Source organism: Melospiza georgiana, chromosome 2 (assembly GCF_028018845.1).
Source record: "Melospiza georgiana isolate bMelGeo1 chromosome 2, bMelGeo1.pri, whole genome shotgun sequence".
In the NCBI taxonomy this organism is placed as follows: Eukaryota; Metazoa; Chordata; class Aves; order Passeriformes; family Passerellidae; genus Melospiza; species Melospiza georgiana.
In genome coordinates, this window is record NC_080431.1 from 21,536,595 (window position 1) to 21,638,804 (window position 102,210).

General features: G+C 39.5%; 3 protein-coding genes across 6 annotated transcripts; 1 reads left to right on the top strand and 2 right to left on the bottom strand.

Annotated features, from left to right (window-relative positions):
* Window positions 1-3,483: 3,483 nt before the first annotated feature.
* Window positions 3,484-23,353, bottom strand: TMEM182 (transmembrane protein 182). 3 transcript variants are annotated; one of them, XM_058018472.1, is made up of 5 exons: window positions 23,221-23,353; window positions 22,704-22,799; window positions 21,234-21,332; window positions 12,615-12,752; window positions 3,484-4,575 (listed from the first exon to the last, which is right to left on the bottom strand). In XM_058018472.1, exons 1-5 carry the CDS (start codon window positions 23,351-23,353, stop codon window positions 4,352-4,354), a joined length of 690 nt encoding a protein of 229 aa, XP_057874455.1. In that variant the 3' UTR covers window positions 3,484-4,351. The 3 variants fall into 3 exon arrangements, with proteins under 3 accessions (XP_057874455.1, XP_057874454.1, XP_057874453.1); XM_058018471.1 differs by having other exon boundaries at window positions 22,704-22,797; window positions 23,213-23,353; XM_058018470.1 differs by having other exon boundaries at window positions 22,704-22,803; window positions 23,213-23,353.
* Window positions 23,354-33,624: 10,271 nt separating this feature from the next.
* Window positions 33,625-42,403, top strand: MFSD9 (major facilitator superfamily domain containing 9). Of its 2 annotated transcripts, none has more exons than XM_058045417.1 (6): window positions 33,625-33,879; window positions 35,757-35,844; window positions 37,123-37,166; window positions 38,366-38,495; window positions 38,872-39,081; window positions 39,628-42,403. In XM_058045417.1, exons 1-6 carry the CDS (start codon window positions 33,775-33,777, stop codon window positions 40,413-40,415), a joined length of 1,365 nt encoding a protein of 454 aa, XP_057901400.1. In that variant the 5' UTR covers window positions 33,625-33,774; the 3' UTR covers window positions 40,416-42,403. The 2 variants fall into 2 exon arrangements, with proteins under 2 accessions (XP_057901400.1, XP_057901401.1); XM_058045418.1 differs by lacking the exon at window positions 33,625-33,879 and adding an exon at window positions 34,053-34,069.
* Window positions 42,404-46,727: 4,324 nt separating this feature from the next.
* On the bottom strand, window positions 46,728-80,508 carry SLC9A2 (solute carrier family 9 member A2). The gene is made up of 12 exons (XM_058045780.1): window positions 80,229-80,508; window positions 74,304-74,767; window positions 68,786-69,036; window positions 61,983-62,200; window positions 60,412-60,614; window positions 57,752-57,841; window positions 56,398-56,468; window positions 54,821-54,982; window positions 54,142-54,238; window positions 53,111-53,242; window positions 51,105-51,195; window positions 46,728-49,110 (listed from the first exon to the last, which is right to left on the bottom strand). Exons 1-12 carry the CDS (start codon window positions 80,506-80,508, stop codon window positions 48,740-48,742), a joined length of 2,430 nt encoding a protein of 809 aa, XP_057901763.1. The 3' UTR covers window positions 46,728-48,739.
* Between the last annotated feature and the right edge of the window lie 21,702 nt (window positions 80,509-102,210).

Genomic DNA, 102,210 nt, shown 5'->3' on the forward strand with positions numbered 1-102,210 from the left:
CAGTGTGACAAATGTGAGGTAACACCACTGAGACTGTTCCCTTGATTTAACCTAGTACAGAGTGGCTGCCTCTCAGTGTGAAATGCACCTTCCCTGCACAGAGCTGCTCTCCACCATCCAACCCCCCCCATCCCACCACCATCCCCCCACCTCCCTAGTTTGTACCAAATGCATTCTTGCCAGATTTTAGTAACAGATAAGGAACAGATCTACAGCAAGTAACATGGGGTGATTTGTACTCCAAGCCCTTTCCTTACCCTCACAGCAAAATGTCAAGCCTTGCAGCACTCCATGGGGCCCTTCTGGGCTCTTTGGGACACAGGAGAGAATCAGCTGCAGTTAAGAGATGTCTAATGCTGGAGTTGCTGCCAGCCCTCCATTCCTTCTTACCTTCAAGTCAAATGGCTCTCCTGGCCACTATTGTAAATGTGTCTCCTGAGTAGATAAGGCACGTAAGGACTGGAAAGACAGACCAGTTTTGGTCTTAAACTGGTAATGTGAGTGAGAGACACAGAGGGAAAAGTGGTGCTGTAAGTACTTGTGATTCTTCATCCCTTCTGTCACTTTTGATTATAGATGACTGACTTCTGTTTTCAATTTGAGTGTCTCCCCCAACTTCAGCTGCATCAGTTCAGACTTACTGTAAGTTAACAGCAGAATTTCATGTGAACATACTTTATCTAGCCTTCACTGCCTGGGAATCACACTGCCAAAAGGACAAATAAGAACAGGAGAGCCAGAGGAGAGCCAGCTGCTGCATCAGAAGGTAAATAGCTCATTTAAGATGTTCAATATGACTTCGTAAAAGATAATAAGCACAACATACTTCACAGCCAGGATTTTGCAGGAATGAAGACAGCTATAGATACTACCTACAACTGTTTTACTAGCAGTTTACTAGCACTCTGCAGAGTACAGTCTCAGCAGCAGCAGGTAGGCACTCTGAGGAGAAATAAAGCAGGCCTTTTTTTGCATTTCCTCAGAGAAGAACACTGTTTTACCTCATTAATGTAAATGCCAACAAACAGCCACAAATTTCATGAACATCAGCTCCAGTGAAACCTACAGGAGCCATCCAAATGAGTTAAAAGAATAAATGGGGAAAATCCTTTTCTGACTGATCTTGTCCGCAGCTGCCTTTGCCACATTGTGTTGGTGCATCCCCCAGGGATCAACAACAGCTGCACAGGGGTCTGGCAGATGGCATCAAAAGAGGGACACTCACCTGTCTTTTTCTCCCTCCTTTCTCCCCTCCTTCTCCTTATTTTCACACTGCCTCCTTTGCGGGCAGTCAGAGTCCTTCCCATGTTTGCACTGGGCAAATGGATGATTTACAGATTGAAAGTAATCAGAAAATGCTTCTTATTTACTCTTCTTCCTCACTCTTCCAAACACATTTCTTAAAAAGTAAATCTCTTTTCTTCCAATATGATCACAGGCTATTAAGCCAGCTAGGAAATTATTAAGGAAAAAAAAAACAACCAAACTCCCAAACTCCTATGGATTTGTGAGGAGCACAGTTCTTTGACCAATTTCACAGAATATTTTGATTAGCGTTTTTAATCCTCTTTACAATATTTTATTCTGCTCTCATGAAAATCCCTGCATCCCTGCCAAGGATTTTCTAGACAAAAGCATAGCTGGAAGAATGCCACAAAGCAAGTCTCCTTAACTGGCCTGTCTTCCCCAAGTTCTTACAAACCCATTCCCCTGCACATAGCTCTTTAATGAAATCACAAGAACAAGAGTTAAACTGTGCTTTTAGGCAATAATCATCCAGAAATGCCTCCCCTCCACCCTTAACACCATTCCTTGGTCTGCAGCAACTACTTCTTACATATCACATGCTTACCTACATACATTTTTTGGAGGGAGCAAACAAACCCCACCATTTCAGAAGGAACCTGACTTTCAGTTCTGCCACTGAGTGGGAATCCAATTAAGGCCAATTGATAGAGCTACAGACTGCTGCCAATGTATGAGTTTGAGTGAAAAATTTATGAGGACTCAAGAAATTTCTGCTGGTGTTGGAAAGGCTTCCAGACATTTCCAAGGGAATCCTCAGAAACACATTGGATCTTGACGGCCATTACATCCACAGTCTGACCCAAAGGGTTGCCTCCAAGAGAGGATGTCTCGCACACAAAAGTGTAACTAATTTAGCTGCATAATGGAGAGAGTTCTGAAGATGCACATGGGCTGAATTAAGGGCGCCACGGGAGCCTTTGGCTCAATCCTTGCAGAGTTTATTAGTTGCTGCTGCACACATGGTTGGGTTTGCTGGAAGAGGTCCAGCTCTGAGGCACCTCTCAATCCCTTCAGCTTCCAAAAGCTGCAAGGAAGTGGCTCAAGCACATTGCCCCCTTAAGCTCTTGTGGAGAAGGACTCTCCCCTGCAGAGAAGCAGACAGGGTTTGGGATTGGGTACCTAGTCAATAACTCTTGATTATTGAGTTTACCTTCACAATTACCAGTGAATGTCCTAGACTATAAAGAGGGCAAAAACCAACAGAATGTATTATTTGAGAAACAGTATGTGATTGTGTAATTAAGGGCAGGAATATAATACCATATGCACAACGAGCAGGGTTAATTTCAGCATTTCCTGACTAACCAACTGCATTATGGTGTAACCCCAATGTTCTCCGGATGGCTATAATTTATGTGGAGTTCATATATATATATATATATATATATATATATATATATATATGCTTATGAATACTTGGTTAAAATTCATCCATCATACTTTCTGACACAGTAATTAAAAACACCATGTCATTTGCCAATAAAAATATTTTTGTGAATTGGTAATTATTCTAAACCTCACAGTCCCAGCTTCCCTACCTCCTACTCTTGTTGTCTTCCTGTTCTATAATGTATAACACTAATCTTGATGGGGGAAAAATAAATAAGTAGCAGGAAAGGCTGGAAAGCTTCCAATCACAAAACCTCCCAAAATGGAATAACATCCAATCTGGTTCACCACATCATCTCTGTGGGCATTCCTTTCCTGCCTTTTAGCAATGCTTTCAGTATTCATAACAGCTGTGGAATTAAGCATTATGAACAAGAACAAACCGACATGCAGCCTTTACTTTTCCCCATCAGCCCCAAACTATTCTGCATTGAGTTACAAAGTGAAAACCAGCACACACTCAGATGGATTTAATTTCTATTTCGGCCCAATGCCAGACAAAGTTTCCCCATTGTTAAAACTCAACCCCATCTTTTCCGTACCATGCATGCAGTCTAATCTTTACCCCATCTTACCCCATCTTCCACACAGATGTGCACACACACACACACACACACACACAGAACCAGCCACTTCTACAAAGCAGTACCAAATCCATCTCCCTGGCTGCCTGGCTGTCTTAGCCAGGCTCTTTGCTTTCCCTAGCAAGCCTAGTAGGCAAGTTGGATTTGGTCTATAATGCAGATTTTTAACATGTGGGAAAATGAAGGCTGTACAAGACACACATTTTCATGTCCTAAATATTGTCTTGATAATAAACCTTTTTTAATAAAAAATTAATTTTACACCACCATGAAAATATTTTTTAGAGGAGCCAGTTGTTCCACTTAAAAATAAAAGGGTTAAAACTTAATTAAAATATTAATGCTATAATTCAAAATACAATTTTGGCATAACTTCAGATAATGAAAACATTTTGGCTTACAGGATCATGCAACACATTGATTTCAGAATACAGAAGTATACAGCTTTTAAATGCATACAGAAAAGAGAAATGGGTAATAGAACAGTTAAGCTTTTACACATTCATGGCAATTTTCTTCTCTCTTGTCCTCTTCCTATGGATGCTGCATGAACAACTGCACTCTATTTTTATAAAGTGCAGACATGTTTGCTGCCATTAAAGCTAAAGCAAGTAGTGGAAAACAGGAGAGGAGGTAGATTGAATTACTGTGTTTGAATGTTTGCCTTCTCCTCTACCTTATGCCATTCTCTATAAACAGAAGAACAGTATAAATGCTAAAAGATAAACGTATGAAATGTTGATTTGAGACAATTCATGTTCATGTTTTCCTTGCAGAAAAATTTTGTCTTCTTCTGTTTATTAACCTACAAAAATCCTGCTAATAGTACAATGTGAAGAACCACTTGTGTACTTTCTAAAGAATTAAAAACAGCTAGTTGGGACTAAAGGTTGTTTCTTCCTGTACTGAGTTTTGTGTCCCTTACCCTTCAACAAGTAATAGAAGAACTTCAGAAGTTTGCCTGCACATTTAAGATTGCCATAATGGTAATAATGTACAAAATTGTGTTCCAGTTTTCATTTGTCACAAAGTTTCACAAGTATTGCTGTATTCCCTTCAGCAGTGTCTGACTAGTCTGAGTGTAAATAAATGTAACGCCCTACCAACAAGAACAGCATTCCTGCTAATAAAGCAAAAAATACTCCTATAGGAGCCAGCATAAACGACCAGCCATAACGTACATAAACAGCAAAGTCTGGGCAATCCATCTTTTTCATGTTTGTGTAGTTTTCCAGATCAGCCATGGCCTGGACCCAGATGACATACATCATGACTACCAGTGAAAACAAGACACCTGGAAAAGAAACACCAGATTTTAACAACAGAGTGTGAGACAGATGCTGGGTGCATTTACTGTGTTACCTAAAAAGCCACCAATGCCTGAGGTCCTGTCTGCATGGCACTGTCAGCCACCACTGGATAATTTTTGCCTTTGGCTTCCTCTAACTAGCACTACCCCCATCTTGCTCCTGATCTGCTCTGAAAGGCATGCTCCCATGACAAAGGTGATATCTGGTTCTGGTAGGCAGACTTTGGTGACAAAATTCATGCAGGTATTTACTGTTTTGAATTCAGGGGTCAAGGAGGGGGAAGGAGGGGGAATGGAATGGGACAATCTGGGAAAAAAAAATGTACTTTTGCTTCCCAAACTCTGGCATTGTTTTCATCAGTTTTATGGATGAGATATAGAAAGGAGTGGGAAATCTTTCTATTATCTTCACCTCTCTGCACTTGCTTCTTTATTCTTTTGAAAAGGGCTGTGTTTGGAACACAAGATTTCAGAGTATTCTACTCAAATATTTTGCATAAAAATTCAAATGTATTTAATTCAAAATCATCCACCTCTTGAAAAGAAGCTCTTGGTAGAGGAAAAAATCCCAACAATAATTAAATAACAACTATGAAGCAGGCTATTAGGAATAACCTCAAATTGGATAAAACAGTTTCCTGAAATTAATCCACCACATAATTCACAGCCTTTTCCAAACCACTCCTCTGAAAGGCCTTTGAATTGTTTATACATGCTAGTAATAGGAGCACATGTCCTTACAAACTTTGATAATCTCCTTGTTACTATACACCAGAAGGAGATATAAGAAGAAAGTGCTTTCCAGAGTATCAGTTGCATTCCTAATATTTCATTTCACTTTAGAGGAATGTGGACACTTGAGAAATGCAAGCCTGCAGAACAGATGCTCCAGAAGAAGATCTGCTGGAAGACTGAGGGCACGAGCCTAAATTTTTCGCGTGCTTCAGCCTGTACCCATTTGCTCCCTGAGCTCCAGCTGTCACAGCAAAGTTGCAGCAGCAGGACCATCTATTCCAGCAATCAAATACTTGAGGGGCACCACCCCATCACATTTTTATCCCAGAATGTTTAGGTGCCTCATTAAAACACAACTCAGTGCACAGTCCTGGGAACACTCACTGCCAAACTTGAGGTTACAGGCTGTAAGTCAAAGGTATTTGTGGTCTCTTCTCCATCCTGCTAAATACTTGCAATGCAGCCTTGAACAAATGTGATATTTTTGGCAAAACCCACAAGTGCACTTTGGAAACACCTATGGCCAGGGATTTGCTTCCATATCCACATGTCCTGGTAACCTTTGATGGTTACCTTTCCCCATCCCCAACCTGAGATGCTGCCTTTCCTTTCCATACACAACCTCCTTTCCCAAGCTTTCTGCCCATTTATCAGGGAGCAGCTGTTTTCCTCACACCCTCACGTGATGCAGACAAAACCAGGCAGGTTAGATGAAGCAGCTTAACCTGGTGATCTTCCTGCTACTGCTTTATGGACAAAATATAACATCTTTACATACATCCTGACATCTGACAGGTGAGAGCTCATGGCTTAATCCTTATAAACATTATCTTTTGAAGACCAACAAAAATGGGGCTGAGGCATAATCAAAACATTCCCAAAGGATCTGCAATTTCTAGGAGGCTGAAATAATAGTAGAAAAACTAAATAAAGAAGGAGGCAGACACATTTCATGTCTATGAAATACACTTCCAGGATTACATTTTTGCTAAGGTTCAAATTCCTAACAAAGTTTGAAAAAACCCAACACTCAAATCTAAGAGGCATAAATTCAATTTTGAAAGTATTTTACCTAAGTAAAACTCAATTTTGATGGAATTTAGTACTGTGCTTGTATTAAACATAAAACCACTGAAACAATCAGAGAGAAGGATTGCCTTAGGGCCAGACAAGAAGAATAAGAAATTAAATTGAAAAACTCTTTAAATATAATTCAAATTGAGCAGAAGATTCCTATAACAGAACATCTAATGATAACAGGTAATGTGGGCAACACAGGAAAATTAGAACAAAACAGAGCTAGTAACTTTTGATTTAAAAAGTAGAAAGATTCTGGGACAAATTCATAAATGGAGTTATTAGATATCTGGATTTTGTTCAAGGTTTCAAAATTTGAACAAAAATTTATAGCACTAAGATTTGGAAAGATACATTAATAATCTGGCAAAATCCACAAGGACACTGGAATTTACCTCTTCAACTGGCTGTGCCTATGCATTTTCAAACTAGTCCTCTATTTAATCTCTACATAGGGAAAACAGTCCAAAACAATAATAATTCCAAAAGTAGTGATGCATATTCCCTTACTATAGCAGCAGGTAAGTATAACCAGGCGTTGTATATCTGGAAAGCCCTCTGGCATCCTGGGTAGAGCAGAGTTATGTAGAGAAGTTAGTCAAAAACATCCATCATTAAAACAAAACTGCATCAAAGGTGCTTTAATCTAGAAATGGGCACCCCTTGTTTTCAGACACTCTGAAGCAATACTTAGGTGGTTAAACTAGAATCAACACCATATAGGTGCAAAATAGAAAGCCAGGGCTGCCAGTGGTGAAACAACTTCAGGGAATCTATCATCCATCGGGTGTGATTTCACAGCAAGCTGTTACACCTGTGAGTGGCAAATTGTCGGGTATGGAAATTTCCAGAAGAAATGTATGTCAAGCAGAGATAAACGTCCTTCCTTAAAAGGGAAGAAAAAGAAAGGAAGAGTATGTAAAACCTCTTAGTTAATTAAGGCACTAAAGGAATATTTAAGGGTTCTCATCACCTGCTAATGGAGACTAATTAGAGGTGTATTACTTAGCATGTTCAATAAATATCTTGAACAATAGGATCAGGCTAAGTAAAAACTGACCATGTCCTGTTGCCACTGTCAGTATTTCATTCATTCATAGCATTCCTTTTGTCTAATTTTCACAGAGTTATGACTTCATGGGAGTTAAGCACTTAGACAGTTCACTGAATGTATATTTATCCTGAGAAATCTGCTCCTGCACTCTTGCACTGACAATCTATTGTGAATATTGTGAACTCTCAAAGGAAAACTCCAAGACAAAATTACTGAGATTGAAAAAAAAATCCACAATTTCTTGAAGCAAATATTTTTAAAAACTGTGTGCTGTGATATATTTCTACATTTTTGGCATTTAGACCTTTTTCATAGAGTGCAGGCGTCCTTTTGCCTTTGCCTTTTAGTGAATAAAAATAGAACAGCAGTTGCATGAATCAATAATGATGAGGGAAATTATTCCTAGAACATGAAATATGTCTGAGAGAGATTAAGACAAATAAATACTTCCCTCCTACTCCTTTTTCTTTCTTTTTTTCCATTTTCCTTTTTTTTTATAAACACACATGTTTGAAACACAGCACTGTGCAGTGTGATAAGACACGGACTTCTCTGAGGTCACTCTTTTCTGTCTTTCACATTCATTCTTTTGAATTTCTTTCAAACAAATACTTGTGCATATTGTAGAGGAGAAAGAATACAGAACCTTTAGAAATGTCTGTGAATTCAAGAAGCAGTTTGCTGGCCTTTAGTACTGATTCTTCCCACGTAGAAATGCCTTTCACTTGTCAATGGTGAATGGCTGTTTATGGCATGAATCTTTTACTATGCAGACACGAAGACAACAGGTGCTGGAAAGAATGATGTGAGCTTTTTACTTATGCTTGGAAGTTTAGAACTCTTTATCTCACTTGAGGAAAACTTCTCTGTGTGTGTGTGTTTTTTTTTTTATTAAATGCATTTTTCTGTTCTTGTCCTTATTTCAGATTCTACCACCTACCTTGGCCTGTTGTGACCTTTATTTAAAAATAATGGTTGGCATTCTCTGCTGAAGTACATGCAGAGGATCCCATGCAAAAGTTATGGAAGTAGGTACATGTCTCTAAAAACAGATTTTTGTCCTCATGTAGGATCTCAAACTAAAGTACCATCTTATTTCGCTCTTTTGGCAGGAAGCAGCAGTCATACTTCTAATCTTGTTTCTTCACCAGGGTGTGATTCTGTAATGCTCTGTGCACATCCTGGTATATTGCTTATTGGCATCAGTACAAGAGGACAGTTTTCACCACCACTAGGCAGAAAGAGGCACAAGGTAATTACAGACTTTATTGAAGGCTGCTTTAAGAGATCATCTTATGGCAGATTTCCCTTCTTTTCCTATAACCTTTGAAGCACCTATAAGGCTTCTTACAGTTTTCAGTACCATAGCTGCTCTTGGACCATCCTCTGATGTTGCAGACATGGAGATGAGGCTGCAAAGGCAGGACTCAAGTCACTGACTGTGGTATCATTGAACTGATACTCACTTTTCCTCACAGGTCTTGCAGGTGTAGTTTTACCTGTGCACTCAGGTGGTCAATAAGGTTACAAAGTTTTGCTACTCCCAATTAAGGAAAAATGGGTCAGGAAAATGATAGATGGTGTTAATTGTAGTTATAATGGCCATGGAATGGCAAAAGTTAATATCCTGGGAGGAATATGAAAGGTAAGACCCAGAATTTAGGAGAACACACTTCAATCTGTGCAGAGAACTGGTAGGCAAGATCCCAAGAGAGGCTGCCTTGCAGGGCAAGGGCTCCCTTAAAGGTCAAAGGGCCCAGAAGAATCTGGTGTTGCTCATAGACAATTTCCTTAAAGTACAAGAATGGTCCCTTTATGTGTACAAGAATTCAAGCAGGACTTGCAAAAATTAAAATTAACCTCATACAGAGCTGCATTAGCAAGAACACCATCATTAGATTTGAAAATATTGTTATCACCCTTTATTCAACACTCATGATATCATATGTGGTAAGCTATGTCCAGTTTGGAGTCCCCATGTGAAACAGATGTACTGAAAAACTGAGATGATGACCACCACAATGGTTAGGAGAATGGAGAACAAGTAGAGTCTGAATGAGCTGGGGAATTTTAGTCTAGAAAAGAATCCAGTCTTCATTTTTTTAAATGAAGTTATTGAAAAGGTGGGGATAGATTTTCAGAGACCTACAGGCTTGACAAGATGAGATGTAATAGCCACAAACTGCATCAAGGGCAATATCGGGTGAAAACAAGGAAAGAAAAAAACATTTCTCACAATGAAGTTGGTCAAACTGGGACAAGCACCCAAAGATGTTGCAGAACATCAGTTCCTGGAGATTTTAAAAACGTGATTGAATAAGGCTCTGAGCTTCCTGATCTAACTTTGAAGACAACCCTGCTCTAAATGGAATGTCAGGCTTGATTGCCACAAGAGGTCCTTTTCAACATAAATTAATTTGTGTCACTTGGGATCTCTGTTTAGGCTTCTTGAATGGGTCCCTCCAAAAGGCAAATCTATCTGCCTTAGCACAGAGAAGGTGAGGTGTCCGTCTGCGTGTTTCTTACTGTTGACAACAGAAATTTAAGCAGTTGGTTCATACAAAACAGCTTTCAGATGGCTGAACAGTTGGCAAGAATCTCATTCCCAACAGTATCCTCAGCTACTTCCTGAACCCTTAGAGGTCACAACAGATCATGCTGCAAGCTGCACTCTTCAGTTGAGGGAGAGCTTTTATCTGCTGCTAATTTATAAATTAAGGTTGCAGAAGGATAAAGATACATCCAATAACAGGTACAAAATCATTTCATCTAACTTATTTTTAAGACAAGTAGGAAAATGACATTTTCTTCTTCTTAAAAGAAGAACTTCTTCCTAACTTCCAAAGAACAATCGTCTTGTCTAACTTCCTTCTCAGAGGACTATTCTCTACAGTATAACACATACTTGAATTTTGTGGTAAGACATCATCCAGGCTCTTTCAAAACAATGTGCATAATTCCTTTTTTTTCTTTTTTCCTTCAAAACAACCTGCTGGTTTCTGTCTTAGAAGAACTCTTAACTTCAACAAATCTAAGTCACATTAATCTAAGTCACATTACATCTTTTCATTTTCCCATTCGGTCTGTGTTTAAGTAGATGCACACCCTGGCTGCATCCTGATCACATGTTTGAGAAGTGATAAATATGCCTCACTTCTCATCACTCTCCCCTTCCATGCCCTGCTTTGATTTGGCAGGCAGTTAAATGAACTCTCTGATCCTGAAGGAGACAGGAAGGGATCGGGGCAGCAGGGAGACAGTAGAGCACATCATCCTCTTCTGCATCAGATTCTATCTTATCTTGCTCTGCCTTGAGCAAACTGAATGGGTCCTATTTTCTCCTGCCACCACCACTTTTTTGACAAATGATAGCAGGATTTTGCTGCAGACTTTTGCTTTTCAACAACAGTAATGGTAATAGTAAAAATAACATAGCTTTTTTCTAAAGCCCTGATTGAGAACAGTCCTGAAGTTGAAACATGCTACATACAGAGAGAGTAAAAAATCAGGATTTCCCTTGAAGAACATTTGCTCTATAGGGACAAAGGGTAAAAGGGGCACAGACACAGACCCAAGGTCACACACTGGGATAATAAAGCTCACTTAACTTCACATACCTAAAGAAATAGTCTCTCTAGATTCTCTTAGTAAAGGAAAGAGAGGTGTAGGGTTCCTCGATAGCACATTTATCTGATCCAATTAGGCCCCTCTTTCAGTGTGAAATGAATCCCCAGCTGGGAGGACTTCTTACATGCCTACCGTTTTTACTGCCATTGAATGTTATTGCCTCTTGCAGGCCTCCTAGGGAAGCCAAGGGAGGCTAGCACAGGCTTGGGGATCTAACTTTCCCCTACCTAAATGAGGGCAATGAACTGACCCAGAGTGGAGAACACAAGCGTCGCTTTGCACCTCTGCCAGTCAGTTCCACATCTTTCAAGTGCCTTTTTCCTCTCAAACAGCTGCTGCTACTTTCTAGTGGCAGCTGAGGTTTTTCATGCATTACAAATGCAGAAAAAGAGCAAGACTCACATGGGCTCTTGCCCTGCAAATTAGTGACAAAAAGCATTGAAATACCTTAGAATCTCCATCAGCCTATGAATATTTTTTGTATGTCTTTTAAAAGTGTGGAGGAGTAATTCTCAAGAGATGAAATGTAAGTATGCAGGATTTTCTTCAACTAAAATATTATAAAATACTTCCCACACTTCACTGAGAGTCCTTTGGAAGGGAATAATGATCACTAGCTGCATATGAAGAGCTTAGAGGTGCAGTGGGTAAGCAAGGTCAGGGGGTCAGTATGAGAAGCAAAAAGAGAGCCCAGGCCTTATGGTCCTGACACAGGTGGCTCTGCCCTGTAACACAATATGTTCTCACAGGGCTGCCTCTCATCAGGCTTTAAACCAAGGAGAACAGAGATGGAGCACATACTATCATTTACATCCTATATAACTATATCTTACACACCAGTGTGACACCTTGACAGACTTTTCAAGGTTAAGCAAACAGTGTGCCAGTGAGCTGTCCATATCAGCTGAATCCTGGGAGGGTGCATCCTCCACTGTATGCGTGGGTTATGAGGAAGGAGGGAATTCAGTTATTTGTTATCTTTCATTTGCAGAGGTTTAGAGCTCCTACTTACTCATACATGACAACTACTTTGTTTAGTCCCATCACATCCAAAGCATTTTCCTGTATTGGTCATGTATATGTGTTCTGTCTCCCAACATCTTCAGAGTCCACTTTAATCATCTTTTGCATCACTGATAAAGGACTAAACCCTCTCCTTAGCTAAAGTCCTTGAGAATCCTATAAGGCAACATCCTTATATATGCATTCTTTATCCTGTTAAAAAAAGTAGATTGAAATTGCAGTGTAATTCCATTATTTGTCCTGCATGTGGGGTTTTTTTTAACCTTAACCCAAAGCTTAATATAAGGTTTTTTTAACCTTAACCCAAAAATAGCTTTTGTAATAGCTTCATGACTAAATAACTGTGCAAAGAACCTGTGTCTAAGGCAAGCGTCCACAAGCCAAAGGATTAGAAGCATATGTTTTCTCTTTCTTTTAACCATGATTGATACAAGTTTTGGTTAAGGAAAATGGAAGAAACAACTCATCCTTTCTAGTCTATAATTGACTGAGCAAACAGTATACCCACCAGCAATGATGAAAAAGCCTCCTCCTGCTTTGTATAAAATGTGACTGGCAAAAGGAGCTGCACAGATGATGAGGAAACTAGCCACCACAACAGTGAGTACTCCCAGGAGCATAAGAACTGTCCAGAAACCTCGATAAACTAGAGAAAAGGAAGACAGAAGAAAAAGAATACAATGCTTTTTAGAACTTATCCAAGTGGGTAACAAATATTTTCCTTTCCCCTTCTCTTATCACTTGCCTTATTAACAAATGAAACACTAATTCTATTTTGCATATACATTATATATCATGTGAATCAAAATAGGTTTGATTACCAGCCCTTACCTCATGATCATGGAAAACAGCATGTCATTTTTTGTGAATGAAATCCATCTGCTGAATATTTAGCAATACCTTGTAAGATAGCAACCTGACAAACTGACACTCTTTAGAAAATGGTGCAGCAAAGCTATAGCAGTGATTCCTTGAGATAAATGATTGGACTGGCAGAATACAATTATTTTACCAAAATTGTGTGGAAGAAGCAGAGAGCAGCAACATCTTGACACTCCTAGTGCCGAGACTGTATCACCAATAACAATCTGTAAGTTCTTTACAATTTATGGCTGGATAATGCTCCTTATATATAGCCATATTCAGCAGAAAGAAACTTAAGAAACAGGGAGAAACTAAGCAAATATAAACTGTATTTCTGAAAAACAGCTAAATGTCTTAAACCAGCCTATTTCTGCTTTAAAGCTCTTTGTATTTTATTAAATTTAAAATGTGATGTTTCAGAAGCCCGTTAGGCAGTGCCAAGCAGTGCTGAATTAATGGATGCAGCTGGTGATAAATGAGCTGAGAGTTTTGTGACATACTCTGGCCAAAAGAGTCTTTCTAACAATTAGTTTTTAGCTGGTTAATTGCACATCCATTTAACAAAGTCATCATTTTACAAATGCTACAAGAGTGACATAAATTTCTCCCATGAATTTAAAAATTGGTACATTAACACAACCCATTAGTAAAATTATGAGTTGTAAAGATCTCCATCGTCAGATCTGAAAATCTTGAAGCACTGACAATTCAGTCAGTGAAAAACATTTCCACCCAACTGAGAGAAAGCATATAAGCCAGCTGGCAAGTCAGGAAAAGTGTATCACAAAAGAAACTGCCACTTATCATCTGACAGCACCTACTTACTGTTATGGAAAAACACAACCAAGCAACTATTATACTGGTTCATATCCTGGAAGATTCAAATTCATACAGCTTGTTAGAGACAGCTATTCAGTAATAATTCAGGTTTGCTCTCATCTGAAATCTGAAGGCTCACTAGGCATTAGCAGCTCGTGTTTCCCACTAATGTATTCCAAAAGTCTATGTTTTTTAACTTGACCAGCTTAACACAAGTTAAAGAATACATCATCAGCCTTGTAAATGTATTAGCTAGATCATGCTCGCCAAATTACATTAGCCACACTTTTTAAATAACACCCTTTTTAATCCAAGCAAACATTCAGAGACATAATTTTACGCCACAATGATCAGCAGATTTGGGCATAAAAAGGATGAATGTGTCTGAAAATACCTGGCAGAAGGGTTAAAATTGTGGTTTGGTTCATATCCAAGTCTCCACTTCACATAAACAAAAAATTATTGGAGTAGTAGGTAAGAAATAAGGCTATGGCTCAGCAAAGCTGTTAAATGTGTGTGTTGCTTTAAGTGCTATACCTCTTATGGGATTTAGGCACCTGTTTAAAGTTAAACACATAGTTAAATGATTCACTTAATGCAAATGGACAGCAAATGGAGACCTAGAAAAGTAAATCTCTCAAGTCCTTCAGTCTTGGGTTTCTGAAGCAATTTCATAGTATTTTACTCCTGGGGCTACTTTGATAAGCTTCATTGCAGTCTCCAAGTCCATGGGACATTACTTCCTCGTTTAAAGCCTAATACCACTAAATCAATCTATAACCACCCAACTCTTTTACATGGGTGGCCCAAGGTACTTCAAAGTCATACTACATAATAGGACACATTGGCCAAAATGAAGCTTGAAAAAGCTTTCTTGTATATTATTATTGTCAGTCACCTTAGTCATGGAGCAGTGTTTCTATTTTCTCAGTGGAGGAGGACACGAGATTCTCCAGCATTACAAAACCAACATTCATTTTCATTATCCACTTTTCATACAGGAAGCTTTGAAGTCTGTTTTTAGTGAGATTTCCTGAGAAAAGCTTGATTTGATGCTCAAATATTCTTAGAAACAGAGCACAAAAGAAGTACAAATGTAACTGATGAAAATTTTTTCAACCTTTCTGTAACTATACAAGAGAAAAGCTGTTTCTCTGCTCCAGCACTGTAACTATTTTATGCAATATGTGGGAAATACAGATTTCACCTAGCTATCCCCTGACAGAAGTTTCTATTCTATTTCTCCAAAATAGTTTTTACTCTAAAGAATCATGGATAAAGTCTGATTATCCTAATTCTTGTTTATTAAGCTAATTCAGTCATTAAATATCAATTTAAAAATAGAGTGTAGTTGACAGGTACAAAGTCTGCTCACAAATCTGTGACTTTTCAAGCAAAATATTATCCCCTCTAACCTGCAAGGCAGAAAGTCATTTGGTTCATTTGTGGCACAGGTCTGAGGAAACACCCTATGAGCATTTAGACTTTTACTTTTGTAAGGGAAATAAAAAGCCATCATTTTCCTGAAAAGATGGCTTCGCTTATTTTATGATCTGATCATTTTTGCTTAGATCACATTTCCCATCATCTCTACCTAGATGGACAAGATCTATTTCTAAAGGGCTAGTCATTCAAAATAACAACTCAGGCCTACTGCTGTCATTTAGCTTAGCTGTCATCTATAGATGAACACAAAAGAGCTGGTTGAAATTAAATCTTTTAAGAGAATGAAATTACTCTTCAAGTCAAAGACTTTGCTGCTCTGAGGTTGAGACACACAAGGATAGATAAAATGCAACAGAGAATGCTGCTTTGAATTACTCTTCTTTACATCCCATGAAAAGGGCTGACACTGTGATCCAAACAGTCTGTTTCAAGAAGTAATGGTTCAGTGAACCCATAAAAAGTGTATCCATACAAAGTGTTAACAGAAGTTTGCACAATTTCAAGTCTCACTGAGGTATTTCATAGGATAGCCCATGTTCTGGTCCAGATGACAAGGAGTACCCTTGCCTCTTCCAGATACTTCACAGATATGTTAGTTACCCGCCTCAAGCACATTCATTATTCTGAGTGTTTCCTACAACAGAAGAAATAAAGTACAAGCACTACTGCAGAGTGCAAAGTAAACATATCTGCAGTGTTTAAAATCTTAGATACCATTTCTCTGTGTTGCAAGAGTGCTAAACAGAAGGTTTTGTAACTCATCTTGGTAAGCCAGCCCTTTGTTGAGTACAACATTTGCCTAGGAAATGACAGGCAGGCCTAAAAATAAAAAAGACTTAGCGGAAAAATTAGGAGTACACACAACTGCACCATTGGGCCTGTATAGGAACATTATATTCCTCCAAAATTGCATGACTTGTAGTTTTCCCTTGCTACTTGTTTTTCTCACTAAAGATCCTAATTTAGGTCCCTCCCGAGACTTTCACATTATTTGAAAACTAGAAGTATCTGGGTTTGTGCAGTCCAAAATTTTGGAGAAAGGGAGAAAATTACCACAAGCTTTTTTTTTTGTATAGTAGATCCCAGCATTGATCACGAACTGAAGTTACAGATTCGTATTTTAAGACATTACTGATACATTATTTGAAAGAGAAGCAATAATTAATTTGAAAAGTTACAGAGCTATGTCCCCTACACTCACACTTGTGAAGCAGTCATGGACACCTCTGGAGCTCCATAATAGTTACTCAGGAACAGCCCAGCTAATGTCACAAAGCAACACCCTTCTACTGTTGGAGATGTTAACATCAGCATCATGAAACCATACCAAGTATTTCACTGCCCTTGCTGACTCAAAGTGTTTTCAAAACACAGCCATCAGTCCATAAAAGTAGTGTGGTCTACCATAAAAACCCAGGCTACTTAATCTTAAATTTATGTCAGTATGAATTATTAAGCACTATAAGGATGAAAAGCCTTTTGAAACATATGTTAGTACAATGCCACGTGAAAATTTCCAGGGGTAGGCAAAAGGTCTTAGAAAAGTTTCCTTGAACTATCATGGACAAGCTCACATCCAAAAGGGAGCATTTCCTGTGATCTGACAGTGGACTGTATTTTAGAATGTGCAGTTTTTTACCTCTCTATTTAATGTAAGAGATATTGAAATGCTTTTGACAAGAGTTTTGCCACACACAGTGCCAATACAGTGAAAGGCAAAGTGCCAGAACTGCTCTCAACCAGGAGTGTTTTCTCTGCAGATAAACAGCTGTAAATGAAATCACCTATCTCAGCAGCAGTACAGGAGACACACTGGGAAGCACAGTAAACTTTGCAAGACTTTTCTCAGCTTCATTCAGCACCCTTTACTATCCCTCAGTAATAATTTTTTTTCTCAAAAATAGCTTTAACACTAATACAAGTACAATATTCAGAAATACAAATATTCACAAAATGGATACACTGCTTTTTTAAAATGCTTCTTACTTTATAGCTGCTTCGGGGGCTACAGAGATCACATTTATAAATGTATTGTATTACAATCTCTCATGGGCAATTATATGACTATTACATAAGAGCACTTTTTCCCCTAGAAATAGACTACTGCTAACATTTCACTGGTACAACTTCTATTTTCAGATTTCATGGCTGATATTTTCCAGATTACTTTAGGTTAATTTCAACCCATTAACAAACCTGCCAATAAATTTGATCTCACCATTTTAGATTAAACAGTTGTTAAATCAGATTTTTGCTTCAGTTCTATAAACATTGTGTATTATCCATTAGGCATTACTTAAAATGCTGGCAATGTGCCCAGTACTGGACAAAATAAGATACCAATAGTCAGGAAAAAATACTGGCAGCTACAAATCAGAGTATTAAACTAATATGCCAGTGCTGCCCCAATAAAATGCTTCCACTTCAGCTTCAAAAGTTGTTGGGGTGATTTACAACAGTTAGGGCACTATTGTGTATTTCCAAATTAAGTTGAAAAAATCTCCTTAAAAATAAAAATAATGAATTAGTGACTAAGTGTTATATTTTTCACTTCTTTTTCTCACAAATAATCTCACTATGGCCAATGGGACGATTTCCATGAGTAAGAACTTTGCACATTTTCCAAAAACACGCCTAGTATTGTCCTATATCGAAAGAACTTTAGGAAAGTGTGATAGCCCTTGAACATCAGTTTTAAGTAACCTAATGACATGATATTATGCATGAATCTAGCTAGCATCGAATTATTATTAAAAATACTATGCTATTATGCTTTCAGAATAGCCTGATGGGGCAACTAATCTGTTTATGATTATGCAATAATATGTCTATTTTAAAATATATAGGTTGCTGCTGTGGTATTTCTATTGCATGGTCTAATTTAATTTTTTTATTCCTAGGTTGTAGTTTACTGCACTTATATATGTGAATCATCATAAAAATGAATCTGCTAGCAACACAATGAGGTGCTAAGTCAACTTGAGAGCTGCACACTATGAAAGTTGTCACTCTAAACCTCTGTACCATCACTAGTCAGGCTTCCCCTGAGTTAATTTAGAACCTTTTTCAGGTTAAGATAAATGACATGGCCGACGAATTTCTTAAAATACGTTAACCATAAATGATGGATCACACAGCTTTTGATGATACCTTACACTACAGCTAGGGGAAGTCCTTCCTACTCTGTTAAGATTATTTAACAAAACCAATGAACACACAGAAACATTATAACCATGATTTAAAGATATAGCAAACTGCAATTTCAAAGCAGTGCTATCTAGCCCTATGAAGCTGGTCATGCATCTACAGTAATGATTAAATGATTGGATACATTAAAGTATGCATTCAAACCTCCAATATAAGCACCCCATAAGCTTTTCTGCCTTTACATTTCCATCTAAGGCTGTAGTCTTTGACACCAAGAGTTCATAGTCCAGGTTTGTACACCAGAATGAACCCAGCCTTTGGTCCAAAGCTTTGTAAGGCAGACTGAAACACTAAAGTTACCCATCCTCAGTGCTTTAAGATTTTTGGGAACTATAACACAAAAGCAAACCCAACATACAAAAAGATGTAAATAAACTAAGAGAGGATAGGTGAGCCTGTTTTGAATTCTGGCCCAGAAAATTCTGAGCCACATTGCTACTAAAGCCAAAGGAGTTATGTCAACAGAGAACTTGGTGCAGACACTGCACTCAAAAAGCATCAGAGATTTCATGTTCCTCGGGCAACTTATCTTTGTCTGAGCTCTTCTAGCTGGATGGAGGCACAGCACTCCAACAAACCACACTTGTGTGTCCACACAAGTGACTGCACAAGGGGCTAAAGTTAAATTCAAATTCCTCTAACATCCAAAAGTTTCTTAAGTCAAATAGTCTGTAAAAAAGTCACATGCCTAGACTTGTTCAGCAACTAATAATGCTCTGAACAGAAAGTTATAAATTTTTAGAAAATATGTTTGATTTTTCTAATGAAGTTTAAAGCTTTTTATTCAGCTGTTTCTTTTTCTATGAAAGAGCAAATGAAGATGACAGAAAAATTCTCATTATCTTGTTATATTTTGTTAAAATAGAACTTGATTGACTCACTAAAAATACAATTATAAACCTGGGGAGAAAATTTGAGCTTTTTATTATCCCCAAAAGAGAATATGTCAAGAAAGCTATGAGCCATGAAAATGGTAATATTTTATCAAGAAACAGTAGCAGAACCAAAAAAGGGGACAATAAACTCAAATTATTTTATTCTATATTTTGTTAATGTAAAGTATTAGATGCAGACAACTGGATATACAAATAATAAATGAAATCTTGTTCTTCAGGAAACCAAACTGAAGACTTTTGCCACTGGCTTTATAGAGAACCACTTCCTGCACTGGGAGCCAGGAAAAAGAGGATAACCTTGTAGCATTTCTTAATTTAGCAACTCCAGATGAAGCAAAGTTTTTAAAACCTGTTTGCCAAATATCCTGGGCATGATTGTCAAACTAGAATAAAGGAGAAGCAAGTTTTGAAGTAACAGAAGAGATGATGACATAACCTTCTTCATAAAAAGTTGTGAAAGACTCTTAAGCAATCATAACTGTTCTAATAAATAACTCAACTTGGATGCTGAAAATGAAATGTAGGCATAAAAAACCCCAAACCGTTTTCAGTTTTAATGAGCTCGAAAGCAATCCAATTGTATCTATTTATATAGCAGGAATGGCTCTGAATATACTCTACCTGGGCCAGCATCTATAGTACAGTTCTGCCTACTTTTAATCTCCTAATATGAAATATAGATAGGAAAATTATATTTGAGCAGTGGTTCTTTTGGCAAACATTAACTAAAATTAATTAAACTTTTGATGATATTCCTTCTCCTTTTCTTTTTCTTTGTTTGTCCACTTCTGTGTAATCATGCAATATAATTTGAGGAACCTTTGTGAATGTATGAGTGAATGGTGGAATACAAACTCTGTCTAGGCTATTAGGAGCTGATGACTCTGTCACTTTCAAATGGAAAGATAAACTGTTCTAGATGTGCTGTGAAGTTACAGATTAGATCTCTGAATGGTGAGATCTGAATTCTTCCTGGACAAACAGTTCATAATTTCTAAAGATTAACAGAACCATTATAATTCTAGTTTATTTTCTTTTTCATGTCTACAGCATAAAAATTGGATTCTAAAGACACTCCAAGGTTAGCAAAAGCATAATTACATCTTCAGGACAGGAAGGGATCACTTAAGTCCCTTAGTCAGCAAGCTCAGAGACATGTAGCATGCACACACCACAGGTTGTTTAAAAAGTCATGTGAAATAGATATCAGAAGTTATTTATTTCAAATATGTTTGTGTAAAGCTCTTAATATGAATAAACGTTCCTGGTATTTTTAAGTCTGTCCTAAGTGTTGTAAAGACTGATCTTTCTAGGCACTATTCAAACATAAAATTTCTACTAATGTTTATCTTTCACATGTATAGAAATATATACTTACATGTATTTCTGTTGCAGTACAAGAGTTTCTCAGTGAAGTATATATGAGTCAGTTAAATAAACTCAGATAGCATGAAGGCTCTGCTCCTCCTTCCACATAAAGTAAAAATGCAGTAGATTTCCATACGTGTTTATTTATTTAATAAAAACAAAACCCCCGAAAAAAAAAAACCAAAACAAAACAAAAAATTCCAACCAAAACCAAATACATGACAATAAGTACTTGTTTAATGTGTTCAGCCCAAGGAAGATAATTATGATGTTGGAGGAAAAAAAGCACTAAATAGGCAACGTCTCTGGTTTTTTTGTTGGTTTTTTTTTTTTTTTTAGTTAAACATTATTTATGTGCTTTGTTAAACAGTGGCTTAAATATGCATGTTGTAAAACTATGAGAAGTATGAAATACCAAAATATGTTAATTAAACAGTGTGGAGTGATAAGGCTGTTTTACTTTGAAGCATCCAATTGTGTTTTTGAAACTATGGACATTGTATTCATTTGCACCAAGCAATACTTACTGATTGCAGAGTCATAGGAGGTGGAGTTGTGTTCGTCTCGGAGAAGAGGAAATGGGGACAGGTAAGCATGTGTACAATTCTTAGAAGGCGACTGGTTTGCTAAAAATGAAAGAAAGCTAAAGATTAATATTTTACTGCCTTAACAATATTGTGTGTCTGTTCTTCAAATGGGCAAACTGAGCTTCACAGGTCAAGATTTCAGGTCCTTTCCTAGGCAACAGCTTACAGTGAATTTGGTTTGGTAAGAGATTCGAGCCTTGTTATCCAAACAACAATATTCTTTAAAGAGCAATATAGACTGCTCTTTAAAGATGGTAAACGAGCCCTGCTGAAAGCTCACTGCAATTTATATGTGATGCATATGTATGCCTTTGCATGCATATGTACCTTTCTCATTTGAGGGTTAGTTATATTCTTCTCATTATTACATGTGCAGAAAAAAACCCAACCAAATAACCAAAATCCAAAATTACTTTTTCTTTTGTGAAAGAACAATGAAAATATCAAGCATCTTCAGAGAGTTTACAATGGCCACAAGAAGGAGTCTAGCCTATGGAATGAATATCCTCCAGAAAAGGATAATTTCACCCTTTATACTAAATACTTCTAAAAATATCAACTTCTTCCTGCAAAAGACAAAAGCTGACTATAACTTAAACCCCATCTAAGTTTCAGATTCCTGACCACATAATTTTCCAAATAAATAACAAGGGGAAATTAACTACAGTGAATATTACATTTTCCACCCAAGACAAAGCAATATATTTAGCAAAGTATGGGCTATTGAAGTCAAATTGGTATGATGACACCTGCTTTTCACAAGGATTATGGAAATCCTGCAATAAGGTGAGGGAGCTCCCTACCTCAGAGGGAGTGCCAAAGACTGGAGAAGAAATTTTGCTTGACTTCTAAATGGGAGGTTTTAGTTGTAATTCTATCTATCTTAGAATCCTGGATGTAGTGAAAGAAAGCAACAGGTCATCTGTGAATGTAATAAAGATAATCTTTTGGAGATGGTGTGTCCTACACCATTTTCACTGTGGAGTTGCCCATTCCCTTCCTGACCCACTTGTAGTCAGTAAAGAACAGATGGAGAAACTCCCCAAGCAAAAATTCATGGACCAGGCTAACCACTAGGCTCTTTTTTCCTTTCTTAACAGAAATAAACCAACTCTTTAAGCGTAAGTGGTAAAAGACTTTGTAGCTAAGAATGGACTCAGGTTAGCCGGGCATAACAATCACAGTGTAATCTGATAGCTAAACTTGTATCATTTTGTCCTGGGGTTTCCTATAGATTACAAAAGTGTGTGTCAAGAATTTATTTTAGGGTAGCTGAAGAACCTGATCCCCAAAGAAGCCATATGAAATCTAATGATTCATAAGACAGAAGGGAAGACAAAAAACACACCAAACCCCAACAATTATGAGAACAAGCTACTGTGGATAAAGTAAAAGGAAAAAATTACTTACTATACCAAAACTTCCACATGCTGCCATTATTATCTCCTACATTTCCACTAAACCAGCACCTCCAGAAGAAACCTTCATGATGGAAAGTGGCCTTCTCTTCCTACAGAGGAAGAAATAAAAGAAAAAGTAAAGCTATTATCATACACTTTTTGAATGACTGAAAGAATTAAATTCAATTAGATGTTGATGTAAAAAACATCGCCATCATAATGACACACAACCTGTCTGAATTTAGGTCAGAACATTTAAAAACAGTCCTTCTTCTTTTGAAAGAATATCATATTGCAAAAGCAGTATAACAAAATAAAAATTAATTTTAAAGTGATTATAAAAGGTTTTGAGGCAGGCTTGTAAGCCTCCAGAAGGTCAAAATTAATATATTCAAAAGTATATACAGAAGTAAATTCTTAGAAAATAAACAAAATTAGTATATTTAAAAGTTTATAAAATAATCACATCCAAGAATTCTGCATATATAATTCGCATTATAAATAAAAATTCATACTAACCCCAGCACCTTCAGGTGCTTCTGAGCAAGTTCCTATTTCTGTAGCAAGAAGCCAATAATCTGTTCCAAATGCCACCAAAAAAAGCAAAACCCCCAGAGCTGCAAAGAAGCCTCCAAAAAATATCCCCACGCTCAGTTTCATTATTGAAGTTATTAGGAAAAAACAAAAACACAAAAAAAACCCCCTTAATTACTTAAAAGGTTAGCAGTAAAATAATTTTTAAACAAATTATTGGTAAAGTAACTAAAAAACTGTATGGAGAAAACAGCTCATATCTGAAGAAGTTTCTCTTCACTTGACTTTCTGCCTGTGCCCTTCTTCCCAATGCCCTGTGAGTCAATTTGTGTCTCCAAATTTGTGTTCCATGTGGCTGACTCAAGTCTGACAGATGAAAAGGGCCTTCTATTTTAGGACACTGATGGCAGAGCTTTGCTCTGTTTCGCTGTCCGGGCGAGGCCAGTCAGAAATAGCTGACCTTCCCCTAACTAATCAGGGATTGACTTGAAATATTATTGCAGCTGGTGCATCATCGCCAGTGGAGATGGAGTTGCAATGGCTCTGTCCATCTACGTGAGCAGCGTTACAGAGCACGCAGTAGTAGCAAGGACTTCCAAAGTTCAGGCCTGGTGGTGAAGGTCTCCTTAGCTGCTAGCAGGAAAGGAAACACCTTTCAAAGCAAAGAAGTTACTGTAAGTCATGTTACAAAAAGAAGGCTGAGAATTTTTTATAGAATTTTAAAATATGGTAGCCAAAATGAAAAAATGCCTCTGAAAAATCCTATATTATAAAAATAAAGTTATCTTTAAAAATTTACATCCTACGTTTAAAGTAATAACTTTAGCAATATTAAACACAAAAACACCTAAATGCTTTATTTGTTCAGTTGCATCTTTTTTGCATGTATCAAAAATTTATGCAGTTAAAAATTTCTTCAAGCATTTGATAAAAAACTTCAATCTTTTTAAAACAATAAGACACTTTCCCAAGAACATGCTTTGGCCATTTTGGAAAGTGATGAGGTAAAACATTTAAATTACAAGTACTCACTGTACAAGAAAAAGACTTTTTCAACAAATGCATTTCATGCCAAGCAGGCCTTCCCAATCATTTCTCATTGATTGCAGAAATGTGTAGAGTTTATAACATGCACCAGATCCTACAATCCTTACCCAATAATATTTCATTGGAATTATTTATCACCAGAATAAAATTTTCCATTGATACTGCATACTGGGAAGCACTGGGCTCAAGAGAAGAATTAAGCCAGTTTACTCCAGAAAACATTCGTCACAACAATTTATGGCAATAAACTTAGGACTCCAGAGGGACTCCTATGTTCACTATGCCAGTATTGGTTTGGACAGTGCATCAGCCTGCTTGAGGACAGCAAGGAAAATGCTGTTTCTACCATGTCCCTTCATTTCTACACCGATGAACTGGTGTTGTGTCCTCAGTGGTTTTATACCACTATACAGTCTGCCCAACATCATATTCACATTTGTTATTAGCCATATTTTTTCAAACCTGATACCATATTAATTTCATACACAAGCACATTTAATATTCTGTGGCCTTTTTGCACTTCAGAGTTTCAGTGTATGCAGAGCAGCAAATGAATATTCAAACAGACTCTTTTTGTCATATTTGCTTTTCCTGACAGCCACTGATGCAGTTCATTTTGATACAGCAGAAGAGAGGTGTTTAGAAACCTAATTTTGGAAAGGGATGTTTTATTGTTCATTATTAAAGAAAACAAAAAAAAAAATCAAGACAAGGAAGAACACGCTTCTTATAGAATGCACTATAAAATAAAATAAAAATTATTACTTGCAATTTGGAATAATACTTCAACTTCTGGTCAGCCCTGAAGTGATCAGGCAGGTGGATTAGATAATTGTTGTAGGTCCCCTCCAGCAAATATTCTATTCTGTTATGTTCTGTTCAATTCTATTCTAATGTGTCTTTAAAAAAAAGTAGGATTCAGTTCAGCACTAACATGCCCAAATTTAGACAATTTCATATAAGCTAAATGTCTTTCCATCATTATCAATAGTGATCGCACTCAGTGGAGCCAGAGAGCAGCTCATCACAACCTAGATTAGACTCCCAGGGCTCTGCTCAGTCACTTGGGCAGGCACCTAGCTCTAGCCAGTTCCAGAGTATCCTGCTGGCTCCCAGCTGCCCTGCCAGAAGGGTGTATTTCCCTCTCTGTTTTAAAACACCTGCTAGCCCCACATGGGATCTTACATGCCCCCTCTCCCCTTGAATGGCACTAGGACCCTACAAGGGGGTGACTGAATCACGTCTGGAAGGAGTGACATGGTATCCTTGCTCTCATCTCCCACAGCCGGGTGCTCCAGGATGTCTAAGGCACCCACACTGGGCAGGCAGGTGCCACAAGGGACTTAGAGGAGGCCAACACCCTTTCTGAGTGACAGCCACAGCCAGGTTCACACCCCCTGTGCCATCCAGGCCACCTCTGAAGCCAGGCTCCGTCAGCTTCTCAGACCATCCTGGAGGCACTGCTGAGTGTTTTAGCCAGACCTCAATCAACTCTGACCGCAGCAAAGATCTGTATTTCACATGGAGATGGCTGAATGCAAAAGCCTTAATCTGCAACTGAATCCTACTCAGTGAACTGAAGTTCCCAACTATTTTGCTAGTGTATGGGTGGCCTTCGAAAGCATTGGCCTAAAGTTCAAGAATTTCATACAGTGAAATTCAAAGATATGGATAGTTACAGCATAAACAAAATCCATTTTATTAAGTTCTTCATGATATCTATTAAAAATTAATTCTAATGCACTGTTTAACACTATGCCACTTACCTCATAATAAATAATGGGATGCATTATAACGTCACAACAGTGAACTTTTCCAGCATTAAATTAGAAGATAAAAGAGAACTCCAGACCCCAGTCTCAGCCACTGAACCACAATTAATAAAACAAACAACCAAAAAATATCAAATGGCTAATTCCAGTCATGTTGCACCTACCTGTCCTCAGGACAGAAATATGTCAGTGACTCTGTGAGCTGTTTCTGCATGACAGTAACTTATTCTTGTGAGTAGCTTCACCGAAATCAGTTTGCATGGAAAGTTTCACTGAATTCAAGTGACAGCTGAATTACTGCAGTGCAAGTATTTATTTTAATATACTGTACATGCACTCTGGTCTCAGTTTAGCACGTTCATCCTGAGAGGATCTAATTTAATTATTCTCTTTTATATTTATGGCACATTCTCTGGCAGTGTTATCTTCCAAACACTCTAACATCACCAGTATTATGCCCGTCTACGTCAAGAATGAAGCAGAAGCCATGTTAAGACTTGTTATGTCAGCTTAAAAATTCATGTTATCCACCACTTGAATACTCAAAGAGAGTCTCAGGGCCTTTTTCTCTAATTAAATTAAATTCTGAAGGTTCCTCAATAGAAGAGAGAAAGTTTTAAGGGAGAGAAAACAGGGCCAAGCTTATCAAGGCAAAACAATCGATATTTTGAATCTTAAAGTCATTCCCCAACTCCTTTCAAAACTCCTAAACTTCTGCAGAAATACTGTCATTTTAAACCAAAATGACTTAGCCAAATTTATCCCTACTATAATGACAACTAAATAATTAAATCAGCTTTAATATTCAATTAATTTGGCAAATTAGGCCAAACATTCATGGATTTTGTTGACTCATAGTGTGAACATTGAAGGACCCACATAATAGATGGATTCCAGTCTCATTTAACAAAGCTGCAAAAGTTTTTTGATTTTATTTCTGTTTATTCACCAGATAGATAGGGCTAAACTAAGTCCTGAATCTGCATATTTTATTTATGCATATAATAGTGCCAGCTTCAACATAGTATCTGAGCCCCTCCTTGTATTTAAAAATAGAAAAGAAAAAAAAATAAAAAAACAATAGCAGGCTGTTTCTTTTTTTTTCCTTTTCTATCTGAAGGGGGAAAAAGATATTTATGGGAAGGGGATGTTGTTTATTTGCTTGTTTATGTTTGTGTGTGATTGAGTAAGTGTCTGGTGCGTATGTTTGGAATTGGCAGGCAGCTTCTTATCTGTGCTGGCAGATATGCCCATGATCTAAAAACAGCCTTTTAGAACTGGCTGCATGTCTCACTATATACCAAGAAACAATTTCAGCAACTGCCTCAGAGCTGAATCCTTCTGAGATCTCAATGCTCACTTACTGTCCTAAACAGTAATGGGAGTATCTCATCCACTGATTCCAATCCTCCTCCTGTCCATGTGCCCCAGCTGGGCAGTTGTTACCTACTGCACCTACACGATTACTTGTCAGGAGAGTACTAGGCAGACAAACAGCCAGACCCCTACACAGCATATCCTGCACACACCTTGTCCATTAGATGTGTGGCTGAAGTTCATCTTTAAGCTGGTCACTTCAGGTTTCCTCTACAGTCATATGTCACTTTTACAGCACAGTCCATCTGACCTTTTTTAGGACAACCACCTAAATGTGCAAGAAACTGTGCCCTAAAAGTACAACTACTTTGGTTGGTTGGTTGGTTGGTTGGTTATTGGTTTGGTTTGGTTTGTTCACTGACCAAGACCAGGTCTGGAATAACTAGTTTGAGACATGACCACTTTTTTCTTAACACTACAGTAAATCAGACCACAAGTCACATAACCACAGAGTGACTGAGGTTGGAAGGGACCCCTAGAGGTCATCCAGTCTAACCTCCCTGCTCAAGCAGGACCAATCATGTCCAGGTGGCTTTTGAATATCTCTGAGGCTGGATACTCCAGAACCTCCTTGTGTGAGCAAACACCTGCCAGTGTTTGGTCACCTTCACAATAAAAAGTGTTTCCTGAGGTTCCAAGTGACCCTCTGGTGTTTCAGCTTGTCCCCACTGTCTCTGGTCCTGTCAATGGACATCACTGTAAAGAGCCTGGCTCTTTATATAAAACTCCCTCTGAGCCTTCTCTTTTCTAGGCAGAACAGTCCCAGTTTTCTCAGCTTTTCCTCATAGGAGCGATGCTCCGATCCCTTCATCACCTCAGTTGTCCCTCATTTGACTCCCTCCAGAGTGTGTCTCTTGTACTGCAAAGCCCAGAACTGGACACAGCACTCCAAGTGTGGCTTTACCAGTCCTGAGTAGAGAGGAAAGAAGACCTCCCTCAACTTGCTGGCAATTCTTTGCCTGATGAGGACCAGGATACCATCTACCCTCTTTGCAGCATGGGTACATGGCTGGATCATGTAAAATGTGAGTGGAGATTGTAGAAATGTGCTGAAGTCCCCCACAAAAGGAGGAAATCAAGCCATTCTGAACACAAAGGTATCACTGAGTCATTCATTCTGCAGGAGCTGTAAGTTTACATAGATGATAGTAAGAACAAAAGGGACATAAGCAGCTCATATGTCAGCAAAAGCTTCAACAGGAATTCTAATAAACCAACAGGAAAAATCTTCTTTATGAGGCTTTACTTTTACACATCTCTGTGTATCCAGGACCCACTGTTAGCCACCTGCAGGAACACTTGACAGACTTGGAATCACCCTGATGAACAAAGCTCCAGGGTGTACATCCCATTTGGACTCTGCCTTATACCCTCTGTGTTCAGGACTTTGACACTACAAAGCATCACAGATTTATTCAGCCACAGAAAGGAAGACAAAACTTTAGTATGACTGAGTGGATCACTCTGTTTCATGTATCCCATTCTATATCCCATTCACATCCCATTCTATCCCTAATCTTGCATTAAATCTACATTAGATAAAATAGGTTAAAAAAAAATAGCAAAGCACAGTTTCTTTTTTAATTGTGTCATAACACTGAATCAAGATGTGATGAATCCGTGTCCCTGAAAATTGGGCAAGATAACTAGAATTATCAGAAGTACAAGAATGTGCTTTCCTTTTTTACATCACTATCGTGAGTGCTCTGAATATTTCATACAATTATAGGAAAGCCAGGCCAATGCCATTAATGTTTCCCGCAATACTTTCAAGTCATGACACATCACATGTGCAATTTTCAGACAAATGAATGAGTTGCCTAATTCTAGGAAGTATTCCAGGAAGTTTCCTATGAAAGTAGTTATGCATAAATAGTCAGAAATTAAAAGTTGGAGTCTTCTTCACCATTCTTGCTGCTGCCTTACACAAGTCCTTCCACAGCAGGATGCTATTATGAATCTCACTCTGAGGCTGTAACACCTTCCATTTACTCCACAGACACCTTCTGATATATATATTTTTGGATTATTCAGGAAGTCTGAGCAACTAGCCTTTAGGTCTTTCTGTGCCCTTCCAGCTTCTACAGAGCCATTGACCTTAAAATAAATAATTAAATAAATCACATCATAGACTCAGTGAGGGATTGGGGGGTCCAGCACAGAGAGTGGAGAATGATGTGTGTGAAGTAAGAGTACTCTAATATACCAGAATAGAGACTGAGGTCAACAGGAGTCATCCTGGCCACCTTCTGCTCCAGAGAAGGATCAATAGTATCTAAACCATTCCAAATGTATTTGTTTTATCTGTTAAACATTAATTGAAAGAAACACAAAAAGCCATGTGGCCTTAGTTATGCTGCCATGAAAAACTCCAGAAGGGAAGAAGTAAACCCAATGCCTGAAATAATTTCTTCCTTTAACAAGCTGTTTTATAAATGCTAAGTCTCTCTGACATACCACTGTGATTCATTTACAGCTTTGAGGGTGGCATCAATTAAAAGGTTTCTTTCCACATTCCTTAAATTTGCAGATCTTTTCAGACAGATTACACTTTAAATGTCTTTAAGATCAACAGCAGATTCCAAACTCAAGTTCATTTAAAAGTACCTCTTAAAATGTTCTAGACCACTGGATTATAACTTTTTCTACTTCACTCAATTTGTATAAGAAAAGTTGAAATTACTGTTGAAGTTACCGTAACAATCTGAAGCAGTAAACCAGAATGAAATAAGTCATTGTTAGATTCACTATATTTGATGACAAATTGCACATTTGGGGGTCTTGACCTTACCTATTTGTAATGCAGGAATTCAATAATATATTCCATTACTGAAATAAATCAGTGTAGTGTAGACCTAACAGAAGTATTTTTCAAACTTTTTAAAGAATTTTTAAGGTTTAAAATTTTCTCCACTATTGAAGTCATGTGAGGATGTTTTTGAAAATAATTTTATTGGATTCCAGATGACTTCCATCAATGCTTTCATGATGTCAGGGCTTGGAGCACACATAGCCACAGCTGCAGACTGCCTCAACCTCTTGTTCGGCAGGTGGCACCAAATATTTACAGCAGAGGTTTTCACTAAAAGGCTGAAGATTCCTTACCCCTTCTCCTCATGAGCAAATTGAATCTCAGACATTCTCCCACAGACTAGTTCTTCTCTCATTCAAAATTTGAGGCAAGAATAGCCCAACAAGGCTGTGGATAATCTGATCTCTGGCAGCCCAATGCTAGAAGAAATGTTCCTTCTGCCATTGAAATCTCTCTCACCCTCTCTCCTTCTTTTTTTTTTTTAAACCCTCTCTATATATGCAAAATTGATCATCCATTAGGACAGCAGACCTAGACACAATGTTGCATTAGTATACAAACTAAAATACGGATCCAAATGTAAGCTTTCCTTCTTTTTTAATTCTGGTTCCTCTATTTCTTGTCAAAAGATGAGCACTTTTTTTAACAATAAAAAAACTTATAGTTGCTGGCTGAGTACTATGACTACCAAGTTCATCTTTGTCAAAAGATGAGCACTTTTTTTAACAATAAAAAAACTTACAGTTGCTGGCTGAGTACTATGACTACCGAGTTCATCTCATAATCACTGTCACAACAGAGGTGCAGCTCCTCATGCTTTGTTTCTAGCATGATGCACCTCACATTTACATTACTTACATGTAATGAAAACAGAGTACTTTGATGGTGTAGTGACAGTAGTCTGAATATTCTTCGTGGCTCTAGCATCATCCATAAAATCAATGATTTTCATTCAATTGTTACTACCAGGTCACGGGAAAAAAAGATAGAAATAAGAGTATCATCTAGGCATTTCTGAGCACACATGCTGCTGGCCACTTCTGAGTATCTATTGTGTACTTGTTTTTAAGAATCATCCAGTAACAATCAAACACCTTAAAGTAATGTAAGTGTACTATTTTGATAATATCATTTTAATCAACCGACTATGTAATTCTGCTCCCAAATATAGCAGACTAGGTCTGTTTTCCTTAGGGCTTTGATAAGTGATCTTCATTGTATTTCATTCCTTTAATTGCTAGTCAATTCCCTTATCAGTCATAAAACCACTTTATTTGAGAACATTTACCTTAAGATTTATTTATTTGGGAGACTTTATCTTAAATTTTGTAATTGCAATTAAAGAACATGAATGGGAACCTTGAGGCAGCTGAAATAATCTGCCTTCAGTTCAAAATTGTCAATTACCATATATTAATGCCTTTTTCTAATATATTATGTAAATTATGTAAACATGTAAGATGCCCAATTCTTTAGCAATATGATCAAGATCACCAGGAAAAAAGCAGTAAGAGATCTGTTAAAGGAAGAGACACCAATGTGTTCTCTAAATGCTTGGGGCTTTTTCCATGAACAGTTTGCATTGATGTCACAAAGTTTGGTTATTCTCTGCTTTATAAGTCATTGTGCATGGTGAAAAAATATACAAAACCTAAGCGTATTGTGCATAGCTTGAAACAATATACAAAACCTAAGCATTTTCATTGCCAGGAAATTCAATATTCCTGCCTGCAATACTTTGTCCCCATCATATTTGATCATTCTGATCTTCAGAACCTGAGAAAAATACAGAATAGCTAACTGGTTTCAGAGACTTAGGGCAGAGACTAACACAAAACCTTGAAAATTTCAGTTGGGCTCAGTATTTGCATAGAAGTCAATGTCCCTTAGACCCCAGGAAAAGTACCTAAACCCTTCCAACATCTTTTAATCATCCACCTCTTTAATACTTTCTTCTAATAAATTTTCAGGCACTTTCCATTTCTTCTATCAGTTAAAATGACCAAGGATAGAATTAGCACAATATTGAGCAGACAATGTAGCAGCAATTCCCAGGATGCTCCAATATTTCAGCATCTTGTCACCATTTTGTCGATTTTAGAGAAATTGTGTGCAACTGATCTCCGTTAGTGTTGTATCCAGAATTTTAAAAACCTCAGTGAGAGAATTTGTTATTCAAAGTGGCCTCAAAGAGATAAATTAATAGGATATATTGGTTAAGTCAACATGAAAACATCACAGTCACTGGGATATTAAACAACTGAGTTATTATTTTCTGGACTCTGATAACATCTTTGTCCCTGTGCAGAAACTAAGTTAAGTTTTGCCTTGGTATCTATAAATAAGCTCCATATATATAAATATGTCTTTCTTTACCGTTTTAGTATTTTGGGTTTTTTTAGCTTAATTTTTAATAATCATGGGAAAATCACATTCCCCTCCCCTTTTCTTTTTTGTGACCTAAATCTGTAGAAGATCCTCAACCCTGTGATATTTATTTCTTCTGGAAACATGAAGATAGAATTGAAGTTATGCTATTGTCAGTAATTGAATGATCTTCCTCAAACTTAATAACTCATGCTAACTTTAAAGTGTAAGAGTCATCAACATTTTACAAAAGTTTCTTCTTACTGATAATTAAAAGCATCTCCTGTTCCCCTGTGCATTTTTAAAAGTATTTAAAACTGCAGCAGTTTTACTGATCCCTGGCCAAGCAACTAAATCAAAGAGCGAACCTCTGACTCCAACATAAAGCTGGGTGGTCACATTTTGCATGTGACAATCATTTCCACCAGTGCTTCTGAGAGATTTATGAAGTTTCACCGGTTTGGATGCAAATGCATTATAACATACTAGTCGTCAGCAATTCCAGTTGCCCCTGACTTTTAACAAAAACACAGCACAGCAGTGAAATACTAAGCGGGAAGAGGGATGCCTTTCCTCCTTGGCTCAGTACCACCATGATAAGCCACGAACAAGGCAGGAAAACACTTTGCTGCCAGAAACACTTGATACAGGCACCGGGCTGAGCCCGAGAGATGGCCGAGGAACAGCAGCAGCGCTGGGGCACGGGCGCTTTCCATATGGGTCGGTAGCATCCGAGGTGCAAGGGCCAAAACGCCGTTTTTCTACAGCCACCCCAAGAACTGTGCAGGGGATCCATCACCATGCTCCTATGGCATACTTGTTTCCCAATCCCCTCGGCTCCACCGGGCTCCTCCTGCCCTCCCCAGGGCCTCAGGCCCCGACGGGCCGGGTTGCAAAATGTTTCCCTTACAAACACGCAAGAGGCAGGAAGGGCAAAGTCCTACAGAGGTGTGTGTGGGACGGTGCAGGCAAGGATCCCGACGGCTCCCGAGGCCGGCAGGGTGCCTTATTCGTCCTCATCTTCTCCCGAGAAAGAGGACACACTTAGGATACCGCGCCAAACGAAACAACAGCGGGACTCTCCCCCGCCGGTGCCGGTGCCGGTGCCGGTGCCGCCGCCTCTCGTTTCCGCCGCGCCGCGGGCACTGCGCAGGCCCTGCGCCGCCGCCCGCATGGACGAGGAGGAGGAGGATGAGGGTGGCGGCGGCCGGGCGGCCACGGCGAGCCCGGCCGCGTCCGCCCGCTTCGTGCGGTGCCTCTACGCCGTGGGATTCCTGGTAAGCGGCGGCCCCGGGGCCTGCGGCGGGCGGCCGCGGCCGGGAGCGGGAAGCGGCTCCTCTGCAGGCCGTGGCAGCCGGGGTGCAGCGCTGCAGCGGCCCCTCGGGAACGCCTGGGCTTGTAGCGCTGGTGGTGTGCAGCGGCTGGGCTCTTTTACCCCTGCAAACAGCCACGCAGTTCGGCAAACAGGTCGGATTTTTGTCCTGTGAATGCCATGGAATAGTGTAGCACCCGAAAAGCTGAGTCTTGCCTTGGTGCTTGTAACAGAGCTGCTTCCTGTTCTTGAAATACCCGTGGTTCCTCTAAATTTACCTCCAAAAAAACCCTAAAAATATGTTTCTCTTAAAAAAAAAGAAGTCTCCTATTGAAAGAACAGACTTTTTAAAAGGTTCATACTCTGTAGTGATTCCTGAGCCTCAGGAAAGTGCCGCTTAATTAATTTGAAATTTAAAAGCGACGATTTGGAAAATGAGTACAAAATGAGTATCAGTTTGCACTGTGAAATGTCAGGATAACTGTCTTACCTACTTTCAGGTTGGGCAATAGAAAGACCCAGCTGGTTTATGTCCTGGAGCAAATATTATAGCGAACTCTGCTCCTTTTAACTGACTTTTAAAGGCTGTGGTTCTGCAGCCCTGAAATAGCTTATTGACACTGAACTGGAGCACTGAAGAAAATGAACCAAGTCAGTGTCCTTTTAGAGGATGTGGTGATGCAGACTTGCTGTAGGCAGACAAATAAATACAGCATATCTGTCACTCTACAGAAGGAATTACACAGTGGAATAAGATGTAACTACCCATCAAAGGATAGTGGTTGATGGGTCTTGCTCTACCTGCACGCCTGTCACAGTCCAGTACTGCCAGGGTATAGTCTGAGAGTTGTGCTTCTTAATTTCTCCATTGATGACCTGGACAAGGTCACTGAACCTTTCTTCAGATTCACATATGACAGCTAAGATTGTATTACTGAGGATGTTTGTAAGTGGTGTGCTCTGTTTGTTCATGCTAATGTGTTTAATGATTCTAACCTTGTAAGCCTGAATTTCAACCATCAAAAAATAATTAATGACAGACTGTGAGAATTCACTTAGTGACACACATTGTTACAGTTAATCAGTCCTTGAGGTAGTCTAGTTCAGTTCGAGCAGTCAGTGATGAAAGGTGATTGTGCTCCAGTAGATCTCCTAGGGACACTGGATGCTGTGCCAGATTGTAGTAGTACTGAAAGAACTACTGGGTCAAAGTGGTGAGCTTAACAAAAAGTAATAAAAGCAAAAGGAACAAGTAGCAGATCCTTGTACTTCTCAGGATGCGCAGTGTCCTTTACCCTCCTCTTACAAAATGTTTTTCAATTATACTTTGCCTTTATTTTTTTTTCAAGTTTCTGTCTTGTCACATACACAAAGGCAGTCTATTAGTAGGTTTAGATCTATTGTAGCTTCTTCCCCACTGTAGTTGGGTGGAAGTACCATTTTTCAAAATATACTTTCTTTGCACAAATAAAAAGCATGTTTAGGTGATTGAAAGTAGACCACTTTGAATTCAAAGGGCTAATACAAAGTACTTTTCTTGTTGAACAGGTAAAGTTTAATATATTTAAAGGAATATTTAATGTTTAAATATATATCTTCAGAAGGATTACATCTAGAGTGGGGGAAGAAAATTGATGTTTTCATAGGTTTAACTCCTCTGTGAGGCAATCCTTTATCTTTCAGGTTATGTGTTTTGTAATATGAAACATTTTCTTTTAACCTTGTGTTGATATGGTGATAATTTACTTTTTTTAAATTTATTTTTCTAATGATGACTGTTATTAAGCCAGGTTGCTATTGTCTTTGTGAAAGTTACTAAAACTTTTCCTGCATTCTTCTCAGGATTTATTTGGGGTGAGCATGGTGGTTCCTTTAATGAATCTTCATATCAAATCTCTAGGAGCAAGTCATACAGTTGCTGGAATCATAGGTGAGTTGCAGTATTTGATTTATGAAAGAGTAAGATAAGGCCTGGATTTTGCCTTGCTGCAAATTGGACATTGGAACACAATTCTTCCTTGCTAATAGCATAATAACAGATAAAGACAATTTCCATGTGTAACTTTTAAGGGCAGCCCTACTGTGTTAGACCCAGAGACCTGTCCAAACTTATGCACTGACAGCCAAAAGCACATGCTTGGGAAAGAGCACAACTGGAAAGAACAAGGAAGTCTTGCAGTAGCATTTGTACAGTACTTTCCAGCCTCCAAGAATTCACAGCTTAGCAATTTAGAGAGCCTGAGGTGTTGCTTGTAGTTGTATTGTTATTTACACTTTGCAAATGGTGCTTCTGCAGCTGGTTCTCCAAAGCTTTCCAATGTCCATGACTGTTCCCAGTTTGATTAAAATCCTTACAGCTGTCTTGGCAAAATATTTATTCACTTTTACAAGTGTTTACAAATAAATTCTGAAGATTTGGAATTTTATCTTAAAGTATTTAGTGTTTAGGCATGTTTTGTGTCTTTAAAGTACCTTTTATGGTATTGTTTATGGTTTGGAGTGATACAGTATTTTCTGTATTCCCAGACATGGGAGCTGTTACTCAGTTTTATTATTTTGCATTCTTATTTAACACTTTGTATGAAATAATTCTGCTTCTGCACTGAGTTGAAAGTATTATTTTACGCAGAAACTAGTCAGACATATGTTTTCATTTCAACAATCTGCTTTGATTTTTAACATTAGGAAAAAATAGGTTTGAGGTGTATTTTTATAAATTAGAGTCCAACAGATGTTTCTCTATGCTTCTCTTTACTTCTTCTCTTCAGTCACTAAATGCTGCTAATCTCCTAGCCTCCAAAATGAGAAAGTAGGGTCTGAGTTTTCTTCAGGGCTTCTGTGGTGCCTTGTAGTAGACTGAAGCACCAAGTGGAAAGTCCAATCCAGTAGAGAAATTCTCTCCTGATTCTGAGAAAGCAGTTATAAATGCCGAGATTGGTTTTGTTTAATACACCATACAAAGCAACATCATTTTACCTTATATAGTTTTACAATTTTTCAGCATTTTTTTTGTTTTTTATTTTGTCATTCCCTGAAACTGTTTCCTTTATTAAGTGCTAAACTCCAACCTTGGTTTGTCCTGCTCCCTCTTCCCATTCTTCTAGTAAACTATTCCCATGATTTCCCATTTTTCATAATTTAAAATTTTGTGCCGTTTTCATTTATAAAAACCCCTGAATTTTTAACACTGGTATTTTGTTTGTTTTAGGATCTCTCTATGGTATAATGCAGCTATTTACCAGCACATTTGTGGTGAGTTCTAACACTGCATTCCAGAGCATATTGGTATTTCTATGGATTGTAGGGGAGAAAAGGGTGGGGTTAATAATAGCATTTCTTGACATTTTGAAAATGCATAAAGTGTTCATAGAAGCATTTTGGTTGGAGGAACCAATTTTCAGTTTGCATGAGAAATGGCAGTTTTGTTTATGGGGAATTGCTAGGTTTTTCAGGCCCAAACAGAATACAGTTTTTAAACAAAAACTAGAATATAGATTTGGGCTCAGATACATTACTGAGCAGGTCACAGTTACACAGGTTTATCTCCTCGAGTGTTGGTGCTAGTAGAGCAGTTTCCTGCAGTGCAGTAGCCTGTCCAGAAAGCAGTCTCATGAGTCAGTTTTTCATAGCCTGTGATCTAGTTTGCTTTCCCTGATTAATGAGCAGTGTCTTGTATTTCACTACATGGTCTAAATTAATTGTTGCATCTTTGATATTTGTTTGGTTTGGTTTTCTATTAGCTATTGATTTTTATATCCTAATATTACCCTGGTACTAGTTTTCTAGTTTTGAAGAGAACAGATTATGAGAATGTCTCATAAAATAAGTGTTTCAGGGTTTGTTATGCAGTACACCTGGGATAATTTCCTGCTGTAATTTTGTGGCATGTTCTTGGAAGTGCAAGACCATTGTCTACTTTCTTAAAAAAACTATTTCCTCTTGGAAATCAAGCCAATTTAAAAGCATGATAATTGCAAGTTTTCTGTTTGCCTTCTGCAAACTACTTCTTACCTGTCTGTGCTCAGATAACAAACTCTTCATAGCCAAGATCATTGCTTTTAGGATGTTCAACAAGTGCCTTAATACATAGCAGCCTGAGTAATACAAGCAAATATTTGTGATTGATTATGGTAAGATTTTCAGAACTGGTAATATTTTGTGGTATTTATTGCAGGACTGTCTTTTTAAAAGGGTGACTTTTTTATTAAAAAAATTCTGTATACACAACATTAAATGAAATTATAATTTTGGTAGGTAGCCTGCCAGCAGGGCAGAGTTCTCCTTGTGACTTCCAAATTTTGAGCACTTAGGAATGTTGTGTAATAAGCTTATTAGGCTTTCATTGACAGTCCTTTGATGTCTTTTCTCAATTTAATGTAGAAGTATTGATTGATCACTGCACATAGTTTAATGTTATAGAAAGCTGACCTTTCTTTCCTGCTTTGTGAAAGGGCTGCTGGAGTGATATAGTAGGAAGACGGTATTCCCTGCTTGCTTGTATTCTTCTCAGTGCACTGGGTTACTTCCTTCTTGGAAATTCCACCACAGTGTTCCTGTTTGCTATTTCTAGGATCCTTGTAGGTGAGTAAACACTTGGCATTTTGCATTTTGCAGTTTAAATTCCCTGTAGTCTCAGGCTGAGAATTAGTACGGGAGAAATCATGGTGTATGGATGGCTGCATAGCATCATCACCCAGTAGCACCAACTGAACCTTACTATTGAAAAGTCTCTACAAATCAAGAATTCTCTTTTTTTTTTCCTGAAAATAATTTGAAATGTTGAGGCCTAACCCACCAGGCATCTAAACCCCACAAAGCTGCTTACTCCAGCACTGAAGAATTTGTGATTAATTGAATTTTAAAAATACAAATCATACAAATTTTGACCTGAGATAGAGTCTGTCTGTTTTTTGGACCGAGAGATACATGTTTATTGATTGTTTGTATTTTGTTGCAGGTATTTTCAAACACACACTGTCCATCTCTAAAGCCCTGCTGTCTGACCTGGTCTCGGAGAGGGATCGCCCTTTAGTGATGGGGCGCTTCAATGCAGCCTCCAGTGTGGGCTTCATTCTGGGACCTGTTGTTGGTGGCTACCTTGCAGAGTTCAAAGGTGGCTTTTACCAAACAGCCTTCATCTGTGCCTCCATCTTCCTTCTGAATGGTGGTAAGTTGATGTCACATCCTGTATCTTGGCTCTCTTCATTCCTCATTTTGTCCTTTTATGCCATCTGTAATACCTTGAATGCACAGTGTGTTTATCATCTATGGCATAATCATTGTGTATGCCAATACTACTGTTTGAATTTGAACTTACATGGAAGGGTGGGAATTTTGAAAGTTATCCTCCAGGTGCTTCTTTGTTCTGCCTGTGTCCTCTTTACATTCAGACACAAATGGGAGTTTTTGGTGTGCCCAAAGATGAAGACTAGAAATCAGAATTTTAGTTTTAGCCATTAGATTAGTTTATGTCGTGTGAGTGTGGCATTTCAGTGCTTTCCTTTCTTGCTTTCACTGCATTTAAAATTGAACCAATACTATGAATAACACTAGACTTAATATTTGCAAATTTTTTAAGGGCAAGTACTGTTGAAGTATTTTTTTTTATTTCAATCAAACTAATATCTTCCATGTAAAGTTACAATCAAACTAATATCTTCCATGTAAAGTTGATGCAATTGAATGAAATCAGCTAATTTCTTAATCTGTATAGGTCTGGTCTGGATGTTACCCTGGAGTGAAGAAAACACTAGCAATAGGAACCATTGCCAAGACAAAGAAACAAACAGTTTCTCAGCAAAATCAAATCATGAACATCACTTGAAATCAGCAACTAGTAGAGCTGTGACAAACAGTAGTTTTTTCCAGTCTCCATGGATCCAAGTTGCAACAGTGCTGAAGAAAATTAAAGGAATAGCATGCTCTAATTTGTGGGATGTATTTTTAGTGCGGTTCCTGATGTCTGTTGCTATACTGTTGTATTATAGTAATTTTACTCTTGCCTTGGAGGAGAGATTTGGGGTGAAACCCTTGTTTTCTGGATACCTCATGAGCTATAGCAGTGCACTGGGAGTCCTGGCTGGTTGTTTGCTCGGACCAATAACGAGACTCTATGGGCACAACACTTACAGACTTCTGTTGCACTCCAGCACTTTTACCTGCACACTGATTCTCCTGTATGCCTCAGCACCGAGCATATGGATGGTCATTCTGTCCTCCACCTTCTTGGCCTTCTCCACCACTATTGGCCGTACCTGTATCATTGACCTGGAGCTGACCGTCGGTGGGAACGAGGCCAGCGGGACACTCCTGGGTGTGGGACAGTCAGTGACATCAGTGGGACGTATTATTGCCCCACTCCTTTCTGGAATTGCTCAGGAGTTCAGTCCTTGTGGCCCTCCAAGTCTAGCTGTGGGACTGGCATTAGTTGCTATTGTGATAATGAACGCAAACAAACAAAAATACCGTAGTCATGGAAGTGTGAAATTAAAGAACCAGTAGTCACAATTTTGGATTGCACAGATGTATCTTCACCTGCCAGGCTTGTACAGTAATTACGTGATTTTTAAGGAGAGCACATTATGTTCCCGCGGAAGCAAGTATATATATATATGTATTTCTGCTGCAGGGATTTTAAGTCTAGACAGGTATTATTCCAGCAGGTACAACCGTCTAGACAGATGTTATTCCAACAGGACCACTATTTCTAAGAGGAGCACATGTTGCTATATTGTACTGGCTGTGATTTTTTAAATATATTTTTATCCTTTCTCGAGGGGAAAAAAGAATGTCGGGAAGCGCACAAATCCTGCTTGTATCTCATTTTTGAAACAGTGTTTAGATTGAAAGATTGTTTAAAAAAGGTGAATCAAAGGTGAATTATTTAATCAGGAGAATTTGCAATATGTTTGGCCTTAATTTCTTATTTTGTGGTCTATTTCCTTTTGTCTGTTATGACAGTACCTTATATAACAGGATGTTTGCTTATGTGATTTTTGTGTAGCATGTTTTGTCCAGACCATGGTTAGGCACTTTGGAGTAATCCTGCAACCCCTGCTGACTCCTGGTCTTTCCCAAGTAACAGAATTGGGTATATGCTAACTTCATGTACTAGAAGACCTAATCTTAGAATAATAAAGGCCATTCAGACTGAAACTGAGGCTGAATTTAAGTTTTATTGAAATTTGAACTGGTGATCTCTGTTTAGTAATAACTTCTACTGAGGAACTTTGTCATAATTTCTTTATTTATATTTCCTGTGCAATTTTTCTACCTTCACTTTAAGAATAAATGTCCTTCTTAATTCTCTCAAATGACTAAAGGTGTGAGCATCTACCAGTAGTTCATGGATCTGGAGTAATGCATCGTGTTTCATCTCAGGCATAAGTGACATTTCAGTGACAAGAGAAATACAGTTTTGTTAGCATTTTAGTCCTCATTTGTGTGCATGGCTTAACTGAAAAGAGGTTACTCTCAGAGCTGTACAGAGTTGTAGCACTCCTGTGCTATTTACTGTTCAAACTCATTACTTGCAAGTTACCATTGTTTGTATTTCATATGAAACATGGAAAAAATGTATTTTGCTCTGATAGTGTTCTCTATGATCTTCATTACATTACTTGATGAAAGTACAAAGTCAACTATGTAAGTGCTTGTTTGGGGGGGTTTTATGCAATTCAGTTATCCCTTGAACACATCAGTGCAAACACTCTTCCTGCTCCAGGTCAGTCATGGGTGGTGCTTGTGTTTATTTTCATTTTCTTCCTTACCTTTTCCACTGCCTACTAGCAGTCAAATATTTTCTGAAACCTCTGTGATTCCAGTGGCAGCACCATAGGAATTCATATATGGAACTCTGAATTGTTTTAATTTTATTTATTGACACAATCAGTGTCTTATTCCTACTGTGATTTCAGTACATATCCTGAGAGTTCTTTATTACAGTAATGTATGTTTCATTTCTCTCTAGAAACTTGAGGCATTTTCAAGTCTCTTATCTTCTCTTGCCATTCTTGGTAGATGCCCAAAACGTTGCTATAAACTTCTTATTTTGTTTCTTTCCATCTTTTAATTTTCTTATTTTTTCCTTTACCTAAAATCTCCATTCTGTAAGTAAGGGCATTCTGTTTTGCATCTCTAGCAAGGTGTTAAGGAAAAGAGTTGGAAAAAACCTTCAAAAATTAACATATATGAATTATTTCATAATTTTTCCAATACTTGTTGATTATATGACATATTTAACCTTCTAAATTGCTGCACTGATTTAATCTGACTTCTGTGTACATCTATCCTAATATATATCCTACTGAATGGAGGTTATAGAAGCCTCACATTTGAGAAATCTGTGGAAGCCTGTGGTCTTGGGGACTTGTTGCAACACATTTTACAGAAGTTTTTTGCTTGTAGGCCAGAATTATTCCTGAAGTGCCACAGAAACATTTCTTTTCTGTACAGGTACAGAAGAATTGCACTATATTTTTTTTTTCTTTAAGGACTTTAAGAAATAAAACGAAGTGACATTCCATATGTATCATTATGTCACTGTGGTTTTTTTCCCATCTTCCTCTGCTGAAGCAACAGCACAAAATAGAAGTGTTCAAGTCAATGTGAAGTGTGGATCCTTTTTTTTGAATCTGTCTACATTTCTCACAAAGGGCACAGGAACCAAGGATTTAACCAATAAGTGGCTTGGCAGTGAATGAAAAAGACGAAATAAAATAAAATGGAGAACTCTGCAATTCTGAGATTAAGTCCTTAAAGCTGCTGTTCCTGGTGCCTGGAGGCCACATTTGCATCCCTTGTGTTGCCTCTTAGTTGCCATAACCATGCAAGGTCAGGGAGTGAAGATTCAGTGACATTCCTGCAGATACAGAGATGTGATTCCTCATTTTGAGTTGAGCAAGGAGCAGTTGCAGCTAATTTTGGCTCCAGTCTAGTGGGCAAACTACTGAATTACTCAGCTGTTTCTTGAATCCAGTTGTCGGACCTTCTGTAGAAGACTGTAACAAACCAGATCTGAATATGGACTAAAGGAAAACAGTTTCTGCCAGCAAACCACTGCAAATTAAGATTTTTCTCTTGCTTGCTGTTACTTTATTTTGGGTCGGTTTTCTTAGGCTTGCAGGAAGGGTTGGGTTTTGGTTTGGTTCCTTGGGTTTTTTTGATCTTTGCCCTTCCCTTTGGTAAGTTAAGTGACTTTTTGACAATTTTGATCGGCTCATGTTGAAGAGGCTCTGTATAAGTACTGATTTTATTGCTTTTAAATGATGAAGCAAAGGTAAGATTTTTTTCTCCTGTTGGGTTAGGCTGTGTGCTTTTGAAGAGATCCTTTATAAACATATCAATTGGGGGATTTTACCCTGGCTGGACACCAGGTACCCACCAAAGCCACTCCCCGCTGGAACCAGACAGGGGAGAGGAGAGAAAATAAAAGACTAGTGAGTTAAGGACAGGGAGAGATCACTCACTGATTAATGTGAAAAATAGACTCAGCTTGGGGAGATAATTGAATTTATTACCAATCAAAATCAGAGCAGGATAACGAGAAGTAAAATAAACCTTAAAAACACCTTCCTGCTACCCCTCCCTCCTTCCCAGGCTCTACCTCCCCCAGCTGCTGCAGTGCAGGGAGACAAGGAGTGACATGGTCAGTTCATCACTCATTGTTTCTTGTGCTGCTCAGAGAGAAGAGTCCCTCCCCTGCTCCAGTGTGGTGTCCCTCCCACAGGAGATGGTCCTCCGTGGACTTCTACAGTGTTGACTCCTTCCCACAGGCTACAGCTCCTCACTGACCACTCCAGAGTGGGTCCCTTTACCACAGGGTGCATTCCTTCAGGAATGGGCTGCTCCAGGGTGAGCTCCCCATGGAATCACAAGTCCTGCCAGCAAGCCTGCTCTGCTGTGGGCTCCTCTCTCCATGGACCCACAGGTCCTGCCAGAAGCCTGCTCCTGTGTGGGCTTCCCACGGGGTCACAGCCTCCTTTGGGCATCCACTTGCTGTGACATGGAGTCTTCCAGAGGCTGCAGGTGAATATCTGCTCCCTGTGGTCCTCCATGAGCTGCAGGAGCAGAGCTGCCTTACCATGGTCTTCAGCACAGGCTGCAGGTGAATCTGTTCCAGGGCCTTCTTCCCTCCTGCACTGACCTTGGTGTCTGCAGGGTTGTTTCTCTCACTCCTCTCTTCTCTGGCCACAACTGCTTCTATGAAATAACTTCTTTTTTCCTTTTTAAATGACTTATCAGACACTGATTGTCTTGGCCTTGGCCAGCAGTGGGTCCACCTTGGAGCCAGCTGGTGTTGGCTCAGTCAGTCAAAGGGAAAGCTTCTGGCAGCTTCTCAGAGAAGCCACCACTATATCCCCCTGCTACCAAAACCTTGCCATGCAAACCCAATACACCACTTCTGCAGACTTCCATTTCTTGTCATTTTCTTTCTTCTGAATTTACTCACTGCAGCCCTATCACAGAGGTCAGTACCAGTCTCATCTTCTGAGAACTTGTGGATTATTGAGGAGATAATGCAGCAACAAAATAGGAGTAGCAGAGTTTGTGACCTGGCTTGTTCATTACTTCAGGTTCCCTGTAGTGCCATTACATTCCAGCTGCTGGGAACCTCAGGGGGTGCTGCCAGTACCAATCTGGTTGTGAGTGTTGCAGGATACCCTTGGGTAAATGATCCTTTTCAGCCTGGCACTTTGGCATTTGAAAACCCAAGATCTGCCTGTGCTGTTATTGCTATAATAGTGAAGACTAATTCACAAAGAGCTGATCATGAATCTTGTAAGAGTGTACTGGAGCCTGAACTTTGAGAATCAAATTATTTGTGAATGGAGGTCAGACTGCTTCTAGAAATGAAAGAATATGCAGCTTATTATAAAGGGAAGTCTTGAAAAACTTATGTTTTAATGTACAAAGAGAAATTAATTCAAAGTTTTAATTATTTTAAATTTCAGCCCCAAGAAACTATTTTTGAGATGTGCTGTATAGTAAGAACCGGTCCATTCTGTCAAATATCTGATAAATAGGAGGTCTCAGAGAGGAAAATTGAAGTAAGCTGAAGTATTTAAAATTTCTTTTCCTCTTTGTGGCAAAAAATTACTGTTTGAAACAAAACCTGTGGCAATTAGGGTGGCATATTTATGCACATTAACAAGGATATTTTTATTGGACCAGGGCTCTTGTGGTACAAACAGCATTCCAGCATCCAATTTCAAAATCTTTCATCTTTTCTTCAGGGGTTGGGGGGTGTTGACAGAACTTGGGACAATTTTGGAAATGGTGACCAGCTAAAGCATTTCTTGGAGTGTCAGCTGATGTCTGGAATTGGTGGACTTGGCAGTTCTTAAAAAAGTTGGTGCAGGGTGCAGTGTGTTTGCTTCCAGAGAGCCCAAGATACCCTTCATAACAGCAGGCATGTTATTTTGGCAAAAACTTTAACTTTGTTTTTCCATGTGATTTCTATGCGGCTTTAGTACAGAAGGATATTCTCTAATTTTTAAATTGTTATGCAGCAAGGTTTTCTTTTGTTGAACTGGTTTCAGTGGAATTTGCATTATATTTTAGTACAAAGTAGGACAGCCCTTAAAATTTTAGCTCTTCCAGCAAATTATTCTTGGGGTTTTTTTCAAGTATCTGCCTAAAAAACGTAACAGAGTGTCTATCTCCTCTAGACCTTGTTATACCTACTTTCTTATTTCAGTTTATAGGCATCTCAGCAGCTGAAGGGAAAATCCTTAAAACCCTAATTCAGAATGGAACTGTATTTTCCCACTGTCCCTAAAACTGAAAATTCTTCATCAAAAATGCATTAAAATATCTGTACTGCAGAGTGTACTGGGGAGTCCATCTGGAAACAAAATATTTGTGTGTGGCTTTGGCAAGTTTCCCAGTCACTGCTGAAGATCCGGTTTCCTTGAAAAAGCAAGAAACGTCAATGCATGACTTTCCCCATCAGATGGTGCTCGAGGACAGATTTATTGGGCATTTCATTCTCCAGCAGGCAAACGGATGCAACATGAAGGATGTCTCCTCTGCAGGCTCAAAAAAAGTGCTCACGTGTTTTTCCTTTGCAGGAAAGGAAAAAAAAAAAAAAAAAGGCAAAGACAAACCTCTGACCGAACCAGAGTGAGAGTTGAATGATAAGGGCTGACTGGAACAATGCCTGTGCCACCTGCTGCTGTCACTGCTGCTGAAAAGGAGAGTACCCAGCAATCAGTTCCCAGACATGGAAGGGTGCATTCAGCAGTAGTGGGAAAGAGCCTAAAAAGGGTGGGAAGAGCAGAAGTGTGGAAGGCAGAGGGTTGCTCACAAGGACACGGAGTCCCAGAAGATTTGCAATTCTGTTTCACAGTGTGACCATGCTGGAGATGTGCCTTGATGCTTGTATTCTGTGGATTTCAAGTGCTTTGGAAAGGTAAAAACATGCAATCAGGTTTTGAAGTACCAAGAGCTTAAGACTGTATTTCATAAAAATGACCTTCAAATTGATGTGCTTGTACTATGGGAACCACTTTAAGCACAAATAATGTGAGCGTGCCCTGCATTAATGGGCAACCAGCATAGCAGCAAGGCTCCTGAAACCTGCATTCATTATTTAAAATTGTGCCATAAAAAATAACAACTGTTTGAAAAAAAAAGAAAATGAAAGGCAGCTCTCCCCAGACAGAAGCCAAGTGCTTGGTCATTACCAGCACACAAACAAGAATATTCCACAGACAGTAAACTAAATGTTGATGTGCAACATTTCACATTTATTGATTTGGTCAGATTTCGTATCAGCCTGATATAAAACAGCTAATTTAAACAATCTGATCTGTAAGGAGGATGTTGTCTCAAAACTGAAATCAAAACTTGAGGCTTTTTTCTTATTCAAACATGATCCAAATAATGCAGTGACATAGCATTCCCTGACAGTTTCACAGATGAAAGTACTTTCCTGTTGAAAGACAAATTTAAATTTGTTTTCAAAACTCGCTGGCTTTGTTTGAACCCAAGTTTATTTCCAAACAGGAGATGATCATTAGAGGACAGCTAAGTATTGATTTCCACAATAATCATTTGTTGAGAATACCCATGAACATTTGACTGAGGATTATAGGGTTCACAGAGCCATTCCTCTGAAGCTTAGACTTTGCTTTTGCCACACAGCAGAATTTTCCATAGCTTGAACAGAGGAAAAAGACTAAAGGGCCTAAGGAAAGAGTTTGGGAGGTTTGATATTTCAAATATATACATGAAATAAGTATTTTGGAAATGCTGTTAGAAGAAGGAAAGTCTTACATCCCCACTTATCAACCCCCACTCATGAACATTTGAAAGAAGTCTACTTTGTGGTTTTAAAAGGAAACTCTGATTTTTAATAGTTCTTTCAAAACAAGCTTAAATAAAAAAATTAATCTTATTGCCCACAGATTTAGAAATGTGCTAATGAAAGAGAAAAGTTATGATTTCACAGTGTACATTCTTCAATGAAAATTATCCATTTTGTAACCAGTAGAAAGAAAATTATTTCTGCATTGTACTGAAATGTGTATCTGTGCTAAAGCAAGCTCAGTACTTAGATTAAACAGGACAGAAAGTGCAAATTCCTGAGAGCTACAGTTAAGTATCATTTATTTTAATGCTTCCCACACGCCCTCAAATGGCAGCCATTGATTCTAGGATCAAGAAGTCCATGTTATTAAGGTGCACAGTGACTTCAGCTGATTCCAGGGCCCCACTGTGCTACTTTTCTGTAAAAACAAATTAGATGGAACATTTTTGTTCCTTGGAGTGCATAGCTCAGACAAAGAAAAGATTACCTTTCCCCTCTTACAGACGAGGAAACAAAAAGTAAAACAAATTAACCAGGGTCACAAGCATGAGCTTTCTTGAGTCTCAGTGGTCCCTGACTCAAACAGGAGACTGCTCGCTTTGTCTACCTGCAGTGCTCTGCAACTATTCTACTGCTGTGTTTGCATTACATTGCAACCAAGTAACTAAGGTGCAAAAAAGCAATTTTGATTCAAAACATTATTTATCCACTTGAAGTTTTCTGTTTTCAGGCCTTCTGGTGTCCTGCTAAGCGCTCTCAGTTCTTGCTGACATAAGTGAAAGCCAAGGTAATTCAGTTTTTCTTTGGTGATCCTTAGTACCTTTCAAAGGTAACATATTGCCAAAAATTCAGAAAGTAAAAATTCAAGCTATTCAGGTCTTTGTTGCAAGTCCTTTTTATAAGCCTTATTTGCAATTCCCCTACAGCTTGTTTCTTCTCTTCTTCCTCTTTTTCTGCATCAGAGATCTTCAAGCAAACTAGGCTTCAGGAATATATTTATTCTTCTTTAGAAGTCTATAGGATAGGTGCATTGTGCAATTTTCAGTGGTATTCATGTTGACGCTCTGGTTAAAAAAAGTATTATTGATTATAAATAAAATCTGAAATGATACACAAATTTGGGGGTATTTTTAAGAATCTATTCATCACTGGACTTTCAACAATGACTTCAATGGAAAACTGGGTATTGAACCGTCATGACTTGGTTCCATGAGAGATGATGTGATAAGGCACATTTCCATTCTATTTTAACAGTGGAAATAATGTAATTAAATTAAAGCATTGCTATAAGTTATTTGTAAAAGAGATATATTTTTTAGTATCTTTAACGTTGCAATCGCTGCAGTATTCCTTTCACTTAGTTAATGGAGTTGACTTAACTCAAATGGAAGTGGTTAGACCCAGATGGAGGCTTGTTTGTTATTGTAATGGATCCCACAGTCTGATCAGATCATTGAGAATCCTAATTCAGTATGTCCATGGTTTATTATCAATAGTTCTCCTTTGGCTCTGTTCAGTACAGCTGGTTCTCAGGCTTATTTCTCGGCCTGTCCCCTTGCGACGCCTGCCTAGCTAACCGTGGTGGTGGCATAGGCCTGGCTGACCCGTGGTCTGCAGTCAAATCTTCCCTGCTCAAAGTGCCAAATCTTGGTCTGGTCAGCAGAGGCTGCCTGAACCCAATGGATGGCTGAGGCAAGGTGCTCGGGTCCTGCTGCTCTCCCCGTCCGGCCTGGCTCCCGTCAACTTCGTTCTTCCACTCCACCCTAAACTCAGGTAGTGGCCTCTGCTGTCTCAGTCTCTGGTCTCTCAAGATTTTGCCTGCTCTGGGCCTTAGATTGAGCACTGTGGTAGCAGCATCCAGCTCAGAGTCACTGCTGTCACCCACTGTTAATTGAAAACAAAAGTATAGTTTTAGGTGTAGAATATAACTGTTTCAGGAATATTTGCGTAACAGCACACAGGGCCCTTGCAGTCATTGAATAAAGTTTTCCCATCTTTTTCTGTATTCAGTGCTTTCTGATTATACCCAGTAACAGCCTCTTAACTCTGCCAAAACAGGGGATATATTTGACTTTAAAACATCCCTACCCTCAAAAGTGTGATTTTTAGAAAGGCCTCACTCAGCTGCTCCTTGATTGTCAAGTGGTCCCTTGATTGAAGTTCTGGAAAATTTCCAGTTCTCTGGACAGAAAAAACTGCATCTCTCTGAGCTTAAGGTCTAGCCCCTGCTTACATCCAAGCAGGATACCAAAATTAGATTTCTCAGCCCCACATCTCATGAAATCTAAACTGAGAGGCATTTCTGGAGCACAACATGTACAGGGGCTCTAGAAACTTGATTTTGGAAAAGGAGCATCAATACTCTTACTCTCAAGGTCAATGTACAGATGGGTGGAAATATCCCATCCTTAATAAGGCTGAATGTAAGACATGAAACAGAACCAACAGGGCAAATCTTACACGTTGCAAGTGCTGCAGACTCTTCCTCCCACTCAGAGCAGGGTAGAATATGCTCTCGGGAAAGATGGCATCATTGCTTAGGGAATGCCCTTAAATGATCATTGCCAGGTAAACCAAGCTGGAGATAGTCTGGATGTGCACATGTACATATATTTTACCCCAGCAGACTTCTTTAAAAAGAATTAACATCTTCATCAAAACTTACACACTTGAGATATTTGATAATAATTTTAACAATAGTTTATGACTGCCTCAGATTTGTTCTTAGACTTAAATCAGATATGATGTTTTAAATACATCAAAGTAAACAACTGTGCAACTGTCATATGAACAAATTAGATTACTAGCCTTCATGTTATTTCTTTTAAAAAGGTGAGGAAGGGGTCAACAAAATATATCACCATGTAATTGCCCATTCACCCAGATAATTATATATCAAGGCAGGTCTTCATCAGACTGTGTTTTCAGGCTTTTTCCCTTCTAAGTATGTCAAATAATATATTTTTTGACAATTGAATAATCTGGAGGCATATTTTCTCTTTAATTCTAGGTGACAGTAGGTGACCTCTGCAGACTAACTACAGAATAAAAGGCATCCTACACTCAGGAGAGCAATGATATCATTATTAACAGACAAAAGCACAGTCTATTGTTAAATTAATTGGGAATAGTGGACAACTAATTGGGGTGGAGATCAGGAAATTTTAGAAACTCTGCACAGGTTTCTTCTTCTCAGCAAAGGAACCTTATGACAGCTTGCCATGAAAGAAAATGCTCCCAGGTATGATATAAGCATGGTAATAAAACCAGTATTAAAAGTAATATATAGAATTGGGCAAAGTTTTCACATCAAATATTGTGTTCCAACAGATTTCTTTTTTTTTTTTTTTTTTAGAACTCAAAAACTACAATATAAAACATTTGTGATTTAGGCAGAGGAAAAAAGTGAACAATTTGGTTGTAAACCTTGTAAACCACAGCATTTCAGGTTCTTCATGAGAACAATAAATTAGATCTAATGTCCTCATTGCCATCTCTGGTTTGCTTCTCAGAGCAGTGTCCTCTACCCTGACCCCAGAGAGAAAAGAACCGAATAGGCTCATAATCCAGGAGGGATATCTGGATTATGGAATAAAGATGAGAAGAATGAGCCATGGCAGTGTTCCTGGTGCAGAAGTGCAGCAGGTTGCTGACAGGAGATGTGCTGGGAGGACTATGACAGTATGGGATAGGGGGTGAGAATGCCCCACAAAACCCTCCTGTCCAGGGCATTTCTCTACACTCACATTTCTGCTTTAGGACACACTGCTTTAAATGCTCTAGTTTGCTTATTTCTCTGTATCATCCCTGGAAAAACCTTTCTTCTATGCAAGCAAAAGGACTGCAGCACAGAGAGAAAAGAAGAAAAATTTCTTTACCTCTGGAAGATGTTTTGTTTCTCACTCGTAGTTTCTCTGGGAGTTTAGTGTTTTTAGGAAGTGAAAGGAATCTTTTTGTATTTGCTGCAGCCTGCATGCAAAGAAAACCAAACATTTTAAGTCACTGCAGCCTAGTGTACCTGCATAATGCATGTTAAGATACACAACTGAGGCTTGAACAGGTTTCTGTAGCTAAAGGGCTGGAGAGTAGTTTTGAATTAGCTAATATGTGATCCTTTACTACACACTCAGTGCTGATTGCTGGCTGAAGGCTGTGCTAACTAAGGTAAAGACTGAATAAACTCAAGCAGTTTAATCAAATGAAAACCTAGTGCAATGCCCTCTGAGATCAGAGTTAATAAATGTATCGTCTCTAACCTCAACCTTGCCTGCACAGGCTTTCCTATGGAAGGCAAATGCCATTAGCATGGCACTTCATGCAGCTTAAAACCTGTTTAAAACCTTTTATTAGCCAGCTGCAAAAATATGGGTGAGACTGTAGCTTGGGCTCAAGAACTAATCTGCATTCTGATCCTGCAAGCACTTTATACATATAAATGACTTTATACAGTTGACTAGTCACACTGAACTTGATGAGGAATTTAGGCACCAGCATGATCATTTACCAGTCCAGGGCATAAAATCCTTGTTTTCCCCAGACTAAGATTTAAAGGTTCTGGGAACAGACCACACTTCATACTTCTAGAACATGACAGGTACTTTCCAGGACAAGCTGCTTTTTTTTTTTTTTTTTAATTTCAAAAGTTTCTCAAGGACATCCTTTCTTACATTTGCTACAAAGATTTTTAAAATCTTTACAGACAGCCAGCTCTCCTATGCTAATACCATTACTTGTGGCAGACCCAAAGGGAACCTGAAGGAAATTTATTTTCCTTTTGAGATTTTTCCTCTTTTGATTTTTATTCTTTTCCTCTTTCTCCTCTTCCCTCCGTGGAGGATTTATCCATGGATAATTATTCTTAAAATTATAGATGGTGTGTTTTAAAAAGTTATCACACATCCTTTTTTTCTTTCCCTGCCCCAAAAGTCCTGCTGAGTCTCCTCACTATACTCCTCACACAGTAAATAATTTAATTGTATGAAAAAGATATATGTAACTGTGGTTGAGGAGAAAAAAAAATCATTCAGGAGCAGTCTTGTTGTCATAACTAACACCACAGTAGCTCTGGAAATGATCACCTATGAGACATTATCATCCTTTTGGAGAAATTATTCCAGCCTCAACTGCTGAAGGACAACTGTATCAATGAAGACAACAGTCACTAAATACTCCCGTAACATGAAAATACATATTCACAGGATGGCTAATTTCCTTGGTATCTGATATGAGCCAAAGGATCATAATTAGTGCGCTCCATTCCAATATGGTTGGAAGTTTACAACTGCAGGATTGCCTCAGAGAGCCAAATATTATCATGCCACAGCAATCCTTGTAAGTGGAAGCAGTTTTCCTAACCAGTGTCAAAATCTGAAGGCCTGACTACATTTTATGAATACTAAAGAGCATACAATATTCTTCAAATTAAGAGCTTGCTCTGACTGATGTGATCAAAGTCCTCTCCTATATTTTGGAGCTTATTGTAAGTAGCTTTTCTATCTCAAAGTCATTTTTAACCTTTAATCATCCACACTTCATCAAAATACTAATGGAGAATACTGATCATGCCTACATCGTGTACAGAACCTGTCCAGCTTCTCTGAGGTAAAATTATGGCAGCAGATCCCACTCCTACATCACATTCTACAAGCCTGAAGCCTTGCTGAAGGTGTCAATGAAAATTAAGGGGCTCAATGCAAATTAAGTGCAACTCAAGGTGTGTGATACTACATGTGCAGTTGTCTTCCAAATTCAGGATTTTTCCCTGCATGTCAGATGATTGCTTTTTCTGCATGACAGTTAGCTACAAAGAGCAGCTTTCGATAAAAATTTAAAAAAACCCAAACAGACCAAAAAAACCCCAAAAAACACCAGAAACTGCAAGTACCGGTCTCTCCCTTGAGAGACTGTTGGTTTTCCTCAGGCTCTCCCGAAGGCTGTGCCGGCGACGGATCAGAATTTCTTTGGCCTGCTTCTCACTTGCATCTGCAGCCAGGCTATGTCGGTTGTAGGACATTGTCTGAAATGGAAAAGCAGTGATCACAGCCTGGAAAGCTTGATGTCAAATGTGGTAGACTACATGAACAGGAAAAAACAGGTTTTTTGCTTTAATAAGCATCATAAATCCTAGTGAATAGGACTGTTCTGCAGATGATTAAGAACAAGAACAATAATTATGCGGAGAATATTTTTATTAATCTGCTTCACAGCCACCTGGGTTTTTTGTTGGTTTTGGTTCATTTTTTTAACCTGCTGATCTTTATAATGAAAGACAAAATGGAAGAAGCTGGCTTAATACCATGTTTACCCCCACACTGGAGTAGCTTGGTCAGTATGTCAGCAGAGGACACATATTTGAAAGTGATGAGTCCCCTAGAGGGAAGTCATTTTTACCTCCAGCAAGCTGAAGCTTGCTCAATTTTTGAATGTTTTCCAAGGGCTCAGGCATTCAAACTACTTAGCCACAGGAGGACTAATATGAAATGTCCTTTTGCTTTTATTTCACTATTTTTCCAGTTCATCATCTCTGCTCTTAATACAAACAATTTTACAACTGGAGGCAAATAGGAAATCTAATCCCATATCATGAAGTGACCAATATACTGATACAAGTAGACAATGTTGGGTTGAATTTGCACCTATGATCCTACTTTAATACTGTGGTTGCCTCAGAGGTAATAAGACAAAAAACATTAAGCCTTATAAATAGTACAAGATCAAGTAAGTATTTACACAGAGGAATGTGAATATGCTCCTGTACATATGACAGGATATGGATTCAAGGCAACAGAGTTAAATAAGAGCATTATTTGTTATTATATGATAGAGCAGATGCACCAGCTCAAAGATGTGTTAAGAAGATAATCAGTATATTACAAGAGCAGTGGGATATTTATGTAGGCAAAAGTTCATCCTTACTCGGTGTCGTATTTGGTAGAGATTCTTTGTTAATATTTCCCGCATGTTTTCCATTTCAGTGGGAGAAAGGGGCTTTATCTTTGCTTCATGATAGTCACTGTGGCAGAATAAAAAAAAAAAAAGGAAAATAGGGGAGAGGGAGAGAGAGAGAGAATGTTTTTATTTTTATGGTCAGGAGTGATATTTGAATTATTTCCTTTGTTAGAGGTGGATACAACATTTCAAAACAACTGAGTAATAGGTGAAAACCTAACATGTAGAAAGGAAATCCTGATTTAATTTGAATCTGTGGTAAGATGTAAAATGTGATAAAAATTACAGTAATTTGTCCACTGTATTTAGGTACTATTGAAAATGCCCCTCAGGCTTCCCTTGTAGCTGTTCTCAGCAGGCAGGCAGGCAGGCAGGCAGGCAGGCAGGCACGTGTCCAAGCCCACCTCTGCTGTACAGGGCAGATGGATGTGCCAGTGAGCAGCTGTCCCAGCATCGTCCCACAGAACACAGCCCTTCACCTGAAGGTATAGGCAAAAGGCTCTTGTTTCACACCCCCTCGCTGTTCTGGTGACATTAGGGCACAAAGTACCCTAAGCCAAAGTGCTTATCCTGCCTGCAGCCCAGGTCTGAGATAAATTATGTGACCCAGCTGAGCTGCTTGGCCGTGCTGGCATGGCTTGCTTACCTGAGAGACACCGATGATGGCACCTTGCTTATCATCCCACTCTCTGCCATCTCTATGGCATGCTTGATCTCCAGCTTCTTGTACAAGGAAACAATGCTGGATTTGGGCTGGTTCTCACGGATTAGAAGTCTTCGCAGATACTTATTGTCAAACTTTTTAAACCTGTACATGAGGCAAACCAGCCCAACCAGTTAATTCTTACTGTGCATAGTTAAGGAAAGCCAATATATTGCAGTTAATGAAATTTTAAAGGATTTTATTGTCTGGGAATGTGTCTGTTCATGTTAACAACTTAATGCTGAGTAACTTAAGAAAGGGTCAACTTTACTTCAGATAGATACCCTTAATAGGTTAGATAGGTTAATATGTTAATGGGCAGTCACCCTAGAAGCAACTTAAGACGTTTAGGTATTCTGTTATTAGAAAATATTATTTTTAATTCTCTGTTTTCATCAAGTCAAATAGAACATTAAATATTTACTGTAATAACAAATAAAAGGCCAAGATTTGCATCAACTGCTTTTTCTTTGAAATTTTAGCCTGCTTTTGTAAAACTTTAGAAGTTGTTCCTTTCTCTAAAGCAACTGCACCCTCTTGGATGCTTAGTGAAAAAATATTGATTACAGCTGGTGTTGATTTTGTTTGTCAGAAAATATTTTGCCCTCCAGACATTCTGAAATTATTCTTGAATTTGGGTGTGAAGGTCATGAAGAGGTGGGACTCTCCTTAGCTCTGCAATCTTTTCATTAAAGATCTCACATAGACTGGAGGAGAACCAAGCTAAGTAAAGAAAAGCTGCCCCCATGTCATGCATCCATCAGGAAAGCATCCTCACTGTGTCATCCCCAAGTCACTTGGTGACAGCTCTCCTCAGCCATTCCTGCTGGTGCTATTCTCTCTTTATATAAAACACTTAAATTCTTGGAGCAGAGACTAGAGGGTGGTGAGCAGTGCCCATGCTTTGGGTCTAAAGAATTCGGATGTGAAAGGAATTAGATCCAACCATATGATGATGATGATTCAACAGATAAAGTAAAAATATGAATTATTCAGGTATTGCCAGGGGTAATCTTCTTAACTAAGTCTTAAGGAAAACCATCAAGAGCGGCCTGCAGTGAGGACCTCTCATGTTTCTCATGCCAGCTGCTGGATCATTCTAGAGGAAATCCACTACCTTTTGTATGTTTACAATCAAATAGGAAACTAACCCATCACTTAACTGCCCTAAGAAATACAGCTTGCAGGAGGACAGCTGGGTGGGAAAAAAGGCTCAGCAGACACAGAGGAAATGCTCTGCAACAGTCAGAATCATGCACCCTCAGAAGAGACCATCCTTCACCCTGGGATCAGAGGGCTGCCTTTCTTCCCAGCTGGAGATTCTGTTCTACTTGCTTGCGGTTTTGTAAACGACATTGTTTTGCTACTTTCCCTTTGAAACCCACATGTTCTAAAAACAACCATATGCTTTCAAGAATAAATGCTGAAAATGAAATTTGATGCCCAACAGCCTTTGTTTGTTGCTGCAGAGCCATTTCAGTCTCTCCTGTATAATAAAGAGTTTCAAATGCCATTCTTACTTATCTCTCCAAAAGTTGTGACCCCAGTGTCCACACACATCTTCAATTCCAGTCTTCACATGGTCAAAGAACTAAAGGAAAACATTGGTTCATTACATAAACTTATAGACATCACTTGCCTTGTCCTTAGACCTTATTGGTTGCCAACGTACTTTAAAACAGAAACATCTAGTCACAACTCAGGACAATGCTTCAGTCCTACCAAAGCAGTTCAAACCAAGCTCAAAGACAGAATCTGTTTTTTTCCCCCTGAATCTTCCTTAGCTCACAACAGGACAGAAGTTAGTTGCTAATTTCCTCAGTGTCAATCTTGCTCAGCTCCTGCCTGAAACTAAAGGGTTTTTCTATATTTTCACTTACTTGAAATTCCCTAACCACTTGCTGCTATGGCTGGAACTTCCCCAGGCCTGACAGTGAGGCAAGAATGACTTTTGGAGAAGAGAATCTCAGTGGACAGAAGCTCCCTACATCAGCACCAGCCCCTAGGATGCACAGACAGAACTGAGAGCCAGCAATAGGTTCTGAGATCTATTTTAGGAATTTGTATCATCTTAAAGCATCCTGCCCACCTAATATTAGAAACATGCACTTCCTGAGTCCATTATCAATTAGGAAAAACTGAACTAGTTCAGCTAAGGTCTCACTTGATCCCAGAGGCAGCATGTTTGCTTTTAATTCAGGAACCATCATAGGGGTCTCTCAGTCCCAGGGAAAAACCCTGATAGACATGTCCAAAGGATAAGCTCTAAAAGGAGAGACCTTTAGATGCCTAGATTGGCTTCCTTCCCAAATGTGGCCCTCACTTTTCCTCCCTTTTGAAATTTCAAACCACTTGCCTCAGGTATGCTGCAAGGAGAAATACATTCAAGAAGATGCATGGCTAATAATCTGCAGCAATTGGAGACACATGTACCAAACATATATCCATAAAAAGGCTGATGGTGTAAGATTTAGTAAGTTTAAGAGTGTGTTTAAGAGAAGTTTGTATTTGTTTAATTATATTAAATCAAATGCACTATAATGTAATTAAATCAAGCCAAAGGTTTCCTGATGTAGCCAAATTATAAAATAACATGTATCTCATGTGCGAAATAAACTACAGAAAGTTAATTTACTTCTAGATCTGGACAATTAAGAAAGTGAGAGATTCCAAAATAAGGATATGTAACAATAATTTGTGCAATTGCCAAAAGTTAAATATAAGCTTTACAATTATTGTGCTTAGAACAGCTATCCAAAAGAAATCTAGTACATCCTCTCCATAATACTGATGCTGAATGCTAGTCTGTCTGAACGTGACTAGGAATTTCATCTACACAAGGGTTTCACCTATGATACTGAAGCTGCAACATACCCTGTTATAAATCTCTTCACTGACAGCAGGCTGCTTTTTATTTGACCTTTTGACATCAAGAAACTCCACGAGTGGGCGAATTGTTATTCCCTGTGAAGGAAAATAGAACACAATAATTATAAAAGTGAATTCATTCCTTTGATTAGCAGGTTTTGCACTATGAAGTCCTTGTCAGCTCAGACTCCATTAATGCAACAGGAAGAAGAGAGGGGCACCCCAGAACTGAGAGCACCAAGAGGGTCAACCTAACAGAAAGTATTAGATCACCTATCCCATCCACAGTAATTTTAAACTTTTTCTTTTAGTTTTGTTATGTGTTAGAAAAACATGGATAAATAAACTGATTCCCTATAATTTCAAAATGAACACGTAAAGTCCTCCTTTTTAGTACTTACATCCAAAATAGGTATTCAAAGATATGTAAGCAGTACTATTATGGATATCTAAGATCATGAAACTATGGTTTTTTGTAAATATGTATCCTTTCCTGACCATTCTCAGAGAAAGAACAAAAAGTTTTGGCTATTCCCTCAATGATATAATGGTTTTCAACAAATATTTGTGGAAGAATTAAGATAATTTGTTTACTTGTACAGACACACTGGCACAGGGGAGAGGAATGAATCTCCTGTGGTGTTGAAATCAGTCCCTGCTATCCCAGACACCCAGGTCACATTTCTTTTCGTAAATGAGTCGAGCTTTATTTTAAAAGTAGTTAGGTTTCTTTGCCCCATTGCTCATAATGGAACACTCATCTTGAATCTTATTGTTCTGATAATTAGAAAGCTGTTTCTTAATTGCATCATGGTCACTGTGTACCACTTTGTTCTTGTGCCAACATTTGTCTTTTTAGTTTAAACAGTGTTCACTCCCTCATATAAACAGTAATTATAGTCCCTCTTCTCCTTCATCTTGCTAAGGCCAAGGAATCCTGGTGTCCTTTCCCATGACAGGCTTACCAGTCCCCCGATCACTCCAGAGCGTGCCACTATGCTCTAATGGAAATACCTGTCTCAGTGTGTCCTAAGATCACATTTGCCTCTCTTCTGTCCCCACTGTATCACTGACTTAAAATCTACCCCATTGCCAACTCAACTAGTACACCTGCATCTTTTTCCCTTCGTATTTTTTTCCAAATCAAAAGTTCCCATTTCACAAGAGAAATTCCTAGTAAGAAAGTCCTTGCCGAGAACACATTTGCCCACATTACTGTTCAATTTCATTCTGTTCCTCTCAAATTGGCCCTCAATTCTTTCTACAGTATACTCTATCTTACTGTCACCCTGAGAACACTTTTCAAAATCTGTCATCAAGAAATATCAGCAACAAAAACTCCTACATCTATGTGCCATGGTCAGTTAACAAGAGTATTAACTTATCCTTGAGGAATTCCTTTAATAATATCTCATCAGCCTATTATCTGGCCAGGGAGGTTGAACACTTGAACAGGTGCCCAGAGAAGCTGGGGTATCTCCATCCATCAATATATTCAGAATTCAGTTTGACATGGCCCTGAGGAACATGATCTGACTTGAGGGTTGCCTTGCTTTGAACACAGGGTTGGACTGGAGACCCCCAGAGATCCTTTCTGACCCAAAGGACAATTTGCTTCTATTTCCATTTAGAGGAGGAACTGCGAGCTCCTTCTTCATTCATTTTACAGTCATCCTTATGTCAATCTAAACCTCAGTTTAATGAATAGTTACACAAACAATCTCCTCTGTAGCCCCCTCCCCAAAGATTTTACAATAGTTCAGTTAAATGAGATTACTCTGGAAAATAAACTGCCTTATGAAAGAATGATACCAGGTTTTTCTTTGATAATCATGTTGCATCTCACAGCAGATACCATTTATCTCCATATTTTAAACTATTCTGTCCTTCAAAATTAGTTTTCACAGCTGAAGTCAACTACCTGACCTCCACCTTGCCCCTTTGCCCAAGCATGAGCACAGATGCTTGCTTCCCACACCATCTTTTTCCATGTAAAAGGCAGAGTAACAAAATTCTACTTTTTTTCCCACAGACCTGAAATTTCATTAATAGCCACTCACATCTCTCTCACTGCTCTGGAAAATGACCAGTCTGATATGTTTATCTGATGGGCTTGGCCTCCTGTACATTTTGCAGGTTTCAGTCTCTTGCTCATCCTTGACGAGGTCTCCATGGCCAGGTGATCATCAGAAGCAAGTTCTTCATGTCCCAACACACACCTGGTGCTTTTCTAGGGCTGTCCAGCTGGTTTGCAGCACCACTTCCTAACACCCAGACTCCAGTTCACCTGCCTGGGCCCTCACTGTCATTAGCTCACTGTGCACTATGTCCAACACTGAACTGCTGGGTGAACACACCAATTTAAACATTCTAGGAAAAGGAATTACTGCTGAAGCTGTGCCCAGATTATCTTCTGTCTCTACTCCAACCTCACTAGTCTTAAATACTTAGTAATACTTGCATGTTAGCATAAGGACTTAATATCTGGCATACTTTTGCTACCTGCCTGTGGTATGCACAGCATTTTTTCCACTATGACTATAGCAAGTACCTTCAAGTATGTTCCTTACAGTAATTAAGTTAGAAAATTTCATTTTCTACCCATTAGAGGTACTTATTTACAACATGTCTGAGAAAGAAGAAGTTCAGCAGGAGAAAGGTATTACCTGAATGAAAACAGTAAAGAATATCACCACGATAACAGCAGTGATGAACAATTTCTTCCTGGGAAACACAGCAGGAGGAAGCAGAAATACAAGTGAAAAACAAATTGCTCCTCGGAGACCTCCATAGGCAATAATAAATTGGTCCTTGAAAGTGAGAGGTATTGTCCGGAATACATTAATGATCTGAGTCAGAACAAAAACACCTGAGGGAAAAAAACAGAAATACAGAGAGGATGGGGGGAAAAAAGGGAACTTCAGAGCTAGCCCATGATGCTAGTATTTGTTTAAAAAAACTTCTATTTGCTTCTTACTTTTTATTTGCTTCTTCAACATATATTATTGAAGAAATGAAACATTACTTAGCAGCTTGAAGTACCATAATATTAAATTAAAAAGCCTTAGGAACATCATTTTGAACATATTTAGTGAGCTAAACACCTCCAGTCAGCTGGATTTAGGACCTGAAGCAGCTAACAGATCTCCACAAGACAGCTACCTGCTAGACTACACCTCTAAAGCAGCAATAATTCTCTGTGCCAGTAGAGACCAAGACTCCTAATTGCTTTATTAACTGCATTTGAGGTGATTTTGAAAACTGGTTTGTCTCCACCATCAATCTGTGCTTTGAACCCTGCAAACGCCTGTTCACTCAATTTTACTCACACAGACATGAAGGATGCAGGACTGGGGAGGGGGGGACAGGACACCAGTGCATGCTGGTGTACCTTGGAAAAAGGTTCCAGGGGTGACTGGAGTAAAGGAATAAAAGCAGGTGAAGGGAGCAAGCATGGGGGGCAAGAGCTGGGCGGCAATCAGGGTGTTTGGCTGCTTTTCAGCATATTGATTCAGCATATTGATTGTGGGGTTGCAGGTGCAGTAGGAAAATAGTCCAGGTTTCTGCTCTGGAAGGAGACTTGGGAGCTGGATTAGAGCATGATGCACCTTTACACATGCAGGGACTGAATCATTAGGGATGAAGCTGGGGAGAGGAGCAGATTCAAGACCTACCAGCCTGCCCTGCACTTAGCTCTCTAGGTAAAAGAAAAAGAGTAGTGCTTTAAATTCAGGAGGGATCATTTTCTTACAGGAGTTTTTCTTTACACTTCAATTACAGCATTTCCTGGTTTGATACTACTCTTGTCAATGACTGTGAAAATCCCAAAGCTAGTAAACTTAAATTATAAACAAAACAAAAACAAAGCAAAAAAATCCCACAAACAAACAAAGAAGCAAAACAAAAGCCCCACAACCTTTTTAATTCCTGAATGATTGCTAATTATTTTTACCAAAATTTGCTCATTTGTAAATAAAAGTTTACTTAAATACATGTATTGTGATAAACAGGCAGACTGCTTCTCACTTTAGGTAAGTAAGATCAAGGCAAAACTGATTTTTATGTTCCATTTTAGGGAAACGTGGAAGCTGACCCTGTGATATAGGGCATGTTACTAATACAAAAACCATTCCACAAACTGATTGGTCTCTGTCTAATTTTTGGCAATTTCTACTTGACAAGAAATAAAACACTTCACTTGCAAAGAATACTGACCCATAGTCAGAGACTTGCTTACCCAGTGCCCTCCAGATTAAACAGAAGAGGAGGGTGAAGCTAACAAAGGCCCAGTTCCACTCATGGTTCTTCCCAACTGTAGACACACCCATGAAGATGAAGATTAAAGTCTCACTGACACTGCTCAGCATCTTCATGAAATATTTTATCGTTGTATAGGATTTCTGAGAAACATTTTCCTCCACATATTTATTCATGGTCATGGCACAAGCTGTAATCCTGAAAGGCAAACATTATCCCATATTTCATTTGCCTTATTTTTTTTTAGCCTCTCTTATATCTATATAATATTATTCGTTTTCCCTAGTTCTCTTTAAAATGCAAAGCATAACTTATTCCATACCCAATCTCAAATTTACAGACTTCAATTTTGGGCATGATTTATTTTTTTGTTCTGCAATGGGAAGTTTTCTGAGCAGACATCAGTGCACGGAGAGTTTTTTCACATACAAACTGCACATGATTTGTGCAGGGGTCACTCCAACTCTGTTTTGAAAGGGGCAAAGATGAGGAGAGACAGGGACAGCCTTGGAAAACAGGAGTTGCTGCATCTCTTGCTGCTGAGGGACATCAGACAGGGTGGAAACTGCATATCCTGGGGCAGGGCAGGACTTCTTCCCTACCAGCAGCTGTCCAACCTCAGTGGCAGTGACAGTAGCCAGCTCCTCTTTCCAAGCAAAGTAAGCAGCAAGGCTACAGACAATTTGTCATCCTTCACCAGTTGAGACCTGCTCTGCCTGCATATAGGGCTGAGAAAAATATCAGCAGAAATAACACTGCTGCTGCTGCACATTTAAAGCGTCTACAAATGAGTGAAATGGGCATCTCAGCTGATACATGAGAGAAAAGAAAGGGCTTACTGCAAATGCATCCACAAGTCTATTTTTGTATTAGCAGAGTTTGTTAATCCTGGGGAAAAACATTACTGGTTGTACATCACTTGCTCAGTGTGGCTGCCCACAGTACAGGGATGGCTGAGGACCACTCAGCTACACATTTACAGGTTTAAGGGTAGTTAGCAGAGCTGGCTGGAGGATAACTCCAAGGTGGTGTCTCAGTGTAGGGAAAGACAGTCTGAGCTCACTAATAATTATCAGGGAGGACAACTAAGGCAATATACATTGTGAAACAGCTGTCATTCCTGGTTCTACTGTCTAGGGCAACAACATCTGCTCTGATTTCCCAGTGAAAAACATCCATGTATGGGTTCTCAGTCAAACCCATCAAAGTTTGTGCTAAAATATTTTAGCACACTAAATCTAAACTAGGAAAGAGAGATGTAATTACATTGTCTTTCTGAATACAGCCAACTAATCTAGGGTTATTTATTCCAGTTACACTGGGTTTTCAGATATAAGTATTTGCTAACATGGGGGATATTTCTTCATGCTGAAATCTCTACACTTCTCTCTCTCATGGGGCAGGAGGGCAGGTTTGCTAGCATCTCTGAAAATTTCTGTTGAAATCTCCCAAATCTTGTGGAGATTTCACTGCAGAAACTCTTCTGCTAAGCATGTCCTGCCTCTAAGCCAAAGGCCCCATCTCTGAATCACTCTGAACCAAACACCTCTGAATGTGAATGTAAATGGGAAGGCAGACTGGGACAGAGCTCAAAAAAACCTCACTGACATTATGAACACATGACAATATGAGCATGCCTGGGTTCTTTCTTCTAAATAAGGGATTTAAAAAAAAAATTGCAAAGCGGGAGGAATCCCAGAAGCAGCAGTAACCTCAAAAGGACCTCCATACAGTGAACTTCCTTTGCATTTTGCAATAAGGAATCTGTAGCAGCAGCTCAGGTTGTAGTCACTGGCAGATTCTGAACACATTTCTCTTGAATTAATTAAAAACTAATTAAAGTTAGTTTTGTCCAGAAGTTTCATTCTCTTACATTGAACCACATCTACAGCCCCAAAGTGGCTGGGCAACAATAATTCTGAAGGACAAGTCTGGGAGGACATGTGGACACTGGGAGAGGACACACTGTACTCTGTTGACCTCTCCCAAGCAGCAGAGACCCTGAATATACATCAAAGTGAAGTAAACCCAAGGATAATGATGTGATATGGGGACAGACACAGTCTGATGGGGCAGATAGTGGCTTACAAATACAGGCAGAACAGAGCACCCACTCTGCCCTTCACCCTGCACTTTTGCCCACCTGTACTTGGTGATGGAGAAGGATCTAGTGAGCACAAAATAAATGCCCATTGACATGCAAAGACTAACTCCATCCCTAAGCAAAGTCCAAGTCTCAGGAGGAAGAAAGCCTCACTAAGGCTATCCCAGACCCCCATCTATATGTTGTACTGAAATAATTGTCAGCCCTCTCCTCACTGTCAGCTGATTTCACCAGAGTCCTGAACAGAAATATCCTATGTGGTCCACAGCTAGCATGCTGCCAGGGAAGCAGAGCTCATCCTGTCTACACAGGGTACACTGTGGAAGATATAATGTAGATTTCATAAGCATGCAAGCTTTGTCTCTGAAACACTCAGTGGTTAAGGTAACATTTCTAGTTTGAGCACATGGTTAGGATAACAGAGGTGCCAATACTGACAAACTGATGATGCTTTTCACAGCTTTCCTTCTTCTTCTGATCTTACAGTTACCCAGACTGGGGACTTACAACAGATCCCATATCATGTGCCTGAGCAATAAAGTGGGAGAGGACCTGGCACACACATAGATTTTGTCCTGACAAGAAGCAGCACCTTGGTCGGGACATGCACTCAAGCCCAGAAGCCTTCAAACACTCCTGGGTTCCTCAGTTTGTACACTGTTCTGATGATCAACCACAAAAGTACATGCACAAGTCTTCTCAAATCCACTTAACACTTTGACCTGCCAAAAGCCTCGTTCTCAGACCAGCTCCTCACTGCACTGCCACAGCCACAAAGACATCAGCTGTGGCTGGGCTGTGACAGCTCTCCTGTGTGCACACTCCTCGCCTGCACAAGGGTAGCCAGTCTGCTGCAGCCCGGCTGCTCCCGCCGATGGCACTCACTGGAGCTGGCAAGAGCAGGGGCAGCGAGTGCAAAGAAGGCAGTGGGTGGGCTGGAAAACAGCCATTCCTAGGTCCACTGTCATTTCAGAGTCCCAAAGCAGCAGCTTCGTGCCCTGAAGCATTAGGACTGTCAGGTCTGCATCAAAGGCACAACGAAACACACAGCACTGTTTATTACCTTCTTAAAATAAATCGTTTTCATGATTATAGTAATTTAGGAAAGCCCTGCAGCATAGGGAGCAGGGAATCACGCTCCGGACATGGTTTGTTTTTGGAACCTGAGGTAATGGAGACACTGTAAATGGATGTCTAAGATAAGAATCTGTCACCAGATTAATCAGAATCCTTGCAAGCTGTAACTTAAAACACCTACCACGCTTACCCACTAGAATTTAAAGGGACAACACTCTTATTTTCAGTCACATTTTGCATTCATTCAATTAGTGTCAAGCAACAGAAGAGTTGGTTCAATGCTACAAGAAATAGAGCTGCAAACAATTTGTTACTCTTCAGATAAGTAATATTCCATACCTAATCACTGCTCACTTGGAATCAGGTATCTCTTTAGAGTATTTATTTACATGAGAAAAAAATGTTGAAGTCTCCTTCATTTGAAAATTGTGTGGGGATACAGTGTTAAAATTTAGTATAAAATCAATGTCTTTATGCAAGGTTTTATATACATTATTATAATAAATTCTTCACAAACTAAATTTTTACTGTCACAATGATCAAAGCCAAAGCTTAGATGTGTTTTATTTTACATTTTTTACCCACATACATTAATTCTGGCTTCCAATTCTGTGACCAGAGTAGTTACCTTGGTCAAAAAGGGGAAGGGAAAAGCACTTCATTGCAATTAACCTGAAACATTCTGTACTTCTGAAGAATAAAAGTCTCACTGTATAAACAGTACAGTTTCTGTCAGGACTGCAATAAACTAGGCCACTGGGTTCAATCCTCAAGTTTCCTTGACCTACTAAATTTACAGTAGTTTCAATGTTTGCTCCTTTCAGACTGCTAATTCATTGTTGCAAAAAAAAAAAAAAAAAAAGAAAAAAGAAAAAAAAAAAGAAAAAAAAAAGAAACCTATATTAAAACTTCTGCTGCTTCACAGCCTTTATGAGAAATTAGTAAGCAGAAAATGCAGCATGGAAGCAAGTGACTAAAGCTCAGATTTGGATCTGTATGTTTTACAGCTGTGATCCTCATTCATGCCCAGCTCTGGTTACAGTAGAAACTCTTTCCCTCCTTCGGAAGAGATTTTCTCCCCGCAGCTCCCAGGGACATGGTTCAGTCCCTTCACTGCTGCAGCCAGGTAACCTGGTGCAGGGGTTATACACGGACATTTCAAGAATCGTTTATCCTTAGAATGAGTACACAAACTTATCAGAAGAGGGACAAGTGCCTTTCGTTCCCTTCTATTCCTCTGCCAGTGAATTCCTACTTGCCCAGGAATGAGGCAATCTAAGCATCTTATTTATTTGGTAACACTGTACGTTCCTGCTCATGTCCTTCCCCTAAAGTATGGTACAGCATGTAACCTCAAGGTCTCACTGACTATTTTTATAAACTTGGTTATGAAAGAAGTGGGAATCAGTAGTTTAACAGGCTCATGTGGATGTGGGTGAAAAAGGGGAGACCAGGCAATTGTTCCTCACAGGCTGAATTGTAAATGGCCACAGAAGCAAATAATAAATAAACTATCTCGGTTGTAAGGGACATTCCAAGGTCATTTGCTCCAAATACCTGCTCAAAGGAGGGCTGAGTTTTAGATCAGACCCAAGCAATCCTTACGTGAGGCAATCGCTGCAAAAAATGACAGGCAACTCTTGTTAACACTGGTGTGCGTTTTGGCACTGTGACACAGAGCAAATTACTTTCTGTAGTTCAAAGGCCAAAGAAATGTGACAAGAACGGGGAAGATTTACTCCAAGGGGATGCAGAGATTGCAGGAGCTCCAAGGCTGTCAGCAGCACTGCTGGGAGGGGACAAGCTTTAGGGCTTATAGCAGCTGAGACCCTACATGGCAGCAGAGAGCCCTTCTGTCTCAGCTGGGATGTTACTGCTGCACACAGTTCTGCCAGCTATTACAAAGTATGCTTAGAGACAAAAACAGACAGAACATTTTAAAGATAACTCATTTTATATTGTGCTGTTTGAGGGTGAAAATACTTAGTGTTTCCTCTTCTGCATCCCTTCAGGGGCCACTGCAGAAACTAAAATGAACAGGTTGTTAGTGCTGCGGGAATCACTGGTGTGCTGGCGGCAGGCACTGGCATGTGGTGGGTCCCTTGATCCACCAGCAGACCCAGCATGCCCTATTCATTGTGTCCTGGATGCAGCATGTCCAAATCAGTATTTTCATAAACACTGCCTCAATTTTTTCCATGTACAGTTTAGCCACATGTTTTTGGTTTAGAAACCCTTTAAGCATTTGATCATAGGATGTCAAGGACATTTGGCTTTAGAGGTGGAGGAAACTAGAAACCACACAAATGCTATGAATAGAAGCTATGGAAAGAGATGGCACATTTATGAACTCGGTCAAAGTGGATGCATATGCTGCTTTATTTAGGCTCATATCAGAGAAAGAAACCCATGCAATCTTTAGCTCTTTACTTGCATTAAAGTTCCAACCCGTTTTTTCATGGCATATTCCTATTTTTATACTACTGAAATCATCACCCATAAGTTTCCTTGAAAATCGTTTCCCAGCCCCAGAAAACCTTATACTGGCATGACTGCAATAGTAAACCTATCTTCACTTGCCTAAAAGATAATAATCAGATGAGGTATTATCGAGTATTAGTGACACTCGGCAGTAACATCTGAGCTTACACAAAAAGCTCTGCTCCTCGTGCCTGAATGACTCATATTTGCCACTAGAACAATAAAAAGTCATTAAAGAAAGTTGACTTTAAAAATATTACTTGGAACCAGAGCAAAATATTTAATTATATCAAATGTCATAAGGGCTCTTTTTTATGTTGAAGTTCTTACAGTATAAACAGAGTGAAGAGAAAGGCTGTGATCTTTTTTTACTGAAGACGAGGAGTGAAAAACCAGAAGTGAAAATATTTGAATCTGTTGGAAGCGAGAAGAAAAATATTATTTTATACATAATGTATACAGAGAACATTGTAACACACAGGCATATGTATCAAGATACTAAACTATAGGATTATATTACCACTGGACTGCAAAGTTTACATTCACCCAATCCTTATTGTGCACGTAATCCAACAGAAGTTTGCCTTAATGATATATACATTGTCTTCATTGAATGGTATTTACTGGCTGCTCACATGACTAACTGTTAAACACAGTTTCACAATATATTGGCATCGAAAGTGAAGGCAGCTCATGAAGTTCCCTGCTACCACTGCCACTCCTTCCCTGCCACCATTGCCCCTACATCACCGCGGGCCACTCCACACCCATGCCCTTATGAATAGTTGAAGGGTCACATTAGGACACAGGTCACCAAAGTGACCTGGGTTTAAAAAGAGCCCACTGAAAATACAAGTGAATATTTTTAACTTGGAACATGTCAAAGATACAGCTCATGATGTGATGCCATGAGCAGCTTTAGTGACACAGCTGGTGTGGTGGCAAGCTGAGAATGCAGGGCGGAAGCGGGAGGGAAGAGGCCGGAAATCCTCAAGCCAGCAACTGTGCCATGCACTGTGGAGCAATGCCACATGGCAGGGTTTGCAAAAGCTGATCCTCTCTCCAATTCCCTTTGGCACTCTTACTTGGATGCTACGAGTACTGAAGTTTGTGGTACTTACGCCATGATGCCCGAGAGATGAAACATTTCGGCTGTTATGTATGACAAGTAACTGTACAGGAAGACAAAGAGTGGCTCAATCACTCGGATTTTATGGGTGAAACGGGTGGTAAAGGCTGCTACAAATCCCAAAAGGATTCCAATCAATACTCCACCGATCCCCACTATAAAGAAGTTAGCAATCCCAGCGAATATGTCAATAACCTTAATTGTGCGCATCTGGCAGAAAGACTTGAACAAATTGTACAGGACCTATGAGGAAAAAGAAAGCACATTATCTTTGTGAACTATTCTTAATTTCCCTTCATGCCATTACGTTCCTCTGCTTAAATGTTGAACTTCGAATTTCTCTATCTAACTTGAATTTGCTTTTTTAGATATGCTGTTATTTATATCTGGCATGTTATTTGTCATCCATATATATCAGGGAGATACCAAAGACAGATAAATATAATTACTCCCATTTTTGCAAAGGGGACAGATTTCTTCACCCATGCCACTCTGGGGACCAGAAGCATAAACATATCTAATCCTTCTTTAAAATCATTTATTTACAGAGCTCCTAATGTACATTTTAGATTTTCCCCAGACTAAAAGAAATAAAACAGAAGGAGAAAAAAACCCACAGTTTCATAACCAGTGAAAAATCAGGTTATTTTCAAATCTGTTTGATCTACATGACACTGAGAGGTAGAGTACTGAACTAGATCACAGATTCATCTAAACTGCTGGGGTAAGAAGGGATGTAGAGGCAGCTGGGGATGGACAGTGACCACCTCAAGGAGTAAAAGAAACATGGTGTTTATTAAGGCAGTGCTCTTTCTCAAAATCCTTGACCATTAGGAATTCAATGGTTTAAAGACTGTTCAAAATATTGAGTATTTCTAGAGATTCGGATTTTGTCGCCATTAAAAAAACCTGTTGCCATGTGTTTGCCCAGTTTAATTTTCAAAGCATTTATAACCATCCTTCAAAACAAACTAGGTCTATGGGACTATCACATTTCCTTAGCCAGGGACCCTTTTTGTTTTATACAGGAAACAGAACAATCTAAAGAACACATTTCTCTAATATACAGAGTTCTAATTTCTCCAAAACAGAAACCAATGGAATCAGTTACTCTAAAAAAACTTTAAAGGGCTGCCCCATCTGCAGATCCACTTGGGAGATTTAACCATTCCATGGTGTTGCATGAATGCTCCCAGCCCTGCAGTGCTAGGGTGGCTACACCATCCTCTTGTACAGAGCAAACTTTGGTCACAGGCAACTGCTCCTACCACAGTGGGTTCACAGACTAAGCCAGTGACCAGTCATCTTAGACAGCTTGCAGGAGTTAAATCTCTGCTTTCTTTCTAGACTTCTTAGTACACCAAACAGGTTTCTCTATCAGGAATGCTATTTGAGATCACAATGTTTTATCAGTACTCGCATTGTGCCAACAAAGTAGGTGTTTGAGTAGTGGCTGTGGAAGGATTTTTCATGTTTGCACTCTTGTTCTCTCTCACAGGACAGAACATAAGCTGTTCAGCCCTTCTTAGTCAAAACTGGGTAAGTCTTACAGAACAGAAAGTTTAATGCAAAGACATGGTTTATTATGGGTCCTTTGGGCTAAGTGAAAGGAAAGAAATAAAACAGAAAAGAGAAAATATATTCCAGAGCAAGCATGAAAATAGAAGGTTAAATCAAACCTAGAATGGTTACCAGTAATTTTCATTACAGAGCAGCAAATACAATAACAGCAGGATCATGAACTATCTATTAGATAACAATGAGGCTCTCAGGATGAGTCCGCTTGGGAGAAGTGTCATTTTTCATCTGCACAAACCCCTTGCTGCCCTGAGGCAGACTCCCAGCCTTTTTGCCCATTCCTTGTTATTGTGTACTGTGCAGGAAGGAAAACACTGTCACAGGCTCCACAGTTTTTCCATCTGTTTTGATTTGTAGACCTTATGGATTTGCATGGAGAGAAGTATACCAGAATTAAACCTACTGACAGTAGGAGTGCCTTTGCTGGTCACTTTACAAGGACCTCGCATTCCACACACTCCCAGGACTCCATTAATCACAGTCTGAAGAATAATGTTGACTTGTGCTGTGTGCAAAGAGTTGCCCTGAGTCACTTGTTGAAACTTGGGATGATCTCAGAGTTGTGTGTTTCTTTAAGACACCTACAGAATTTGACCTGGCAGAATACTCTCTTGGTACACATTAGGGAAGCTGATTATTTTATTTAATTGGCATTTTAAATAGTATTTTTTATGTTTTAAAAAGTAACTATATAAATAAATACAAGGCTAGTTTCTAAAGGTTCTTTACAAGGTTTTTGTAAAGAAGCAGAGAATTCTGATCTATCCACGCCTTTCCATAATGTCACTTCCTAGCAAAGTATTCACCCTGCAAATAGAATGGAGCCTGCTGCTCCACATGGAGACATCCTCATAAATCTCAAGTCTAATGCCATAAATTATTTGAAAGAAGAAAAGCCATTTTCTCCTTTGTACCTCAGCCATGGTTAAAGCAGCAGCTACAACTATGGAATGTCATGAACAGGATTTTAACCTCATTGTTTTTTATTTACACTGTTGCAAATGAGATCAAAATCAGGTTCACTTCCCTTTACTCTACAGCAGTTCAGTTTTACTGAGCTTTCTCTAAACTTCCAGGAGCATCAAACACCAACTCTGGTCACATTTTAAATGCATCTGATGTGATAACAGAGGGATGTTTTGTAGTTCAAGATTTTCATTTACTCAATAGCCTTCACCTGAACTCACTGACGGTCACACCAAGCAATATTAGTCACTGATCACTTTTTAATCTTGTCTCAGAGTATCTCTGAAACACTAATTGCTTATTTTCATCAGTTCTCAGTTATTAAGTTTTTAATTCTAAAATTACTTTAGAGCACTCTAAAATAATGTTGTCAGCAGATGCAAACAAAGTACTGCTGTAATGTTTTCTAACATGGGAATAATATTATTATAATGACACTGGCTCCTTCTTTCTGATTTTAAGCCCAGAATTGGAGTTTGAACTTCTAACACTCAGTTGTGATCTTATAATTTATTATCACCTTGCTTGCTATGTCTGACTCAATTTCTTGGTAAAGCACCAACTCTGATCAAGAATCCAATTGTCAAAGAATGTCTTCTGTCAAATTCAAGTTCCAAAATTCCACCAGTGAGGGAAAAAAATCATTCAAATGCACAGACATATCGCAAAAACATGGAAGACAACCTGAAAAATGCAGCAGAACTCATAACTCCTGAGAAAACACACCTTTCTTTGTATACAAAATGAAGGTGTGGGAGCACGTTCTCTGGAAAGGAAAGCATAGATGACACTGCTGTTCTAATAAAAGAACATTTAATAAAGCCACTGTGTTTTGCACTGCCTATCTGCATGGACCCTGGTTTTTTGATATTGCAGTGGCCATAGGCATTAGGCAGCTTCCATGGGTGGCAAACCTGCATTCAACTCCCTTCCTGCCTCATGCCCACATCCCACTGCAGGCCCCTGCCAGGGCAGGTGGGACTCAAGGGCTCCAGAAGATGAAAGCTGAAAGGTTCTGAGCTCTGCTGGTATTGTCAGCTCTCCATAAAACAGGGACAGAGGAAGGGAGAGTACAAAGCACCACCTTCTCCAAGCCCAGGGCTGAGTAGCCTGGCAAGGCCTGCTCCAGCAGCATCTCCTTGGGCAGGGAAGGCAAGGTCCTGTAAGGACAGCCCCAGGAATCTGTGTGACAGCCTGGGTCACATTTTAGGTATAATCACATGATTGCAGGTGTGCAAAAACATAACAAGGAACCATTAGCAGACCATTTCTGTGCATGTGGAAACAACTTGATCTCTGTCTAAGCGCTATCTTTGCATGACAGGAAGTAAGACCAAAGGTACTCCACATTCCTTTCACTCCTTCATAAATATATGTAAGGCCATAAGTGCATTACTGGACTGTCCCTACAGACTCCTCAGATTATCTTCCCTCTGTTAGGGCATCTGGGGAGGCAGGCCATAAGGAAACCTCCAAAGAAGACAATAATGAGGCCTACAGAAAAATTATACATTAAATTGCCATGCCAGCCCCTATAAAAATGGTGGTTTAGAGAAATTTGCCTTTGGGAAATAGCACATATGAATATGCCCGTGATCAGGATGCAGAGTTTTCCTAGCAAATCATGCTGTATTAACTGCTGCCTCAGTGGCTGACTTTCATTGAAAAAAGTGATTTTACTGGGAAAAATCCACCAAACAAGTTTTAAATAACCAGATTCTTTCTTCCCCCCTCCAAAAAAAAAAATTGTATGAATAGACATCCATCACACAAGTGGCATTAGAGTGACTAGAGACAGACCCAGCAATGGCTGAACTGCTAAGCCTTTTGAAACTCAGTATGTGCACCTATTTATTTACAGGACTGGCTTAAAGTACCAGTTTAGCATTGGCAGGCAGTATCAACTGTAAGCTAATGAGAAAAACTAGGTTTTAAGGCAAGCCTGTAAGAGGACATGTGATTCAGCTGACTGGATAGCAACAGATTCAGGTAAAGCATGCAGTCTAAGTGAAGAAATAATATAGTATTCCCACAGACACACAAGAATTTATCAATACCAAGGCTCAAAATAAATTATGACATATACATGTGTTAAGCAGGTGAGGAAAAGTCCATGAAAAGGGAAAAACAGGTAAGGCAAAGTCCAAGAGAAGGGCAAAACAGGACAATTTTGCATAGAATGGGACTGGAATAAGAATCCAGAAACAGAAACAGCAAAGTGCAGACCCAATTCATAAATCTTTCTGATCCTTCCAGGATATAAAAAACTGTACTTCTGTGTCTCAGAAAATAGAAAGCATGCTAGGATATGGCTGGCATGGGCAGGATTTCAAGGCATGAATAAATGGGAGTAATGACCCAGACAGTGTCATCAGGTACAAATGAGGGACACTGAGTGGGGATAATGGAATTTGCAGATTGCTGTCCTCAGGTCAGCACCACAACCCCAATTCAGCTAGTTAATGATTAGAAATTATTGCCTCCAGGTGGCTGTCTTATCTCATCTGTAGCCTGGGATACATGTATTGGTTTCAGGGCAGTTCCAAGTGGATGGGCATATGCAAGTAGTTAACCTCAGCAAGGTCCTGTGCCATCTCCATGATTTGCCATCCTCCCCATTAACACACTACAACACCCCACACCAGGCCCTTTCCCTTTCCTGTCCAACAACATTTCTGCAGGTGAGGAAAATGCACAGTTTCAGATTACAGAAGTAATAGAACTGCAAAGATACAGAAACTAGAATGATCAGTAGTAAAATCCCTACAGTAAATATGCTACCATTACTCTCATGTAGTAAGACTACTGTGATTTCTAAATCTAAAGTTTAAAGAATTAGACACACTAGCACTCCCTGACTTCAATCTAGTAGCAAATTGTAGTAACCAGATACAAGGAGATACAAGAGTGGCATGTAAACAATCATTCATCATTCTTGTCAATTAATCATTTATCAAGTAACTTACCACAGTTATAGCATCATTCAGCAAAGACTCTCCAAACACCAGGATATAAAGCTGCTCGTTGACGTGGATATTTTCAAAGACGGCCAGCACCGCCACAGGATCCACAGCTGAAATGAGGCTGCCAAAGAGCAAATTCTGCAGCAAAGTGATGTCAGTCAAACCAAATGCACTGATCTGGCAAATTCCATACAGGGAAATTCCAATGCCAATGGCATTCCAGAGCGTGCCCACCACAGCATACCAGAATATGGTACCAAAGTTCTCAAAGAACAGACGAGTTGGCATAAAATATCCAGCGTCAAGTACAATAGGTGGTAACAGATACAAGAAAAACACATCACTGTTCATTACAGGTGGGGACTTCTCCTCTGCTCCAAAAATAATCCCACCAAGAAGCAATCCAACCAGGATAAGGAGACAGCTTTCAGGTACTATTGAGGGCAACTTGTGATAGAGATGAAAGCCTTCAAAGGAAATTCAAACACAAGAAAGGGAGATGGTTATTTGTACAGAATCCATAAGATTATTCTGGATTCTGTTATTGTCATTTCTACACTAAAAAAACAGCGATTGCAGGGCAATTTCATTTTAATTGCAATGACTGAACTGGACATCCACAATGGGTCATGGCAAATATGTTCGCTAGCATAGTTAATTCAATTGATTTGGTGGACATTGATAGCTAGACACTCCACTTAGCTGTGTGCAAGGGTACTCTCTGTGAAACTGTGGGGTTTTTTTAAAGCATGGAATGCTCCAGAAACACAATCCAAACACTTCTATGGGGTAAATTACATCTAGGTAGAGGAAAAAAAAATCATATTAACCACTGCTTCCTCTCTGGACAGCTTCACAAAGGAGTTTAAAGAGCACTTTAATTTCATTTTTACTTTTAGAGTCTCAAAGCTAGTGAGGGGAACTAGCACAAGTGACTTCCACCCAGTCACCCATGATCACTTCCCCCACAACCAGAAGAGGCATTTACAGATACAATTATTATTTTTAGTGGAGCCTCCAAATTAATTTCACAAAAGTCAACATATTTTCCATAAAGTGACAATAAGCTGTGGCCTGTATTATTATGTTCATTCTTCCGTATCATGTGAATTGTAGTAGAGTCAGGATTATCTCATAAAAATCTGTGCAAAGTACTGAAGAAATTAATTTTAAAAGGTTCTGAATGAGGACTTAGTAGTTGAATGTTACTTAGCCTTCTACAACTCTCAAAGCCATGCTTTTTTGATTTAAAGAGTCCAATTACTTATAGAAGTTGGCTGTTTTAAGGATAATTCTGGTAAGGAATGGGAAAAGCTTTGAAGGAACTTACTCTGGCCAATCTAATGGAATGATCAACCTTATGCTCCAAGGTCACATTCCAGGTCCCAGCGATGCCAATCTCTTCCAGACTCCTCCTTATCTATATTTGGCCCACATAATTATATAGAAATTGATCCACACCCACAAGATCCCACAATCCCTGCCTAACTAAAAAGCATTTAAATTATTTTAAATGAGAGCTGCACAGAAACACTGGGTGTGGTAATAACGGGCGTCTATTTCAGAAAAACTATTTCAGTAAAAATCACACCTGCAGTCAAAACAGTTAAATTTCTGCAATCTGGGTATAGTTTACATCCAGTTTCCCAGTTTCAGTGTTATGTATCTTGTGACACCTATTTTGTTAACTCTTCTTTCACCATGGATTCTTTTTCCAGCTAAAAGAAAGCCTGAACTTATAATTAGGAAAAACACACAGTTAAGAAGGAGCATGAGTAAAGTTGTTTTAATCTATGGACTTTTTACTTCAATATTCTGTAACCATTAAAGCTATTTTTCAAAGCAAGCAACTCAAGCTGCATTTTTTTTCCTTTTGAAATGAACACAGACTGCTTTAAATAATTAGAAACACAGCCTATGTGACTCTTTAGAAGGACTGCCAAATTCATTGCCATTCTTCAAAACCAAAATCACCAATGCCCTATATTGGCAGAATAGGTAACAATACTGGAAAAATCAAGAATTTTCAGTTGGAGACTTGACTCTTCACCTTTCAGCTGCTTACATATAAACATTTTATGATTCATCTTGGTTTCTGCAGTGGCAGAAATACAATTCCAATACAAAGGTCAGGAAATTTCCCCTGAGTAAGTAGGTTTTGCCAGAAGTTTTTTTAAATCCTTCAAAAGTAAATTCTAAATAATTTCCTCAAAAAAAATCAAGAGAAGGGAAATTTTTTAAATGCAGATTTGACAAAAACAAAAAAAAATACCATCAATTGTAATACAATGGCAGTGAAATGTCTACTGTGAATTAAAAAAAAAATAAAATCTTTTCTTTCCTTCTTTACAAATTACTCTGGAAAGTTCATGGCCTCTCAGAGATTTGGGATTCCACCTCATTCTTAAAGATAACAGAAAGCCTCCCACTAAGTTAAAAATGCTTTTTACTAACATAAATAGCATCAAAACTCCTGGAAGACTTTCTGCCTACATGAAAAGTATTCAAGGGTGATTAGGGACAGGCTGTGGCTCCTGATTTGAAGAGCAAGGATTTAGAGTCCAGTGCATGTCAAGTCAGTAGGAGATTCTCTGCCCAATGAGGGACATCTTCCCTGTTCTGATGGATTCACAGCCACAGGGTCAGGATCACCCTGGGAGCAGATCCCCTGCAGTACAGAATACTCAGACTTCCATGCTGAATGCAAGACTACAGCTCCTTTCTCCTCCTCTGACCCTGTCCTTGGGCTTCAGGTTATGCAGTGACTCAGCCTCAACAGCATGGAAGATGTTTATTGAGTAAGCATCCTCCATACATCATAGCAAAAATGACAGTAGGATACTTATCTGAAGTCAAGTTCAGTATGTTTCAAGATAAAAGACCTTAGAATCTCAGTTTCCTTCTTTTTTTGGGGTGAATTCCAGTGCTTTCTGATACTGGAAATGCCACTGAGATAAGTACCTCTGAACAACATAAACTTTCTTTCAGGAGAGCAGGTTTGGAAGGGTATCAGCTCAATTGCCAGAAGAAACACTTCTCATTGTGCATTTGTGATTAAGCATAGAAATAACGGGAATGTGGATCGGTTACACAATATTTTGTAGGCTTAACAGCATAAAAATTAAGCAAAACTGGGGATCAGGTAGACTAGTCTCAGTGCTTAGAGACTCTAGCACGTTCAGGTGAAATGGTCCCATCTAATACACCCATGGAGTCCATCAGCATGTGAGTAAAACACCTCTGGTATCAACACACAAAACAAGAAATAAGTAGAGGTAGTCATAAAATAATTCCATTCAAGGTAATTTATTAGGTTTCAAATCGTGCTCATGTCCTATATGGGAATAAAAAGCACCATGTTCCTAATATCCTTGTGAAAATGTACCTTGTTAAAATGTTCAAGTTCTGCTCGACAACTTCAGGCTTTCCTTTCTTATGCTGCCTTTCTTGCTCCCTCTAAACCAAGCTTACAGTGAAATGATCACAGCAGGATCAGACAAACCTTTCAGGTAAATTCCCCACAAAAATTAGCAAATTCTGGAACATTTCAGCTCTGGTGAAACTGCACTTCTGTGAAAACACATTTGTTAAAAGATTCATAACCAGGTGCTGCAGTTAAGTATTCTTTGGGATCTTTCACACACTGAGAGAGCTGGTGCTACACAGGACCCTATCTTCTGAGCTCCTCACAGCTGAAAAGACCTTAGGGATCTGTTCATAAAGGTTTGATACTCGGCAGTGCCAAGTGTAAGCATTCAGTGCCTAGCCCCAGAAAGGAATTTGTGATGCCAGATTAAGCACCGAAGTTTCCTGGGCAGTGCGGGAGTTTGAGGTGGATCTCGCGCTGCCTGGCATGGCAGGGGCAAGATGCCCCTGCTGCCCAGCAGGAATGATCAGGAGAGGAATGCTTCAGAGAGCCTTCCCTCTCAGAGGGCCCCTCTTAGGGCCACAGGCAGTGAGGTGGGCTGGGAAACCCATCTCCATCCTTTTGAATCGGGACACATGGCTCATTCCTAGTAACCAGTAGGACACGGCAGAGCACCACTGGTGGTTCAAAACTGCCTATCTGGGCTACCTTCAATAGAAAAGAAGGCATAAAGCAGTGAAAATTTAATGGGGAATGTGACTTAGGAGCGATGGGAGCCTGACCTTGGAAAGTTTACCTGATGCACTCACTGGATAAGGAAGCACAGACAGAGCTCCAGGAGCAAGAACTGGATGTTCCTAATTCCAGTCCTGGAGTCAGGGCGCCTGCAGATAGGTGTGGTGAAGCTGAGCACTGCCACACCTAGGGCCACTCCTGCATCTGGCCCTCATTGCTCTGCGCACACGCACTGACAACAGCCTGCCCTAGATTAGCCACACTTGCTTTCACACGGTGTAACTGAAAGGATTTTAAAATTATACGTGTTTTTCTTCACCTGTGCTGTTTGCTTGCTTACTTACCAGAATCAGACTGGAAAATTAAAGCAGTCAGGCAACTTTTTTTTTTTTTTAGCTTTTTAGATGCCCATGCACTAGCAAAATACCATTACAGTCAGAATGCACAGCTTTACAGAAATTATATATTATTGAGTCTGTATGTGTATTTACAAGTTTGAAATGGCTTCCCTTTTAATAAAAACCTTCAATAAAACAGAAACTTTTTAAATAGTTTTAGCTTATACAAGAGTTTTCGCTTTATCTAAACTCAGAAGCCAGAGCAATTTTCAGCTCTCAACAGGCAAAATTCTCTACCAAACTCCCTATTTCCTGGTTATTAAAGTTTCCTGTGTATTTGAGTGTATCATATTTGAACTCTGTTCTGATTCTGCCAACACCTAAATGCATACTCAAGACTAAGCATGCACCTTTAATGCATTAAGACACATGCATCAGGATGCATGCCTGTTTAATGGCTGCAACACATTATTTCTGCAGCAAGTCATGGTAGCAGACCTGGTTACTTGGGTCAAGGATCAGGCCCCCAGCTACAATGTTAGACATGGCAGAAGGTGAGTACAAATTTTTGTTTTTTCAGAATCCTAATTACCTGATCACTAACCAAATTGTGACACAGTCTATTCAAATGTCACAAGCAGAAGTTAAAAGTTTTAACTTTGATAAAAATGTTTTATCAGAATGAGCATGATGGTGTGTTTTATGATAATCTGTGCTGCAAAGTCAGAGTTCTGAATGAAACTGTAATGTGGATAAACTTACTTATTTTGTTCCCAGAACTTTACTCCTGACATTATCTTCCAGGTAAGAAGATACAAAGTTCACAATTCATAGAGACTTACTGGATTTTAAATAGCTATCTAGCACACCATTACCTGACAGTTTTTAGCTTATTATGCTGTACTCATTTCTCTGTTTGGGACATAGAAGCTAACTAAAAACATGACATGTAAGCTGCACAAAACTCAGTGAAACTATGCAATGCAAATGTTTTCCACATGAGGGAAGAGGTGGCCTTCCTTACTCTTACAGTGCTGTCTTTTATATTTTTCTCGGGCTTAAGTGAATGGTGGAAAAGCAGAGTAAGGAGGAGGCATACTCTACCCTCATAAATATTTGCTTTTCATCGATCCGTTTTTCTGCTTTGAGACTGTCATTATACCCGGCGTTATTTTAAGAAAAAGAAGACCGTGCTCAAATGACAGCAGAGCGAGCAAGAAAAAGTCAGTCATGCACCGGCTGAACTCCGGGGTTTACGGTCCTCGTAGCCTGGGGTTTACCGGTCCCTTTTCTCCTCCGCACCTGTCCTAACTGAGAGGACCCCGACTTCTTTCGGCCAAATCCCGCCCGGGCGTCCCGCTCCGCGGAGGAGCCCCGGCCCCTCCGTGCGCCCCGCGCCCCCCGCGCCGGGCACCGACCGCCCCAGCGCGGCTCTGCGCTCCGGCCCGGCACCGGCGCGGAGGGAGGCTCGCCCACGGCCCCGCTCACCGATCTTGGCGAGGGAGGCCAGCAGGATCCAGAGGGTGATCTCGAAGGGGATTTGCACGTGGGGGTAGTCCAGGGTGAAGACGTGGAGCCGCGTCTCCTCGAAAGCGGTGCCGCTGGGGCTCGGAGGGGTGCCGGTGCCCATCGCCGCGCCGCCGGGCAGCTGCCCCTCCGAGGTGGCCCGCGCCTCCGCCGCGCCGGCCGCCAGCGCCGCCAGCACGGGCAGCAGCGCGGGCAGCGGCAGCAGAGGCGCGGCGGGGCGCGGGGGGCCGCGGCCGCCCATGGCGTCCCCGCTGCGCTGCGCTACAGCCCCGCGCCGGCCGCCGCCACCATCCCCGCGCCGCGGGCACCTGCCGCCGCCGCGGCCCCGCCTCCTCCCGGTGACTGGGCGAGCCCCGGCCGGCGCCTCCGGCCGCCCGCGGCGCTCCGCTCACCCCGGGCCGCCCCCGGGGCCGCCCCCGCGGGGCCACGCTGCGGGCCGGCCCCATCGCCCCCGCCGCCCCCGGCTCCGGCCGGCCGCCCGCGGGGCAGCGCCCGAGCGGGACCCTGCCCCTGTGTCCCGGGTCCCAGTGCCTCCTGCCCGTGTGTCCCGGGTCCCACCTGCCTTCTGCCCCTGTGCCCCGGGTCCCACCTGCCGCCTGCCCCTGTGTCCCGGGTCCCAGCCATCGCCTGCCCCTGTGTCCCGGGTCCCAGTGCCTTCTGCCCCTGTGTCCCGGGTCCCACCCGCCGCCTGCCCCCGTGTCCCGGGTCCCGGCCTCCGCCAGGCGCTGCGCTGTGAGCGGGGACCCCGGCAGCTGCTCCTGCCCCCCAGCACCCGCGGGGAAGAACGGGGCTGCGCAGGTGTAGGCAGAGCCGGAGGGTGTTCCTCTAACTGCAGGTTACGCCAAGAGAGATATATATTCAGTCATATAAACACATACATATATATAGTTACATAAGCTAATCTAAAGTGTTAACACACTCTGTATGGATAAGCCTGTGGATACATATAGAGTCTTTAAATATATGTATCTAAGCGCAATTTAGGGATGCACGTACATCATACACGTACATGTAAATGTATACATATCTATATAAATATATATATATGCTTATGAATGTTTTTATATATACATTAAAGTAATGTTTACATCTGTATGTGTGTATAAGCATATGTATTTTGCCATTACCAAATGCAGAAAAGGTGCCTCTACCACATATACGAAAGATAGCATGCTGTTCAGAATTACTAATTAAAACTCTGTTAATTTGGAAAGTTAAAAGAGTGCACACTGTATACATATATGTATGTTGATATATATATATGTATATGCCTAATATAGAATATAAGTATATTATATTATATTATATTATATTACATTATATTATATTATATTATATTATATTATATTATATTATATTATATTATATTATATTATATTATATTATATTATATTATATTATATTATATTATATTATATTATATTATATTATATTATATTATATTATATTATATATAATTAGTATATTGTATATTCAATATAGAAAATAATATATAGTATATTGTCCATACGTTTCCACCCCTCAAACATGTGATAGTCATAATCTGATTTATATTATTAAGAGATACACATTCTATTAATTCAGGCAGTTAAAATTACACACTGTATAAGCATATATGACTACTCGCACATATATTCTCATATATGTGTATACAAATATACGACTGATAATATATGTATGTGTGTGTCAGTGTGTGTTGTAAATGTTGAACATGTGACTGGCAAAATCCTCTTTCTAAATGCACCTCGATCTGATTCCATCAGGTACTGCTGAGCACCAGGTTTCTGTATCTCCTGAAAGAACGAATCTCACCGGTGATTTACTCATGACTTCGTCACTTATGAGTAAGACAGTATTCCAAAGCTCAAACTCATAAAATCTTTAGAGCACACCATTCTGCATGCCTCTATAGCAAAGCATGTCTTTCTTGGCTTCCAATAAAACTAAAGCAGGAAGTAGGAGTTATTTTTTTCCACAAATTTATCAGTGGCTACAGCTTCTGTAGAGTGTTAAAGTTCAGAATCAATTAGCTGAATATCTGTAATTGTCATTTACCTTCAGAACCTGAAAAAAAGGGCATTAAGCCTGTGGTTTTAATGACAAATTTTAAGACATTATATTAATAAAAAAATTGCTCTTTATTTATCTACAATGCAGTCAGGAAACATATTTTAATATCAAACCAGTATATACATCATCTAACTCTCTAGCTTGATACAATGTCTTCATATCTTCTTTTATTTGCTTTATTAGATTCTCTGATATAAGAGAAACACATAAATATTGCCAATTCTGAGGACATTTCCTTTATATGGAAAAGGAATACAAGAAGAAAATGATCTTTCATTTTTGAATCTCCTTGTCCCAGTCAGACCATCCATAAGAAAAGAAGTCTAAAACTCAAGTGAAAGTGATTGCACTATTTATTATAAATAATAAATTTAATTTAGTCTAAAATTACAAGATCTGTAATGGTACTCACATGTTTCATTTTATGACATTTTCTGCAGAAAAAGAAAACCTTTCTGAAAAATAAGGTTATGAAAGCATCAACACCTGATCTCCTAGGATCCCTTCTACCTGCAGGATGCTGCACTGAACTGAGACTTTTATTCAGTGCTGTTAAGTATTGACAAGAGCAAGCTGTCCCATCAACCCTTTTCTCTAATATCACCTCATAATTCTGATCTATGCTGGAATTCATACCCCATCCAATAACACAGCCAAAATACACTGTAGAGCAGGGAACTGAGCCACTGTGCAACAGCCCTGCAGGTGCACCAGCCACCAGACCAGTGTTTGGCCATTTGTGAATGGCCTGAGGAATCTCACTTTGCCATAAGAGGGGCAGGAAGACTATGAGTGGGAAAAGAGTGAGTCATACTAAAGTGGAGGAAGGTCCATTCTCATGGAAAATATTCGTCAGTGCTGCCCTGTTCATTACAGGCAGTGAGGGATGACAGAACACGGTGCTGCATGCTGGCACAGACAGAGAGATGCCTCAGCACCCAGGTCATGTGCTTTTCGTCACAAAGTTTCACTCACACACGGGAAAACGGACCCTTCCTTGGGGCACTATCCAGATATTTGCCATTATTTGTCCTCTTATTCTCCTCAACTCCAAAAATAAAAGGGTGTAGACAGCAGAAATCCCACTAGCTATGGCACTGCTGTGGGTCTGGTTGATAGGCTTTCTTTTTGTATTAAGAAAATGAGAAGTTATTAAATGGGAATAAAAAAAAATGAGGGAAAGATGTCATTAATCTTGAGCCTGGAGACTTACATGCCAGTAATAAAAAGGGAAATAATGCATTGTCACATATCCCAAAACACTTGAGACAATAAAGAAAACTGGTATTGAGATTAATTATTAGAGATGATAGTCTATTATTAAGCCAAACTAATATATTTTATGGATGGATTGTGTAAATGAGACTATCCACCCTTTGAACAGGAATTCCCCTCACAGAATAGAATGATGCAGCCGGGGAGTGGACCCTATTTGACTTTGGACCCAGCTGAAATGGCTGCAGTGAAGCTCAGCATGGTATGAGGTACTGAAGCGCTTGTGAAGATTCTGTCAGTATTTGACACATGCCACTTTTCACTACCACCAGCCCTGGTCCCACAGATGCTGAGGGTTTCACCACGGGTGGAAGCTCTTTGAATCCAGGCAGATCTTTGCCTAAGACAGCAGAATGGGCTATGATATTCCTGTTCCCTCTGCCTCACCTAGGTAGGCTGTGTGAGACAGCCTACCTTCTGGCACTTCCCTGCGCTGCCCTTGGCACTGTGCCCAGCCCTGCAGGTGTCTGTGCAAGAAGCAGCTTCTCCCGAAGCCATGAATGGGGACCTCTCCATAGAGAGAAGAATATCCCTGAGCTCCAGTGCTGCCCAAGAATGGGAGGGAGGGGGCTCAGGGAGAGCTGTAAGGGAGACATGAAGGTGTGTTGCTGGCGCCGCGGTGTCTCGTCATGGCTCTGCGCCTGACAGCTCAATGCATCTGCTTCCACTTCAGAACAATTTTCTGTCAGGTCGCTCCGCACCATTCCGGTGACAGCACAAACAGAGAGCACGTACGCTGCACTTGCCTGATTCCGGCTGATCCATAGAGGACCTTCCCCCAGAGCCCCCAGCGCTGCTCCCTGCCCGCGCTGCGCCATCTGCGCCCGGCGCGCTTTCATCTCCTTAATTCTGCTCGCAGGCGCTGTCTGGCTTACCAGATACAGTGCTAACAGCATTTCACGTGACAAAGTGCATGTTATTTCATACATCAAGATGGTAACTCACATGATTCAGTTTGTTTACCTTTTAATCCTTTTATTGATTATTACTGAGCAAGGCACTGCCCAGGGTACCCACAGAACACTGTTTGGGAAAGGGAGGCATTGGCAGATACACCACACATGTTTGCAGTAGCTTGAGTGGTTCATACAGGTGTCAGGACAGTTTAGTTTTACTTTTGTTGGAATAGGCACTGGGACTTTCTCACTGTAAGCATGGCTTTGAGTTACAGGGTTGTATGTCATCTATGTTTATTAATCCAGCTTTATCTATCTTTTTAGTAGGAAAGATGAGTCTATTGCTATTCTAAAAAATTTACTTTCACAATAAAAAGCAAAATAAGTAATTTGAAAAAAATGAGAATTTTAACTGTATCATAAATTTAGCTCAGTATTTTAGGGATTCCCTAAAAATTATGAAGTGATATTTTCATACTTGATGTTTTGATCTGTTTTGGTCATCACAGAAGCATTCTGGAATGTTTATGTGACTATTTCACTAAATGGATCCTCTACAAGAAATGTTTTAGGTCTTCTCTTGTAAATATGATCAAAAATCAAAATGGTTAGAGGAGAAATCATAAATATAATAACAAATATTTTTCCATACTTTTCATTGTTGTTCTAGTTTGACAGAAAATTTCAGCAGATAAAAAAAAAAATTAAAAAGTTATATTCTATTGCTGATGTTTATTTTGATGGAAATTATCCCTGTGCAGGGAATTTTACTCTTGCAGACTTCTTGAATTTTCCCTGACACAGTCTACATAGCAGTATTGAAATATCTGTGCTCCTTGTTCAGAAGAAAAATATAAATTTCACCATTCTTTCTAGTAAGTTCTCCAAAACAGCCAAAGAATTTTTCCAGTTTTTCCCAAAAATATTTTCCCCTAATGCACAGGAGACAAACACAGACCACCTTTCTGAAATACATTGGTGTGCTACTAAAATAAATTTGTAAAAAGTCTAGTATTTCCATTAGGAAAAGGAAGGAAGTTTCTGGGCTATATCAGGCAGAGAGGTGGCTCACCTTGACATCTGCAGCTGTATGGGAATCACAATTACACAAGGAAACCTGTGCCTGTAGTGCATGCAACCATGGTGTTCCTGGAGTTAAGTGAAAATACACATCAAAGAGGGGACATAGTTTTTTGGGTTTTTTTACTTGTTTAGAAGCAGCCTCCTTGAAGATTTAAGGATTATAAAAGAAAAACATGCTTGACTGAGAGTGGTTCTCTCTAGGAGTGGGGGCTGGTCACTCGTCCACATGCATTATGTTAACAATCATTTCTCAAAACCTATTCCATTAGGAGTTAGACTCTTTTATAAGGGCTGTGTCATCAGGGCCTTGACTGAATAACTCTGTCTCTAAATCCATTAATTAGTGAATTAATATCTCAACTATCAAATGATTTATTATCTGAAATCAACTCTCCATTTAGGATGTGCTTTTCCACAGACCTTTCCAGGACGGCTTAGCAACCATCCCCATAATCCAGGTCCACCAGAGGCATTATACCTTGCTCATGTGGGCACTTTAATGGCAGCAATTTAGCTCTGCAGGTCTGAACTTTGGTTAGCCCTTTTAAGGCCCTAGCTCTGTTAGCAGTTGTGCCTGCACAACTCATTTAATTGGAAAGAGTGAAGAAAGGGGATAGATACAATCAGCTTTCTAATATTCCAGGACTCCAGGAATGGTAGAAGCAGCGGATTGCCTGGCAATAGATGCAGAACATGAGGGAAGGAGCATAACTATTTTTTTAGCCTTCAAAAGCAGCCCCATAAATGAAGTGCTGAATTCAGAGTGATGAGCTCTGCTTTTCTGGGGTCTCCTTAGGCCACACTCGGCAGCAGTCACAGCACCAGCACATATATTCCAGTGTGAAGCCCTGAGGGAGAAACATGTTGCTGCTTCTGTGGTTTACAGGCAACCACCTCCCCAAAGCCAGGACTAATCTGGGCTTCAGAGTAATTGCACCCATGTGAACACTCTCCTAAAGACTTTTCCTAAGGCTTTCCCCAGCCAGCAGCTGTGTACACAGCACTCTGCTCACCATGAGTAAGCATCTCCAGCAGATCCAGCCAGGAAGCCCTGGAGAGCCTTTTGTGCCTCACACCAAATAACTGAGAGGTTTCAGCAGCACTGCAGGGCATCAGAATTAAATATCATCCCAAAGAACAAAAAGGGACCTGTCATAAACTACTGCAGGAGGGCTAAGTGGTGTTTCTAGCTCCAGAGGGACATATATAACCCAGGAGGACTAATAACCCATGAAGTTAATTTCTGCTATTGCTTCAAAGTGAAGTGCCCTTCTGTTCATAAGACAGGCAAAATCAAAAGTCACCCAGAGAGTGATTGTACTGTTTTTTCTTTTATTACTTCTGTTTGAGGTGATCTGGATATCCCTGAAAAATTACATTGTTGGGCACATTTGCTGAAAGTCTAGAATTCAACATGACAGACTGGTCTCCTTCTCTTAAGTCTTAGAACAATCTAATTGCTTAATAGCTAAGCAACATGTTTAATGTTTAAACAGTAAATCCCCTCTTTAGCTCACTCTGCACCAGGACACTTAGTCATTGAATGATTTCAGAGGCTGTGTCCCCATGCTGGCTGTCAAAAGTAGCCACTGTTCTCAAGCTTAGCACCTGTCACTGCCATGAATACAGAAATACTAATTTAAATGTTTAACTTCGGGGGCAAAGAAAGTTAATGACTAAAAGAACACTTCCATTTTTAGCCTTACAATGCCATCAACAACAATGAGAAGTTTCCTTTGAAAGCAGAGTTTGATATATTATAAGAGATATGATAAACATATTTCTTAACTCTTTCCCATGAGTTCAAGTTGGCGGGCTGAAATTGGAGGGTGAAGTGATTCCTTTAGTGCTGTAACCCACATTTACAACTCTGACAACCTTTGAAGCATAGAGGTGTAGCCTCTGTTTGCAAAGGGCAAGGTGAAGACTGACCCAGTCCTGTTAATCTACATTTCTGACTCACTCTTTGCCACTAGATTAATGGCACAAGTGTGTTGGTCAAGTGTGGCGTTCGAAAATGCTGAGAGTTGTGGATTTCTTCCCTGAAAAAGTTTCATTAAAAAAAAATGCTACAATGTTTCCCAAGCAGTTCTGAAGCACGCAAAAAATGTTTTCAGGCTGTGCTCAGCCTGGTAGGAAATCAACTTCCACCTTATTCTGAGCTAAGCACAGCCTAATCTCTGCTTCCTTTCACCAACAATGAGCTGGCTTGAATAGGTATAGTAGGTCACATTTAGGCCCTTGATAAAGGCTTCTCCAAGAAGACTCAGATCTTAAGCAGGAGTCTAGCAATGTCTTCTGGGATGCCTACAGAACACCACCCTGCAGCAATGATGAAGGTCAGTTGACAACAGTGGCTGGAACAGCATTAATATGTGATGTGGGGAGCTGTTCATCTCATGGCCCCTTTCTCATCTATATCTGGTTTCTGACACCCTCTTGTTTCTCCTCCTTATCCCAAAACCCCACCTGCAATATACAAATATATGCACCCAGTGCCTACTGTGGTCATCACTAGCTACAAGGAGCCATCCTTCAGCAAAGGCATAAAAAACTACCTTGGATTCTCTACAAACCGCAAAGCTCTGTCTTGAGTGATGCTGTATGTATCCCACTGAAGCCAGGGAAGTGTTCCTGACAGCCTGAAGTAGCCCCAATACAAAGAAGGTGGTTTGAATTTTGAATTGCACTGAAAGGTAGTATGTGAATTGCTGCAGTGGGCTGCCAATGAATTAAGTGTCTGTGCACTAATACTGTGTATGCAGGACTTAAATAGTAAGCATTCATTATCTAGAAAAAAAAATTAACTTGGAATAGCTGGTAATTTTACAGAACTTTTATTTTAGGATTCAGAAAGCTGCATTTCATGAGTTGATTAATTCTTCTTTTCACTGGCTTGTGTTTTGTTTGTCTCTACTTAGTTTTCCATTACTTATTATTTCTCTTTATCCAGCCTACCCACTGAAGTCATTTAGCCATTGCTTGCATCTCTTATGTCACTATATTTTCACTGCAGAAGGTTCATAAACCCTTGCAGAATCTTAAGTGCTTATCTCAGCTGCTTGGCTCTATGACCAATAGGCAGCTGGTGTGAACATAGGTTTTCCACTTGACTTGGTGGAGTTTGGCTTTAAATTTTATACAGAATGTTGTGTGTGGTTTGTTTTCAATAAAAATTAGTCCAGTTCATTGTTCCTATGATTCATGTGAAAAAAAATAAATCTTCTTCACCTCTTCACATAATCCTGTCCTTGGGAAAGTTAGCACAAAACAATCAGGTAAGAAATTAAAGAAAATCATTCATTCGTTCAAGAAGACATATCATGGGAAAATCCAGCCTTCCCACTGCTTTGTGAAGAGGAGGTGTGTTTGGTAGAACAGCCAGTGAGTCTGTGAGAGTTAGAAGAAAGACTCTGATTTGAAGACACCCTAAATTTAGAGTGAAAAGAACTACAGCTTTTAAATTCTGCCTCTGCACTCCAGAGACAAAGGGTACAACATTCAGCTGCACAAGAAACCCTCCCCAGCCTACAGCCTGGGTTTCAGCACTTGTGAAGTGGAATAGCAGCAGTGTGTGGGGTTAAGGGAGCAAAGCTGCAGTGCTTAGAGCATGCAGCAGCCAGGCATCAAAATCTTTTTTTCCTAGAAAGAGCCTTCTCATTATTTCAAATATGGTATTATTGAATCCTATGACTCATTTAACATTCCAAAAGAGTATCACAAAACAGGTACAACATTTTCATTATCAGAGTTTTCCAAATGAAAAAAAAAAAGTAATAACAAAAATTGCTGATATTCTAAAATTTCTGAAAGAATTTATATGGCATTTTAAACTGGGAAGATGCATTCAGGAGCTTTCAGGAATGGAAAATGTGGGCACTTCTTTGGAAAGCTTTGAGAAGAGTGGAAGTTTTTGTTAACAAACTAATGGTTGCTCACTGGTAGAGAAACCAATTGGATACATTGGCATAATGAGGAAGATGCCAGATTTTCCTTGTCTCACTGAAATTATTTCAGTTAACTTTCTCAGCATTTGACAAACTTTTAAAATGCGAGATATACATAACATACCACTGAAAATATCTGAATAACATTTTTAGTATTGACAATCCTTTGGAAATCACAGTATCACTGTTTCACATACCCTCTTCATCTGTCTGTACCCTGGTTTTGATTATACTCAAATGCTAATAGTTTAGAAGAGAAGAAATTTACTGCTTCTTCAGTGACTAACAGACAACCTCTTTTCCTTTTATATATATTCAGTATCTATATCAATACATCTACACACAAGCACACATGCATATATACTTGCACATATTCATGAGTATGATTTTATTTATATTTTATATATCTTCCATGTAATTAGCTCTAATAAGCAGTCTTATGTTTGAAATTATTTTTCTCCTTTTCCATGAATGCAAATCTTGCAAATAGAATTTGCTGCTGTATTTATAAATCATTTAAGCTAGGCATTGATACTTCAATATTAGAGTTCTCAACTCAATTGCAAGCATTTAAAAGTGATAAAAAAGCAGTAGGATTTGATCCCACAATTAATTACACACAGGCACCAAAATGTAACCAAATTTTTGATCAGAGAAAAGGCTGAACGGGGAAAAAAAACAGTAAAGAAACAAACAAAAAAACCCCAGGAAGAAAAAAAACAAAACAAAACAAAAAAAAAAAAACAAAAACCCAAAAAAAACCAAGAAAAACCCCCAACAACTACAACAACAGAAACCCCGACACCCTGAAGAAAACCATCCTAAGCACCCCAGCAGAAAAGTGCAGAGGAATGGTAAATTGTGTCCAATGCCAACAATAAACAAATCTGCTCACAGAAGCCATGTTAGGATAGCATTACTTTATTGAGAAGATTGTATCCATTTCCTTGTAATTTAACCTGCCTCTGATTACTTTCTTATGCAACAGTCTCTCTTGGAACATTGCGTCATGGAAAAGAAAGGTGGAGCTGTTATATTCATAGTCATTAACTACCGGTATGTTTTTAACTCCTCCTGCCTGACGCTCCATCTATACCTTCTGAGGAAGGAACACCCTGCCAAAATACAGAATTAGCAACATTTCTAACATAATTTGCTACAAGGTTTATCACCTCTTGTTACGCAGAAATAAGTAAATCGCCTTTTCCATTTGCAGGTGCCTTGGGAAATGCCAGTTCTGAGGAGAGGAGCAGAGGCTGTGTACCTGTCCTGTGCAATTAATATCTGCTTATCCTGGGGTGAAGTTGTCATTTGGTTCTCATCTCAGCTGGACCAGCACGTTGGTGCCAGCCCTGTAATGGCAGCAAACACCATCCCACAGTGTTTGAAATAAACCAGAGAAGTTGTTTAACAGAAAAACCTTAGAGAGGGGAAAGAGGAATCTGTCTGACCTGTGTTTTCTCCTGCAGAAGTCAAATACCTTGAAACTCAAAGCTGTAGAGAAGAGCTAACAAATTTTCGATCCTGCATGCAGTCCAGTCCCAGCAGCAGGATTCCCAGACTGGCTCAGTGCCACACACTTGGGAGCAGATGCATTCTTAAGGGAAAATAGATGGGCTTGGAGCTCATGATACAGATGATGATGCATCTGCTTTGATTCTAGATGCTGCTTTTTTGAGCCCATGCAAGTATCTTGGTACAGAACTAGACTAAAAAGCATCGGCATGTGTTTTAACTACTGCTCTCAAGGTCAGCCCTGGCATCACATAAATTGTGTTCAGATGCTGGTCTAAAAAAGACCAAAGTCTCTTTGACCCCATTAAAATCCTGAAAACAACGTAATCATAATTTTATTTTTAGGGCGCCCTCATCTGTCCTGTAGCAATGGCTCCTTGGGATTCCTTTAGGGCCCCTGGAAAGCAGCAGGCACTTCAGGAAGGCCTGCTTGGTGCTACCCAGGCCCATCAATCACTGCCTGCAGATGCTGCCTCCTAGAGCTGAGCACAGAAGATGCCCCACCTTGATAAGCTGGGCACACATCTGAAGCCAAATGTGGTGGATTCAAATCCCACATTTCCCAACAGCTACTATCGAAATCTCACAGGCTGGCCTCGGCAAGGTGCCTCCTCCTTCATGGCTCATTGCAGGTACCTCTTTTCCTGAAGTTTTTCTTACAGTGCTGGGATGGAATACGAGTTTTGACCCTTGCTAAGAAACTTGTAGGTGTGCGCGTTCTCCAGGTATTTTCCGATTTACTAGAGGGGACTCAGGGATGAGGGTTGGGAGTTGATGACCTCCAGAGGTCCCATCTCAACCACTCTGTGATTCTGTGATGATAAGGGATTTTACCTATCACCTCTGTAGGGGCTGCCTCTCTGTGAGGATTAGATGAAGCCTTCTCCCTTGGGTTTGACACTCGGATTCTCTCACCTGTATCACACTGAAATAGGATGAACAGAGAGGTACAAATTGCCAAAATCACAAGGGTCAAATGAATGGCAGGTTCAGATGCAGTTTTTGGAAACGGACATAATTGTTATGATTCAGAGCTGGCACTGAGCAGAGAAGTTGGCTTCCAACTCAGAAGGTCACTCAAATTCTGGGTTTAAACTGTCCAGTTTACCCTGAGAAATCATACCCGAATGCTTCTGTGAAAGGCCAAAACCAGAAAGTATGTAAGGCTGCTCACTGCAGAAAATCAAGCAATTGACCAAACCAGCAATTACTGCAGAATCCAGATAATCTCTGCATACAGAGAGGAGAAGTTTGGGGCTTTCTGAAGATAAAATCCTACTTTTTTGAACTCAGTTGCAAGAAAAAATCCAAATCCAAATATGATTTCACCCTACATTATGCTATTGCCAGTGTGGAGGTTTTTTGGTTATAGATAAGGATCAGCCAGGGTTTATTGCAAAGTTTATTTTGTAGTAAGCCTGTAGCAGCAATTAAAGTTCCAAAACAGTTTTCACATACTAGTAATTTAAAGAAAAGTACATCTCTGAAGATGTAATTTTCCATTTTTAATCTCTATCCAAAGATATTCATTAACTTTGAGCAAATTCCTGTCAAACAGTTATAATTGTATGAAAAAGATACTTTTGCAGATATAAAAAAAGATGACTGCTGACTTTTTCCTTTCTCTTCTATAAGATAAGCCAACAGAAATGACCTTTAAAGACTGGTACATAAATAACAGGTCAGGAACTTGTTCATAAATGCACTATAAAATTAAAATGGAAAAAACTAAATTATAAATCCTGAAAGCCGGGTAATAACAATGCACAGTTGAAAGCAGCAATAAGATATTTTGATTCCTTTCAAGTCACATCCTGCTTCCTAAAATGATATCTGAGGTCACAAAACTAATACATGTGGAAATGGAATTCAGTTTTAGCTTAGATGCCAGAACATAGGTGATTTCAGCCTCAGTGCAAAAGTTGTAGCTGTGTACAATATTACAAAAGCTCCTTTTATAATTATGTCAAGCAACATAAAAAAATTTCACACCACAAGGTAGGATAACAATTAGCAGAAAAAAATCATTCTTTATATAGAATGGTTCTATGTGCTATTCTAACACAGAACTTATTTACTTAATATGTAAACTCTTCCAGCAATAGTCTTTTTTTGGTTTATATTTAGCATGTTGAGTGGGAATTTGGTGTCCTTTAACAGGTAGGGATCTGTGTAGGATGATGATATATTGAGGAAAAATTAGATCTTTGATCTAACCTACCACCCAGCTAGCTATATCCTGACCACTGTGAACAAAAATTTGTCAGACTCATGCAGAGACAATATCCAGACATAATTTCCCAGCAGTCAATTAAGATCTTCACCAGGATAATTAATTATATAGAAGATACATCAATACTTTCTTCATGCCCAGCAGCAAGTAGTTCTCAAAGAGGCAGCTATAAATATTTCCCTTTACTCTGAAATTTGTATAAAGACACCATAATATTTATGGCCTCTATAACATATGCAAACTGGGATAGGTTTGAATTCTTTACACTTTGTGTATCTTGATATTCTTAAACTGACAGACCAAGTACACAATTAATATCTAGTTAATGATACCCTATCATAGTGTACTGATCTATTATTTTGGGGGTTATATTTATCTATATCAAAACAAAATATTTCATTATGTAGATTTTCTAGTATTTTTTATAAAAACCAGAATGAACTAGGTATTTTTCCCTCCTTACACTTGCAGAAATCATTCTCTATAAATCCTGAATGAGAATACCATAGTAGATACTAGTAAAAAGACATTAGCAATATCCATTTGTCTCTTGTGAGAAGGATGTTTCAGGCACAGCAGTGGTTCTGCGAAGGAAACTAAGAAAACAAGCTTCTCAGGCTCTCGTGGAGGCATTATCAAACTGAAATACTTAAAGAGGAAAGAATTCCATCTTGATGATGATGGCCAAAACCACCACAACACCTGACACTGAAGGAAACCAATACCAATTTCTACCCCTGTGGCTCCTGGAAAAGACAGTGTGGGTACCAATTGTTTACTGGGCAGTTTGGAAACATGAAATAAATTTAAGAGCACAAAGCCCTGCCCCTCAGTTATGCCTCTGTTTAATACTGAGTAGTCCTTAGCAAAGGCCCACGTCTGAAAAAAATTAAGGTCATACTCCTCCTATTTCCACAAACTACTTAGCTCTTAATGGAAGCTTTCTTATTGATTTCAATAACTTTATTCATATGGGATGAATCCTTAAATGTTTGGCTCTAATGACACTCCTCCAAACCTTGAGGTTAAGCATTAAAGTCCAGATCCTTGCGGGTATTTACGTGTTTAATTATTTTCCTGTATCAGAGCTAGCCCATAAAGACACGTTCCAAATTCTTGGTCATAAGGCATGACAGTTCCTAGATATTTCTTTCTGTCACAGGCAGCCTGCCAACTGGGAAGCTTCTTTGCCTCAAAACTCCAAGAATACCGTGTTTCAGTCTGGCGTGGGGAACTGGTCACTAAATTAAGATCACGTAATACATAGAGGCACGATGTTTTCTTTTGGTGATATAAACTCCTGGAATGCACTATAGCACTGCAAAAACCCCACATCTCCCTTCTGTGTTACACCCTCTGTCTTTATGCCAATGGTTTTTAATCCCACACAAAAACAAAAAACCACGGAACAAATTTTCTAAAAATAATTTTTAAATGACAAATACTTTGATAGGGTTTCTGACTTCAGTGGGTGTTAAGTGTCCGTGTCAATCTTTTTCATATTCAGCCTGAAAGTTGTTTTTCCTTAGCACAGTTGCTTTTTGTTCTGTTGATTTACAGCAGAGGATTTGAATGTGTCGCTTTTCCTTTTTGGATCTTTAAACACATTGCTTAATTCCATCAACAGAGGTCACTGCAGCTCCTTTCCTCTTTGGTGAAAGTGCTCCTCTTCCAGCAGATAAAGCATAATTAATGCTGTCATCTACCAGAAGTTTAGTTTATCCATTATTTTAGCGACAGAAAAGTTACTACAGGAAAATTTGCACATAGTGGAAGGCTGAAGCCCAACAAAATCAAAACAAACTAAAACAAAACCCTACCAATAACAACAATAATAAAATGAGCTCATTTGAGCTTTGAAACTTAAACCTAATTCATGCAAACTTGAATTAAAAAACATGCAACTTTATATGAAGTTCTGTGCTTGGTCACTACATCTATCCTTCTTTACATTACCCAGGAACAAGACATGTAAATCTGATCTTGGCACCAGCTGTTCTATCTGCTCTGCAGCTCGTGGTAAATCAGTATCAGGCAATTCTACACTATGGAAAAATAAGAAAAAAGCTCCTTTAAATTGCTAAGACTTTTGTCAGCAGTTATTACTTACATTTGCATCAGTCTGCATACTTATGAAAATGATGAGGAATGATTTTGGAATATTTATCATTAAGTGGAGTTCAAGCCAAAAGGTCCGTCTGAAGCTGCAGTAATGTGAGCCCTGCAATTTTCTATCACTAAAGGCATTACAGCTGACAGAGCCTAATACACTTGCAGGCAGAGTCTTTTAGAAATTAAGAGAATATGGGAGTTACACACAGTGAGACACTGTTAAAGATATGTATATCTATATCTATATCTGTGTATATGTGCTCTATGTATACATATAGAAATAGCTTAATTTATTGAGGAGGAAAACAAGATTTGTCTCAAAGATAAAGCAGTCATAATGCCTTTCTTTGAAAAGACACTTTTCTTTCATGAGTTCCAAAAGGATCAGGTCACTGGAATACTAATTCAGGCACAGTAAGCTGCATTAATATGTTCCCCACTAAGGTCTAAGCAATCACTGGAGTCAGTGGAGGCAGAGCTGTTTATCAGGTGGTGACCAAGGTAGCCATCCACACGTTAATCAATGTATGCCCTAAATGCCATTGGCTGCCTCCAGCAGATCCCCTCCAATTTCAGCCCCAGGGGTTCTGTCCAGCCACCCTAAAGGTGCCCACGGGGCCTCTCTAAGCTCTGGCTGCTGATCCAGGGAACAAAGAGCTTCTGCGGTTCCTCTACCAAACGTGGCCAAAGACGAACTGTGGCATCTTTTCACTGTGTACATGCCTTAGCCCTGAGTGCCTTTAGGCCTAAGAGATTTGTCCTAATTCTAATACCTGTGCTAAACATCTCCAGTTCACATTCCCATCAGAGGAAAGGGAAGAGGAGCAACTTCCAAGAGTTTCTGTTCCATTTTCCAAGAAAAATGTGTGTTTGCCATAGTATATTCAGTTCCTACCTTGTCACCAGCTTTTGGAACTAAGTAAAATATGCAGAACATACATAGTTTTTTGAAAGGAACAACAGTGAATGTACAAGGGAAAAATGAGTGGAAAACTATTTTTTTACATTACATATATTTTGTACATGATTCTTAAGTATGGATAAGTTTTATGACATGTTTTAGGACATTGGGTGTTTGTAAGCAGCAAGTCCTGGCGTCTGGCTTGAAGCAGTGCACAAACAATTTCTGTTTTTCTGACTTTTTTGTGGTGTGAGATGAATGAAAAGCTTCAGCCTGTTCTTTTGTTCCGTTCTGTAGATTTCAGTCATCTGAAAACCAAAGGGAAGTAAAGGTAGACTTGGGGTCAAGGAACCAAAGTCTCTTTTTTAAATTTTTTTTCACCCTTTATCACTGCTGATTTATTGGAGCAAGGAGCAAATGGTGCTAGGCTTAGTAGCAAATAATGACTCCAAATTAATACCTGGCACAGGTGCCAGCAGTTTAATTTCAAACATCTTTTATGATAATTTTGTATTTTGCCAAATAGGTTACTGATGAGAAAGCATTGAGCTGCGTCTGATAATCTGACCTGTGTTTGCACATGTAAAAGTGATGTTGCAGATGACCAATACCTGTGCCCATAGCTCACTGTGGCTATTCTTGACAGATCCTTCTTCTTTTCTATGTTTCTCCCACAAGGATGGTGGAAAAATAAGTCAGGTATGATGTTCAGATTGGCTGTCTACTTCTGCACATTGTTGGTGTGGCTGCAATCTGCCCTGCCAAAGAAAACTCTGAAAATCAGAACTTGACATTGTTTTCTCCAGTCCATGTCACTTTTCTTATGATTGAAAGGTAGTCAAAATTTTCCATAAGGATGGGTGGACTAGAAATAAACTAGAATCAATATTAGCTTTTGAAATTTAACACCTGTGAAACCAAAGAAGGAAAGAAAAAGAAGTTTCACTTGTGATTAACACTGAGAAAGATTCTCAACATGAAATTAACTAGGTAACTTAGCTCAATAAACTTCCAGTCATTTTAACTGGTTCTGAATATTACTCATAAACCTAACATCTTTAATTTTAAGGTTCTAAAGTATAGTGAGTTTGGCTAATCAGTAAATATAATTGTCCTACCTAAAAAGCAAACAAAATATAGAGATAAGGTAATCTGCTTTTCCACTCTCTGTGTTTGTATTTTATGCACATATGTAAATAGAAAATTTTTAAAAGATTACATATGAAAAACGGAAGATTGAAAATATTTGTTGCTATTTTCCAGTCACCCACAGGCTTTCAAATAGTAGCTTCCATTCATGTAAGACAATAAAATGTGAGGTTTTGGGGTCTAAGTTTTTGGGCCACAGAAAAAAACCTTGAAAGTGCTAGTTCTCAAAACTGACACACCAGCAGGAAAATAAAGAATATTTCACAATATTTTTCATCTTCTGTTACTTATAAGTTGTGTTTTGCATCCACAGCCATTTGATGGTTTCCCCTGCAGATATCACTGGTCCTCTTTCTTTGACTACTTCTCTCATAAATATGAATTTTATCCTTCTCACATTAAACATGATCACTATAAGCCTCTCCAGCCTTGAACTCTGACCTACTCTCCTGAATCCCATATAGCTTCCCTTTGCTGCTCTGAGCACATCTGAACTCTTGTCATTTAAGCCAGTGTACCTCCTTGGCACACACAGCACTAAATCAGTCTACCCATAGCTCCCACCAGGACATTTACTCTTTTCCTTGTGCTGCAGCTTCTCCTCTCTGCCTTTAGTGGACACCTGCCTGCTCCATGCACTGGGGTTTGAGCTGTGCTGCAAGGGGAGATGCCTCCCCCGAGCCCCTGGTTCTGCATCCTTTGCCAGTGTCCTCCCCTGGTGTGACTCACAAACTCTCTGGGGTCTGTCACAGCATCCTTCCCTATCCTGCTTGCTGGCATTTTTCTGTAAGCAGCAGTTTTCCCCATGGGTGCTGTACAGATGGCAGCAGCCCTGACTGCTCAGGGGTGGGCACCACTGTCCCTTGAAGAGACACCACAGCAAAGCCTCCTTCCAGTGCACCCCGTTAACTTGGATGCAACATCCATCACAACCTGGATGCTCCCTGCACAAGGAGCTGTCTTGTCTGATTGCTGGCACTCCACCTGCTGCTGCAAACTTCATGCTGACATCTCTAAGGGAGAGATTCTTCTTTTACTGCACATTCTTACTTGCCAGGGATATTAATTGAAAAGCAATAGCTGCAGAAAGAGCAACAAGATCTAACAGTTAATTACACTGTGCAATAAACATGAAAGTACTGCCAGCTCCTCACAACATATCACTGACCTCAATAAATGCTCCCTTTTTCTGCAATATTCTGTTTGAACATTGTTGCTTTTGCTCCTAAAATATGTTCTCATTGTGATTGTTCTTGCCTTATTTTTCTCATTGATTAACAAGTTCTCATTGATTAACAAGGTGTTAATCAATCAAGTCTCATTGATTAACAAGGTGTGAGGTGGTTTAGGCTGGGATAGAGTTAATTTTACTCATAGTAGCTCGTATGGGCCTGTATTTTGGATTTGTGCTGAAAACAGTGTTGATAACAGGACATTTCTGTTATTGCTGAGCTGTGCTGACAGAGTGCTGTGTACACAGAGCACAGACCTGCTCTGCCTCTCACCCCACCAACGAACAGGCTGGGGGTGCCAAGGCAGCTGACCAGGTGAGCAAAGGGATACCCCACACCTTGTGGTGTCATGCTCAGCAACAAAGTTGGGGAAATAGGAAGGAGGGGAGGACAGTCGGAGTGATGGTGTTTGCCTCCACAAGTCACTGTTATGTGTGGGGGAGCCTGGTTTTCCTGGAGATACCTGAACCCCTGCCTGTCCATTGGAAGTGGTGAATGAATTTCTTGTTTTCTTTTGCCTGTGTGTGTGTGACTTTTGCTTCACTTACTAAACTGTCTTTATCTCAACCCACAAGGTTTTCCTCCTCTTCTCTCCCCCATCCCACCATGGGGGAGTGAATGAGTGACTGCATGGGGCTGAGTTGCAAGCTGGGCTTAAACCACATTACCACATCACCTTCTGTTTTCTCTACTGTGAAAGGTAAAGGCTATTAATTATTATTCCTTCCTGAAACTCATCTGTCTTGCCAAGGAAACAGTCTTCATTTTCTGAGCTCTTATTTCCTCTCTGGATTTTGAATAATATTCTTCACCTTCTGGGCATGGATTTCCTGTGCCAGTTTACCTTAAATAAGTGTGGAATTTAAATTCCTGAGTAAATAGCACTCTACCAGCCTAAAAAAAAATAAAGGAAAGAGGTCTTGAATTAACTCACCTTTGTAAATTACAGCACAAGGTTCCTGGATGTGACCCAGGTTCAAGATCTTAAGAATGCCCACACACTGGATTTAAATTCATGCCCTAAACCATTTCAGCTTTCTTTATGGTGAGGCCTGAAAGCCTATGGACATGGATTAAGTTACTTGCAATAAGATATTGCTGTAGTTATTGCTACTTAAAATATAAGTAATGTGCTTCTTTCAGAAGAACTTTTTTTCCCACAAAAAATAACTACTAAAAAAAAAAGTGCAACATTATATTTTGGAACATATTTTATATAGGCATCTGCAGCATTGCTTCTTGGCTGATGGCCAGCAAAGCCATTAACAGCAACTAATGGCACAGAAGGAAATTTTCTTCCAGTACTATTTACTAATTGCTAGGAATGAAAACTAAAAATAGACTTTACAAGTTTAGGAGTTTGTAGACTGCAAAATCTGAGAGCACTCTATTAACTTCTAGCTTCTCTACAGCTTTACACTCTCTGAAGTTCTGGGTCACTGATTTCATCAACAAGATTAGGAATGAAGCAAAGGAGGAGATTTGACTCCATCTATGCACTAATTGTCTTAGTATTTTATAATTTTTCTCTAGTCCTAATATAAACCCATAATTAGAAACTGAATGTTTTGCTCCCTACTTCTGACAGGTAATTATATGATGCTCCACAACTTGTACAATATTTAAGGAATTTAGGAGTCAATTTTGAGCCTATCTGTCAAACATATACGGGTCAAAATGCACAGATTCCTCTTTTTCATGGCGTGTGCCTAGTCCCTTCCCAGGCCATTCCTGACATCCCATAAATCCTTGTCTCACAGAGTTTGTCCAGTTCCCCGATTTAATTCGCTGATTAAATCTTGTTAAAGATGAAATGCTGAATTTGCTGCTCACAGTAATTCCTCCATTAAAGCTGTCTCTCATGAGCCTCCCTTGGAAGATGAGACACTATCCCTTCTTCATCTTTCTTTCAGATTTCCACATTCTCCTGTTCCCAAGGATTGCCAGCAGTTCCTATCCCCCACCAGCCAGTTTTGGAGATCCTAATCCCCCACAACTCTGCGATGCAGAAGCAGGTTTCACACCTCTGTTGTCCTACTCCATGCACCTCTGTGGCCTTAGACCACATCATATGGGTACTAATTTTGCCCTCAATTAAATATCATGTGGCAAATATCGTGTGGCTCACAGTGCAGTTTAAGAACTGAGTTTGTATAGTAACTCCTTCCCTTAATATCATGTTTTAATTTAGATTTATGATATGTCAATATAACTTGCTGTAGGACTGAGATCTGGTGCAAGGCTTTTGTTTAAAAACTCTGTGGAGCACTTCCTCCTTTGGTGGAGCTGGGTTTATTTGTTGATTTTTCAGGTACAGAACTGTATTTCATTGCTAATTCAGTTTCGGTACAGAAGAAAAATCCTACCCTGTTTCAATAATGTACCACTGTTTTCATAAAAGGAAGTCATATAATTTCTCTGGCACAATAAGGAAATACAAACAGAACTCGAGTTTCATAAAGCTTTGTACAATTTCAGTACAGATGATTCATTATAACCTGCTAAGCATAAAAGATGCAAACACAAGAAAATGGGGAAAAGGGCTTGTAGGGCTTTCTTCCTCTGGCAATGCTTTTCAAATGTATTAGTTTATATTCTACCTGTCCTGAATCAGAAAGCCTTTGTAAGAAATGTGAAATCATAAGTTACAGAAATAAGTTCTTTTATGGACCAGGACATACATCCGATAACAGCAATACAAAAAAGAGAAACATGCAAGCAGCACTACTATCTCTGACTCTTAGAGAAGCATTTACAGACCTTGAGCAAGGTCTGAGTGGAGGAAACAGGAGGAAAATTGACAAAAATGTGACTGAACTTGGTACATTTCTTAACCATAGATTTGACATCAGTGTAAATGTAAGGGTGGGTTTATGGACTGCTGGATTCATCCCCTTGGATAAAATCAGCTCAACTACAGTGCCAAGACACAGAAGACAGTGGCAATTCTGCTTCCATTCCACAGAAAGGAACTTTTTCAGAGAAACTAGGTGTCTGGGACTTAGCTAAAATGACTAAAGACCATACTTGCTTCTCCTTCTAGGGAGAGCCAGCATTGAGAGTGGAGCATGGGCACACAGAGCCACTTGGAAGGGAGCTCCAGAGAAAGGCAGGGAGTCCAAGTGCTGTAGTGCACATCCCTCTGGTTATTTCTGCTTTCTTTTGGAGAAAATCTTCTCTGTACAACATATAGGAAGACACTACAAAAAGCTGGGAGGCAAACACAGGGCCTCTTTTTCCTGCTAGACAGCAGGCTACAGGATTAGGCTCCCTCTACCTTTAATCCCAGTTTCTTGCTTCCTATCTGCATTGCTGGTCCAGCTGTAGTGTGAAAAACGGTGCATGCATTTGGGCACACAAGGTGGGAGTGGGGAATGGAGAAGTCAGATACTCTACAAGGAAGCCTTCTGCTTGCTGTATCACAAAAATATTGTGTATGTTCTTGCCATTCCATGCTTACAAATAAAAACCTGACAGTACTTCTGCCTGAAAACTCCTCTGGATTTGTACCTCCTTTATTCATCCAAAAC

Excerpts from the sequence above, each read along its gene's own strand:
- TMEM182 (XM_058018470.1), bottom strand. The coding sequence starts at position 23,353 with ATGAAACTGAGCGTGGGGATATTTTTTGGAGGCTTCTTTGCAGCTCTG. Across the intron at positions 21,333-22,703 it reads CATGTGGAAGTTTTGGTATA|CAAACCAGTCGCCTTCTAAG; the intron begins GTAAGTAATTTT and ends TTTCATTTTTAG. Across the intron at positions 4,576-12,614 it reads AGGCTTTTTCATCATTGCTG|GTGTCTTGTTTTCACTGGTA; the intron begins GTGGGTATACTG and ends TTTCTTTTCCAG.
- MFSD9 (XM_058045417.1), top strand. The coding sequence starts at position 33,775 with ATGGACGAGGAGGAGGAGGATGAGGGTGGCGGCGGCCGGGCGGCCACG. Across the intron at positions 35,845-37,122 it reads TACAGTTGCTGGAATCATAG|GATCTCTCTATGGTATAATG; the intron begins GTGAGTTGCAGT and ends TGTTTGTTTTAG. Across the intron at positions 38,496-38,871 it reads TATTTCTAGGATCCTTGTAG|GTATTTTCAAACACACACTG; the intron begins GTGAGTAAACAC and ends ATTTTGTTGCAG.
- SLC9A2 (XM_058045780.1), bottom strand. The coding sequence starts at position 80,508 with ATGGGCGGCCGCGGCCCCCCGCGCCCCGCCGCGCCTCTGCTGCCGCTG. Across the intron at positions 74,768-80,228 it reads GGCCTCCCTCGCCAAGATCG|GCTTTCATCTCTATCACAAG; the intron begins GTGAGCGGGGCC and ends TTTCCTTTGAAG. Across the intron at positions 56,469-57,751 it reads GTGAAGAGATTTATAACAGG|TTCTTTGACCATGTGAAGAC; the intron begins GTATGTTGCAGC and ends GTTTTCCTTTAG.